Here is a 144,179-nt window from a genome sequence, read left to right as displayed (position 1 = left end):
GCAGGAGATTTTCAGCACAATGAGTGGAAACTGGAATTACACCCACTGCTGCCTTGCCCTTAGTATACATCATCAACAAAAAACAACTATTTCGAGATGGCCCAGTAGTTGTATCTTGCCAGTAATATTTGATGAGAAGGGCCAGAGATGAATGTAGCCATGCAGTTCCAACATTCACACAATCAGTGTAACAAGATAGTAACTCCTCGTCTTATTTTAATGGAAAATGCCATTTTGAAGTTGGTTGATAACGTACTATGCATAATATTATCTCTATCACAGGTAACACACTTCTGATTAAATGGAATTCCTGTGGCCGAGTTATAATAATACATTTGCCTGTATACGCCCAAAACCAAAATTACTATGGTGATCCTTTAAAGTCTAGTTTATAATATTTTAGGATGAATTTTACAACACAACTTAAAATATGGTAAGATCAAGCCAGCAGTCTAGTAATGTGTAACCAAGAGCCTCTTAATAAAGTTTTTAGCATATTTAAACTATTTATATTTTTTTAAAAACAGTAGCTTCTATGAACATCTTTTGCAATGAAAAATTGAGTTTTCATGAAGCAATGAATGTTTGAGGCTTAGTTTTGATTGCTAATAATTTGAGTATGGTGCCTAAGTCAAAAAATCAAGTCATGGCTGGTTTTTTGTATGCCAGATTAGGAAGAATCAAGCAGCAGCCAAGCCACATTTTATCTCTGTGGCCAAATTCAGCAAGCCAAAATGAGAAGGAATTAAGTTAACAAACAATTAAAATGAAATCAAAATAGCAATCATATGATTCTATAGCCCAAAAGTAACTTATTCAGTATTGGCCTCCAAGATTTGTATCAACTCCTCTGGTTATAAAATTGTGGACAATCCTCAAAAATCCTGTTAATTAAACTTATTTGGTTGGGAGACGTTGTCTCAGATATTGGGCTCAGGCCCATTGCATAGTCCAAACTCGGACTGACGCCCAGTTACAGGAAGGATATTATTAAGCAGGAGAGGGTTCAGAGCTGGAGTCCAGGTAGACAGGATAGCAAAAGAGGCATTTGGTATGCTTGCCTTTATTGGTCAGTGCATTGAGTACAGGTGTTGGGAGGTTATTTGTGGCTGTACAGCACACTGGTTAGGCCACTTTTGAAATACTGCATGGAATTCTGGTCTCCCTGCTATGGGAAGCATATTGTGAAATTTGAAAGGATTCAGAAAAGATTTACAAGAATGTTGCCCAGGTTGGAGGGTTTGTGCTATGGGGAGAGGCTAAATAGGCTGAGCTATTTTTCCCTGGAGTGTCGGAGGCTGAGGGGTGACCTTATAGAGGTTTATTAAACCATGAGTGACATGGATAGGGTGAATAGACCAGAGTGGGGGAGTCCAAAACCAGATGGCATAGGTTAAAGATGAGAGGAGAATGATTTAAAAAACCCAAGGGCCATTTTTTCATGCAGAAGGTGATGCATGTATGGAATTAGCTGCCAGAGGAAGTCGTGGAGGCTGGTACAATGACAACATTTAAAAGGCATCATGAAGGGTACATGCGAAGGAAGGCTACAGAAGGATATGGGTCACATGCTGGCAAACGGAACTAGATTAATTTAGGATATCTGATCAACATGGATGACTTGGACCAACGAGTCTGTTTCTGTGCTGTGCAGCTCTATGACTCTAAGAGATTTACCAGGCTGTTGCTGGGCATGGGAGTTTTGAAGTTATAAAGGAAGGCTGAGCAGGCTGGGATTTCTTTCACTGGAGTGTAGGAGGTTGAGAGGTGAACTTATAGAAGTTTATAAAATAATGAGGAATATAGATAGAATTAATGGTAGTTTTCTTTTCTGGAAATGCGGGTTTCGAGACTAGGGGGCATATTTTTAAGGTGAAAGGAAAAAGATGTAAAAAAGGTACAAGGGGTAAATTTTATACACAGAGGGTGGTTACCATAGGGAATGAACTTCCTGAGAAAGTGGTGGATGTGGATACAATTACAATGCTTAAAAGACATACAGATAGGTGCGTGAGTAAGAAAGGTTTGGAGGGATATGGACCAGGAACAGGCAGTTGGGACTAATTTGGTGTGGCTTAATGGTCAACATGGACTGGTTGACCAAAGGGTCTGTTTCCTTGCTGGATGACTCTATGACTATATGCCAGCCATGCACACCAGAACTGAGAATTGACAGAAATTAACCGATGAGCCTCATTTGGCTCATTGTGGGAGGCGGGTTCATAGGGTTAGTGTTATTAGATGGGTCATCCAGGACCCCAAGCTAATGCTTTGGGGATGTGGGTTTGAAATCTACCATGGCAAAAGATGAAACATTAGTTAATAAATCTGACTTTTTTATTTAAAAACGCTGTAATTATGGTGACCTTGTAATAATTTTCAATTGTCTTAAAGCCTCATTTATTTCGCTAATGCCCACTGGGGAAGGAAACCCATCATCCTTATACAGTTCAGTCTACATGTGAGTCCACACCTGCAGGTATGTGGTTGGCCCGTAACTGCCCTCTCAAATAGCCTAGGGAGCCCATTAGTTCAAGGGTAACTAGGGTCGGGCAACAAATGCTGGCCTTGCCAGTGACACCCACTTCCCTTACAAAAATTTTAAAAACTCACCTCAGTCTGTTGCCAGTGGTTGCACGTCAACAGACAGCTTCAATAAAGTGTGGACAACAATTTTAGATTCACTATCATTGTCAGAGGCCCTTAGCTAAGTACTGGAAGGATATTTTGGAGTGGGCTACAACAGAGGTTGTGGTGTTGCAACGGCCATGGAATTGGAAGGAGCCTTTCACCTCCACGTGGGTCCAGTTCAACACTTCCAATCTGTGAATTGGAGTGGCCATTGAGAGAAACACATCTGTGGCTACAGCAGTGGGCGACAGGCCTCAAAATACTTTTCAAACTCTCACCCGCCCCTGATGCCCAAAGAAAATGTTCCACAAATTTATTAAAGGGCTGCTGAAAGGCAAATGCAATGTTGGCATTAGTTTCAAGAAGACTACAATATAAAAGTAGGGATCTACTTCTGAGGCTTTGTAAGACTCTGGTCAGACCACACTTAGAATATTGCGAGCAATTTGAGGCCCCTATCTCAGGAAGGAAATTCTGGCCCTCCAGCGGGTCCAGAGGAGGTTCACGAGAATGATCCCAGGATTAAAGGTTTAATGTGTGAGCAATGTTTGAGGACTCTGGGTCTATGCTTGATGCACTTTAGAAGGATGAGGAAGGATCTAGTTGAAACTTACAGAATACTGAACAGCCTGGATAGAGTGGACTTTGGGAAGATGGTTCCATTAGCGGGACAGACTGTGATCCAAGGGCATAGCCTTAGAACAGAGATGAGGAGAAACTTCTACAGCCAGACAGTGGTGAATCTATGGAATTCATTACCACGAAGGCTGTGGAGGCCAGCTCAATGAGTATATTTAAGACAGAGATGGATAGGTTCTTGATTGTTAAGGGGATCAAAAGGTTAGGGGAAGAAGTTTGGAGAATGGTGTTGAGAAACCTATCAGGATGCCTTCTATTCTGACAGGTTTCTTAGATCAGAGAATTAAATTAAAGGCAAATTATGTCCCCATTTTCAAAGCTATAATCTGAAAGTTAAAGGTCTAGAATCACAGGCAGCTACATTTACAGCTGATGTCAAAAAGGTAAGTAAATAGTTAAGTGTAAAGTTCGGGAGCCGAAAGGGTAGAGTGTCAAGTGGGTATGGTGCAGGGATCCAGGTAGGTATGGGGTCTGACGTAGGCTGGAAAGGGAGTACAGGAGTGTTTAGTAAAGGTCTGGGTGTGTGGGAGATAGGGTCCAGTAGTGGGTAAGGAGAGGGAGTGTCAGGGATCAGAGAAGGGGCAACAGGGGAGCTGGTTCCAGTGATGGGTCTGCAGTGTTGGGTGCAGAGCTGTAAATATCTGGTCTGGCAGCAGGGGGAAGGGAGGTTGGGCCTGTAGCATGGGAAATTGGATGTTGGCTCTGGACAGGGGAGGTCAGATTCACTAGTAGGGCCAGATCAAATGGCGTCTAACTTGGAGCAAGGAAATGGAGAAGTTAAGTCCAGAACAGGAGAGGAGGTTGATTTCATGGGTAAGTGGAGGGGGGCCATGGCTTTCCAGGGACCAGGAGTGGACTAGAGAAGTTTGGGTCTGGAACAAATCAAAGGGTCAAATCCCAGAATTGAGGGGGTAGTCTGCCCCAGTGGTGGTAGTGTGTTGGGTCCATGAGGAGGTGTTAGAGTTTAAGGGATCAGGAGAGGTGTGGGAGAGGGAATTTGAGGCAAGTTGGAGGAGTGTTTAATAATTAGCCAGGGGTTAGACTAAACCTTTTGATGGTCTAACAGTTTTGGAGTAACTTTTTACTTGAAGGGGGAATCCTAATTCTCCAACTTAAATTAATACTTTTGGTGGGTTTCAGACAAGCAGGAATTGCCCACTGAAATCTTCATTTCCCAGACAATCCCTTCAGTCACTGCTCCGATGGGGATTCTGCAGGGTTCCCTGGTTCAAATCCCATTAAAGCTTCAGAAAAGCTTATCTGGTCAACAGAAAATCCAGGCTACTGTTCCCTCTAAATTTACAAGGAAAACCAATTCCCTTTATTCTTCAAACCGGGTGCAAGTTGAATTTGTTGATTCTCACCAAAACTTACTTTGAACATGTGTCTTTTTTTTATCCCTATTTTCAGAAGGAATATATACATTTTCCCCACCTTCATTTGTTCACTCACAGTCAACCATTTCCACACTTTCAATCTATGTACTTAGTACTGATTGAGAACAAGATTTGTATTATATCCGTACTTTCATTTGTTTAAGATTCCTCGTGCTGTTTCAGAACCACCTTACAATGAATAAAATTTAATGCAGGGACTAAGCTGAATAAACACCTGGCTTTTATCTGTCAATCAGTCTCAGTGCTTGTTTCCTCAAGGTCAACTAAATGTATATATCTTACTGATTCAATTGCTTATTCTTTACCCAGCTTAACTATCACTGCTTTCATTTTTTTTCTGTCATTGGGTTTTCTCTTTCACTGCCACTTGAATAATTAGACGGCACAGTGGCTCAGTGGTTAGCACTGCTGCTTCACAGTGCTAGGGACTTGGGTTTGATTCCACCCTTGGGAGACTCCACACATCCTCCCCATGTCTGGGTGGATTTCCTCCAGGTGCTCCAGTTTCCACCCACAATCCAACGATGTGCAAGTTAGGTGGGTTGGCCGTGCTAAATTGCCTGTCGTGTTCACGGAGGTGTAGATTAGGTGGGTTTATAGGGGGATGGGTCTAGGTGCGATGCTCTGAGAGTCAGTGTGAACTTGTTGGACTGAAGGGCCTGTTTCTCACACTGTAGGGATTCTACAATTAGAATTAAGACAAGTAACTTTCACTGAATTTATAGTTACATTAAGGTGTGTCCAAATTGGCCTCATATAAAAATACATGCAGAGAGAAAGACAAAGACGTAGGGAGATAACTGCCCATACATACAATGACAGACATTATCTATGGCCCTCTGGCTACACAAACAGCTCATAAATATAGTTTTTACAGTTCTGTATCTTTTTAGTCATTTTAATAACAAAATCCAAGGTGAAGTTTGTTAGAATCCAAGCAAAGTAATCCTTGGCAATGCATGCTGTTATATGGGATGCCTCTATTGACACTATGCACTAGCTGTTACTTGTGGGTATAAATTGAATATACGGGCCTCTGCTGATGAATCACTGGGTAATGCACTAACTTAATGTCTTACCGGCACAGGACTGCTCTGGTTAGATCCCTAGACTGTGCTGAGCTAACTGTCCTGAGTTGAACGCAGAATGCCTTCAGAATCTGTTCAAATTCCCATTCAGTGACCCCTGCTGGAAAGTGCACATGTGCAGCCGTCAGAAGGAGCAGGATCATGTGGTACAGCTGAACAGCTCTACTTCTTCTACCGCACTGACAGTGTATATCCCATTTGCTTCAGCAGACAGTGCTAAAAGTGGATTTTGAGTGATGAGATCAAGTACCGAACCTGGTTGTCAGTGGCATGGGGGTGTACCTCCACGGTTTGATAGAATCGTTGCTCATCACTGGTAGCACGTTCCACATGAAGTAGATAAAACAAAAACATACTTTCATTTGCATAACATATTTTCATTCCAATAAAAAACTGCTTATGCTGCACTACACTTTGCCTGGGATTTTTTTAATATAACATTGAAGCCTCGAAAGCAGAACGATTGAGAACTGTTTTACCTGAAGAATGCAGAAACTGTGTCAAAAACAGTAGCTATGGAGAAATCAAACTTTGAATGTGTCAGTCAGTTACGAAGCTACAAAAAAAAGGGCATTAATGACATTGGGAAGGGGGTGGGAAGGTTGTGAAAGGCTCTTCATAAATGTAAATTACTACCTTTACTGTAAAAATGACTAGTCGTAGCCTACCAAATAGAGGAATAAATATAACCTGATATTTCATCTGGATTGCAAAGTAGCCTAACGATTTTAAATTACATTTATCCATCCACCACATTCTGGGCACTTCGGCTGAAATTGACACACAGATTTTGTCTAGATGATCATTTGCTCTACCAGGATGCTAAGTGCTATGTTGATCAAAGAAAAGGGACCTCCAGCTAAAAGTAACGAAAGAAGATGAACAGAAAGCAAATACTATTTTGGTTTGAACTATGAAACACTCTCCTTTCACCAGCTGGCCCAAGTGCATCACTGCTGGAGGCCACGGAGATCTGAGCATTCGCCCACCCATCGGCTCTCCCAGGGTCTAGTGTGCACAGCCTCAGATAATACAAAGGGGAAATAATGGAGAGAAAATACACTGAAAAAGCATTCCCCCAAAAAACCTACCCCAACACTCAGCTGTTACTGCTGCTAATAACTGTAAGAATCACCTAATAAATTTGAAAGGCTGTTTTTCTTTCTGTTGTGTTTCGTTAAATCTCTTCACATAAAGAAAGGGATTACTTGTTCTTTTAGGGGGAAAAAGGGAAAGCAGTCTTCAACAAAATAAAACACAGACCATTCAATAAAAAGCAATAAAACAAATGCGGCCTAAATGCCCCCCTCCCATCCCTCGGCCTAGTCAAGAAGTAGAATAGAGCAGAGTTTCAGAAATATCACTGGAACTAAAACATTTTTAAGAGAATGCATTCATAAGCCACGACTCAAATGTCATGCATGTTTCCTTAATCCCAATGGCCATGAAAGTGTTGTCTCAATAAGGCAGCTGTATTAGCCGCAATCGAAAAGTTTTAGGCTTGACACATACCGGCTTTACTAAGAGGGAATCATGAGCCAAACAGCTGCACTGTGAATAGCCTGAGAGGGATTCATGGCTTGATCTACTCTGGAGTATAAACTGTTTTTCTCGCCACCATTCCATTCAAATGTTTAATGCAGAAAAGAGCAGCAAAATGGGTACAAGTTTAAAGAGCATGCAAGCAAATTGCTGACAATAGATGGAACAAAGGAGTTCAAACGATTGAAGTTAATCTCTAAGAGTTTGGTAATGAATTCAGTAAAGCTGTGTGAAAATTTGGATTAACCTCTCCCTCTTGGGAGATTTAATGTCCAGGTTTAGCAATGGGAAGATCCAAATGAAATGGACGTATCGCCAGTTCCGATACTCCAGAAGAAATTTATAAATAGGAATACCTTTATGAAATGAAGATCAGCTTCAGCATTCAACGGGTGAAATTGCTTTGTCTCCAATGTCATCAAGCCAGGCTTCACCTCTTGTTTTTGGACCAATGGTGCCAGTGAGGTTTATCACTTGTAAATTTACTAATGCCCATTATTGTTGTTTTCCTTGTCACTGCTCAACAGATTTACATCAAAACATTATCTTAGGGGTCTGGGAACTGGGAATGCCCTCCTGATATAGAACACTCTATTCTTTTTAAAACGGTTGTTTGCTGAAGAAGTGGGAAGATCATTCTTGTACTTTTACTGAACTCCTTTCTCAAAGTTGTCAGGAAAGCACACAATCCATGTTTATAATTTTTTTTAAGACTGCAATCACCAAAGACTTGAATCATCTTAATTCTTTCCCACTCATATGTTCCTCTCCTAGATCAATACAGAACAATTTGGACCATGTGCTTCTCCAAGCCCATCTTGTTAATAAACAAAAACAGAAATTGCTCGAGAAACTCAGCAGGTCTGGCAGGATCCCTGGAGAGGAAACAAAGTTAACATTTTGAGTCCAGTGACCCTTCTTCCGAACTGGTCACTGGATTCAATGTTAACTCTGTTCTTTCTCCCAAGATGCTGCCAGACCTGTTGAGTTTCTTGAGCAATTTCTGCTCTTGTTTGTTTCAGATCTCCAGCAGCTACAGTTCTTTGTTCCACTTTGTGAATAGTCCACATAATGAAGAATGATTTTTATGGTACAATACATTTCCTCACTAGAGTATAAACTGTCCAGAAAAAAAATTGCTGGCACCAATGCTCTGATAATGACTGTCAACTATGTATGCTCATTGCTGAGCATTTTTAAATGTACATGCACACACATGCAGATTTGTAAAAACTAAAGTAAATGTTCTGCTTTATCTAACACTATTTCTCTTACCTAGTACACATTTTCATTAAAGTTATTATTTTTATAACATACTTGTTACCTTTTGTTAAAATATATTTGTGAGAGATCCTGCAGGTGTGTATGTTCCCGGGTTTTAGTAAACACAAAACAAAAAGGTCCAGTAGCTAGGATTTTAGATTTCTGGAGCTTTAGAACTGGTTCTGGGGCAAGTGGGACCTGTCTAAGATGGATGGTTTACGCCTAAGTAGGACTAGGACAAATAAGCTCATGAGGAAATCTGTCAGTATTTTTGGGGTGAGTTTAAACTAGCTTGTCAGTGGAATTGGAGCCGTGGAAGCAGTGGAATTGGGAAGTAGCAAAGCTGTAAATTAAAATGGAAAGCAGCAGGAAAAAAAAATCAAGCAATTAAGCGAGCAGAATCAGCCAGGCCAAATTATCAAAGAATGTTAAAAAGGCAGAATTAAAAGCATTCCATCTTAATGCATTTAGCATTCAACAGTAATGGGTGAATTGATGGTGCTAGTCAAAGTAACAGTATGGTTTAATTGGTATCAGTGATAATACCCTCTCTGATGAAGGGTCTAGGCCCGAAACGTCAGCTTTCGTGCTCCTGAGATGCTGCTGGGCCTGCTGTGTTCATCCAGCTTCACACTTTATTATCTAGTATGGCTTAATTGACCTGCTTGGGTGTGGCTAAGAAACAGCAAGGAGCAGCAAACAAAATCATTGAGATGCACAGCACAGAAACAAACCCCTCAGTCCAACTCATCCATGCCAACCAGATATCCTAAATTAATCTCGTCCCATTTGCCAGCATTTAGCCCATATCCCTCTAAACCCTTCCCATTCATGTACCCACCCAGATGCCTTTTAAATATTGTAACTGTACTAGCCTTCACAGCTTCCTCTAGCCATTCATTCCATACATGCACCACACTCTGCATGAAAACTTTGCTCCTTTGATCCCTTTTAAGTCTTTCCCTTCTCACTTTTAACCAATGCCCTCTAGTTTTGGTCTCCCCCACCCTGGGGGAAAAGACCTTGGCTATTCACTCTATCAATGCCCTCATGATTTTATAAACCTCTGTAATGTCATCCCTCAGCCTCCAATGCTCCAAGGAAAATAGCCCCAGCCTATTCAGCTTCTCCCTATAGCTCAAACCCTCCAAACCCAGCAACATCCTTATAAACCTTTTCTGCACACTTTCAGGTTTAACATGTTGGTAAGAATAGTTTAAAGGCCATCAAAAAGTAACAGTAATCAGGGCACATAATGACAAGAAATTAGAGGTGGATGTCACAAGGAGAATACAATAATCATAGGTAACTTCAACCTAAGGACTGGGTAAATCTGAAGAACATCAATGCTGTGGAGGAAGAATCCTGGAATGTGTTTGCTATAATTTTCTGGAGCAATATGTTGAGAAATCAACTAGGGCACAGGTTATATTAAATCTAGTGTTATGCAAAGAGATAATTAATAATTTTGCTGTAAAAGAACACGTGGGGAATAGTGATGATAGTGTAATAGAATTTTCCATTAAGTTTTAAAAAGGCATTGTTCAATATGAAGCAAGGTTCTTAAATCTATACAAAGACACTTACAAAGGCATGAGAAGGATATTGGCTGGTTTGAAAAAATACATTAAAAGATTAAATGTTAAACAGTCAAATAGTGAATATTTAAAGGATTAATGCTTGGTTTTCAAAAAAAACATGCATTCCTTTAAGGTCAAAAAAGGAAAAGTAAGGCAGCCATGGTTAACAAGGGAAGTTAAACATTGAAACACAGAAACGTAGACGATAGGAGCAGAAGGAAGCCATTCAGCCCTTCAAGCCTGCTTCACCATTCTTCACTGATTGTCTTTTTCATGGCTGATTGTCCAACTCAATAGCCTAATCCTGATTTCCCCCCCCCCACCAACTTTTGATCCCATTTGCTCCAAGTGCAATATCTAACTGCCTCTTGAATACATTCAAGATTTTGGCATCAACTACTTTCTGTGGTAATGAATGCCACAGGCTCACCCCTTTCTGGGTGAAGAAATGTCTGCTCACCTCCATCCTAAATCATCTACCCTGGATCCTCATACTGTGACCCCTGGTTCTGGACACACCCACCATCAGGAAAAGCCTTCCTGCATCTACACTGTCCAGTCCTGTTAGAATTTTACAAGTCTCTATGAGATCCCACCTCATTCGTCTGAACTATAGCAAAAACAGTTAATCTCTCCTCATACATCAGACCTGCCATCTCCCGAATCAGCCTGGTAAACCTTCGCTAAACTCCCTTGAGAGCAAGACCATCATTCCTCAGTAAAGGTTACCAAAATTACACACAATATTTTAGGTGTGGTCTCACCAAGGCCCTGTATAACTGCAGCAACATATCCCCACACCTGTGTTCAAAACCTCTTGCAGTGAAGGCCAAAATACCAGTTGCCTTCTTTACTGCCTGTTGCACCTGCATGCTGACCTTCAGTAATCGTTGCACAAGGACGTCCCAGTCTGCTGCACACTCCCCTCTCCCAATTTTCAGCCATTCTTCTTGTTTTTGCTTCCAAAGTGAATAACTTCTTATTTATCCGAATTATACTGCATCTGCCATTGATTTGCCCATTTATCTGACCTGTCGAGATCACGCTGAAGGATCTCTGCATACTCATCACAGTTTACCCTCCCACCCAACTTGGTATCATCTGCAAACTCAGACATGTTACACTTTGTCCCCTGACCTAAATCATTAATGTATATTGTGAATAGCTGGGGTATCAGCACCTAAAGATAGTATTAGATCAAAAGAAAGTGACTTACAAAAATTGCATTAAAAATGTTGTAAACTGCTGAATTAGGGCCCCTTAGATGCTGAGATATACCATTTGGTTGAAGCATATGCAGAATGTATGCTGCATAAACTGCAGGCACGTGCTACACATGTGATTTTGTTGTAGCACAGTGACATACACCAACATGTCCACTCCCTTGGCTGATTGTTTCTGGTAAACATGACAAACTGCCCATCTTTCACTCAAAGACAAGGCATGACACTGTGAGCTATGGGTCTGTAAGTTTTGAATGATGTGCCAATATGCAAAAAGAAAGCAAGATACAAATTCCAGTAAACAGAATGTAAGTGCATGTTAAGAAAGTAAGCTAAGAAACCTGAAATTCACCCTATTTCAATGCATGTTCCTGCATGGAAAGTAGCCTTGCTGTGGTATTGCAAGGAAAGGTGTCAGTGTGCTCCAGACTGCAGTAGTGTGCTGCTATAAGTGAGTCGAAGGTGAGCTTGATGGTGTGGTGAGGTTGGTGTTTGCCCAAGGCCTACTTTCATGGAACAGGGGGTGCAGGCAGTTGCTACCCATAGAGAATGCCCGGAGATGTTGGGGAATGCTAACCAAAATTGTTGCCTAGAGGGCACACCAATGAGCTGCAGCTGCCAAGTACCGACTCAGACTTCCATGTCAGAAAATTACAGCTCCAGCACCCCAAGGCTCCATATCTGTATATTATAATCAACATTGCCACTTCAGTGACCTACAGGGAAACCGTGCAAATTTGTTCATGCTCTTGATATCACCTTAAAAACAGTCAACTGAATCTAGTTAGTTTTTTTTAGCTATGACTTAATGCTGCTCTGGCCAACACACTGCTATAAGGAAAATTGTTACAAGATCATTAAGAACATGCCTTCTTTCAAAAATTTAAAAGACCAAACAGCATTCCAGAAAATACTCACATCTCTTCACATAATTTGCCCTTGAATGTCTGACTTCACAACTAACCTTATCACATTTCATTTGATAACACTTAGAATCTCCTCAAAATTAGTTACAAAGGTGGAAAATGGAAAATGCAAATTGCTGCAGAATGCAAATGTTTCGCAAATTAACTTTGTTATCTTTGTTATTAAGTTGCCATGAGATTGCTACAAAAGCTCTTCTGAAGCGATATTTGAAGCTTGACGAAATATAAAAATTAATTTTGCCAAATGTTTTCAATGGATTGCAACGGTGTGTTCAAAGAATGTCACTTGAATGTGAAGTTTTATTGATTGCACAGTGTTTGACATTGCATTTCAAACTGGAACATAGAGCTGTATTTACTTAAACCAATATCTAGATTTATGCTAAGGAAGGTTTTCTGTTTATTTATCATTCCAAAAATAAAATCACCCTAAGGCAGTGAGGCTTCTGTGTCCCACTGTTATTAGACTTGTAACAAGACAGGCTGCACTCCTGTGATAAAAGCCCAACTACAGCATAAGCTCTGTACAACCTCACAAAGGATGTGTTTAGTGCTGGCCAGCAAAGTAGCAGATTTGGGAAGCTGGTTACCTTACACAGCCCATAGAAAATTTAGCACAGAGGAAGCAGCCAACTGGCCCATCATATCTGTGTTGGCTTGGAAAGCATTAAGCTGAATCAGACCTGCAAGCTAATGGTTCTGTGAGTGATGGTAGTCCTTATGCATATCCAAACATTTAATAAATGTGATAAGGGTTTGTTGTTTCTACCAGCCTTTCAGGCAAGAAATTCCAGACAACCCCACCATCTGGATGAAAGAAATTTTCATCAACACTCCTCTCATCCTTCTAATATTATAAATTATTGACCTCTTCACAAAGGAAAATAGATCTTCTTATCCACTTTGTCTCAGTCCCAAGTAAATTAATACATCTGATTCAGTCTCTCCTCAGCCTTCCTCTTCCAAAGCAACACCGCCTGACTATCCAACCTTTCCTCAGAATTAAAATTCTCCATTGCTGATAGCATTTTCCCGAATTTCCTTTGTAGCTTTGCCAGTGCTATCCTATTCTTACTGTAATGCAATGACCATAACTATATATTGTTGTAGTTAAGTAGTGAAGCTTTTAATATTTCAAAATATAAGCTCCCCACTGTAATATTTTATACTATATAATGAAGACAGGAAGACTCCCACATGCCTTTTAACGACTTTCCTTTTCATCCTGTAATCTCCAATTTCCCACCAGAATCAATCTTCCAGGCATAAAAATCATCCGTCAGCTATTAAAGTTTTCTTCCTCTCTCTGAATCAATTGAGAATATTCCACTTGCCCTTGGCTCCCATAGGGTTTTACATCTCTTCCACATGGAACACTGTCAAAAGCCTTGCTGTGTGATTCACATGAGTTTCCCCCAACCACCATCCATGTCACTACCTCCAAAACCTCAATAGTTAATCACACTTTGTTCAACAAATCTATGTTGATGGCACTTGATTAATTTGTGCCTTCTAAATAACAACATTTTTTCAAACTTTTTAAAAATAATTTTACCGAAGTTAGGCTGACTGGCCAGGATCCCTTCCTCCTTCTGTAAATAACGGCTTCACATTACCAATTTTGGGTGGCACTATACCTGTAGCCAAAGAAGATTGGAAAATGATCGGCAGGATCCACTATTTCCTCCCTGCACTATATTCATTAAGATCCATGGCCATGAATTGCGCTTCCACAATCTTAATGAGACACTGGAAATCTTGTCTGCCATTGCAAACAGCCGGCGAGAAACTAAAGCTGCCTCTTTTTGGGATAGTCAACCAATCTGGGAATGGCAGACCTTTCTCTGGAGTCAGGATTGAGGTCCCAGCTACTGAGAGTTGCCAGACAATCAGAAGGCAACTCTTTTGCTCAATGGACCAATGGGAAGGCAGAGGCTGCTGCCTGAACAACAGGCACCAGAGTCGAAGGAATAAGGTGAGCCCAGATCACATGATTATGTTATGAAGATTTATGCAATTTGCAGGAGTAGGGGAATAGGAATGTAGGTGTTTGGTAGCAAGTCAGTGGGAGGGTGGTAGCATTGGGTGTGGCTCTCAGCAGGCTTCCAGATGTCATGTTCCGAGATAAACCACAGAGTGCCTTGATCAAGGAACCACCACCAACCTTTTGAGATAATGAGATGGCAACACAATTTTACCTGTTGCATGGTCACTGGCCCAGCTACATTAGGTATAATACCTGCAGTGGCCAGATAAAGCCCTTTAGTGGTCTTTCATTTGCCACTTTAAGATATTAATTGGAAATCAGGATGAAAAAGTCAACCATAGGCCATGAACCCTGATTTAATTATGGCCGAGGCAAAAAGGGTTCTGCATACCACTATCCAACACAAACCCCTTACCAATTACATGCTCTTCCACCCTCAAGGGTTCACCACAAGACAGGGAAAAAGATCCTATTCGGTGTTACTATCAGTTCTTTACTGAATGGATGTCTGTGTGCTCATTTTCCTCTCCACTTCAGTAAGTCATAACTATCCGATCCAAATCTAAATGTTCTCTAGCAAAAGCGTTTGAAAGAAAACATTTTCCATTATCTTAGAGTTCTGAGACAGGAGCCAAAGCATTAACTTTGTTTTCCTCTCCACAAACGCTTCCAGATCTGCTGAGTTTCTCCAGCATTCTGTCTTTTAGATCTCCAACATTTTGCATTCATCCAAATATTCACATCCCTCCTTCCTCCCCCAGTGCTCACTCATCCATTTGTGAAACACTATAAGGGAGATTTTTTTTTCAAATGAGATATTATATACGATGATTATATTGCTGTTGTTTCTAGAAACATTCAACAGTGGTTCAGGAAATAGAAAGCATTTGGCACAAACAATCTTCCTCAGGCTTGGCCAAGTCAGGCAGACTCCGAATCATTCAATATGCCTGGAAACTATACGCTGACAAATACAGTTTTCACTGCACAGTTGAGGCATCTTTGCACAATGGCTTTTTGCAGTGGAAATGTCCTGTTTATTTTATTGCCTGATCCCCGCTCTTTTCAAATTTTTCTGTACCTTCCAACATCTTCTGCCTGAGGGCTAGAGTGGAACCAAAAACAAGCCCCCTGATACTGCTGCCTCACAGCACCAGGAATCCAGGTTCGATTCCAGCCTTGGGTAACTGTCTGTTTGGAGTTTGTACATTCCTCCCCATGTCTGCGCGTGTTTCCTTCGGGTGCTCCGGTTCTCACCCACTGTCCAAAGGTGTGCAGATTAGGCGGATTGGCGATGCTAAATTGCCCATACTGTGCAGAAACATGCTGGCTAGGTTAATTAGCCATGGGAAAGGCAGGCTTACAGGCATAGGGCAGGTGGGTGCACTGCTCTTCAGAGGGTGGCTAAGGACTCAATGTACTGAATGGCCTGCTTTCATGCTGTAGGGCCTCTACCATTTAAGCCCCTGGGTTTATTTAGCTGCTAGGCAGGACATAGTAAATTACCAGCACAAGGCTCTTAATCTCTCGTTCAATTCTCTTCTTGCAAAGCCGTGGTAGCGCCCCTACCTGTACACCAGAAGGTCCAGGTTTAAGACACATCTTTGCTGGAGATATGTCATCAACTACCTGAACAGGCCAATTAAAATAGCCAGAGGAAATGATTGAGCTCATCTGTCTGTCCCATGTCATAGAACATAGAACATTACAGCACAGTACAGGACCTCCGGCCCTCGATGTTGTGCCGACCTGTCATACCGATCTGAAGCCCATCTAACCTACACTATTCCATGTACGTCCAGATGCTTGTCCAACGACGACTTAAATGTACCTAAAGTTGGCGAATCTACTACCGTTGCAGGCAAAGCGTTCCATTCCCTTACTACTCTCTGAGTAAAGAAACTACCTCTGACATCTGTCCTATGTCTTTCACCCATCAATTTAAAGCTATGCCCCCTCGTGCTCGTCGTCACCATCCTAGGAAATCAAATGAAAGTAGATTTGAATAAATTAGTGGATAAAAATCAACTATTGGAAAATTGAGATCACATTCCATTTCATGGTCGCGAGGACGTAACTTGCACACAGATTCCAGTGTAACACTGGAGGAGTGCACAGGAAGTCCCATTTTTCAGAGGACATGTTAAAGCAAGACCCATGTCACTATCGTTTGTGTTCATCCTGGGTGTATCTTGTAATCGCCAACTGAAACTTGTGTGAGATGCAAACCCATACACAAATGTTTTCACACAGAGACTGGTGGGAATCTGGAAGGTATCACCTGGGAGAGTAGTTGAGGCAGGAAACCTCATAACCTTTATGGTTGAATGCTTGAAATGTCATAACATTCAAGGCTAAGGGGCCAAGTGCTGTGAAATGGGATTAATGTAGGTTGGTGCAGAGTTAATTGGTTGAAGGACCTCACCTGTGCTGTATGATTCTTTACTATTATGTTTGATAGCTTATGTCTGAGTTGAAAATCTAATCCTCCTTTTTCCACACCCATTCAAACTTCTGTAATTCCACGAGTTGTGCCTGTACCCAGCTTGTGATTCTGTTAAGTAGCTGTGTTCCTGGCACAAAGCACTCAGACTAGCATGAGCTCACATTAGCCTGCATTATAAGTATGTGCTAGAAATCACTATAAAAGAGAGCCGGGCCTTGGAAAGAGAAGACTGACACAGATTGTAGAGAGAGGATTCGAAAATTATTCAATAGTTCCCTGCAGGAAGCCATTGGTCACGTAAGTGGAAAGGTTGAAAGAGGTATTCTATCAACAAGAGGTCGTAAATTCTCCAGACAACATCTTAGAACAGTGGTTTTCAACCTTTTCAGTCTCAAGGCTTACTTCAATGAGACAAACAAACCCATGGTAGACAAACTTTTTTCAGCTGAATTGATGGTTCATAACCATAACTTCTATTTGCATTTATTAAAGTTATTAGAGATGCATGCAAAAACTTATCCATTTCTTCTTAGAGTGTATTTTAAGACTTAGATTAGTTACTATTACAAAAATATTAAAAAATTTAAAATCCATGCTGACATAGAAATACGTCCAATCAGGTTCAATGGTCATTCAATAATGGTGCACCTCTTTACAGCACACACCCAGTTCCTCCTCATCCTGGAAATGTGATCCTCAATTATTGCGATACGCGGACTGAATGTTGGGCCTGCGCATGTACAAGCAGGCTGCATAATGAGTGGATTTCCCATCTTCTGCACAAGTGTGGTGGCCAATCACCACACGTGTGCTGTATCAAAAGTCTTGGCGATTCCAAGAATTTCACAGCACACTACTCACCTTGCCATGGCACACTGGTTGAAAATCTCAATACTGTCTCTCTCCCCAACCTCCCACTTTCCAATACCATGGCTTCAAGTGCACCACAAAAACCCACACAGCACTCATGCACCTCCATTCATCACGGTGTGTATTATACCTTCATTTCAGTCTTAGGCATTTAGCATCCCTGAAAACTGCACTTCTACACCTTACAAAGTACACACAATGCACACAACCAGGAGAGACAAATCATCCAACAGGCTCACTGAAACAAATCCCTCTTTCTTGCAGGGCAAGCTGCCATATAACTGGAAATACAAAAATGAAAGAATTTTCAAGACTAACAGATTCCTGGTCTTTCTATCTGAAGGCCTTGAACACAAGTGGATAGAAGTCAAGCTTTAGCTATACATAGTTCTGTTTTCTCTACACTTTGAATATTGTGAGCAGTACCACACACTGCACCTTAGAAAAGGTATATTAGCCTCCAAGGGAATGCAGCATGGAACTACCTGAAATTCAAGATCAAATTACAAGGGAGGATTAAATAAACTGTGTTTGTATTCCGTGGATTTTAAAAGGTTAAATGGTGATTTTATTCAGGTTTTCAAGAAGGAAGAGCAGATAGGTTAATTGAGAAAAACAATTTTTAACTGTTTGAAGGAAGAAGGGATATTGACCAAAAATTAAAGCCAAGCCTTTCAGAGTGAAATTAGGAACAAAAAAAGTTTACAACTATCACAAATAGACTTTGATAATTAATTGTTAATTTTAAATCTGAGCTCAATAGATTGTGGTTAACAAAAGGTATAGCAATGAGAACAAAGACCTATGGTGTTAGGCTGAAGATCAGCCATGACTAAATGGATAGCAGAACATACCTGGCAGGCTGTATGGTCTTTTCCTGTTATTAGGATCCTGAGAATCCCATAGCGTTAAAAAAACCCAATAACCTATTCCCAACAAAGTTAATATTAAAGATGTTGACTGTGACAAAGATGTAGGATCAACATAGATCAGTGTTTTCCAAACTTTCTTCCCCCAGTGCAATCCCATTTTAATGTCTCAAATATGTTATAAGTACAGAGTGAAAATTGGATGGAGGAGAATGAGAGAGCCTTTGAGCTTTGGTGATGATGGTGTGGGGTTCAGGTGGACTGAATTGTGGAACAAAAGGAGCTGGTTACATATAGTTTGAGAACTCTTGCCATAGACCAATTGTTACCTAACAGGTAACTAATATACTCGACTATAGAAAAGCTCTCTCTTCTTAACACAACTGAAAAAGAATGCATTTATACGTTACACAACACTCACAGAGTAAATGCTGTACGGTTTTTAAACTCCTAAATTCCTCTGACTTTTCAACAAGCTCTCTCTTTTCCATAGTATACTGCACCAAGGCTTCCAGTGTCAATTTAAAACACCCTTAATTATATCCTCCTCAGCAGACTTGATTTCTAGCAATGCCTGGCAAATTTTTGGTGCGGTCCCTTCAAACAAGGAATCCATTCCCAGTAATATCATGCTACCACAGCAATAGCATCTTCTTCACCCAGCTGCACTCTTGCCCCTTCAGGCTCTTTGGGTGGGATTTCCCGCTGGCCTGGCGTGCTGGTTTGAAGGGGTTGGGGAATGGAGCTCTTGTAAAATCCTGTCTGTCTGTCTGTCTGTCTATCTGAAGCATTACCCCGGCTGTAGGGGCAGGTATTTAGCGGCCTTTCCACCCTGGGATTAACTGATCTGCAGCCAATTAATAGTCACCTGAGGGGCTGAATGGCCTTCTCATGTTCCTAATGTTCCTGTGATGAATTCATGAGGACCTCCTAGCCAGTTGCTGCAGTGGTCCTCTAGGATTGACCAGACAGCAAAAGCATTGGCCAGAATCTATTGTGTGTAATAAGGGTCTCACCCACCAGTTACAGAATAATTGGAAGCATTCTGATGTTTCTCTCTGGGAAGCCTGGGAACAACAACCAGTTAATCAGGAACTTACCTGGACAGCATCAGGCTTTCCACATGATTAAAGCTCCTAATATGTTGTAAAACCAACCCCAAGAGCTGCTGGCCAACCAGAGGTGCCACCAGGGGTATATGGTCACTGATATTACTAGACAGGCTGCATTAGTAATCACTAAGTGAATGAGGTGAGTGCAGGCAGGGAGTGGGTTGCCAGTGGAAGAACAGGGTTACAGAAGAATTAGAAGCAAGGGTAGGGGGTAGCTTTGAATTTCATTCCCTCTCCTTCACAATGCTGAACACTAAAAGGGCACTGAATATCTGGGAATGAGAAATCCCTCCCACTGTCCCCCTAGATCATTGGCAAAAAGGAAAGGTGGGTCCCTGGCCTACCACTTGTTGAATACCAATGACAGCTCTGAATTAGTCTCCAGGCAAGAAGGCTGTCATGTATCCTTCCTGCCCAGAGCTTGACTTGGAGGCAGAGGGATCCCCACCACACACCTGCTCGTCCAAGCAAACAGTTCCTCACTTCCAAGCTTACCTCAGGACACTGAGGAGACATTACATTCTTGTCAACAGTCAGGCCTTACACTTCTGTGAAGTTGACTTGTATTTCATGCATGGTGCCCACTTGTGAGCGAGGTGCACACCCGGAGTCATCGGATCTGTCATCCACAGATAGCCCATATTATTACAGTCACCAGCCTTTGCTTTGCAATGATAGCTTAATTGTAGCTGATACAGTGGACACCCACAGAATGAACGCATCAAAGCAGCTGTCCATTGTCAGAAAACAGGTGGACAGTTCTGGATTAAAACAGGTTTGGCATGAATACCTAGATGTAAGAGCTGTCAATGGCCAGTGTACAGTGGAGAAAGCTGCAATCCTAATGAAGGAGGAATGAGCATGCAGGCTTGTCACTGTACAATTGCATGAAATGTGGTTTACTTAAATTGGATAGAAGGCACCAGTGAACTTCCTTATGCAACAGATGTGAGACAACAGTTTTAATGGAGGAGCAGATGCAGATGCAGATGCTGGAATCTGTACTGAAAACAAAAAATGTTGGAAATCACAGCGCATCAGACAATTCTAGATGATTCTTCAGAGCTCCAGCCAAACACATTAAAAGGTCATCACCACGCTCACTGACTCTGATGTTCCAGTTGCAGTTAAAGCAGATGGCAGATATTTCTTCTGGTGCTTACAAATGTAACATGTTTTGACACTTTGTTATGTGAAACATACAGCCACTTTCTGTATATTGTTATGCTGGTGGATGTCCTTGAAGAAAATGATGGATGATTAACTCCTACATAATCCAATTTGCTGAGAGGTGTTGCTGGGAGTTAGTTCACTGGCTGGTTCAGGACAGAAGTATACCGTTGTTCATTTGAAAACAGGTACAATACAGTAGTCAAGGTAAAAGCAGCTCTAGCAATAGCTACCCAATCAAACACTAGCAGCTCAACCTACAAAATTTTAGTTACCAGAACAATGATAAACACTTATTTCACTGTAGTCTGGGCTGTCAGGTAAGTGGTCACACTTTATCCAAGGGTTGTTTTAAATGAGGATGGCTGGGAAGGACTTGCCAACAATTGATATTGTCCAGAGCACCCCTCTGACTAACCAAGCTATTTCCAGAAATTACTTAGACAGTATATCTTTAAATTGTTAGTCATCTGGTTTTGAAATAAACAAACTGGCTTTTGTGCTCCTGAGATGCTGCTTGGCCTGCTGTGTTCGTCCAGCCTCACATTTTATTAGCTTGGAATCTCCAGCATCTGCAGTTCCCATTATCTCGGGCTTATTTTTGAGTGGTTTTCAGTTATCCTGAACTGTACATTATTATCTTTAAATATATTTATGTTATTTTTTGTTTGGGGATACAAAAGAGCTCTGCTAGTATTTGAAAAGCTGCTCAATTAAAATCGATGCATTACTGCAACAGAATATAAAAGTGTCAATATATTCAAAGTCCTTGCATGGCAGAAAACAGGTTACCATTCTGAGAACCACAAAAGAAATTCAATACTCAGTGCTCTTAGTGTTTTGAATACAAATATCTACGAGGGTTGTAAGTTGCAAACTGAACCTGGATGACCCAGATCAGTTTAAAGTTGATTGAAGATGACTGTTTGCTGTTTTAAATGCTTTCTGCTGATAAGGTCCCGCCCAGGTACGGTGGCCCTGGGCTAGGGAGTGGGACCAACTCACGGATAATCAAGTTTTGTCTTTCAGATCATTTAGCTCAGTTTGTCACCCTTTCAACCATGCATGAAAATAAAAACTTTAATCTGATTAAAACAGAGGGAAAACACATCAAAGTTTACTAACAAAGGACAGGGATTGGCAGAAATCCCGCCGCTCTAGCCCTCTGCTACTCTGTTTAGACACGTTAAGCATAAGGGAATAAAGGAAGGTGCCAGATATGAATGAGCCCAGCGAATGGCAATTAAACGTTGTTTACAACCCCCCCCCCCCCCAACAAGGCAAGGCAGCGAGCTTTCCTTCAGTGTCTTAAGGAGACAGTCCAACCTGTGGAAATGTTGCAGTTTGTAGGAGATGTTCGGTGCATGTTTTGCACCAAAAAAAACAATTTGAACAGGAATTCATACAAAATATAACAATCTTGGGTCAAGATTCCATGATATTTTCTAGGATTAATTTTACTTGTCTGTCTAAGCACAGCCAAGCACTTGGCATGTTTCAGTCGCTATTGGAAAAAAGGTTGTATCCAGGACTCTTTCTGATCCCACCCTCAACATTAATCACAAGCCAAGTTTGCACCTGTAGAGAGAAACATGCTGCCAGCGCTGACACTGCTATTTGCTCTCAGTTTCGCAATTCTTTTAGGAGACATCATCTAAATATTCATCAATGAAATTAGGAAATTTGACATAAGGAATGGTACAACCTGGGAACTCTCCTCCTCCATCAGCAGTACACCCGAGATCAATTTCCAGTTTTAAAACTTAGCTTGGTAAATTGTTGGTAGCTAAACATATTTGGGGCACAGACCAGATCACCCATGATTTCATTGAGTGGCAGGTCAGGCTCAAAGGACAAATGGCTTCCTCCTGTCACTATATTCCTAAACTAGGATCTATAATTTTACCCAGAGGTAGGAAGAACTGCAGATGCTGGAGTCAGAGACAACACAGTGCGGAGCTGAAGGAACACAGCAGGTCAGGCAGCATCAGAGGAGCGGGAAAGTCAATGTTTGGGCTCAGGACTCTTCATCAGAAATGGGGAGGGGGAAGGGAGCTGGGAAATAAATGGAGAGAGGAAGGGTAGGGCTGGGGAAGGTAGGTGGGATGGTGATAGGTTGGATGCAGGTAGATGGTGGTGGGGATTGGTCAGTGGGAATGGTGGGATGGATAGGTGGGAGAGAATGTGGGCAGGTCATGTCAGGTCAAGGGGGCCAGGATGAGAAGGAGGGCTGGATATTGAATGCGGCTGGGGAGATTTTAAAACTGGTGAATCCCTTGTTCAGGTCATTGGGCTATAGGCTCCTGAGGCAGAATATGAGGTGCTGCTCCTCCATGTATTGCATGTGGTGTCATTGTGACTCTGGAGGCAGCCCAGGATTATCATGTCATCAAGGGAGTGAGAGTTAAAATGGTTAGTGACCAGAAAGTGTTGTTCTTTGTCGGGTACAGAGTACAGATGCTCCATGAAACGGTTCCTGCATCTGCGCTTGACCTCACTGATGTAGAGGGGGGCCACATTGGAAGCAGCCGATACACTAGGCCATGTTAGAAGATGTACAAGTGAACCCCTGTTGAATATAGGAAGTTTACTTTGGGCCTTGAATGGGGGTAATGGGGGGGGGGGGGAGTGTAGGGGCAGGTGTAGCACTTCCTGTGGTTGCAGGGAAAGGTGCCACGTTTAGGTGGGGTTAGTGGGGAGAGTGGAGCAGACGAGGGAGCCACGGAGAGAGCGGTCTCCATGGGTGGGGAGGGAAATATCTCATCGGACGTAGGGTCAGATCGCAGGTGGCAGAAGTGGTGGAGAATGATACACTGGATGCGGAGGTTGGTGGGGTAATATGCGAGGACCGGGGACTCTGACTTTATTTTTGTTGGGGGGAGGAGTTTTGAGGGAAGAAGTGCAGGAAGTGCAATACGTGCAGTCGAGGGCATTTTTGATCACAGGGTCGGGGGGAGGTTGTGGTCCTTGAAATAGGGTGATAGCTGGGATGTCTCGCAGTAGATCACCCCATCTGGGGAACAGACACAGCAGACATGGAGGAATTGGGAGTGAGGGATTGAATTCTTGCAGGAGGGCAAGTGAGATGAGGTGTAGTCCAGCCAGCTGTGGGAGTCGGTGGGTTTGAATTAGATGTCAGTGTGGAGGCAGTTACCAGAGATGGAGACAGAGAGGTCCAGGAAGAAGAAGGAGGTATCACACAGCAAGAGAGTGGCAAGGTGCAAATCAGTAAAACAGAAGATGAGGTAAATCAGGGAGTAAAGACTTAAGTTTGTGAATTTTGCACTACTGAAGATTGTAGGGAAGAAGTGTCACAAAGCAACTTTGAAAAGTTCACGACAAGTAAAGTTTATTAGCAAAATAACAGCAGATTCCTTTTATTCAAAGAGAAAATCATGTCTTCAGCATCCCACGCACTCAGTTTCACCTCAAGATCGACCAAGAGTGTAAAGGTGCCAGTGTCAGACTGGGATGGGCAAAGTCAAAAGTCACATGACACAAGGTTATAGTCCAACGGGTTTATTTGAAATCACAAGCTTTTATAGCACTGCCCCGTCATCAGGTGAAGTCAGGTCAATGTAAAAAAAACAGAAAAATTATAGCATTAGGTCAATCAACAGTGATAAGGCCAAGCTTTCATGGAATTTTCTTTTTGAATGAATAAAGAATTGTGATTGCTGCCAGCTCATCAGGGTATTGAGCTATCTGCAATTTTTTTATACCTTTATTTACCAAAATGATAAACATTTTAATGGTCACTAGGGCAGTTCCAGATGGAGATTCCTATTCATTGCAAATAGTCAGACTCATTAACTGTCCTGAAGAAGTGTAATACCCAAAATGTTGACTTCTCCTTTCCTCCAGATGCTGCCTGGCCTGCTGTGTACTTCCAGCCTCCTGTTTGTCTACCTTGGATTTCAGCATCTGCAGTTTTTTTGTCTCTAACTGTATCTTCCTCAACTGAAAGAGATCAAGTTTTGAGTATTCACCTGTAATATTTATTTCACGTTGACGTAAATGGGAATTTAAAGTACACTGGGATTTTTCATCTGATTTTTAAAAATAACTACCTTCATTTTGAAAGAATGAAATAATTTGAAAGAATGAAATAATTTTCGGTCATTGTTTCGACAAATTTAGCATGACAATAGCAGCTGCTCCAAATCACTGCATCCAATGCCCAAGGTTCCTTGTGGAGTGTTTAGTTTTTATTGCTGTTTCTCTGGATAGGCTGAGAAGTAGTTATTTTTTAATGTGACCAGTGTTAAGCTGTAATTACTCTATTAATTAGAAATGAGCCCAAATTAAAAGCTGGGGCTGGTTTCTGAAACAGATTGAGATTTTCTTTAACTCATAACTATTAATTTTAGTGATTAAACATTACTGACTTGCCTTTGACTTTATATGGAAACCTGTCTTTAATTTCTTGGCCTTAATTTTTATTCCAAAACCAATCACTGCCAAAGTCAGTGTAATTTGTATCATGCTCTGACTATATCAAGCGTTCATTTTCTGTTTACTGCTGGTGTTTGGATGTTAATGTGAGGGATGTCCTTCCCTTTACTGTCCACCTTTATGATGGAAAGTGCTCATTGATGCTGGGTACAGGACACCAGTTGTCCTGCACCATTGCTCCTCTGGGAGGGGTAATGGCATAGTTGTATTGGCGCTATATCCTGGTAACGCCTTGGTGATCTTGAGTTTGAATCCCACTACAACAGATGGAGGAATTTGAATTCAATAACATCTGCAAACCTTGAGAAAGGGTTCTTGTGGCACAATGGTAGTGTCCCTGCCTCTGAGCCAGAGCTCTGGGTTGAAGTCTCACCTGCTCCAAGCGTGTGTAATGATATCTCTGTGCAGGTCATTCAGAGAATCTCTGTAAACTTTAAGACACTGAACAAGATGATTAGAAAATATCTAAAGCTTGAGAGAGGGGGTCATGTGGGAAAGTGGTAGTGTCCCTAACCCCTGAGGCAGGAGACACAAGCCCAGCTCCCACCTGTTCCGGAGGTGTGTCATAATACATTTGAACAGGTTGATTAAAAAATATTTTTGCAAATCTTGACAGGGGGTATCTTATGGTGCTCTAGTATCTGAGCCATGCAGCCTGCATTCAAGTCCTACCTGCTCCAGTGATATGTAACAATACCTCTGGACAGATTGACTAGTTTTTTTTTGGTGAACTTCAGGATGGAGCATTGTTGGATTATTCAACTGAGATTGTGGATGGTGGCATTACAGCCAAGGCATTCCAGTCGAAATCCAATGTTCGCACATAATTTCCAACAGCAGTCAACAATTACTGACCATAAGCCAGAACGCTGCCTGATAATGTCTTTCCCAAGCCCAGAGGCTCTTTACATCCAGTTCATAGGGTAGCCAGCTGAACACAGAGCTGGAATTAATACAGTTCAATATCCTGGCAGACATCTGGATCATGAGTGCAGTCCCTTAGTTGGCTGTATAATTCTGCTGGAAAGACAAATTTCAACCTCGCTTTAATACAATATGGAAAGTCCTTATGATTAATAATATAAATGTAGACCATGCAGGACAAATAGTAAGGGAGCACAATTTAGTAAAATAAGTGGAATATTGCATTGTTTAAATAAAATATACATGTCAAAATTATGAATCTAACACTTTGATGTTGATATGAAGATTGTGCTTTTAAAGTTGTCTGAAAGCTATTGCAAAACAAACATGTTAATGAAGTGATCAACCATTTGACACTTTGCCAATATTCTTGAACATTCAGTGACGTCCCACCACACCCCATACTCCCCACAAAAACAAACAATTTCTTTAACAGAACACAAACACCATCTGATAGTTGCAAAGCTGCTGGAACCGTGTTTCAAGTCTCATTGTCTGAACAGTTCATTCGGCAACTAATTCCAACAGTTCCAAATTCTAAAATTTCCATCAAAGAAACTACAGTACATTCCCCTCAAGTGATCGAAGTGCCCTACCTCAAAGGAGTAGAGGGAAATAGAAAAAGCATGTGAAGCAATCATGTTTTGTGATTTTAAAAGTCAGTGAATACAAACTTGAGCAAAGACCGCCCTCAGAGTTTTTGGACACCTTACCTATAGGAGCATGTAATTACCTCACAGTAGATGCAACAAAGGTTTGCTGGTTGTTTCTTGAGGTGACAGCATCATCTATAAGGAGAGTTGAGTAGAATAGACCTATTTTCTCTCGAGTTTAAAAGAATGTGTGGAGATCTTGTTAAAATGCATGGAATTCTTTAATGGCTAAATAGGGTAGCTGTTGAGAAGCTATTTACCCAGTTGAATAATTTGGTATTAGGAGTTAATTATTTCACAAAATCACAGAATTGTTAAGGTGCTGAAGGAGGCCATTTGGCCCATTAGATCTGTATCTGTTCTCTGAATGAGCTTTAGGGCTTAGTGCAATTCTGCTGTGTTTCCCGGTAACCCTGCACATTATGTCTATTCAATCAGCCATTTAATGCCCTCTTATATGCCTCAGTTCAGCCTGCCTCCAGCAATTTTTCAGACAGCACTTTCTAGATCCGAATGACTTCCTGTGTGTTTTTTTTTCTCACATTCTCCAATCTTCTCATCCATGGAATCATTCTCATAAACCTCTTCTGCAGCTCCATTACAATTACAATCTACCTGACTTATGGCATCCAGAACTGTATACAACACACCAGCTGAGGCTTAACTAATGTCTTGTATAAGTTCAGCATAACTTCCTTGTTTTTGAACTCAATGCCCCTATTTATGAAGCCTAGGATACTGTATAGATTACTTTACTAACTGTTTTTCCTCCACATGTCCTTCAATTAATGACTTAACACATGCACACCCAAGAGTCCCTGCTCCTGCACAGCAGTGCTACCTTTTATGATGGCACTCTTTATTTTATACTACGTCCGTGTTCTTTCTGCCAAAGTGTATTACCTCACACTGATCCACATCGAACTTTGTCTGCCACTTGTCTGCGAACCTTACCAACTTGTCTATACCTTTATGAAATTCTACATTGTCCTCATCAATTTACAGCTAAGGAGAAATTTCTCAGTTATAAATCCTTGGAATTTTCTATTTCAGAAGGTATTCAGTAATTGAGTAAATTCAAGACTGTCATTTGTGGACAATTGAAAAGCAAATGGTATGGAAATTGAGCCAGAAGGTGAAGGTGAGGTACAAAATAATTTAAATGAAGTTGTATTGACTGATGATACAGTGCTAGGGAGACCTATGTCCTACTCCTGTTCCCAGTTCTTCGGTTCCATGTTCTTAAATAATGGAAATATTGAAGTTCGGGCATTACTGACATTGTCACAATTGGCCAGAAATCAACCATAGGAACGCTTGCCATTTTGACTGGATTTGTGTAAGCATACACAAGTGTATTACCCCTACTGTTTTTAACAATGCTGGCTTTCTTCTCTCCAAGTCAAAAGTATTAATCTCTATTTCAATGAAGGAATCATTCTCAATTTAATCAGTTATAACTGGTGTATGTACAAAGAAATGGGTAGATATGGTAGTAATAATAGTGTTTCTTTTATTCATTCATGGAAGTGGACATGGTTGGCTGGTCCAGCATTGATTGCACATTTTGGTTTCCCTTGAGAAGGAGGAAGTGAGCTGCCCTGTTTGAACTGCTGCATTCCAAGTGCTGTCAGTAGACCCACAATGTCGTGAGGGAGGGAGTTCCAGGATTTTGACCTAACAACAGCAAGTAACAGCTAAATTGTTCGAAGGCATAAAGGTGAGTGGTTTGCAGGAGAACTTACAGGTTGTGGTGATCCCATCTATCTGTTGTCCTTGTCATTTTAGATGGAAGTTGTCATAGGTTTGGAAGGTCTAAGGAGCCTTGGTGAATTTCTACAGTGCACCTGACTCTCAGTGGTGGAGGAATGGATGTGGTGCCAATCAAGCGGGCTGCTTTGTCCTAGATAATGTCAAGCTTCTTTAGTGTTGTTGCAGCTGCACTCTATCCAGGCAAATGGAGAATATTCATCACACTGCTTTGTAGATGGTGGGCAGGTTTTGGGGAATAACTCGCTGTAGGATTCCTAGGGTCCTCGCTGCTCTTGTAACTACTACATTTATATGGCTCATCTAGTTCCATTTCTGGTCAATGGTAATCCCCAGAATGTTGACAGGGGTATTCAGTGATAGGAGGAGAAAAGGAGAAGATCTAGTAGCAATGCTTCAACATCCCTCTTATGGATTTTTATTTTTATCTTCATATTTACTGATGGGATGAATTTCTTCTCTGTTTGCTGGAATTGCTTTGCTGGGCACAATTTTAACCTCACCTTCACTCTGAATGTCACCTTACTGAATCAGGAAATGAAATTGAATCAGATATCATGCAATATCGAGAGGCTCTTTGGCCCATCAAGTCTGCACTGACATAAACAAAACCATCTCCTATGTACACTGATCCCACTTTCCAGCACTCAACCCATAACCTAGAATGTTGTGACACTTCTAATGTTCACCCACTCACTTTTTAAAAGTGATGAGGTTTCCTGCTTCTACTACCCTCCCAGGCAGTGCATTCCAGCTTCCCACTACCCTCTGCTGAAAAAGTATTTTCTCAAATCCCTCTAAACCTTCAAACAATCAAAATATTAAAATGATGACATCTTGTTATTGACCCTTCAAGACAGACGAACAGCTGCTTCCTATCCACCTTATCCATGCCCCTCACAATCTTAAACTTCTCAATCAGGTCCTCTTTCAGGCTTCTCTGCTCTAAAAAAAACTACCCGAGCTGATCCAGCATCTCTTCATAGATAGAGTGCTCCATCCCAGGCAATATCCTGGAGAATCTCCTCTGCACCCTATCTAGTGCAATCACATCCATCTTACAGTGTGGTAACCAGATCTGCATGCGGCACATGTTTGTGGCCCAACTAAAGTTTTTTGTACAGTTTTCACCATACCTTTCCTGCTTTTATGATCTGTGCCATCACTGATCAAGGCAAGTGATGTCAGGATAGCAATGAATCCATAAGATCATAAGATATCAGCACTGTGCAGACCTTCCAAGCCTGTTGTCAGTCAGTGAGTAATGTGAGAGGTAAGCAGAGGGACATCACCTACCCGCTGGCATTATTCCCAAAAGTGGCAAGATTTAAATCTACCCTGACTTCAACAGACTGTGAATCCATGACAGAAGTGTTCACTATTCAATGCAAAATAGTATTTAGTTTGTAACATCAACCACAAGCAAGATTGATATGGGAAGTGTAGATCTCAACAAGCCTGCACCAGTATAGAAGTTACAATCTCAGTGGAGACCAGTAAAATTAAAAAGAAGAGGTCCAACATCTTAGTTATATACTGAAAGAATGAAGCAACAACATTCGATAGTTTAAAACAGAGGAATTTGTACTAACAGGAGTCAAATAAAGTAAACACGAAATACTGTCTTAGATCAGTTCCAATACTTCAACATCCAGAATCAATTTAAGTCAAACATGAATTTCAAGGCAAATTGCAGTCAAACATAAACTGTGAATTACACATTAACTGGCAGACAAAACTAAGATGAATTTTAACAATTGGCTCAGCAGTCCATGTAGCATACATTCTCAGTCATAAAGTCCTTCAAAAATCTGACTTCCACATAAAGATTTCAGCTCCTCTCCATCTAGGCTGAAAGGTGATCCCCAGCTGAAATCAGCATACAATCAACCCAAGTTTCACGGGTACTATGTTTGCCATAAATAGCACGGCACGGTCTGGATGACTTGAACCCACCAATAGTATCTTCAAGTAACGGTAACAACTGCGGCAAGTTATTCTCAGTTTTAGGATCTGGACTCGATTTCTTTTCTGCTTCCTGATACTGGAGTCATCAACTGATACCAACCAGATTGGATTGATCTGTCTCCTTTTATAACTTGCAACCTGGTTTACTCATGTTTCATTCCAAATCTTAGTTTGTTCATTCCATTAGAAACAGGGAGGGTAAGTTTTCTCTCTCCATTTTCCTTTTCTGTTTCATCTGAATCTGTTGCATCTAGTTTTGGGTACCTCATTTGAGAAGGTATGCGAAGGAATTGGAGATGGAGCAGAAAAGAATCATGAAAATGGTTCCTGATGGGGTCTTCAAAAAGGAAGACAAAATAGAGAAGTCAGGTCTGTTTTCCCTGCAGAAGGAAGGCTGAGAAGCGTTTGAAAGGGGTGTTCAGAATCATGAGAGGTTGGGTGAATACAGAGAAATTGTTTCCACTTGTGACAGGATTAATGAGCAAGCAAAGATCTAAAGTAATTGGCAAAAGAAACAAAAGTGATGTGGCAAAATATTCTTCATGAAGTGAATAGTTATGGCTGGAATACACTATCTGATCGTGTGGTTTAGGTAGGTTGAATCAAAACATTGAAAGGGAAGTTAGACTGCTTTCTAAAACACATGCAGAGTTATGGACAATGGTATTAAAGGAATTGCTCACCAGAGAGCTGATGCGAATATGATAGACTTAATGGCCTTATATTGTGCCCTAACAATTTCTGTGAATCTATGTCTCTATTTGGTTTCCTAGTTCTGTTTGTGTTTTCAGTTTGGTTCTGCCTAAAGAAGTACAAACTTTAAAAGCACAGATTTCTTCAAAACCAATACATCTGTCTGCATTCTGAAGAACAGTCACTGGACTCAAAATGTTAACTCTGCATTCTTTGCACTGATGTTTGCAGACCTGCTGAGCTTCTCCAGAGATTTCTGTTTTTGTTTCAGTGTTCTGCTGTTCTTTCTTTTACACCTAGTTTGATTTAATTTCTTTTTGTACTGGCTTCTGTTTCCTTTTAAATAATTAAATAAAATCCTTGGGTGGTGTTAGGAGTGTGGAAACAGACAATTCAACCCACTGAGTTTACACCAATCCTCTGAAGAGCATCCCACTCAGACCCATCCCCATAACTGAACTTCTTTTTTATGGCTAATCCACTTAGCCTGCACATCCCTGCACACTATGAGCAATCCACTTAATCTGCACCTTGGACTATGGGAGGAAATTGGAGCACCAGGAGGAAACCCATGCAGACACAGGGAAAATGTGCAAACTTCACAAAGACAGTCACTGAGGATGGAATCAAACCCAGGTCCCTGATGCTGTGAGACAGCAGTGCTAACCACTAAGCTACTGTATCACCATGCTCTAGGAAGTAGAGAGGAAAGTATCTAGATCACACAGGTAAAGTCTAACCACTTGTTTTTCCATTTATGCTCAAGGGCTGTTGCAGAATGCAACAGGTCATTATGGGCAACAAGCATCACCAGGCTACTTTTTCAACTATTTGTTGCTGTTAATGAAAAAGTTCAAATGAGCATAAAGCAGAAAAAAATGTTTGTGTTGTCAAAATTTGGCATTATAAAAGGCATTGGGCACATGTAGTGTGAAGTATACTAAAGTTAAAACTGTATCTTTCAACATATGAGCAAAGGCATATTTCAGCCATGTCCTTTTTCAGGAAATATAGGACACAAAAATGGGCTTAGGCATCGTACAGTTCAGTAAGAGTCATCAAAACATATAATATGTTATCATTTAATACTTCAACGCAGTACAAAGGGAATGTTGCCCTAGTGTAGGTGGTATCTTTCAGATGAGAGGTTAAGAGACTATTCGAAGAAAAACAGGGGAGTTTCCTGATGTCTTAGCCAATATTTAGCTCTCAGCCAACATCATTCTCCAAAATGAACAATTTATCTGGTTATTATCTCATTACTGTTTGCTTGGCCTTGCTGTTCACAAATTGACTGCCACATTTCCCGACTTAACAGAGCTTCAAAAGTTCTTAATCAGCTGTAAAACATTTTGACATATCTTGAGGTCATGAAAAGACTGATATGAGCGCATATCCTTTCTTTAAACCAGAATATTTGCATTGACCATATAAATTTATTCTTGCAGATTTTGTTTGCCCAAAGGTCTTTGTATAGATGTGATTAGCATGCCAGTTGTCGTAAAGATACTGCAGCACTGATGGAACGAGGACGTCAGATAATAATTTGCTAACTAAACAAATTCATTTAAATACAATGGAAGTACAATTGCTATGATGTTTTATATATGCTCATTGTTCACAGATATGAACAGTAGCACAATCAGCATTGCAAGTGATGGACTGATTTCATTAGAAAAACAACTGAAAAGAGGCAGGGGATATTGTAGTCTGTGCAAAGGAGGGGGGGTTAGGCTTTTGTGAAGCTTCTGTTGTGTTGAAACTTTACCAGAGGGGATAATGAGTGACAACGATAGCATTGACTGCCAGTCAGCCTCTCTCCTATCCCTGGGACAGGGTCAAGCACAGCAGGAAAATCTGTACTTAATCTGAGTTTTGGCTCCCATTTACCCCCAGCCTTGAGATGTGAATTGAAAATTCTATTTCAGTTAGTTTTCTATTAATTTATCAATGTCCTAACATACATGATTAGGATTTTTTTTTCAGTTGTTGGACCAACATTCAAGTGCCCTTAAGCTGCCTTGTTGCTAACATCAGAGTGTATCATCAGAATGTGCATGTGAAAACTTTGAAAATGTAAATGAATCCAAAATTCCTCAGTTTGGATCCATTTAGATTTGAATATTATAACCCAGAGGACTTTTTCTGAAATCTTCTGATCTCTGTTTCATTTCGAAGCTCTGAATCTGTTGCATGTTGTTTAGTTTGCCCAATATTGATTTATCTTGTCCTTGAAGTCTGTAGCACAATGAAAGAAAAATAGCAACAAAATTGAGCATCAGGTACCATTTCAAATTATCAAATTTTTCATGATTATTTGAGAACCTGTTTTATAACCATTAGTTGCTTTTGTGCTCCTAAGATGCTGCTTGGCCTACTGTGTTCATCCAGCTCCACGCTTTGTTTTAACCATTGGAACTTATCATCAGCACCAATCAATGTCTTCAAAAGCAACTGGGAGAATATTCGAGTGCAAATGGAGCTCCCACCAGCTTTGTAATTTTCTCTTCTTTCTAGAAACTGTGAGTGTACATCTTTGTGGAAATCCGCAAATGTACAAAAATGTAGCATTCTATTAAATATTTGAAAGATAACTTTACTTGTATCCTTACGCATAGAACTGACCTGTTTATAATGGCTTGTGGGATGACTCAGGATTACCCTGTACTATTTAAGCTTGATATATCCTGTTACATTAGTATGTATGTAAGCACAACCTAACTGTTGGCTCTGTTAGAGACTGAGCTGTCTTGTTGATATCACAGTCTCACAGTGGGGTACTGTGTTCACTGTTAATAGACAGCACCGATCCATTGCACTTTAGACTGAACCACTCAGCATGGGTGGTTCAGCATCACACGCTCTCAAATGCTCGTATCTCTCTAACAATAATCAAAGGGTTAATTAAAGTTACTTTAGCACAAGAGACTATCAAATGTTGAGCGTGTTAATTTCTGAACGGCATCGAAATAACCTTTTGTTACTGTTGCAGCCCTGCGCTGCTCCAGAACAGAGTCATCCTAATTTGCCCAGAATAATTGCAGAGAGTCTGATTAAAACCCAGGTGTTGAGAGAAACTCAATCTTATTTCCCAGGGTGATTCTATCGGTTTAAAAAAAATGTTTTTCTGCAAATGAAAAAAATGCAAAAAGATAACAGAATTCATTGCTCTTAAAATTTTAAATTTAAAAAGTTAATAAAGCTCAGGCTGGAAGATGATAGAAATTTGCATTTCGCAGATTAACATGCACAAAAAAAGCAAAAATCCTTTTGCCTCAGGTAATAATTTGAGAAACCTTTGCATATTTTATTTAAAACCAGGCCGAGTTTAGCAGGGTAATAACACAGACAGATGATGATTAGAAGGTTAGGCCTGGAGGGCTCACAGCTTGGGCCCTGCAACTCCTCACACACAAAGGACTGCTGAAGAGCAGATTACTCTAATTGCCTGTCACGCGTTTGTCAAATGTTCTGTGCAAATATTATGCACAACTCTGCCAACCTTTTGAATATCTCTCTAACAACTTTTTTTTAAGCAGACAAGTTTCAGCATATTGTGTGTTACGAAACTGTGAATTTGATCAGTGCGGCGTGCTGCTTGTTGTGTCAGGGACCCCCTGAACAATAATTGAAAAAAACTGCACCCAACAGAGGGATTTAGCAGGGACAGGCCCATTAGCCCAGTTGATTTTTGTGAAGCGAGTAACTGGTTTGCTGGAAAATTGTACTATCAGGAGGGACTACTTAACCCTTTTGAGTACTTGGGCCTTCAAATACTTAGAAGTGCTTCTATACTTTCATATATTACTTGCAAAATGAACAACATCTCCTGGAATTATTCTACTTCAGAACATCAAAGAGAAATGAGAAGAATGTTTCTTCACTGAGAGTTTTCCTGAACATGACTGAAAATGTTTGGCACTCATTTCATTTTTCCAGTCCTTTGGCAATTGACATCAATCCACGAGGAAGATTCTGATGTCAGGTTTCCCATTAACTTACAGTTTTAAGTGCCGTATTTAAATGTGATAACCGTACTTAACTTTTGCAGTAGCCTTTAGGTATTGAGTGCACCATTTGTGGAACATATTAAAATGCAGCTAAAAGAAGCTAACCTTGGAAATCAAGGGAGGAAATGAAAGCAAAAACACTTAGGTACAAAATAGACGTCTCACTCAATAGTGTGTCTGAAGGGGTGCAAACAAATGGAAAAGGTTCCCCCATATCAATTTTCAATTCAATTTCAGTACGGGGTAAAAAGCCATTTGTTAAATTATTGTCAGTCTTGGAAATTTGTTTTTTTTTGTGAACAATGGGCTATAGAACGTTATGGTATTGGCCATAAAAAGGGTAAAGTCACCATGGTACTACCAGATCATAGAGAGAGAGATGATTGGTGGTGGCGTAACCTGAGGGTGACCACAGCCCAGGCAAGGGAAGACTTTTAGAAGAAGGGTCCTTCACAGTAACCTCAGCTGGTACTAGAGTTGAACACACACTGTTGGCAACACAAACTATCCCCAAGTTGTTTGCTGATGATTGTGCAATGTTCAGCTGCATTTATGAAGGACTCCCAGTCAACATTCAGCAACATCTGAACAGCATTCAGGCTTTGAATGATGTTAAGAGGTAACATTTGTACTACATAAATGCCAGATGATGACCATTTCCAACAAGAGTGAATCAAACTATCTGCCTTGATATTCAATAGCCTCGCTGTGTTGAATTTCCTTTTATCAACATCCTTAGTTTATCACTGACCCCAGAACAGCCACATAGGTACTCTGCCTACAAGAGGAGACCAAAGTCTAAGAATTTTGTAGCAGCTAACTCACATCATGACTCCTTGAAACTGTCCACCATCTGAGACACACAAGTTGGGAATGTGATGGAATACATTCCACTTGCCTGGATGTGTGAAGCTCCAACAAGACTCAAACACCACAACATCCAAAGAAAAAGTGATCTGCTCGATCAGAAACCCATTCACCACCTCAAACTTTCAGTCTATGTTTACAGTCCCTCTGTGTCCACAGGGTTTACCTTGTACAAAATGCATTGCAGTAAGTCTGAAACGCTCCTTCGGCAGCACCTTGCAGATACAAGTGGGATGCCAGCTGTAAGGGCCCCTCCAGACGTCACAACATCCTGACTAAGAACTATATTAGTGTTCCTTTGCTGTTGCTGGGTCAGAGGACTGAAACACACTCTATGACAGTGGTATTAGTGCACTTACGCCAGATGGAGTCTGCATTTGCAGAAAGCACCTCACCACCTTTTAGAGGATAATAAGGATGAGCAACAAATACTGTTTTTTTCCAGCAACACTTACATGATATAATTAAAAGCAACGTCAAGCCAGTGCAAACAGTTCAAGAATTTCAAATGGGAATGATACCATTGAAAATAGAGCACAATCTTTTGCACAAGCTAAAAAAAATGGAAGTAGGCCCTACCCCACAAAATGGGCCCGTTAATCACTGGTGGATAACTCGCAGTTGCTTCGGTCTGTAGGCCTTCAAACAAGTTCTTAACAATTAAATATTTTATAGTCACAAGGGCATCAGTAAGCATCATTTAAAATCTTCAGAAGATTTTAAAATGGGTTGAACCATTTTTTTGACTAGGTATGAGTGTTTTGGAATAATGCCCAGTGAGATGTCTTGCCATATCTTCCCCAGCATCTCTCATTAATTACCAACCCGGCTCCTATGACAATCCCTCTTCTGATTCTATCCCAACTTTACCGTGCACTATTCCTGGAACAATTTGTCACACACAAGATATATGCCAAATGACCGGCATCCCCTGCAACCATACCAAAGCATCTTTGAAAGTCGGTTGTACGTGAATTCACAGCTGCTTGGCATTGTTCCTCATATTTGTAGCAGATATGACAGACAGGGGGATGATAGAGCCTGGCAGATTCCCTGGATGTCCTTTTGGATGGGGTGGTGAGGATGTGGGACTTCCACTCCTTCCAAGGCCAGCAGTGGAGGCAATAGCAGCAGCCCACACCAGCCTGGTCCATGTCGTCTCAGCCACCAAGGGAAATGCTCAGCAATGTAGGAAAAAGGCCAATGTCGTTCTCAACTCCACCAGCCACCGTCTTCACTCCACTACCTCACTCTATCTCTGCTGCTGTACCTGTCTCCAACCGAGGCTCATGCGCTCCCCTCCTGCTAGTACCAGCAACATCTTCACTCGCTTGCTGTTATCCACCCTAACCCTTGGCACCACTCATCCTGTATGCCCTCAGTGCTGCCTACTCACTCACACCAGATGCCTGTATAAAAAGTAGCAGCTGTGCCACTCACTTTCCATCTGCCTTAATATCTGCGTCTCTCTTATTTCAGGAGGGTGACAACCCACAAGAGGGCAGAAAGAGTCAAGCGGGTGGTGGACCACCCGACATTAGGCTCCTCACCCCTTCTGAGAAGAGATTCCTGACTCTGACTGCCCTGAACAGCGGACTGACTGTACAAACCCCTGGACTGGAACCAGAGGCTGCCCTTGACTTGTTGTGATTGACCCCTTGAGTAAAGGCTACCTCCTCGACTTGACTGAGGATTGCTGACAACCATGACAAATGTTCCTGGCTTTGTCTCTGTGCTAAACAGCAAGGAAAGTTTAAAAAAAAAGACAGAAAATCTAGCCATCACCCCTTGTCATTCAATGGCATCACCATCACAAAATGCCCCATTATCAACATCCTGGAGGTCACCAGAAGCTGAACGGGACTAGACTGTAGCTGCAAGAGCAGGTCAGAGACTAGTAAGTAAATAACTTACTTCCTGACTCCCAAACGCCTGTCCACCATCTACAAGGCACAAGTCAAGATTGTGAAGGACTACATCCCACTTGCCTGGCTGAGTCCAGCCCCAGGGCAAAGCCCCAGGATACATTGGCACTGCATCCCCAGGCACCCACTCCTTGTGATGTCAGGATTCAGGGGACAGAGATGACTGTTCGACAGAAAGTTCAAATGGTGGGTCTCTATATTGGGGGGATGGGTGAAAATGGGCTGTCAGGGAAGTGCAAAGTAAAAAGGGCTCATGGAGGCTCGGGGGCAGGCTGGGGAGAGGTACCTGGTGACCATGCAGGGCTCATGCTGAGGATGTCCACCACCAGCTATTTTCCCGGCCACCACTTGTCATTCTCTAGCTCCACAGTCAAGCAGAAAATGGTTCAGATGACATCCAGTGCGGGCATGGCCAGTGACCCTTTGATGGGTGAAAGTGTCAGTTCCTTCTCTGCTGGATGCTAGGACATTGAAGGGACAGATACAGGAGGCATGAGTTTGCAAACTCCAGCTAGAGTTCATTTGCAAGGATTTCTTCGCATTTTTGCAATGCATGTAAAATGAATGTGCGGAAGCAACAACTGTTGGTCAAAGGTGGATTGCACCTGAACATTAGTGTTTGCATAGCAAACAGTGTCATCCTGAAGATGCAGAAGTTTGCAGCTATGACTTGAAAGGATGTGACCAGTCCTGTTTGTTCATTAAGGATGGCTGGTACCCACTTCTTGTCAGTGGCATAGTCCCTCACCAACACTTCCGGATCTTTTTTGGAAAACACAGCATTTGACCTTGTTGTTTCAAAGGAAAACTGATTCTGTTGTTTCCTGTCACCAATGTCTTTTTTTCAGGGGTAGTTTCAAAAATCAAATGCAGTGTGCAACTAATGCTTTACTATAAGCGACACTGGAGAACTTTGTGTCATCAACTGGGTTGTGTTCTGGTATGTTAACAAAAAAAACGAATGTTTTATTATCTGAGCAAACCTTCCTGCCAAACCATTTGTGGCTGCGTGATAAGGAGCTGATCGGATTTGTTGAATTCCCTTCGGATTTAGATAGTCCACGAACTCTTGTGATATAAACTGTGGACCACCATCATTAAAAATTTGTTACAGATAACCAAATTTTACAAAGATCTCCTCAATCTTTCAATGGTTTTATCTGAAGGTTTTGGCTTCATGAGGGCAAAGGAGAGGGTGGGTCCTGTCATGCTGTTCCCCTAGCAGACTGTCAAAGTCATTTGGTGGAATGCATCATCACTAGAACTTTCCAACAAGCACCAAGACATCACATGGCTGGTAGTAACAAGGACATTGCCTGTGAAATTCTTTCTGAACACCCGGACTCGCTGTACCACTATACAATGTCCTCAAAGTGGCTGCAGGGGGATATAGACTGTTACACACCTCCTTCTGGAATGTGTCTTTGCAAATGAACTCTAGAGAGAGATATTGTATCAGTGATAATGGGAACTGCAGATGCTGGAGAATCCAAGATAACAAAGTGTGAAGCTGGATGAACACAGCAGGCCAAGCAGCATCTCAGGAGCACAAAAGCTGATGTTTGGGGCCTAGACCCTTCATCAGAGAGGGTCTGATGAAGGGTCTAGGCCCGAAACGTCAGCTTTTGTGCTCCTGAGATGCTGCTTGGCCTGCTGTGTTCATCCAGCTTCACACTTTGTTATCTAGAGAGAGATGTAATGGTTTTTGTCAAGATTGACCTGAGTAGGTCTGTGACGCAGGACTTGGTGCTGTATGGTCTGCTCCCCAGGATGCACACCAAGACAAAAATCTACTGCACCTGGAGGACCATCAACTGGATGAAAGATGTTCTTTGGTCTGCCTGAAACTTGTTGGCCTTCCAAAGCAAGGATTTGGCCTCAACTAAGTATTACAGACTGGCACATTCCAAGGTCCAGGAATACATGCTGAGGAATGCAACCTGTCCATCTTTTCTCCTACGTATCTGCCCTCCCACCTCACTGACCAATCCCCACCACACCCTACCTGCACTCACCTAACACTTTCCACCAACCTTCTCCAGCCCCACGCCTCCTCCCTATTTATTTCTGAGCTCCCTTCAACCTCCCCATTTCTGAAGAAGGGTCCTGACCCGAAACATCAGCTTTCCTGCTCTTCTGATGCTGCTTGGCCTGCTGTGTCCATCCAGCATATATGTTACGTAAATATAGTCTTGTATAAGTTAGAAAAGCTAGATAGAGTCAAATTTCAATGTTTGTTTGTTTCTTCATATGCTACTTAACAGAACCAAACTGCTTTAGTGACTATTTATGTAGATAAATATATTTTTATAAATAAAGTATGCTTTTGAAACAAAAATAAACTTCAGGTCATTAAGTAAGTGTGTCAACCACAATGAAAAACACTCACCTTTCAAAAGTTCTGGCATAGTCAATATGGATCCTTTGCCATGGGCTTTCTGGCCAGTCCCATGTAAGTTGGATTGCTAATACTTAATTGTATAAGTGTGTGCTGATAGCAACAACATCCACCTCTGCATATGGCTCACAGCCAAAGAATGTATCTCTGTATGAGGCCTAAATACTGTGGCCAATGGTCTGTGGTGTTAATAAATGCAGCTTCTAACCACACAGGTATTTGTGGAATCATCTAGTGCCAAAAATGATTCCTAGAATCTATTTCTCTATCTATGCATATTTTGTTTCTGTTTGGTTTAAAGATCTTCATAAAAAAATTGGTTTTTCTTCACCATTAAGTAATATGAAGGAAACAACTGCTCCCACTCTATACAGGAATGTGTCACATACTTGTTCCAACAGTAACTTTGGGTCAAATTGGGCCTGATTTTAATAAAACCTGTTTGGCTTGTGTAAAGGCTCTTTCATATTGCTGTTCCCATTTCCAACTCTTATTTTGCATAATAAATTGTGCAATGGCTTGAAGATGGTTGCAAGATTTGGGATAAACCTGTCACAGTAATTTGGCAAACCCAGACAATGATCGCAGTTGGTTTTGGTGCTGGTGCCTCAGTTCGGGCTTCTAGTTTTGAAGGTGATGTGTATAATCCCTGATCAATGGCATGGCCTAAATATTCAATGGAAGACATGAAAAAGTCACAATTGTCATTCCTCATTTTTCGGCTATAATCTTCAAATCTCTGCAGAGTAGCGTCTAAATTGTGGAGATGCTTTTTCTCATTTCTCCCCAGGATTAAAATGTCACATAGGTGACAGTGGATTTCTTCCAATCCACTTAAAATCTCATCTGTAACACCTTGGAATAAAACAGCAGCAGATGTGATTCCAAATGGAAGTCTCTTGTATTTGAATAGTCTTTTATGTTTTGTCAAGTATTCCTGTGACTTAGAGCTATAGTCCTCTGGAGATAGACTTACCGAAGATTAATTTTACTAAAAAGCTGACCTCCAGCTGGTCCAGCAAACAGGTCATTGATGAAAGGCAAAGGATACTGCTCAGCACACAAAACTAAGTTAATAGTGTCCTTAAAATTACCACAGATGTGTGCTGATTCAACTTTCTTCATCATTGATATGATAGGCCTGGGTCAGTTTACAGGTTCAAGGACTCCCATCTTGAATCAACTCCTTAATTCAGACTCAGCTTTTGGTCTCATTGCCTAAAGCACTGTTCAACATTTTGTTTGACTTTCATTCCTGATTTTCAATTTGACAGAGATCTTTTCCAAGCTTCCTAAATCACCATTGAAAACAATGGCAAGTTCCTTTCAAATTTGTGATAGATCAGTCTCAGAATCTGACCAATGATTTACTTAAGCCCAGTTAAATTTGATTTTCTCCAGTTTCATTCTTCCCAATAAAGCTTTTTCTTTGACGATGTGTAAGGACAAATCTTCGGACTGACATTTCACCTTGATACAACCGCTCAAAGGCACCGCTTTGCCTGTTTATATTCTTAGTACAATTTTTGAGGGTGTACTCAGCTGCCCCTGATACACGTTGTCAGGTATCAATAAAACCATCACTCTGATGTCCATCTCCATTCTTACTGGTTTGCTATTCATTAAACCAGTCATCCAATCCCAGTTAGTGTTGCCATCAACAGCCACTATATCTTATAGCAGTTCCTCTTTGGACTGTAAGTCTGGGTTTTTCTCATGCCCTCCCGTGTATTAAGTAGATTTTCATCCTAATCTCCAGTTTCTGTGCTTTTGTTGTATGTTTCTTCCTCAAATATGCTCATTCAAGGTGCCCTTTCCCCCACAGTTTCTGTAGTCAACCTTTTTATATCACCAATTACTGCTGTGTGACCTATTTTTCCATACTGATGGCAGTTTTGAATCTGTGGTGTGACTTGTCTCGCAGCTACCATTTTGTGAACTGTCATGCTTGAGCTTAGTTGTGGAGCTTCCTTAGCTACTAGTTCTATTGAGATCATTATTTCCAGTGCTTTCTTTGAGTCTGGGTTCCTTTTCATCGGTAACCGATTCTGAATTCCTTCACATCTTCACATGCTGTCTCTGGCAGCATCATTCAAGTTGTCTCTGAATTAACAGAATTCTGCTAACTTCTTTGAAATTGCTATGAACGGGGAGATAGATTCACAGTCATTGTGTTTGTGGAATCTGAACTTTTCAGCAATCACCAATGGATTATGAGAAAATTGTTTCCGTAGGTTTCCTCAGGAATGAAGAGATGAGTATATCTGCTTCAATTTTGTTAGTTTAAGCTAAATAATAGAATTTTTCTGTGTAGGATTTCCAGCCCTCTGTATTGTGTCATCATAGAGTCTCATAGTTAATATGACGTGCCATGAAAATTTTAGCACAATCTTTTTTTTTCCCTCTTCATTCATGGGCTAAGGGCATCACTGACCAGCCAGAATTTATTGCCCATTGGGCAGTTAAGAGTCAACCACATTGCTGTGAGTCTGGAGTCACATATAGGCCAGACCAGGTATGGATGACAGTTTCCTTCTGTAAAGGATATTAGTGAACCAGATGGATATTTCCCCCAAACAACCAGCAATGAATTCATGGTCATCATTTGACTCCTTAATTGCAGATATTTACTGAATTCAATTTCCACCATCTGCTGAAGGATTTGAACCCAGGTCCCCAGAACAGTGTCTGTGTCTTTGGATTAACAGTCCAGCGATAATACCACTACACCATCACTTCCCCCACTTCCCATCTCGAATAAAGGATTTCTGAGTTTGTCTGTTTCTTTCTGACTATGCCACTGGCTTTGTGTAGGGCACTCGATACAGTGTTTGTTCAGGGTGGAGCGTGTGGCGAGCTTTTTCTGCACTGTTCACATCTTCCCTGGTGTACTTTTTTTTAAACAGATCAATGGATTGACCTGGTGGATCTCAAAGCAGTTTTTATCCTCGATGGCAAAATCCTTCTGATGTTAAGTACCAAGAAGGACCAAGAGGCCAAAGCATTAAACAGCAGAAACTTTATTTTGGAGGTGTCCACTCCACAAACAGCAAAGCTAGAGAGAAAACTGTCTTTTCACCCAAAACATCTAATGATGTCATCGTTATGTCAAGTAGTTGAACTCTAAATGTGACTGTCTGCCATACTTACACAAGTGCACAACTATGATGTTGCTATCATGGAGTTTCATCCTGTGCCACCTGAATGCTCTCAATAGGTTGTCTTCTTCTTTTCTCTCCCAATATCCCTCACTACAGTCCCAGGCTTTATAGCTGGCAGGAAGGAAGCCTGCCCTATAGTGGAAACTGTTAACTTTGGAGTTTTGGGTTGGTGACCAGAGGGATGTTTGTAGCTGGAGGCCCATTCATGCTGTGTATCCAGCCAATGGGCAGCTTTACCCCCCTCAACTTGAAATTTCCCAGGGTCGAGGATGGCAGGTAGGATGGAGGTAGAAGTCCTGGCCATCCGTGGAGACTCATGAGACGAGGCTTCCGCGGAGGGTGCCCCATGTCCTTATGAATAAGGGACGCCTGGAATGAGGTTAAGGTCCCTCATTCCCCCAATGCCAGCATTCAATATTTTACCAACGTCATCGTGGGATCTGTAATGTTCACCTAAATTTAGGGCAGTATCTTGGTTTAACATCTTATCCAAAGTACGTTGTCTGTAATAATGCACCTTTTCTCAGCACTCAATATTGTACTGTGCTACTTAAATCAGTGTGAAGCAGATCCTGATGAAGTTGCCTGAAGTTATAGCATTAAAAAAACCCATCAATACTTAAGAGATAGTAGGAACTGCAGATGCTGGAAAATCTGAGATAACAAGGCATAGAGCAGGCCAAGCAGCATCAGAGGAGCAGGAAGGCTGACGTTTTGGGCCTGATTTTCTGAAGTAGGGTCTACGCCCGAAACACTAGCCTTCCTGCTCCTCTGATGCTGCTTGGCCTGCTGTGTTCATTCAGCTCTACACATTGTTATCCCATCAGTACTTAACTTCAGTCTTTGACAATTTTACTATAATGTTTTCAAGATGTTACAGGAAACATACAACATTACCAAATGGAAACAAAATTAACCGAAACAAACTATTGGACAAGAACCAGGCAACTATAAAATAAGTGACATATATTTGTTAATTAACCATCAAAGTATCTCTGCAAGCAAACAAATCTGTGTAGAATTACAACGTCTGAAGCTATAAAATGTTGTGTTAATTTGAGCTGGAGAGGCTACTGTCACAAATCATTTGCAAATTAAGAGTCTGAAGAGTCTAGAAGTTGTAGTATAGTGGTGAAATTTTAGTTCAAAGGCATTTTTACATTCTGATCAAGTAATTTTTGCTGGTGAGTTCAGTCAACTGCATGTCAAATCTAAGCATTGGAATTCTCAGTCTGGGCTGTGTTAGGAGCAACAGTCCAGGTGCTACCACTAGATTTTGTGCCCCAGGCTAAAGGAAGGAAAAGCAGTTCCTTGTCCAGAATGCTGTCCAATGACCCCTGCTAGAAAAGAAATGATTGTGTGTTCAAATGAAAGCAATTCCTCGTGCTCAAACAGCGAGGTAATGTTCACTGTCTTGGTTCATGAAGGGGGGATAGGCATGGAACAAGGTGCTGGAGAGTGCAGGAGGGCATGCCAGGAGCAGCACCAGGCATAACTTTGGATGAGGTGTCAACCAGGTAGAGGACCTACCAACAGGGCTATCTGCATAGCAAACTGCATAAGCAAATGATAGGCAGAGCTAAGCAATCCCATAGCCAAAAGATCAGATCTAAGCTCTGTAGTCCTGACACACCCAGTCATGAATGGTAGTGGATAATGAAACAACACACTGAAGGTGGACGATCCACAAAGATCCTCATCCTCAATGATGCAAAAGCCCGGCATATCCGTACAAAAGATAAGTACAAAAGGCTATTGCATTTTTCACCAATCTTCAGAAGTGCAAGTGAATGATCCATCTTGGCCTCCTCCTATTGTCTCAGCATTACAGATACCAATCTTCATCTAATTTAATTCTCTCCATGTAATATCAAGAAACAGTTGGAAACACTAGACACTGCAAAGGCTACGAGCCCTGAAAACATTCTGGCAATAGCATTGAAGACTTGTGCTCCAGAACTTGTCACTCCCCTAGCCAGGCTGTTGCAGTACAGTTACAGCACTGGTATCTACCCAACAATGTGGAAAATTGCCCAAGTGTGTCCTGCACACAAAAAGCAGGACAAAACTAATCCAGCCAATTACTGACCCATCGGTCTACTCTCAATCATCAGTAATGTGATGGAAGGTGTCATCAACAGTGCTATGAAGCAGCACAGCTCAGCAATAACCTGCTCAGGTGATGCCCAGTTTGGGTTCCACCCAGGCCTTCAGCTCCTGATCTCATTACAGCCTTGGTTCAAACATGGACAAAAGAGTTGAATTCCAGAGGTGAAGTGAGAGTGACAGCCCTTGATATCAAGGCTGCATTTGATGAAGTGTGACATCAAGGGGCCCCGGCAAAACTGGAATCAATGAATATTGAGGCAAAACTTGCCAGTGGTTAGAGTCATACCTGCCACATGACAAGATGGTCAGGCTTGTTGGAGGTCAGGTCATCTCAGCTCCAAGACCTCTCTGCAGGAGTTCCTCAAGGCCCTGTTCTAGGTCCCAACCATCTTCAGCTGCTACATCAATGACCTTCCCTCCATCATAAGGTCAGAAGTGGGGATGTCCACCAATGATTGCACAATGTTCAGCACCATTTGTGACTCCTCAGACACTGAAACAATCCATGTTAAATGCAACAATATCCAGACTTGGGCTGACATGTGGCAGGTAACATTCACACCACACAAATGCCAGGCTATGACTAACACCAATAAAAGACAATCTAACCACTGCCCCTTTACAGTCAATAGTATTACAATCACTATCAATATGGGTTACCAATGGCCAGAAACTCAACTGGACTCACCACATAAACACAATTGCTGCAAAAGCAGGTTAGAGGTCAAGAATACTGCAGCAAGTTAGTTACCTCCTTACTCCTTGCCTGCCCACTACAAGTCAGGAATGTGATGGAATATTCCTCACTTGCCTAGATTGGTACAGTTCTAACAACTCTCAAGAAACTTGACACCATCAGGACAAAGCAGCCCCCTTGATCTACATGACATCAACAAGCATCCACTCCCTCCAGCACGGATGCTTAGCAGCAGCAGTGTGTACTATCTACAAGATGCACTGGAGAAATTCACCCAACACCCTCAGACAGCACCTTCTAAACTCACGACCACTTCCATCTAGAAGGACAAGGACAGCAAATACATGGGAACACCAGCATGCGCAAGTTGCCCTCCAAGCCGCTCATCATCCTGACTTGGAAATGTATCACTGTCCCTTAACTGTCGCTGTGTCGAAACCATGGAATTTCTTCCCTAATGGTATTGTGGGTCAACCTACAGGTGAACTGCAATGGTTCAAGAAGGCAGCTCACCACCACCTTCTCAAGGGCAACCAGGGATGGGCAATAAATGACGGCCATCCAGCAACACACACATCCCATAAATCAATTAAAAAAGGAATATTGGGTGGGAGGAGACTCATGTGGATTATAATCAACAGCATTGACGTGTTAGACCAAATGTTATTATGCTGAAGTGTCTACGTAATTTACAAAATGGGTTAGTGCACAATTACTTATTTAGTATGTTTTATACAATAGGCCAAACACTAGTGCACTTATAAAGGGTGGTTTCGCACTCCCGGGGAAACAGCACTCACAAGTTTTCCTTACTTCAAATTGAATGGGTGATAACTCAGATTGCACAGATACAATTCCCTGTGATGCTCTCCCTTTGATGGTTGATCCCCATTGAGATTGCAGATCTTGCAAGTAGATCTCCAGAAAAGATGGCGATTATTCGCCAGCTCATCTGGCTGAGTCAGTTCTTTGCCTGTTGCCTCTCTCTTTCCTGGTAGATGTGTGCTTTTGCTGGAAGGATACTGAAGTGAGATCATTGGATGACTGAAGCAGCACAACATTCAGAAATATAGTTGGCATCAAAAAAACTTAAACTTTCTGATGTCAAGGGCCGTTTAGGCAGTAAACTATATAAAAAATGTATTTCCAGTACACTTAATTTGCAAATGAATAATACCACATAATCTGAAAGAACAATAAACAGGCAAAGAGCATAATTCTTTTTGGTTTCCCTCCATTGTTATTGGCAACTGCTCAAAATCTACGCTTGAGCAGAAACTATGAATGTGAATACTCTTGCTCACCTGAGGGGTTATTGAAGCTGCCCTCACCTGAGGCACATTCACATTCATGAACATAACTTCCAGTAGGTGTCACTAGAAGGCAACCAGGCGGCAGAAGCCTGTCTGACGATGATTCAAAGTGATAATGGGAACTGCAGATGCTGGAGAATCCAAGATAACAAAGTGTGAAGCTGGATGAACACAGCAGGCCAAGCAGCATCTCAGTAGCACAAAAGCTGACATTTCGGGCCTAGACCCTTCATCAGAGAGGGGGATGGCTGAGGGTTCTGGAATAAATAGGGAGAGAGAGGGAGGCGGACCGAAGATGGAGAGAAAAGAAGATAGGTGGAGAGGAGAGTGTAGGTGGGGAGGTAGGGAAGTAGGTAGGTCAGTCCAGGGAAGACAGACAAGTCAAGGAGGTGGGATGAGGTTAGTAGGTAGGAGATGGAGGTGCTGAGATCATTTTGTGGCACCAATTCCATGTGTGATTAAGAATACAACTGATAGCAATACGTTTTGTCATGTATAGTTTCCAGTGGAAATTGAAATACAAAGATTTGTGGCCAGGTTGAAGATTCAACATGAGACAGTGTAAGATCCTGCCAATTATTTACCGTTACAATCTGCACTGACATCATTTTGACTTGGAATATCTTTAAACAACTGGTTTTTTGAGCTGATCTAGGAAAATGCTTATTACCACAGCATACCTGACTACAAGTCAAACGTTATCACATCAGAATTTTATAAAATGTTCTCAAACTTTATTTTAAACTTTTGCATTTTACTACATGGCTTCAAGTACATCTCTCGTGCTTTAAATTCCCTTGGGAAATGTGTTGACTGATGGAGATCAGGAATCATAAACTTACATTAACTGCTCTCAGCTGGATTTTGAGAATCTGGATTATCTGTTAACTATATATAGCCATACCCTGATCTGAAAATCTGTATCTGCTCAATGGAATTCAGATTTAATGATACAAATGTTGCCAACTAGCTCTTGGATGCATTGGATCCAAATTAAAGGAAGAATGTGATAATGGAGACTAAAATCAAATTTCATTCTTCTTATTTTATTCCAAGCTTTAGTGGAATTTTGAGAGCTAAATTCTACAATCTTGATAATTTTTGATGAAAATCGAATAAAATCATAGAATTTTACAGTGCAGAAGGGGGCCATTTGACCCATCGTGTCTGTACTGGCTCCTGAATGAAATGTCCGATCTGTCCCATTCTCCTTCTGAGGAAGGGTCATCAGACACGAAATGTTAATTCTGTTTTCTCCTTCACGGATGCTGCCTGCTATGCACCTCCCAGTCGCAAACCATTTCCACTCCCCCTCCCATTCTCTAGATGACATGTCCATCATGGGCCTCCTGCACTGCCACAATGATGCCACCCGAAGGTTGCAGGAACAGCAACTCATATTCCGCTTGGGAACCCTGCAGCCATATGGTATCAATGTGGACTTCACCAGTTTCAAAATCTCCCCTTCCCCTACTGCATCCCTAAACCAGCCCAGTTCGTCCCCTCCCCCCACTGCACCACACAACCAGCCCAGCTCTTCCCCCCCACCCACTGCATCCCAAAACCAGTCCAACCTGTCTCTGCCTCCCTAACCGGTTCTTCCTCTCACCCATCCCTTCCTCCCACCCCAAGCCGCACCCCCAGCTACCTACTAACCTCATCCCACCTCCTTGACCTGTCCGTCTTCCCTGGACCGACCTATCCCCTCCCTACCTCCCCACCTACACTCTCTTCACCTATCTTCTTTACTCTCCATCTTCGGTCCACCTCCCCCTCTCTCCCTATTTATTCCAGTTCCCTCTCCCCATCCCCCTCTCTGATGAAGGGTCTAGGCCCGAAACATCAGCTTTTGTGCTCCTGAGATGCTGCTTGGCCTGCTGTGTTCATCCAGCCTCACATTTTATTATCTTAAGCTTTTCCAACAACTTTGTTTTTGTTCCCATTCTCCAGCTCTGTCTCTGTAGTCCCCTGAATCTGTCACTTTTACCAAAGATATACCCCCCAGCGCTGTTTTGTAACCTCTGATGGAATCTGCCTCTATCACTCGCCCAGACATCACATTCCAAATCCTAACAACTCTCTGAGTAAAGAAGTTTCTTCTCACCTCACTCCTACTTTTCTAGACCCCTAGTTACTGACATATCAGCTAGTAGAAACAGAATATCCTTCTTTACTCTGTCAAAATTGTTCAGGACTTTGAACACCGCAATAAAGTCACCTCTTAATCTTCTTTGCTCCCAGGAGAAAAAGCCCAAATGCTTAAAATGTCTTTTGAAATATATAGGATTTCCAAGGGACTTGACAGGTTAAATACTGAGAATATGTTTGCCCTTATAGGGAAATTTAAAAGTAGGGGCAGAATTCTGAAATAAGGGGTCTCCCTTACGATGCAGATGAGGAGGAATTTCTTCTCACAGAACATGGTTAAGTTTTGAAATCCCATACTCTGGAAAGCAGTGGAAACTGAGTTATTGAGTATATTCATAGCCACGTTTAGCAGATTTTTGATGTACTAGGATTCAGAGGACAGGCAGAAATGTAGAGTTAGGGCCAATCAGCCATGATTTTCATGAGCAGCAGAGCAAGCTCAAAAGGCTAAATGTTCTCCTCCTGTTCCTTCTTTTTCATGTTTTTATGTAACACTGAGAAACGGTTGGCCTTCATTTTGTCCTTGTAACCCAATTTGCTTTGGGAACACTACTTTCATTTCAAGCCTGGTTGAGTTGTTCTCACCCTAGGGCACACTGCAAAGCTTTTACCTCTTTAGCAGAGCTTGAATTTATTTAATTACCTTTCTTGTGCCTTCTTTTCATTTTTTTTCCCAGTTCATCCACCCAGGCTGAAAGTATTTCCCAGGAAACTTCGAGGAGGTCTGTTCCTAGACTTCAGCATGTAGATTTTTACAGCCAGTTACTAAAAGGAGTGAGCCGTATGTCCGTCTCCATCCCTTGACATTGTAATGAGATTAGGGATTATCATGCGGGAAGAATTCTGAAAGACAATGACTGGAGAATTAATACATTATGCAATGTGATATCTGCTGTGATATCGATCTCATGTGAAATGGGCTCACCATGAATCAGCAGTCAATTTATTCACCATACCTAACCTCCTTTCTACTAAGTTTCAACACTTGATTGTTCAAATCCCTTTTTGGAGGCTCATTTTCTAAGCTCTTTGCTACTCTTACAAAGTTTAAAATCAAGAACAATATTTTTCAAATCAGTGGAAAGTTAAAAACTGGTGCAAAGAAAAATCAAGTCAGTTTGCTTTTTGCTATGTTTTGTGGTGCTGGCACTTCCATCTCCACAAAATAATTACTGGATCTCACAAAGGGAGCTGAAACCAAGACCTTTACTGAAATGAAGTTGTGGGTATTTTCATCCACTCCCACCTATAAACCTGTGTGGGATAACAAGGTGTACAGCTGGGGGAACGCAGCAGGCCAGGCAGCAAAAGTGATGTTTTGGGTTGAGTCACTTCTTCAGAAATGGGGGAGGGGAAGGGGGCTCTTAAATAAGTAAAGGGGGGTGGGAATACTGGATAGGGTGGGAGAGAATACAGACAGGTCAAGGAGGTGGGGATGAGGCTAGAGAAGGTGAGTATAGGTAGGCAGTGGTGGGGATTGGACAGTGAGGTGGGGGGGAGCGGATGGGTGGGAGGGAAGAAAGACAGGTCATTGAGGCAGGGGTGAGATGGGGTGCTGGTCTTGGTATGAGGTCGGGGTGGGGAGATTTTGAAGCTAGCAAAGTCCACATTGAGACCATTGGGTTGTAGGCTTCCAAGGCGGAATATGAGGTGCTGTTCCTCCAGTTTCCGGGTACATCCCAGATGTCCTTGGATTTCAAGGACCGCAACATGCCCTCGCTCAGTGGTTGAAAACTCCCTTGACCATATCTCTTCTGTTTCCCACACCTCAGCCCTCACACTCCCTCCCCGCAATAAGAACAAAGACAGAACTCCCCTGGTTCTCATCTCCGGATTCAACACATCATTCTCTGCCACTTCCGCCACCTGCAATCTGACCCACTATGAAGGATATATTTCCCTCCCCACTCTTATCTGCCTTCCAGAGGGACCGCACTCTCCGCGACTCGCTCGTCTGCTCCACATTCCCCACTAGCCCCACCAGCCCTGGCACTTCTCCCTGCAACCACAGGACATGCTACGCCTGCCCCTACACCTCCCCACCCTCACCACCACCCCAGGCCCCAAAACAAACCTTACACAGCAAACAGATGTTCATCTGCACATCCTCTAATGTGGTCTATTGTATCTGCTGTTCCTGATGTGGCCTCCTCTACATTGGGGAGACAAAGTGGAAGCTCAGAGATTGCTTTGTAGAGCGCCTGTGCTCGGTTCGTGACAAATGACAACACCTCCCAGTTGCAAACCACTTCAACTCCCCCTCCCACTCCCTGGATGACATGTCCATCCTGGACCTTCTCCAGTGTCAAAACAATGCCTCCTGCCCTGGGGAAGGGGCAGCACCTCACGTTCCACCTTGGAAGCCTACAATCTCAATGCAGACTTTACTAGCTTCAAAATCTCCCCACCTCCAACTTTGTCCCAAGACCAGCCCCCGCTCTGATCCTCGCCTCATTGACCTGTCTGTCTTCCCTCCCACCTAACCAATCCTCCCACCTCACTGATCAATCCCCACCCCTATATACCTACAGTCACCCTTACTAGCTTCATTCTTGCCTCCTTGACCTGCCTGCCTTCTCTCCCACCCTACCCGCTTCACTATCTACCTGCTATCACCACCTGTCCCTCTCTCTATTTGTTTAAGAGCCCCCTTCCCCTCCCCCATTTCGGAAGAATGGTCCATACCCGAAATGTCAGCTTTCCTGCTTCTCTGATGCTGCCTGGCCTGCTGCGTTCATCCAGCTCCATACGGTGTTATCTCAGACTCCAGCATCGGCAGTTCTTACTACCTACAAACTGTATTGTCCTCCTTCTCCTGCTTAAAGGCAATGACTGTTGGACTGTATTTCAGTCCAAACCCTTCAGTAAGGAACCTAGAGGCCATTATTCCCAAGAGAACCAAGGAACTCAATGCCAGCAGATGCCAATAAATTGAGGCTGCTTCAGTTAGATCCAATTCTATCTTCATCTGGCATCTCACACATCTACACAGAGAAAGCATTTTCAAAGATTAAAAATAATTTTCTCAGTGTCCATGTCACTCTTTTTTAAATGAAAATGAATGACATCAAAGGAATATCAAGCACAAATTGGCTTATTCTGTCGAAAGGGACATTAATGTATCTACCTCGTAGGCAAAACTACTGGGGGGATACAAAAGTGAGCAACTGATGAGAAACCAACCAGTTACAAATATACCATTGACTGCAACTACACCCAATACATAGTCCAATACAGGACTTTTAGACTGCCTCAGATTGGTATCAGGTCACCCATAAGCAACTTTGCCAACTCTAACTTGGTGCATTCTGGAGGTTTCAACACATGGCCACTCAATATGGGCCAGATGCAGGCACATGGGATTAGTTCAGTTTAGGAAACCTGATCAGCATGGATGAGTTGGACCAAAGGTCTGTTTCCATGCTGTACAATTCTTTGACTCTATGACTCCATCTGCCCTTACTCCACACTCCCACCATCAGTCATCTATCCCCCAGGCTTTCCCACAACCAACAGTTAAATGAACAGTTTCTCTGTTATCCAACTGGGTGATTTTAATGATAGCTATCACTTTAAAAGTCATCTCACAACTATTACATTTTTGTTTCTGATAAATGCGAGTGCAATTTTGTTGATTATTGCTGTGATATTTCTGCAGTGTGTTGCTCACAGCAGAGTCCTGGGCACGGACCTTCAATTCTGGAGCCTCCAAGGCATCCTGGAGGTTTGAAAATCAGTGCAAAGGATTTTCCCCTATATTTGTGGAGACACTATTTTACCTGGGAACTAGATTTGTATCACTTTGTAGTCCCTCTGGTGCTTGTCATTAGAATGCTGTTATCATTTCACTTTCTTGACTGAAACTAAGGACCTATTTGGTTTATTGTAGTAGAGGATAAATCACTGATAGAGATAATAGGAACTGCAGATGCTGGAGAATCTGAGATAACAAAGTGTGGGGCTGGATGAACACAGCAGGCCAAGCAACGTCTTAGGAGCAGGAAAGTTGATGTTTCGGGCCTAGACCCTTCATCTCATGAAGGGTCTAGGCCCGAAACGTTAACTTTCTTGCTCCTAAGATGCTGCTTGGCCTGCTGTGTTCATCCAACTCTACACCTTGTTATCAAGGCTAAACCACTATTGAGTCTTACCAATAAGAGGCCCTTACCTTAAAAAATGTCATTTATGAAATCACAGCAATCAGATATAAGTTACATTAAGGGAATAAATATTGTTACAGAGACTGCAAGGAGACCTGAAGAAATAATCTTCACTTGGTGAGATCTTAATCTGTCCCACTTTATCCCCACCCATACCTTCATATTGGTTGGAGCTTCATGCAGACTCTGACATTAAGCTTTTCAGAACCATTATCTTTTGCAAGAGTCCCTTTTGTCAATTGCTCCCTCTGATATTGAACTGCAAAATGAGTAAGTAGGAAATACAAAAGATGTGAGGTGAAAATGACTGTCCTAACTGTCAGGTTGCATTTGATTGTGTACAACAGACAAAGAACAAAGAACAATACAGTGCAGGAACAGGCCCTTCAGCTCTCCAATCGTGTACCAACACACTTTGTCTTCCAAATGAAAACTGTCTTCACTTACAGGTTTGATATCCCACCCTTTGTGTGAAAAATGTGCCTCACCTCTTTTAAACTTCCCCTACCCAGCACCTTGAACCTGTGTCCCCTAGTAATTGACCTGTCAATCTTGGGAAAAAGCCTCATACTTTCCACTCTATCCATGCCATTCGCAATCTTATAAACGTCTATCAAGTGGCACATCAGCCTCCTACATTCCAGTAAAAACAAACCCAGTATACCCAACCATTCTTCATAGCTAAAATCTTCCATACCAGACAACCAGGTAAACCTTTCCCATACACCCCCCAAAGCATCCACATCCTTCTGGTAGTGTGGTGACCAGAATTGTATGCAATATTCCAAGTGTGGCCTGACTAAAGTTCTGTAAAGCTGCGACATATCTTGCCTGTTCTCATACTCAATGCTCCTTCCAAAGAAGGCAAGTATGCAATAGGCCTTTTTTTATTACCTCATCTACCTGCACTGCCACCTTCAGTGATCTGTGGACCTGTACACCCAGATCCCTCTGCATATCAATACTCCTAAGGGTTCTGCCATTCACTGTATAAATTACACCACTACTTGGCCTGCTAAAATGTATCATTTCACATTTGTCCAGATTAAACTCCATCTGCCATTTTTCTGCCCATCCCTCCAACTGAACTACATTCTGCTGTATCCTCTGCGGACCTCCTCACTATCTGCAACTCCACAATCTTTGTACTGTCCATAAACTTACGAATTAGACTAAACATGTTTTCCCCCAAATCATTTATATAGATCACAAACAGCAGAAGTCCCAGCACTAATTCCTGTGGAGCACAACTAGTCACAGCCGCCAATTCTGAAAAGCATCCTTCCGCCACTACCCTCTGTCTCCTATGACTAAGCCAGTTCTGTATCCTCTTGCCAGCTCATCCTTGATATCATGTGACTTTACTGTTTGTACCAGTTTTCCATGAGGCACCCTGTCAAAGGCTTTTACTGATGTTTATATAGACAACATCAACTGCCTTTCTCTCATCAATCATCTTTGTCACTTCTACAAAAAACTCAATCAAGTTAGTGAGGCATGACATCCCCTACACAAAACCATGCTGTCTATTGCTAATAAATCCATTTGCTTCTAAATGTGTATTGATGTTGTCCCTGAGAATCTTTTCCAATTATTTCCCTACCATCCACATGAGATTCACAGGCCTATAATTTCCAGGACTATCCCAGCTACCCTTCTTAAACAGTGGGATGACATTGGCTATTCTCCAGTCCTCTGGCACTTCACCTGTGGCCAAAGAAGATATAAAGAAAGGCATCAAGAAGCCTATGAAAGCTGAAGTCAATGGAAGTCAGAAGAGGAAAGCTTCATTGGCAGGAGTCATACCTGGCTCAAGGGAATATATTTGTAGTTCATAGAAGTCAGTCTCAGGACATCTCTGCAGGCGTTTGTCAGGATAGTGCACTCAGCTCATTCGTCCGCAGCTGCTTCATCAATGACGTTTCCTCCTTCATAAGGTCATAAGTGGGAATGTTTGCTGATGATTGCACAATGTTGAGTACCAATTGTGACTCCTCAGGTAATGAAGCAGTCCGTGTCCATTTGCAACATGACCTGAAAGTCTTGAGCTGATATGTAGTGAATAAAATCACATATGTCAGGCAATGGGTGTTTACAACAAGATAGAACCTAAACAAATCCCTTTGAAATTCAATGGCATTACCAGTCCTGCATCCCTAACTATCAATATCTGAACTGACTGGACCGACCATATAAATACAATGTCTACAACCACAGTAAAAGGGTAAGAATCTTGCCTCAAGTAGCTCTTCTGACTGCCCAAAGCCTGTCTGCCATCTATAACGTGCTGGTCAGAATTATAATAGAATATTCCCTCTTGCCTGGATGAGTAGAACTCTAACAGTATTCAAGAAGCTTAAAGCTATCAGACAGCAGCCTTTTGATGGATACCCCATCTACCACTTTAAACAATCATTCTCTTCACCATTGCCGCACTATAGTAATAATGAATACCATCTACAAGATTCACTGCAGCAACTCATCAAGACCTCTTCTGCAGCACTTTCCAATCTGTGATCTCTACCTCCTAAAAGGGTAAGGGCAGCAGATCAATGACACCAAGGCAGTGATTCCTACATCCTGAGAAAGATTAAGAAAAATACAGAAATATTTCAATACCAAAAAACCCCTAGCCTAAATTATCTAACCTCAACTCTTGACAGACATTGAAGCACTAGAATTGTCTCAGGAAGGAACAGTCAGTATGGGTCCCCTGTCCTGAGCACTTTCCACTGACATGCATGTGTGCCATGTGCATAAAGATCGGTCAGAACAGGGTTATGCTCCAATTTTGAATAACATGGCGTCATTTAGATTTAGTCAGGATGGCTTTCAAAGTCTAAAAACTTCAGCAATGAGTCCATACTTTCACAGAGAGTAGGATATTGGACTGGGAACTTCAAACTAATCCAATTTGATCAAGATTCTTTCTGGACAGTTGTCTGTTATATAAACAGAATTGGAGAAAACTAAGTTGTTGAGTGGATTGTCGAGCATTCATGTTGCATTTTTCATTTCAGTCAATTACAAACTGACTTCATTTTGGTCCAAACTTCAACATAAACCAAATTAGTACAGATTCAATGTCCTTCGGTGTCTCAAGCCAAATCAGCCCTATTGTTTAAGCCTCTTAACTGGAGTAGGATTCATTAGACTCTTGTGCCCCCCACCACCCGAGCTTTCCATGATGAATTGTTTGTCACTTTGCAGTGTGTGGAATTTTCAACCCCAGGCAATTGACATTGCAAGAAGGGAAGTGGTTATCTGCTTTCAGTCCCTTTGCATGTCAATGGGATTGAGTGAAGTATTTACAATACTAAACCAGGAGTATTTCCTCAGGGATTGCTGCACAGTTTCAGTGACCAGCTCACCTGTCATTCTGGCACCACACAATTACATCATAACTACTGGAATCTGGGAAAGTTTGGAATGTCTGAATTTCCCCAGGGGGTTGGGTGTGGCTGGATGATTTTATTTTAATGGTGGGTAGAGGTAACAGTGCTGAGTAATTGGATCCTTTGAGGAATTCACAGGTTCCAGGTAAAATTAAAGAACTGTAGATTGATTACAGAAAGAAGCCATTTGGCCTATCGAACACACTATAGCTCGACAAGAAAAATTCAGTTAGTCTTACACTTCTGCTCTTTTCCTCCAAATCGTCATGTGTTTATCCCTTATTTTCAATATCTAGCAGTGGTGGATTGCATAAGCAGTTAAGCTGTTTCTGAAATATTGGCTCAGTGTTGCCCAGGACAATAGGTGGATTTCCTGGCATGACTGCAATTAGTGCGGCAGGATTGTGTACATCTACTGAGCAAGCCTAAGCAAGGGGCCTGCTTTACATTTTGTTCCAATATACTCCCATTCATTTCCCAGTAAAATGAGGTTGGTCCCTTCTAGACATCTGCATGGACTATCAACCTCAGTTCAGCGTGTTCTCTTCTCACAGTGAGTGGATACTAAATCAATTTGAAACTGGTTGTAGATTCAACTCTGTTGGGAACAGGGCTAATGTTGTCTAAACTTGTATGATTGAGAACAGTATGTCTTACATCCTCAGTATGTCCTGGAGCTCCTCCTGTTGAAGTGTATGCGTTGCTATGATGCAGGGTAAATCAGCACCCAAGTTGGACACAGAAAGACACTGCACCCACATCCAGAAGTAGTGCATTATATAAAGCCCAAGAATATCCCCTTGTTTTCATTTAAATGGTGCCATGCTCAGAAGCCTAGGACTGAGATTTTCCATTTTGCCGTCATCTAGAAGGGACCATTTTCCAGTCTTGGGGTTAGGTGTATTCCACGACAACAGACTATCTCCCCACCATCAAAATGGCTTGCCTGATTTCAAGCCAATCAGCTTCTTAAGAATTGATCAATGATCTTCTCAGCCTATCTCAGGCCTCATCAGTGGAGTTCTGTCTCACCAAAAACTGGCAGTCCATCAGAAGTCAGCAACTTCTGGATCCTAAAGACCATCAGTCGAGAAGGTCCAACTGTGAGAAGGTCAGTGGGTTTCTTTCTCTTCTCAGGGGTTGGAGCCAAAGCTGTCCTTCCGCTACTCCCAGACTGAAGCAAATGGAGGCCTCACTACTATGATCCCTGATTTCCCAGTTGTACATCCAGTCACCTCTCTTACCAGACAAAAAGGCAGGTAATTGGACAAGTTACAATTTGTGGCCCTTAAGTGGTTGTTAATTGACCACTTAAGGGTGTTACTTGCTGGCAAGTTAGAAGAGACCCCAATGGACCTTATCACCCCAACACTTATTTGGTGAGGTAGTGAGAAGCAGACCAGTGTCTTTCCAATGCTAACTCACCCAATTATTTCCTTTCCTCCAGGTACAACATACTTTATTATATATCTAGGATTCTTAAAACCAATTTGATACAGTTTATTTCCTGCCTGGTTTCCATTGTTGAAGTTACTGCCAAACACTGAGGGAAGATTCTATAGCAGGCTGCCAGTAACTTTCCCAAATGATCGCTCCTGATTTGTGAGTCCAGACAATGAAAGGCTGGCAGCTCCCTTAACAAGAGGTAGCACCTGATCTGAAATTTATTTCTATATGATAATTTAGTTTTGACATTAAGAGTGGCAAGGCTATGAAGACTCTATGGGAATGGAACAACTGTTCTAGAGATCATAATGCAAAGATCAGTAGTGTGGATTAGTGCGTAAACAAAAGAGGTTGGTGGAACTCCTAAGAGCCAATCTTCAGATAAGACAAGTCAGGGATACAGAAGACTCAAGAGCAGAGAGAGTTCAGTCGAGGACAGCATCCCGCAGAATGAAGGACAGACACCCAACTCCCAGACCTTGTGGTTGGCAGATTCATTGAGGACAGATAACAGAGGATTCTGTCCTTTGTTCCAAGTAGGTGAATAGGGGTAAATTGTCTCCCTCTGTTTAGCCAGCTCTGTCAACCTGATAAAAAGTTTAGAAAAAGGAAGAGTGTACAGTACAAAACTAAAGTTAAAAGAGTATGCAATTCTAAGGATTTTTATGAGCTGTTAGGTTTTAACTTGAGACATAGTTGTTTAATTGAATCTTGTATCATCAGCAGTAGTGGCATTTGTATACATCCTTGCATTCTCAGTGAATGAATGTTTGTTCAATTTGTTTTATCACCATGCATTGTCTTTTGACAGGCTAAGAAAAAGAACGTTCTGCTGTTACAGATCCATTTTTCTCCCAAAGCAGCTCTGCCAAAGCAATATATGCCTTCCTGTGTCTAGTTTAATTGGTTTTCCAGGCTCAATAATTTGCAGGTGAATTTTTCACCCCAACATGTGAAACCTAGTTGTAAAGGTATAAATCAAACAGGAGATACAAAATTAATGATAATGGGAACTGCAGATGCTGGAGAATCCAAGATAATAAAATGTGAGGCTGAATGAACACAGCAGGCCCAGCAGCATCTCAGGAGCACAAAAGCTGACGTTTCGGGCCTAGACCCTTCATCAGAGAGGGGGATGGGGTGAGGGTTCTGGAATAAATAGGGAGAGAGGGGGAGGCAGACCAAAGAAAGAGAGAAAAGAAGATATGTAGAGAGGAGAGTATAGGTGGGGATAGGTCAGTCCAGGGAAGACGGACAGGTCAAGGAGGTGGGATGAGGTTAGTAGGTAGGAAATGGGGGTGCGGCTTGGGTGGGAGGAAGGGATGGGTGAGAGGAAGAACAGGTTAGGGAGGCAGAGACAGGCTGGACTGGTTTTGGGATGCAGTGAGTGGAGGGGAAGAGCTGGGTTGGTTGTGTGGTGCAGTGGGGGGAGGGGACAAACTGGACTGGTTTTGGGATGCAGTGGGGGAAGGGGAGATTTTGAGCTGGTGAAGCCCACATTGATACCATTGGGCTGCAGGGTTCCCAAGCGGAATATGAGTTGCTGTTCCTGCAACCTTCCGCAGACTTGGGGACCGCTTTGCAGAACACCTCCGCTCGGTTCACAATAAACAACTGCACCTCCCAGTCGCAAACCATTTCCACTCCCCCTCCCATTCTTTAGATGACATGTCCATCATGGGCCTCCTGCAGTGCCGCAATGATGCCACCCGAAGGTTGCAGGAACAGCAACTCATATTCCGCTTGGGAACCCTGCAGCCCAATGGTATCAATGTGGACTTCACCAGCTTCAAAATCTCCCCTTCCCCCCACCGCATCCCAAAACCAGCCCAGTTCATCCCCTCACCCCACTGCACCACACAACCAGGCCGGCTCTTCCCCTCCACTCACTGCATCCCAAAATCAGTCCAGCCTGTCTCTGCCTCCCTAACCTGTTCTTCCTCTCACCCATCCCTTCCTCCCACCCCAGGCCGCACCTCCATTTCCTACCTACTAACCTCATTCCACCTCCTTGACCTGTCCGTCTTCCCTGGACTGACCTATCCCCTCCCTACCTATACTCTCCTCTCCACCTATCTTCTTTTCTCTCCATCTTCGGTCCGCCTCCCCCTCTCTCCCTATTTATTCCAGAACCCTCACCCCATCCCCCTCTCTGATGAAGGGTCTAGGCCTGAAACGTCAGCTTTTGTGCTCCTGAGATACAAAGTTAACATGCAATGCCTTTTGATAAAATTGTTGATTTCCGAACACACTGGTTTTTACATATCAATCGTTTCATGAGCTGACTCAACACATGATCAGCCAAAGGCTGTCATCCACACTTCGCCAATTAGTATAATGCAATAGCGTTAGGGAAACACATAGAAGCAATCTGATTCATCTTCCATCCATCTCTCTGTACTACAGTAAACCACCCCGATATCTCACTCCCTTACATCGCAGCCAGACACACACACACACACACACACACACACACACACACACACACACACACACACACACACACACACAGCTACCCATCTACATACAGACACATATACACACAGACAGCCACCCACCAAACCACATGCACGCACAGACAGACAGAGGCAGTCACACACACAAATCGTTTATTCTGTGTAACTGAAATACAGTGTGGTAAGTCTCCAACTGATTCTATTATTTTGATTGAGATAGTTTTAAAATGACACGGGCCCATTCTTTTTGATATTTATGAGATTTTATTTGCTCTCTGCTTGAAATCAAATTGTGTTACTGGAAAATAAAGGCTCTTTTCATTTTCAACTTAGCACTATGGGTGTGATTTTGGGAGACAGCCAGGTGAAGTGTATGTATATAAACACAATTAGTTTTATTAGCGATGCAGACAAAGCAGACCGAAGTAGATACGTTTTCGACCAAACCTCAGTAGCATAACCCCCACACGATACTACACAACTTGACCTGGATGTAGGACAACCACCATGGACAAAAGTGCAGTCAACGGACTGGTGAAGGAGGAGCACTCTGAAAGTTTGTGATTTTAAATAAACCTGTTGGACTATAACCTGGCGATGTGTACTTCTGACTTTGTCCACTCCAATCCAACACCAGCATCTCCACATTGTCACAACTAATACGGAAGTCATGCTTTGAAGGACAAATGCAATATAGTGCCTTCTCATCACATGTTCACAAAGAAATGCCTCACATACAAAGGAATTGAGGCATAGACAGGTCAGCTTGATCTACTGGAATGACAGGTCAGGCTGGAGGAGCTGAATTGCCTTCTCCTGCTTGTTTTTCTCATGTTGATAGTAAATTGACTTTTGTTCAATCACATCTAGTCTAATTTTCTAAGTGGCACTCCTCTTGGTCTTGCAGTCCTTTCACTAAAAGCATATGGTCCAGCCTGATAATATCCAATAAGTTATGCCTCAATATTCCTGTTGCTGTTTTTTTCACTTTTTCTGTACTAAAATGTAATTCAGCTGGATTTTCTTACCAATTGGGGATTTATATATCATTTTTTTCATGGTAAACCTATTATTTGTAGACCAGAGGCTGAATTCAATGTTTTAATCAAAAACTACTCTGTTTCTACTTGCATCATCATTAAATGAGTACCAAGTTATTTATTTACTCAGCAACATGTCCAGAGCAGCTCCAATAATCAGGAATTAATTGATGTGCAGATTCTATGTTTTCACAAAATGTCAATATTTCTGCATCTGGATTATTGTTGGTTTGTTGTGCTTGGCAAATACGTTGACTAATGGATTGCCATGGAATTCCAAAACAAATGTTCTATGCCAACTTTGGTTTGGAGACATTGTGCTCTGAACTGGAATCCTACTCCTATTGTACTACATTTTGTTTCTGGATTTGTAACCAAACCCTATCCATCATGAAGATCTTGGTTCATGATTGAGGCAATTTACCTGCAGAACACATTGCTTAGATTCATTATTTCTCTGTCTTTCTTAAGAATGCTTTTGCAAAATTTCCATTTCAAATATAATAAAGATGCTCTTATTGTTTATATTTCATGATTTTATGTTTTTTCAGATCTCTGTCAGCTTTTGCACTTCTTTAAATATTTCTATGAGGTAATGAGGATTATATCACGAGATACTGTAGCCACAGCATCCAATTGGCTAGCATTTGGTCCTGAGGCACAAACCTAAAACTTGATGCTGTGATTTGAATTGTCTTTGATTGCTGTCTCATTGACTTGTGAAATGCTGCTGTTGCAACACAATTTGTGCGTTGTGGATGTTTTGATTAATTCGGGGATTAGCTCAAATTCCCATTGATGATATTCCCTCCAGCAAATCACAATTACATTCTTCAGACTCTCAGTCACCCAAAGCCACTGTCACTTCCTAGATTGGCAGATTATTTGATTACCATCTAACTGTTAACCGGTTCCTAGTTGTACCAGGAGATAGCAAGAAATGCAGATGCTGGAGTCAGAATCAATACAGTGTCAAGTTGGAGGAACATAGCGAGCCAGACTGCGTCAGAGGAGCAGGAAAGTCAATGTTTTGGGTTGGGACCCTTCATCAGGACATCAGCTGTGGTCAATTCAGCAGCAGGTTTTCCTAACAACTGCAATGATGGAGGACAATCCTTTGAATGAGGAGACAGGCAGAGTGCAGAGTGAGGACAAGGGGAACGTTATCTCTATTCTGGGAGGGAGGAGGAGGCGAAAGGGCAAAGGTTCAGGAAATGGTTGAACATGACTGAGGGCCCTTTCAAACAATGTGGTTCGGGATCAGAAGGGAGGGGCTTCATGAAAAGGTGGGTGTATTGGAGGCATCATCCAACTAGATGCACAAGAGTCAGAGGAAGTGGGAGAATGGAATGGAGTCCTGGCTGGAAGCAAATAATGTAAGGAAATACAGTCAAGGTAACTTTGGGAGTCAGTGGGTTTGTAATGCATAATTGTGGTCAGAAGATAGGACATTAGAGATTGGATATGGGTCAAGAAGCCCAATGGCATGAAGATGGTGCTTGTGAGGCAAGTCTGGGTGCAAGTTAAGTCCCTTAGATTCTGTGACTAACCGGCAACATGTAAGTGAGGTAGAGTAGAGAGCCAGGGATGCATTGTTGCAGAGCCTACTGGGTTTGCATTTGGGCATGAGAAAGAAAAGTCATCATTAGAGATACTCTGGCTCCAATTAACTGCAATAGTGGAACCAACTACACCAATCCCTAATTCTACAGAACAAGACAAGGGAAGGGAGATATGAGGAGGTAGCAGGGAAAGTCAGCTCTATTAAAGACTGAACAAACAAAAAGGAAGATGTGGAGATATAGAGCACCATAGTCACAAAAAAGGCAATTTATCCCTTTAAACTGAGCAGTAACTCAAGTAATCCACAGAAATCTGTAGCCACAAAGCCCTCAATACTCAACTTCTTAAAAACAGCAAAAGACTGTGAAGTACTTTGATCCAAGGTTCTTGTAAAAAGGCCTCATGTCGACACTCTTCCAAACACTTCCCACATTCCTAAGCAGTCACTGAGATACAGTTTCACTGGAACTACTAGGGACTTGCAATTAGCAGAGAAAGTGTTGCCAGTTTCAACTCAAATGATATCTCAATGAGGTCCAATGCTGTTCTGAGCCAACATCTTCACTAACATGATTCCCTGTAGTCACAACTTTATACAGATCAAGCATGGGAACACTTGTTAATTTATTATTCCTTAACCTAGGGATGCTTATACAAACTGTAGCCTCCTGACCATTGTCCATCTATGGAATTAGATGATTTAACTATGACATTAGTAGTTCAATAACATTGTTTTTCTTTAATCATTCTCAGGACAAGGGCATTACTAGCTAGACCACCATTTATTGCGCAATCCTAATTAAGTCAAGTGTCAACCACATTGCTGTGAGTCTGGAGTCACATGCAGGCCAGACCAAGTAAGGATCGCAGTTTCCTTCCCTAAAGGACATTAGTGAATCAAATGGTATCAGTGATAATGGGAACTGCAGATGCTGGAGAATCCAAGATAATAAAATGTGAGGCTAGATGAACACAGCAGGCCCAGCAGCATATCAGGAGCACAAAAGCTGACGTTTCGGGCCTAGACCCTTCATCAGAGAGGGGGATGGGGTGAGGGTTGTGGAATAAATAGGGAGAGAGGGGGAGGCGGACCAAAGATGGAGCGAAAAGAAGATAGGTGGAGAGGAGAGTATAGGTGGGGAGGTAGGGAGGGGATAGGTCAGTCCAGGGAAGACGGACAGGTCAAGGAGGTGGGATGAGGTTCCTCCGACACTTCTGCCATCTACAATCCGACCCCGCCACCCAAGACATTTTTCCATCCCCACCCTTGTCTGCTTTCCGGAGAGACCACTCTCTCCATGACTCCCTTGTTCACTCCACACTGCCCTCCAACCCCACCACACCCGGCACCTTCCACTGCAACCGCAGGAAATGCTACACTTGCCCCCACACCTCCTCCCTCACCCCTATCCCAGGCCCCAAGATGACTTTCCATATTAAGCAGAGGTTCAACTGCACATCTGCCAATGTGGTATACTGCATCCATTGTACCCGGTGTGGCTCCCTCTACACTGGGGAAACCAAGTGGAGGCTTGGGGACCGCTTTGCAAAACACCTCCGCTTGGTTCACAATAAACAACTGCACCTCCCAGTCGCAAACCATTTCCACTCCCCCTCCCATTCTTTAGACGACATGTCCATCATGGGCCTCCTGCAGTGCCACAATGATGCCACCCGAAGGTTGCAGGAACAGCAACTCATATTCCGCCTGGGAACCCTGCAGCCCAATGGTATCAATGTGGACTTCACCAGCTTCAAAATCTCCCCTTCCCCCACTGCATCCCAAAACCAGCCCAGTTCGTCCCCTCCCCCCACTGCACCACACAACCAGCCCAGCTCTTCCCCTCCACCCACTGCATCCCAAAACCAGTCCAACCTGTCTCTGCTTTCCCAACCTGTTCTTCATCTCACCCATCCCTTCCTCCCACCCCAAGCCGAACGTCATCCCACCTCCTTGACCTGTCCGTCTTCCCTGGACTGACCTATCCCCTCCCTACCTATACTCTCCTCTCCACCTATCTTCTTTTCTCTCCATCTTCAGTCCACCTCCCCCTCTCTCCCCATTTATTCCAGAACCCTCACCCCATCCCCCTCTCTGATGAAGGGTCTAGGCCCGAAATGTCAGCTTTTGTGCTCCTGAGATGCTACTGGGCCTGCTGTGTTCATCCAGCCTCACATTTTATTACAGTAAATCAAATGGGTTTTTTTTCTGACAACCTACAATAGTTTCATGATCTCATTTCTTATTTTCCAGACATTCATTCAACTCAAATTCCACCATTGCGCATTACCTCCCCAGTATTAATAAAGTAGTTGATTTAGATAAATCATTTGCTGCTTTTAACCTATGTAATGGTATATAGCTTTAACAAAATGCCTCCAGCATGGTGCACAATTATATTTCCATGACAATCTCGTTTATGTGCAATTAATAAAATAATTACATCTGTATTGTGTTATTTTACGTAATTTACTTTTTCACAGCAATCACATAAATAAAGAGTAATATGTAATAATTATGTGGTCCATTAATGAATAGCCACAGCCATTAATCAGCTGTAAGATAAGCAGTTGAGTATTTATATTTATTGTATAAAATGCACCAAATCCGAAACTTGTTTTTAATTCATTCATGCAAGATGGGACGTGGGGTTTGCTGGCTGGCAGCGTTTATTACCTGTCTCTAGTTGCCCTTGAGAAAGTGGCAGTGAGCTTCCTCCTTAAACCACTGTAGTCTATATGCTGTAGGTATATCCTGAATGTGGTTAGGGAGGGAAACACTACAATTTTGACCCAGTGAATGACAATATATTTTCAAATCAGGATGGTGAGAGGCTTGCAGGAGAACTTGCAGCCAATGGTGTTCCCATGTGCCTGTTGCCTTTTCCCTTCTAATTAGAGTGGTTGTGGATTTGGAAGACAAAACCTTAGGATCATTGGTAAATTTCTGCAGTGCATCTTGTAGATAGTGCATATAGCCACAAAATGAGCATCAGTGGTGCAGGGAGTGGATGCTTGTGCATGTAGGAAGCAGGTTACCCATCCAGGCAATGAAGAGTATTCAATTACACTTTTGACTTGTGTCTAGTAAATGGTGGACAGGCTTTGGTGAGTCAGGAAATGTGTTATTTGCTACAGTATTCCAACATCTGACCTGTTCCTTTAGTCAGTCTGTTTTTGTGGAGACCCCATTTCAGTTTCTGGTCAATGGTAAGCCCCAGGATGTTGATAGTGGGGGTTCAGTGACGGTAACATGCCTGAATGTCAAGGGGCAGTAGTTAGATTATCTCTTCTTGGGGATTGTCATTGCCTGGCATTTATGTAGCATGAATATTACTTGCCACTTGTCAACCCAAGTCTGGATATCTTGTAGGTCTTGTTACATTTGAACACAGACTGCTCCAGTATCTGAGGTGTTGTGAATGGTGCTGAACAAAGTAAAATCATTGGCGACCATCTGACCTCATGATGGAGGGAAGGTCATTGATGAGGAGGCTGAAGATGATTATGCCTAGGACACTACCCTAAAGAACTCCTGCCGTGATGTTCTGAAGCCAAGATGACTGACCCTCCAACAACCACAAACATCTTCCTATGTGCCAGGAATGACTCCAACCTGCAGAGAGTTTGCTTCATGATACCCAATAATTCCAGTTTTGCTAGGCTACCTAGAAGCCACACTCAGTTGAATGCAGCCTTGATGTCAAAGGCTATAACTCTCACCCCACCTTTGGAGTTCAGCTCTTTTGTCCATTTTTGAAAGAAAGCTATAATGAGGTCAGAAGCTGAGTGGCTCTGGTAGAACCCAAACTGAGCAGATTATTGCTGAAACGAAATGAATTATCAGAAATGAAAACAGCAATTGCTAGAAAAACTCAGCAGGTCTGGCAACATCTGTGGAGAGAAAACAAAGTTAATATTTCGGGTCCAGTTACCCTTCTTGAAAACTGATCGTAGCTAGGAAATGGTTGGTATAAATGCTAAAGGCGGGGTGGGGGTTGGGGTAGGATTATCAATAGGTGAAGACCTATTGAGAAAGAAAAATCATTGGGCAGATAAAGGAATGCGTAAAGGCCAGCCTGGGTGAATCAACAGCTGTTAATGAGGACCATTACTGGCTGGCAATGGTCTATGCATCATAGCAGTTCGATGACCAGACCTAGTGTGTGGGAGTTGGGATAAGGACATGAGAGAAGGTAATTGAACCTTAAAATGACTGAATTTGATACAGAGTCTGGAAGGCTGCAGGGTCCCCATGTGGAAAATGACATGCTGTTTTTCCAACTTGCAGTGAACTTTGTGGAGCATTGCAGAGAGCTCAAGACCGAAATGTTGGCCAGACAACATAGCAGTGTGTTGAAGTAGCAGGCAGCAGGAGGTTCAGGGTCATTTTTGCAGATAGAACTGCAGAACAGCTACCGGTCTGCATTCCACCTCCCCAGTGTACAGGTGACCAAATTGTGTGTAGCAAATACAGTAGGCTGAATTGAGTGAGGTGCAGATAAATCACTGCTTTACCTGGAAGGTGTGTCTGGGACATTGGACAGTGAGGAAGGAAGAAGTTAATGGACAGGTGTTGCACTATGACTGCTGGGGAAGGTGCCATGGGGATGTGCGGAGATGTTGGGAGTGGAGGAGGAGCGAACCAAGGTGTCCTGGAGGGAATGGTCCCTGCAGAAGATTGATAAGAAGAGGGAGGGGAGTATGTGCCTGGTGGGAGAATCCTGGAGTGGCAAAAAAGGCAGCTAAATGATCCTTTGGATGTGGATGCTGTTGGGATAGTGAGGACCAGGAGTCTTCATTGCTGTTGTGGGAGGGAACAAAGTGAGTAAGGGCCAAAGTGCAGGAGATGGATCAGACATGATTGAGGGCCCTGTCAACTGTAGTGCTGGGTAATCTCTGGTTGAGAAAAGAGGTGGACATTTTGCAGACCCCGAATTCGAAGCTGGCATCATAAGAGCTGATGCAACAGGGACAGAGTAACTGGGAGAATGGAATAGACTCTTTACAGAAAGCAAGGTGTAAGGATGTATAGTCAAGGTAGCTGTGGGATTCGGTGGATATGTCATGGATACTGATGGCCAGCCTATGCCCAGAAATGGACACAGATGTCGAGAAAGGAAAGGGTGGACTCAGAGATGGACCAGGTGAAGGTTGGAGGAGGATGGAAATTGGAAGCAAAATTGATGAACTACTCCAATTACAGATAAGAGAGGACCTCAGCACCGATGATGTAATCAATGAACTGGAGAAAGAGTTGTAGCTAGGAACCAGATCAGGACTGGATTGAAGACTGTCGGAAGTACCCCACAGAGACAGGCATAACTGGAGCCCATGCGGGTACTTATGGTCAGTCCTTTAACTGAAAGAAAATAGGAGGAGTTAAAGGAGAAACCATTCCAAGTAAAGACCTCAGCCAGATGGAAGAGTTTCTCCAGGAATTTCTGTTTTTGTTTCTGATTTCCAGCACCCACAGTATTTTGTTTATTTTTATTCCTGATGAGGTACAGCTTGATAGCAGTGTTGGTGATATCAGTTCTGTCACTTTGCTACTGATCAAAAGTAGACTGATAGGGCAGTAATTGGCCTGGTTGGATTTTGTACTACTTTTTGTGTACAAGGCATGCCTCCTTTTAGGGTTTAGGCCCAAAATGTCAGCTTTTGTGCTCCTAAGATGCTGCTTGGCCTGCTGTGTTCATCCAGCTCCACACTTTGTTATCTCAGATTCTCCAGCATCTGCAAATCCCACTATCTCTGAACACAATTTTCCACATTGTCTGGTAAATGCCAATGTTGTAACTGTATTAGAAGAGCTTGGCCAGAGGTGCAGCAAGTTCTGGAGCACTAAGCATTGGCATTCCCTGTTGCATATCTGGTATATATGTATCAGTGGCACCTTCATGGTGAATTCTCAATCTTGGAACTTTCTTGGAAAGACAGTTACTTCTTCACAGAGAGAAATGGGAAGTAGTGAGTGAGTAACCCCTCCCAAACACAGGCTTTTACTGCATATTAAACTGCTCTAAAACCAAGCAAACAACACTATCTAAATCTGTTGGAACAATTTTTATTATTTTGTGAAATGTGAGTGTCACTGAAAGTCAACATCTAGTGTTCATCCCTAATTGCACTTGATAAATGGTAGTGAGCCACTTTTTCAAATAACAACTTCAGCCCATGGGACGATGGTACTCTTAAACTATGTTATTAGAAAGGGAGGTCTAGGATTTTGACTCAGTCATGTTGAAGAGGAGTAATGCAGTTCCAAATCAGGATACTGTGTGGCTTGGAGGGGAACTTACAAACAGAGACATTCCCTGGTATCTATTGTTGATGTTTTTGTTTTAAGGATGCTATCAAGGAAAAATTCAAGATCAGTTCAGCAGTAGACATCAGAAGTATCTCATAAACTGTATGACACGTGTAATCAGATCTGATGATATCATTAAACTTCTAAAAGCAATGACCCTTCTTCAATTGTCAGCTTCCTAGATAATTCACAACACATTAACATAAACTGTCCGGTCTGACAGTTGTGCAATTTTTGAAGAGCACAACTACAGACAGAGCAGGTGGCAGGATGGGATTGTCATGGAATCTCACTTAAGGATGGAATCTACCCCACTTTGGTCCCAGCATTCTATCTGCAACGTTTTCAGCTGAGGAACCCCTCCCATAATTGAGGGGGAGCTTTCTGTGTGTGTGGGAGCTTTACAAAGACACTTTTCCAAATTGATATCATTAGTATTCTGTGGGTCACTTGGCCACTTTAGCGTGCTCAACCATTCAATAATCTGTTTGCAGCTTCAAGTACACATTCACGCCTACCCAAATAACTTTCATCCCCTCAATTACCAGGAATCGACCCACCTCTGCCTTAAAAATATTCAAAAAGTCTGCAAGCAGTACCCTTGCAGGAAGGGAGTTCCAAAGGCTGATGAGCTTCTGCGAGTAAAGATTTTTTCTCATCTCTATCTTACATGGGTGCCCCGTACATTTAAACAGTAACCCTTTAGTTCTTGATCCTCCAACAAGGGGAAACATCCTTTTCACATCCACTCTGTTAAAAACTCCCCAGGATTTTAAACGTTTTAGTCAACAAATCCAGAGAAGTCATTTTTAATGAGTACATTAAATTGTGTAACATTTATAAAATAAAAACATAGCACTAATTGTATTATTATTTATTATATTACACTGCATTATTAATCATCCCAATTTGTGCAATATTTAATAAAATGTTATTCATTTTAATCTTTTGGCTGAAACAGACCACATATAAATAAATAATATAAAATAAATCAATCAAGAAACTGGCTAGGCCATCATTTGTTGCACAACCTAACATTGAAAAGTGGTGATAATCTGCCACCTTGACCCGCTATAGCCCATTTGGTGCAGTTATAGCCACACAGTGTTTGAGAGAGAGAAAGAGACAGAGACAGAGAGAGAGAGAGAGAGAGAGAGAGCGTTCCACGATATAGTTTCTGGTCAGGATGGTGTGTGACTTTGAGGGGTTGTTTTCTCATGCATCTGCTGCCTTGTCCTTCTAGGTGGTTGAAGTTTTAGAGTTTGAATAGCAGGAGAACAGGTGACAGAATTGACGTTTTCTGCTAGAGCTGAGAATGTTTCTGCTGCTGCTGGAGTACTTCATGGTAGTGTGGCTTTTGCTTGACAGAAGCCACCGCCATACCATGTTGAATACTAGCAACAAACTGCTGTTGGAAGAGAGAGTGAAGTGTTAGTGTGGGTGAAGTGCCCTCCATCAAGTGGTGATAACACTCTGTGTTTGAGCAGTAGCCTCTGGCTTGGCCATGGCTAGATCAAAGCCTTCTCCAGCTTGTTAGTTTCATTGAAGTGTTTTTCGCTGTGCACTCACCTTGCAGTGACACACGTCAGGAAATACATCCCCTTGTTGGGAAATCCTGAATTCAGGATTAAATCAGGTTTTAATGTTTTCTTTATTACTGTGCCCTTACCACTTCCTAACTACTTGCCCCTCAGCTCCAAAAAAGTACCATGCTTACCTTTAATCGTACCCCAGGGAAAGTCAGAAGCAGGTAGGATAACACTGAGATCCTGAGCCAGCATATGTTCCCAATATATCCCCTTCCTCACCTGCACTGCATCCACCACAGCTGGCTACATTACTCTGTTTCACAGCTCTAGCCTGTTTCCTGTAATCAAGCAAGACAATAATTAAAACCTTTCCTCGGAATGTATCACATTTGATGTTAAAACTCCCAACTCGTTTCCAACTATCTACAGCAGAAACCATACTTGCACTTAGACCAATAATAGATCTCTCATTCCTCGGAGTGCCGTGAATGTGAATATTCTTGCACTCTATAAACTGTACCAACCACACCAGACTACATCTTTCACTACCAGCAACCCTACTCCTACGCCAATCTCTGAGCTTCCATCCTTCTCCCTCATCTGCCTGACATGAATACCTCATACACTCCCAACACACCACCCTTCAATCATCTGCATCCCTATCCCTCACTCTCCTTCCACCCTACACCAACCATCTGGTAACCTAATACCCTGCATCCACCTGCTACCCTAGCCCTTTCACCCAACTGGCACCCTAATGCCTAACCCACCAGGCACCTGAGTCCCCTCATCCAGTGGCATCTTAGCCCCCTCACACACCTGGCACTCAACATTATCCAACATGGTACCCTAGACCCACACATCCACCTGATCCCTAGCCCTTCATCCACTTGCCCTCTAAGTCTTCACTGTCGGAAATTCTACCTTCACATCCAAGCCTTCACTCAGTGGCTGCCACAGAGGCCATGGGACCTTTCGATCACAGAATGCAGCACTTGATGCCGAAGAGGGAGGAGAGATTTCTTGTTGACCGTCTCTACTCCTATCTTGATGATTCCTGACAGTCATCTATGCGGATTCAACTTGGAAGGCTCCCGGCCCAGAAGTTCTCCAAAGAAACTGCAACAGAGTAAGTGGGTATTTTTTAATCTGATTTGGATTGTAAATAGGGATTCCAATCTAGACCGGAAGATTTAAGCCAAATGGACAGCATGAAACAAATTTCTTATTCCAACGTAATTCACCTCAGGGGATTCTGCTTTTGATTTTGCTTCCACCGTGCACTTACAGAGCCTTGTAAAATATTTTACTGGTTGCAAATCCTTCAAATTGCTAAGGTACAGAGCCATAAAGACACACGTGATAAACTAATTCAATGTGTAGGATGGACATCGGACACTAAAAATCCTTGCTACCCTTGAGGACAAAAGAAACTTCACAGGCACAAGAAATTCCCAGCAATCAAAACCAAATGCTTTATTAATAAAATGGATCTTTTTCAGAAAATGTGCCAAACCAGGGCACAGCTACAGGAAAATGAAAGACAACCCACACAGAGGTGAATGAGGTAGAATGGTTTTAAATAGAGGAAAGAAGATCAAACTTTCTGAGGGGAAATCGGTGACCCAGGCCAAACATTTTGGCAAGTGGACATTTTGTCAATGGGCAGGTCAAAAGCTTCAAGTTGGACACAGGAGTAAGTGTCACAATATCATCAGAAAGCAAGTCTTGGTTGACAAAGCACCGTTTATAGGCAACAGACATTCAATGATGTGGTCCAGGGGGCATCGCACCTTATCATTAAACATGTGCTCCCAGTATATGTATACAGCAAAATAGAAGACAGCAAATAATAGAAGACCTGCATGTATTTCATCTCTGAAAATTCCCTCTCTGGGTAAAAAGCTGGAAGGGGTTAAACAACTAAAAAGGTCAAGGAGTGGCCGATGGAGTCCTTGACTGCCTCAGCCTTTTCATAGTGCCCTTGCATTCTAGGCAACACTGCCAACTGGAATGCAGCTGGCAATGCCCCACAGACCTCAGTACCAACAGTGACACTGAGCAATCAAGATTGTCTTACTCTTTCTGTGTATGCTAGCTCCTACACCCATTCCCAATGATGTTGCATATTTTCTGTCCACGAGGATGCTTACCCTCTCAATGGCAGAACTCATGTCCATAAAACTCTGAGTCATCATGAAGCACATACACTTCATGGCCTCCCTCACTGACTGCGTATAGCACTGCAGAACTACAGCAATCTCTGATATCTGGATATTCACCTGTCACTTACACTCTGCCTTTGGGACGGGTGGTGGATAGACCTTTCAAAGAACTGGCAGAGGTTGCTTACAACTACTTGAAGGAAAATCAGAGAGAGGCATTCAAAATGAGATTCATCAGGCACATTGTGTATGACCTTGTCCCCACAAATAAAAAGGGTGTAGTGCAAGTCTAAAACACACTTGTTATCCAGAAGCAAACAGGATAAGATAAAGTAGAAAGATGAAGCTTATGACAATCTCAAAGAATGTAATGCGTTAGGAAGTTTACAGGAGTATAGAAAATACAAGGTGTAGTGAGAAATGAAAGTAAGAAATCAAAGAGAAGACACACAAAAAAATACCTGGTAAAATTCTGGAAAATCCAAATGTGTTTTGTCAATACATAAAACTGAGTGGATAACAAAGAACAATACAGCACAGGAACAGGCCCTTCCACCCTCCAAGCCTACAGCGACACATTTAGCCCTTCTATACTAAAACTGTCTTCACCTACAGGATCTGTATCCCTCTATTCGCTTCCTATTCATTTATTCGTCCAGGTGCTTCTTGAATGCTGCTACTGTGCCTACTTCCACCATGTCCTCTAGCAGGAAATTCCAGGTACACACCTTCCTTTGGGCGAAAACGTGCCTCGCACACCTCTTTTAAACTTCCTCCTCATACCTTGAACCTGGGCCCCCGAGTAATTGATCCCTTCACCCTGGGAAAACTCTTCATGCTTTTCACTCTATTCATGCCATTCACAATCTCATAAATGTCAATCAGGTTGCCCCTCAACCTCCTGCATTCCAGTGAAAACAAACCCAGTCTATCCAACTCTTTTTCATAGCTAAAATCCCCTATACCAGGCAACATCCTGGTAAACCTTTTCCGTACCCTCTCTAAAGCATCTACATCCTTCTGATAGTGTGGTGACCGGAAGTGTATACAATATTTCAAGTATGGCCTGAGTAAAGTTCTACAAAGCTGCAGCATAACTTGTCCATCCTTATACTGAATGCCCTTTCCAATGAAGGCAAGCATGCCACTGGCCTTTTTTACTACCTTATCTACCTGTGCTGTCACCTTCAGTGATCCACAGACCTGCACACCCAGATCCTTCTGCATATCAATACTCCTAAGGGTTCTGCCTTCACTGCATCACCTACATTTGTCCAAATTAAACTACATGAACTATTTTTCTACCCATGCCTCCAACAGATCTTTTTCCTGCTGTATCTGACTAAGGTAAGGGTAGCACCCATCAAAGGTATCCATGGTAACTTAAGCATGGGTGCAGAAGATGTGGGCAGTGTTCTTGTTGAGAATTTTGTCTCTGATTTCACAAAGGAGAGGCTTGATGCAGACACTTCAGTTAAAGAGAAAGAGTATGAAATAATAGATAAAATAAACACAATGAGAAGTTCTGAGGGATTGAACTCCCTGAAAGTGGATACATTACAGGACTGGATGAATGGAACCCGAGGCTTTTAGAGGAAGGTGGAAGGAAATAAATGCTCTAACAATCAAATTCTAACCCTCACTAGATATAAGCCAAGTCCTAGTGAAATAGATGTCTGTGAACTTTATGCCATTATTCAAAAATGATGCGAAGAATACGCCAATTAAATGTCGTCTGATCTCAGTAACAGGCACATTACAAGATTCAATATTCAGAAAAAGGATTAACTGCCACTTGGTAGGGCTTGGGCTATTCAGGGATAGATAAGCATGGTTTTGCTAAGAAAAGATCATGTCTTACTAACTTAATTGAAATTTTTGAGAAATTAATGAGGATTGATGAGAGTATCCTACCTACCCTATCTATGCCCCTCAAAACTTAGTAAATATCAGTCAGATCACCCCTCAGCAATCTCTGCTGCGGCAACATCCTAGTGATACTTCTCTGCAATTGCATCCTTCCTATAGCGTGATGACCAGAGCTGCACACAGTACTCCAGCTGTGCCCTTACAAATGTTGTATTCAGATCCATCTTGCTCTTGTATTCAATAACGTGCCTCATAAAAGCAAGTATCCTGCTGCATTTTTAACCATCATACCTATCTGTCCTGCTGCCTTCAAGGATCTATGGGCACGCACACCAGGGTCCCTCTGATCTTCTGTGCCCTCCCTCTCAAAACAGAATTGGATATGAGCATGAAAAGGCTATACTTGTAGGGCTTGTAGGGTAAGAGCAGAGGAATAGGCTGACTGAAGTTCCTTTTCAAAGGGTTTTCTTTGATTTGAGGTTGGGGAGGTGAAGGAATTTTTATTACTGAGAAGAATGAACTTGAGGGGCTGATGTCGCACAGTACAACAACAGTTTGCATTTATGTAGTCCATTTAATGCAATAAAATATTCCAATGCACTTCACATTGTACTATGTCCAAAGGATTTAAAAAAGACTTGTTTTTTTAAATCGGCAAGTTATATGCTTATCTCAGAGAGCATGGAAGTATTTAACGGTTGAGGTTGAAGTTGAGGACCTGTGCAAAAGGCTGCAGGCTCAGTACCAGCAGAAGTCTCAGTGAAGAGGTTCTAATGAATTTGCCCCGAGTTCACCTGAACAGATGATTGAAGGCTTGGAGGAAAGAGCAAAAGAATCAGACAAACAAGCAGTAATTTTTCAGAGAGGCAGCTCTGCCCCCCTAGTCATTTTTCATTATCTACCAAATTGCCATATTTTGCAGAGGTAAAGTGTTTTATTTTGGTACCAATTTAATAATAGTCAACATGTCCTTGGGTTGGTAGCAAGTACTTCAGACAGCTTGACAGCAGGCAAATATTTCATCTGCATCCTTGTGAAAATATAATAATTTCAGCAGCTTTTAAACCAGCTGTCATTTTATTTACGTGTACCAGCAAAACACAATAATTCCAGGGGCAATATTTCTTGCTGCTGTCTTTAGAATTTCACAGTAATGGTCTCTCACCTTCATCCAGCAATTTCACAAAAGGAATAAGTATAGTGCTCACAAGTAAGCAGGGTCTCTCTGCATTTTCTCGCTCAGTCCCTTCTTCAGTTTATTGATCTTACTGTGAAAACTTGACCACAGTGTTAACCTTGCGACTGAATAAGGTTGGAAAGGACTCACTGGCCAAATTGCCTCTGTCTATTTTTCTTTTAACAATAGTTGCAATTCCGTTTTATTTAGCCCTAGGTCAGGGCTTTGTGCACTTTATTTCTGATGCTGCTGAGATTTAGTCTCCTGCAGAGAGACAATCTGCCTGTACCTCACTTTGAGGGGGCTGAAGCTAGATCACACAACTACTTGCATTTGACTAGCACTTTTAACATGGAAAAATGGCTTGATTTATATTACTTTACATTTATATGGTGTCTTTAAACATTCCAAGGGTACTTCACAGAGCCATTATTAAACAAAGTATGACACAGAAAAATAGGGCCACTATATCAAAAGCTGGTTCAAAGAGATAGATTTTAAGAATGTGACATACAGGAGAAAAATAAGGCAGAAAGGAAATTCCAGAGTATAGGGCTTGGGAAACCACAAAATGCAAGAAGAATATGTCGGTTTCTTCGCTTTTGCTATTGATGAGTAAAAGTGCATAGTTTCAATTGCTTGAAAGCTTTCCAATGTGTGATGATCCCAGATTAAAGAACAAAAAGGCGTTAGGCTACATTTAAAGAAAGGGTAGATCTCCCTTTGACAGAAATGGAATGATGCCAAGGGCAGTCACTCGTGCAGCTTGGATCTTACAGCTGCCTTTACAGTGACTGTTATCAGACCAGTGAATGATGCATTTCCCAATGTGAACTTGTGTTTGTCACGAAGTGTCAATTGTACTACGCCTGTGCCCGGAGGAATGTTTCGATTCTGTTCTTGACCCACTGTCTGCACAGTGAAGGGCAGCTGCTGGCTAGCAGCCATTGACCTGGTTGATGAGTGTGCTTTAAAGATGCCAGGGATCCTGGATGGTCCTGGCAGTGATGAGAACATCCACCATTCTTGAGCAGAAGATATTGCGAATGTGGCATCTTAAAGATATGCTGCATTGTCAATGTGGCTCACGGGAAGAAACCCTCCAGAGAACTGCCAAATTGACACATGCCATTTCATCATAAAATCCCTACAGAGTGAAAACAGGCCCTTGGCCCAACAAATCCACACGAATCCTCCGAAGAGCATCCCACACAGACCCACCTAATCTACACATCCTTAAACACTATGGACAACTTACCGTGACCAATCCACATAACCTGCACAGCTTTGGACTGTGGTAGGAAACCAGAGCAAATCCACGCAGACAAGGGAAGAATGTGCAAACTCCACACAGATAGTTGCCCAAGAATAGGATTGAACCTGGGCCTCTGGTGCTGTGAGGCAGTAGTGCTAACCGCTGAGCCACCATGACACCCTTATTCTCAACATGTTTAGCATTATATTCCTCTTCATAGATGCTTCCTGACCTGTTGTGTTTTTTAAGTATTTTTTTTCTTTCAAATCCCAAACATCAACAATAGCTTGCTTTTGTGTCACAGTTCAGTTTTACAGAGATTGTTGTCTCTGAGGTTGTAGAAGAAGCTGGAGCACATTCTGCTGAAAATTTATCAAAGTGTGGCCTTGAGTTCAATTTTCTCTGGGACATTTGCTTTTATGTTCACCTTATATCCATTGTGCACACCAAAAGCAGATCAATCTGGAACTAAGCCCCATACTACCTGAAAGACTGGGAGGTCCATGGAATATTACGGTTCTGTGATTGCTTTTTCACACTGAGTTGAGTTTTACAATGCTGTTTCCACAGACAATCCATTCTGTCCTCCCTCCATTTAGTAAATGGCCTGAAAAAACATAGTCGTCCTGTAGCTCATGATAACAATGTTATATTGTTATTATAGCATTTTTGGAAATAAAATTTCAATCATGAGAAACATTGAATGTTTCAGTGAAGATATAACCATGCTATATTAATTAGCCTGACATTTAAAATTGAGTTTGACTGATGCTTTGGAAATCTGAAGTCATCAATTTAAAGTAAGTCCCAAGCTCTGAATATGACTATAAAGAGATGAAAAAAGTGCAAACCAATCATCATGGGTTTATTGCACATTTTAAGCATTTGATATATAATATATTTTTAAGGGAACAGATCAAAATTATTCAAAAACAAATCAGTGGCTGAATATGTAAATAGAATCTATTTGTTTGAAATCAATTACATTCGAGTTAGGAACATACTTGATGTTGAATGTTTCTCTGTGGACATTTCTAAATGAAAATGTGTGACTTAATGCAGTTTCCATTACTTAAGTGCCTGCATACACCAAGACGAAAGGTTTTATTTTAAAGCATGAAGAGCTTGATATTGATCCAGGTGTTCATTTCCAGCTTACCATGAAGTTTGTTGCTTAGTTACAAGATCAAATCCCTGGCACAACTCTTGCACATAGTAAAATGCCATAATTAATTCAGAACTGCTCTGAAGCTTAAAGAATCTCAAAGCCATCTAATGAACAATGCTCACCAACATTCATGCAGCTCCCTGCATTTTGGCAATCTTTTCACTGAAGTTTTTGACAGATTTTAAAATGAAAACAATAGGCACATAGAGCATCACATTTATAAGAAAGCTAACAGAATGTTATCATTAATTGCAACTGGAATTGAATGCATAAGTATGGAGGTTATGTTTCAGTTTCATAGAGTACACATGAAGGATCTAAGTGTGTTAGGGGTAGCTCAGAGATGGTTTAATTGACCAGTTCCTGAAATGAGAGGATTTTCTTATGAGGAAAGATTGGAGGAGCTCGGTTTGTATCTGCTAGGGTTTAGAAGAGTTGGAGGTGATTTGACTGAAACACAAAATCCTGAGGGATCTTGACAGGATAGATATGGAGAACCTCTTTCCTCTAATGGGAGAATCAGGAACTAGGGAATCATCATCATTTAAACACCAGGGGTAGCTCATTTAAAACAGGCTAGACTTCTACTTTTCTGAGGATTGTGAATCTTTGTAACTGCATTCCTTAAGAGATGGTAGAAGCAGAGTTCTTGAATATTTTAAGGCAAAGGTGGACAGATTCTTGTTAAGCAAGGGGTTAAAAGTTTATCATGACAGTTGGGAATGAGTTTTGAGTTCGCAATCAGAGCAGCCATGAACTTATTGAACAGCAAAACAAGCCCGAGGGGCTGAATAGCCAACCGTTGCTCCTAACTTAGAATTATAGAGTTGTACAGCATGGAAACAGATCCTTCAGTCCACCCTGTCCATGCCAACCAGATATCATAAATTAATCTAGTCCCATTTACCAGCCCATAGTGCATAACCTTCCAAACCCTTCCTATTCATGTACACATCCAGATGCCTTTTAAAATGTAATTGTACCAGCCTCCATCACTTCCACTGGCAGCCCATTCCATACTCGCACTACCCTCTGCATAAAAACGTTGCCCTTTAGGTGCCTATTAAATTGTTCCCTTCTCACCTTAAACCTATGCCCTCTAGTTTTGGACTCCTCTACACTGGTAATAAAGCATTGGATATTCACTCTATCCATGCCCCTCATGGTTTTATAAACCTCCATAAGGTCACCCCACAGTCTCCAATGTTCCAGAGATAAAACCCAGCCTATTTAGTTCTCTCCATAGCTTAAACCTCCCAATCCCTGCAAATTCCTTATAAATCTTTTCTGAACCCTTTCAAGTTTAATAACATCTTTCCTGTATCAGGGAGACCATAATTGAATACAGTATTCTAAAAGTAGCCCAACCAATGTCCAGTGCATCCACAATATGACCTCCCAACTCCTATACACAATGTACTGACCAATAAAGGCAAATACACCAAACGCCGCCTTCACTATCCTGTCTACCTGACTCCACTTTCAAGGAAGTATGAACCTGTACCCCAAGGTCTCTCTGTTTGGCTAAACTTCTCAGGACCCTAACATTAAGTGTATGTGTCCTGCCTTGTTTGCCTGACCAAAATGCAACACCTCACATTTACCTAAAATAAACTCCATCTGCCGCTTCTCAGCCTATTGGCCCATCTGATCAAGATCCCTTAGTACGCTGAGGTAACCTTCTTCACCTCCAATTTTGGTGTCATCTGCAAACTTACTAACCACTCCTCCTATATTCACATCCAAATCATTTATATAAATGACAAAAGGCAGTGGACCCAGCAGCTAATGTGAATGAGTTATATGTAGCAGAATGCTAGGAAGTAGGAAATAGATTGTGTGGGTTGACACCTGAAATTTCTATGTCATTCACCTGTCATGTGATAGCTTCTTGTGGTATGCTGTCTCCAGACTCAAGGGAGCACACTTCTACTGCTGATTACCCTTGGCCACTTTCACCAAAGTTTGCTCAGTGGGTAAAGTCTTTCCTCTTTTCAGTGGTAGAGTTCACCACAGCAGATCCCAATTCTGCAGCTGGACTTCCAGGAGACTCCAAGGAGCAGGTTACCTTTCCATTCCTGTTGTTGCTGCAGCCTCACAAATCTAAGTGCTGATGAGCTTTGTTGAAACACGCCTGCAATCCCTTTAATTAAAGACGCTCGCTTTGACAGAATTAATGCAAAATTCCTGCCTTGTTCCTCATTGGTTGTGGGATGACAATTGGTTCGTACAGGCAAACAGCATCAGAAAAGCTGCACAACATCAGGTTCCAAACCTAAAAACAATCCCGTTGTTCCAGTATTGACTGAGCTGATACGATTCTTCCCACACCATCCAGGATTTCCATCCTGCACATCTCTATTCTCCCTATTTCCAGACTTCAAACCAGTTTGGCTGAATTTCCAGGACAAAAGAGGGAAAATTGGAAGTTGCCCCTTCGTAAACTAGCCCGCAGAAAAGTTACCAGAGATGACTTTACTTCTAAAAAAAAAATGCCACCAAAACCCATTTGTCAGCATGCTGGGTTTGTAAGTTTGAGCAAAACAAATCCAGTCTGTGAGCCCTGCCTATGGAAACGCTGTAGTGGTAATATGCAGCCACACTATTCGGCACTTGTTTCCTTGTGTTGTTGTCTTGTGTGTTACTCAATCCTTTATTTCTTTCTGCAAAATGTGATGACTCAGAATGAAACTGTATCGAGCATACAGTAAACAGCAAATCTTATCCTCATGCCTTTCTGATAGGCAGCACATTGCCAACCGAGCATACTATGCTGGAGCTCAAGACCAAGGGGTTATTAAACATCTGCAAAATTTGCTCTTCAGATTACTACCAAGACATAGTGCTCAAAAAGAGCATCTCTTTTCCTTTAAGATATTTGTTGTCAGAACAACATTATACACAGTGCAATGTAAATCATAGAATGCCTTACCATGTACAGATAGATCTGTAGACAGTTGTTTAGCACAAGTGCTTGGCAAAACAGCTTTTAGCCAATTTAGCTGAATAGAAAACTTCCACAGGATCACTAACAAAACAGCAAATTAATTATCTGAACATATCAGCTCAATCTTCAAACTCTATTGCCTTCGTGAAAGAGTGCTGCATTGTCAGAGCATCCATCCTTCACATGAGATCCTAAACCAAAAAAGTGTGTCAGCTTATTCTGGTTGTTCACATTAGGCATTAAAGACTCCATAGCACTATTCAAAAAGGATCACAGAATTCACCACCGTGTTCTGGCCAATGACAATTCCTCAATTAATACATATATAAAAACAAGAAAAGACAAGCACTATTGATGTCGTTGGGATCCACTTGTGTACAAAATGGTCGCTTCTCGACCACTGACAATGCTGCTCAAAGCAACTCATTTTGCATGAACTGTCTCAAGGTATTTGACAGATGCATTATACAACTGACAACCCCTTTCTAAAAAAAATCTTGTCGAACAGGTAACTGCTTCAGAAAATGCATGTACTAAAATAATAATTTCCCTGCCCACAACATTTTGGAATGCAGGGAAACAGGATGGATTATCTCTGTCAATCCACTGATTTAATAAGTTAGTTCTAAGTGACTGATGTGACAAGTCACATTTTCTGTAATTATTGTCAAAATAAAAGTGGATACAAATAGTGTCAACCATGTAATTGACATCCAGCATTGCTAAAGAGCATTGCTAGATAAATATTATTCTCTGCATCTTAAACAGCAATAAAGTTGTCAGCCAGCTGGAGCGTTAAAAGCTGTGGGGCAGCAGGGATTGGGTGGTGATGGGGTGATGATTTTCCTGGCAGTTCTCAGGTGGTAGGTTGGGAAACCCTGTCCCTGATTTTGCATTCCCACAGAAGAAATTAGGAACAAATTGCTTTTTTTAGAAAATAAAAGAGATTTGGTTTGGGTATGAAAAGTGCAAACAAAGCACCAGGATTCAAGAACAGAGGAAGAGAAATCATTAAAAAATTTTAATAGATATTACATAGTAGGAGCATGTGCACAGTTTTGGTCACCATATGACAGGCAAGAGATTCCAGAAACTACCCCATCCAGTTGAGGTCGAGCCAAATGGATGCAAGTTTGTTTTTGTTCCCAAAAACTTTGCCTAAATACAATCCTTGAAAGTCAAGTATCAGAAGTGTCATGCTCAAGTTCAATCTTAAAAGTCATGTTTAGTCCCACATCCTATCTATTTGTCCTATAAGTTGCTCATCTTAAGTATCAATCTGACTCCCTCTTAAAATGATTTATGGAATTAGCTTCCATCATTTTTTCAGGTACAGTGTTCCAAATCCTGACAACTGTGAGTGAGAAATTGTCTCCTCATCGCTTATCTAGACCTTTTGCCAATGATTTAGCAACTCACTGATCTGGCAACTCAAGACTGGCTGCCCATGATGCGCTGTGGGCCATCAACAGCAGCAGAATGGTACTCCAGAACAACCTCATGGCTCAGCATATCCCCCATTCAATCATTATCATCGAGTCAGGGGATCAACCCTGGTTCAATGGAGTGTGCAGGAGGGCATGCCTGGAGCAGCACTAGGCATACCTGCAAATTAAGTGTCAATCTGGTGAAGCCACCAAACAGGACTATGTACACACCAAACAGCATAAGCAGCAAGTGATAGTCAGAGCTAAGCAATCTCACAACCAATGGCCACATCCAGTTGTAAATGATAGTGGACCATTAAACAGCTTACTGGAGGAAGCGGCTCCACAAATATCCCTGTCCTCAATGATGGAAGAGCCCAGCACATCAGTGTAAAAGATAAGGCTGAAGCATTCGCAGCAATCTTCAGCCAAAAGTGCTAAGGGGATGATCCGTCTCAGCCTCCTCCAGTAGTCCCCAAAATTACAGATACCAGTCTTCAGCCAATTTGATTCATTCCACATGATATCAAGAAATGGTTTGAGACGCTGGATACTGCAAAGGTTATGGGTCCTGAAAACTTTCCAGCAATAGTACTGAAGACTTGTGCTCCAGAACCTGCTGCTCCCCTAGCCAAACTGTTCCAGCACAGTTACAACACTGATATCTATCTGGCAATGTGGAAAATTGCCCAAGTATGTCCTGTGCATAAAAAGCAGGACAAATCCAACCCGGCCAATTACTGCCCCATTAGTCTACTCTCAATCATCAGTAAAGTGATGGAAGGTATCATCAACAGCACTATCAAGCAGCACCTGCTCTGAAATCACCTGCTCAGTGATGCCCAGTTTGGGTTCCGCCAGGGCCATTCAGCTCCTGACTTCATTACAGCCTTGGTTCAAGCATGGACAAAAGAGCTGAATTCCAGAGGTGAGGTGAGGTGAGAGTGACAGCCCTTGATATCAAGGTTGCATTTGACCAAGAGTAGCATCAAGGATCCCCAGCAAAACCTGAATCAATAGGTATTAGGGGCAAACTCATACCTGACATAGGAAGATGGTATGTTTGTTGGAGGTCAATCATCCTAGCTCCAGGACATGTCTGCAGGAGTTCCTCAGGGTAGTGCCCTAGGCCCAATCATCTTCAGCTGCTACATCAATGACCTTCCCTCCATCATAAGGTCAGAAGTGGGAATGTTTGCATAATGTTCAGCCCCGTTCGTGACTCTTCAGACACAGTCCATATTCAAATGCAGCAAGATCTGGACAATATCCAGACTTGGGCTGACAAATGGCAGGTAACATTCGTGCCACACAAATGCCAGGCTATGACCACCACCAATAAGAGATAATTCTAACCACTACCCCTTGACATTCAACAGTGTTACCACCACTGAATCCCCCACTATCAACATCCTGGGGTTATCATTGATCAAAAACTCAATTGGACCCACCACATAAACACTGTGGCTATAAGAGCAAGTCAGAAGCTAGGAATATTGGTGAGTAACTCACCTCCTGACACCTCAAAGCCTGTCCACCATCTACAAAGCAGAAGTCAGGATCATGATAAAATACTCCACTTGTCTGGATGAGTGCAGCACCAACAACGCTCAAGAGGCTTGACACCACCTAGAGCAAAACAGCCCACCGGATGGGCAGCACATCCACAAGCATTCACTCCCTCCATCACCGATGCTCAGTCACAGCAGTATGCACTATCTACAAGTTGCACTGCAGAAATTCACCAAAAATCTTCAAACAGCACCTTCTAAACACATGACCACATCCATCTAGGAGGACAATGGCAGCAGACATATGGGAACACCATCACCTCTAAGTTCCCTTCCAAGCCACTCACCATCTTGATTTGGAAATATGTCTCTGTTACTTCACTGTCACGGGGTCAAAATCAAATTCCCATCTTAATAGCATTGTGGGTCAACCTACCACACGTGGACTGCAGCGGTTCAAGAAGGCAGCTCACTACCACCTTCTCAAGGGTAACTAGGGATGGGCAAGAAATGCTGACCAGCCAGTGACGTCCACATCCCACAAATGAATTAAAAAGATTTGAAATTGGTGTGTAGCGTTGGTTAATAAGGACTGGTCCTCTGCTCACTGCTCAGCACCATGCAGCCTTGTGGCAGCACCAAGACTGTTTTACTTTTGTCAGTTATAAACTAAACTTAAGGAGGAAGAATAGCTGGTCGAGAGTTTTTAAACTGTGCCGGTTTACTTTCCATGCAATAGAGGGTTATGATCTCAAACTGAAGGCAACAGCCTCAGTGGCAAAAACCTAAAAGGAAGTTGTGGCAGGACATCATAAGGATGGCCATAGAATACGTGTCTTGTGTTTTCAATATAAATATTTTGAAGTTCAGATCCCCGTGACTTAAACAACAGAGCTCTGAAAGGCTCTCCAGGCACTTGGTTGCCTGCCGTGTCCTGTCCATATGACAAGACTTTGGATTACTAATCGTCACCTCCCGGAGGTTAGCAATGACAGGTAGTTATTAGGACAAGTCTGTGCAGGTGACAGATGCATTCAAAATGCCATCGTCTGTTGTAGCTTTTCCTTTAGGTCAGCAATCACATGTCAAGGAGTGGCGTGTTATGTTAGAGTAGAAATATGACGACAGGTATGCAGTCACATTTTCCCAGTGCGTTTTAGGAGGCAGGTGGCATGTGCAAATCCTCACATCAAGCCGTCTAATGATTTTGTTTTGAGAGGGAGCCAAGGTCTGTCTCTCACTTCTGCACAAAATGCCATCCTGTGCTCATTCAACCCACAACATGGGGGTCGAATCATTTAATTCAACATAATTTTCTCTTGTGCCGCGGGCAAATCAACTTCAATGCACAGAAAACAATTTTAAAATTCAGACTTTTAACCACCATATTGAAGTTCCATTAAAATTTTACCAGATCATCTGTGATTCAATATTGATGGTTTCCACTAAATGCTGTTCTGTGCCACTTCCCTGCTGGTACGCTAATAAAATGGAGGAACTTTATACACACAGACAGATCCTTGCTGGCAGGTCAGGCTATCACAAATAAAGTAAAACGAAAACCTCAAAGGCTGAAATAAAGTCTGATATTAAACAGGAAACACACAGCAATTTGATCAGTGTACAAAAGGAGAAGAAATAAGAGCTAACATTTCTGCGAGAACCTTTACTCAAACCTATCTCCGTTGTGACACTATAAATGAGTCTTTCTCTGTAAACTGTACCACCCGATTCATGATTCCACAAAAACATTCCTGGAGATGGCACAGCAATTTCTTGATATCTAACTTGCCAATGTTATCATTCAAATATTTTTTAAAAGTCAACTTCCTATTGCAGTATTAGCATACTGAATGCGAGCAGAATACTCATTTGTAAGTCCTCATTTGAAACACAGGTGCCCAAAGCCCTTGCTGACAGTGGGAGTTCAGGAGAGGGGAGCAGCAAGTGGAAAAATTGAGCAACAAAAGGTTTGCTAAGAGGAAGGTTCAGTGGAGGCAACAAGCCTGAATGTCAGCAGGGACAGGAAGGTTCAGGGAGTAGGAGAGGCCATAGCACAATGACCCCAATCGTGTCATAGAATGATAGAATCCCTGCAGTGCAGATAGAGGCCATTTGGCCCAGCAAGTCTGTACCGACCCTCCAAAGATCATTCCACCCGTTCCTGCAACCCAACACTTCCCATGGCTGATCCACCTAGCCTGCACATCCCAGGGCACTACAGAGCAGTTTAGTATGGCTAATCCACCCAACCTGCACATCTTTGGACTGTAAGACGAAACCAGAGCACCCAGCTGAAGCCCATGCAAACATGGGGAGAATGTACTAATCCCACACAGTCATGCAAGCTTGGAATTAAACCTGGGTCCCTGGCATTGTGAGGCAGTAGTGTTAACCACTGTGCCATAGTGCCACCCTGATATGGTCCAATGACAGGCTGGCGTGAAGTGACTTACATTTGACATTTGTGACACTAACCAATGATATAGGTCCCATTATCATACCAATATTAATGTGAAACAGCATAAAAACAAGGTGCCACTAACTGGGAACTTAGTCCAAGGTCATAAACAAACCCAGAAAAATAAATGGACTCTGAGCACATTGCATGCAGAATCTTTGTATGATGATTCAACTCCAACATCCATCTTCAATATTCTTCCCTTACCACCACAAACACGACAAAAACAGGCAGTATGTATATCTCTACACCAGAGTGTCTTTTCTCATTTGATATTAGTCATGGCATGAATTCAATAATTATTTCTAAGGCCTGTTCTACACCAACGGGGTGCAGGAATATAGAGCTGAAATTAAACCAGATCAGCCATGAACTGATGGAATGTCAGAGAAGGCAGGAGGGGCTGAGTGGCCTATTCATGTTCGTTGTTTGTATGTTCATAGTAAATCAAAAATATACTGCCAGCATTTGAATTTTCTACTTGCATCATCTATAGGTTAATTGATCATACAGGGGTTCAGAAAAGATTTACAAGGACGTTGCCAGGATTGGAGGCTTTGAGCTATAGGAAGACGCTGAAAAGTCTGGGGCTTGTTTTCCTGGAGCATCAGAAGCTGAGGGGTGACCTTATAGAAGCTTATAAAATCATGAGGAACATGGATAGGGTGAATGGCCAAGGCTTTTCTCCAGGGTAGGGGCAGCCAAAACTGGAGGGCATAGGTTCTAGCTGAGAGGGGAAAGATTTAAAAGGGACCTGAAGGGCAACTTTTTCCACACAGAGTGTGGTGCGTGTATGGAACGAGCTGTCAGACGAAGTGGTTGAGGCTGGAACAATTACAGCATTTAAAAGGCATCTAGATGGGAATATGAATAGGAAAGGTTTAGAGGGATATGGGCCGAATCGGACTAGATTAATTTCGGATATCTGGTCAGCATAGACAAATTGGACTGAAAGGCCTGTTTCCATGCTGTCTGTGTCTATGCCTCTACACAGTCTTGTCAGAGTAGTACAGTGAGAGCTCAGGGCCAGCATGCACCTCTAAGAATGAAGAACAAGAGTAGCAAGTTCAAGGAACCCTGACGTCAAGGGATATCGAGAGATTGATGAAGGAAAAACAAAGTAGTATATGCTCAGCATAAAACATTAAAAGCAGGAAAAGCACTTCAGAATTATACACAGCATCAGTGGTTGCTTTAAAAAGAAATTTGGAAGACAAAGAGGGGCAGATAGAATTAAGGAAAAGTCCAAGGCAGTTAATAAGTAAATTATGAGTAAGATGGTTGCCAGGGAAAGAGTGGGGCCTATTAGACACCAAAAGGAAAACCTGTTCATAGAACTAGAGCATGTGGGTGAGTTTTTAAATGAATATTTCTCATCTGTATTCTCAAAGAAGGAAAGCATTGTAGCTAGGGATTTCAGTTGGTATAGTGATGTTCTAGAGCATGCTAAGATTGATAAGGAGGAGGTACTAGATATTTCAACAGGCATAAAGGTGTAGAAGTCCCCAGGGCCCGAAGAGATATATCCCAGGTTGCAATGACAGATAAGGGAGGAGATTGCTGGGGCACTGGTGGAGATATTTACTATTTCACTAGCCCAGGTAAAGTGTCAGATGACTGGAGGCTAGCTTTTGTAGTTTCTTGTTTAAGAAGGACAGCAGGGAGAGACCAGGTAATTACAGACCAGTTATTCTGATGTCACTGATAGGGAAATTGTTGGAAAAACTTCTGAGAGACTGTATTAATCAACATTTTAAAAGGCAGGGATTGATTAGGGATAGTCAGCTGGGATTTATTGGCGATCCTGCCTGACTAATTTAATTAGAACATCGAACATAGAATAATACGGCGCAGAACAGGCCCTTCGGACCTCGATGTTGCGCCGACCTGTGAACTAATCCAAGCCCCTCCCCCCACACTATCCCATCATTATACAAATGCTTATCCAGGGACTGTTTAAATGCCCCTAATGTGGCTGAGTTAACTACATTGGCAGGCATTCCACACCCTTACCACTCTGAGTAAAGAACCTGCCTCTGACATCTGTCTTAAATCTATCACCCCTCAATTTGTAGCTATGCCCCCTTGTACAAGCTGAAGGCATCATCCTCGGAAAAAGACTCTCACTGTCCACCCTATCTAATCCTCTGATCATCTTGTATGTCTCTATTAAATCCCCTCTTAGCCTCCTTCTCTCCAATGAGAACAGACCCAAGTCCCTCAGCCTTTCTTCATAGGGCCTGCACTCCAGACCAGGCAACATCCTGGTAAATCTCCTCTGCACCTTTTCCAATGCTTCCACATCCTTCCTGTAATGGGGCGCCCAGAAGTTTTTTTTTAAAAGTGACTAATGAGGATAATACAGTTGATATGGTTTACATGGATTTCAGTAAGGCATTTGACTAGGTTTCACAGGGAAGGCTAGTCCAAGAGGTAAGAGGAATCCAAGGCAGGTTGTCAAGCTGGATCCAAAATTGGCTTGTAAACAGGGAGGCAAAAGGTACTGATGAAGGGATAGTAGGAACTGCAGATGCTGGAGAATCTGAGATAAAACGGTATAGAGCTGGATGAACATGGCAGGCCAGGCAGCATCAGAAGAGCAGGAAAGCTGACGTTTCAGGTCGAGACACAAAACATCAGCTTTCCTGCTCCTCTGATGCTGCTTGGTCTGCTGTGTTCATCCAGCTCTATTCCAGTAATAATGAAGGGTTGTTTTAGTGATTGGAAGCTTATACCACAGTATACCTCAGGGATCATTATGAGGAGGATGGTGTCAGACTGCAGACTGATATTGATCAGCTGGTAAATTGGACAGAGCAATAGCAGATTAAATTTACTTCTGATAAGTGTGAGGTGATGCATTTTGGGAGGTCTAATGCTGGAAGGATATGCATAATGAATAGTAGGTCCCTAGGAATTACTGAAGAACAAAGGGACCTAGGTGTACAAGTCCATAGATCCCTGAAAGTGTCAGTACAGGTAGAAAGGGTTGTAAAGAAGGCATATGGGATTACTTGCCTTCATTAGTTAGGATGTAGAAGATAGGGTCAGAAAAGTCTTGTTACAACTTTATAAACCAGTGTTTAGGCCATAGATGGAATACTGTATGCAATTCTGGTCACCATACTATTGAAAGGAAATGATTGCACTGAAGAGGGTGCAGAGAAGATTTGCCAGGATGTCGCTCGGGATGAAAAATCTCAGCTATGAGGAGAGACTGGATAGGCTAGGTTTGCTTTCCTTGAAGCACAGGAGGCTGAGGAGGGATTGGATTGATGTATACAAAATAATAAGAAGCATAGACAGGGTAGATTGCAAGAATATTTTCCTAATGGTAGGCATGCCTAAGGCTAGAGGACATAAGTTTAAGTTGACGAGCAACTGTTTTAGAGGGAATCTGAGGAAATACCTATTCACCTAGGGTGGAAGTGTGGAACACATTGCCTGTGAGGGTGTGGAGACAGGGTTTCTTGCAACATTTAAGAAACATCTGGATAAGCACTTAAAATGCCAGGGCATGGCAGGCGATGGACCAAGTGCAGGGAAAAGAAATTCATGTAGTTTGGTGCTTAGTAGTCTGTGTAGATATGGTGGGCAGAAGGGCCTGTTTTTATGCTGCATGACTCTCTGACTCCATATTACAAAGTATTAATGTGTTCAGAACAATAAAGGCCCCATAATTAAGAATGTATGCTGGGGAGAACACCAAAGACAACCTCTCTGCTCTTCTTTGAAATAGTGTCATGGGATCTTTTATGTCCACCTGAGAGGACAAACAGGGCCTCAGCTTAACATTTATCCAAACATCAGGACCTCTGACAGTATATCAACCTCTCAGTACTGAGCTGGAGTGTTAGCCTTGACTTTTAGGCTCAAGAACTAGAGTGGGTCTTGAAACTGTAACCTTCGCACTCAGAGGCAACAGTTCTATCAACTGAGGCTATAGCAATTTAAATAAGAATTTTCAGAGGTACAAAACATCCTATTTTTAAAATGGAATGCCAGCTAATGCCAATAATCCAAGGCTCGATTCTGACTTAGCAATGTTCCCTCTGATTTAATTTTAAAACATATGGCTATATAAAGACAATTTGTATAAATTTTGGAATGTTACATTGTTTAACAGTTTCTTTCTCATCTCTTGTATACTTTAATTTTTTTTCATTTTAAAGGGGTTTTAAAATAGGTTTTTTATCATTCTTTTTCCAATTTATTTCAGAATTTCATTGCTACTATGCATATTCCTGAATGGCAGCAAACACTGCCTATTTTGTTTGCCCATGTTGGGACATTTGCAGCTGAGAGTTAAACCAAATTTTTGCTTTTTTGATATTCTAACAGCACAAATTCAAATGCATACTATAAAAAGGATATGTTTTAGACATTACATCCAGAATCTGCAGCAAGAATATGTGGAAACTCAATAAGTTAGGAGCAAAATTACAAATTGAAAACTTTATAAAAGGGTGAGGAGTAGAGAAACATGGATTGTTTTAATGTGGCTGTCTTTACTGACATGCAGGAGCATGCATGAAAATGGGTTATTAGATAATTGTTTGAAAGGGATGTTTAAGCTTCTGAAGCATATGGTCAGCTGTAAACTTATTTAATGGCAGAATTGATGTGTATATGCCATTTGTGACCTGGAAGGAAAGATATATTCAAAAGTTTAACAATGTTACAATGTTCAATTGTGAAGTGATTCATTGGCAGGTTGGAAGGGGCCAGATTGTCTTGATTGAAGCAGATATCATTAACCTCAAAAAGTGCAAGATTAAAGTGATTCTACTTCCTTGCGACAAAAGGTGAGTGATTTATCACATACTACTATCATTTTAGAGTTTGGATTTCAAACTAGTGGCATATGGACATTGCTTAGTTTTGTGAAGGGTTTTAAAAAAAATCAGAGAGTCCTTCCAGAACAGTAACATAATCTATTTTGTGGTCGGAGGGCAGGTAATAGCCAAACCTCTAGAGTACTAATGGAAAATTACTAAGACTGTGTGGTTTATGACAGGAGAATTAAAACATTGGAAGGCATTAGCTTACTTTGGTTTAGAATAATTAGGGATTGAATGCTGTAGGTAAGTTTTGAACAAGAGCTGACTGGGTTCAAAAGCAAATATGGGTTCTCTGCTAAAAAGGAATAGAAGCTAGCTCTGAAAAGCAGTCACCCTTCAGTAAGAGATTAACCTATGAAACTTCCAAACGAGGAGTGTTTGGTTAGAAATCTGTAGATTATTAAAAGACTGAGAAAGTCAAACCTGGATTTTTTTTTTGAATATTCACAGCATAAGACTTTGCAGTTCAGAGAATGCAACTGGAGGCAAGCAATTAAGCCAAGCCTGAAGGTTTGATTTGGAGGGTAATTCCTCTGGGTTGGCTCACTGCAAAGTCATGATGGTGGAGAGTAGATGATCATTTGAATTGCCGTGAGTTTTAAGCTCTTTGAATTTTAGAGATTGCTTAGAAACATAGAAAATACAAGCAATATCGGCCATTTGGCCATATGAGCCTGCTCTATCATTCAACATGCTCGTCACTTAGCATCCAACTGTGACCCCTTCCAACTTTCTCCTCATACCATTTGATCCCTTTAGCCCTAAGAAATATCAAACTGCTTCTTGAAAATATTCAATATTTTTTCCTCAACCACTTCCCATGACAGAGCTCACCACATTCCACAAGCTCACCACTCTCTTGGTGAAGAAATTTCAGCTCATCACAGTCTTAAGTGGCCTATCCCATATCCTCAAATTGCGACCCCTGGTTCTGGACTCCGCAAACATTGGGAAGACCCTTCCTGTGTTGAAGCCTATAAAATTCTAACCAGACAGGCTCTCGGAGATCGCCCCACATTCTTTTAAACTTCAGTGAAGATAGTCCTAGCCCATCCAGTCTCCCTTGATACGTCATTCTACCATTCCGGGAATCACTCTGGAAAACCTTTGTTCCACTCCTTCCATTGCCAGGACATCCTTCTTGTGAGGAAGGAGACCAAAACCACACATAATACTGCAGGTGCGGTCTCACCAAGACCCTATGCAACTGCACCAAGGCATCCCTGCTCCTGTACTCTATACCTCTCGCTATGAAGGCGAACATAACATTTCCCTGCTTCACCACCTGCTGCTCCTGCAACGCTCACTTTCAGCAACAAGGTCATTCAGGCCATGTTTTTGTTTATTCATTAATGGAATGAGGGCATCACAGATTAGGCAGCACTTATTGCCCATTCCTAGTTCAGAGTCAACCACACTGCTGTGGGTCTGGAGCCACGTGTAGGCCTGACCAGGTAAGGATGGCAGTTTCCTTCCCTAAAGGACATTGGTGAACCAGATGGATTTTTCCGACAATCGACAATGGATTCATGGTCATCAATAGATTCTTAATTCTACATATTTTTATTGAATTGAAATTTCATCATCTGCCCTGGCAGAATTCAAACCCAGGTCTCTGGTTTAGTAGTCCAGCAACAATACTACCATGCCGTTGCCTTGTTGCACCTCCTGTTTTTCCAATGCTCAAGTCATAATCTGCCTTTCTGTTTTTGCTATCAAAGTAGACAACCTCACGTTTGTCCACATTATTCTTCATCTGCCATGCATTTGCCCACTTGTTCAATTTGTCCAAATCACATGGAATCTTTTCTGCATCCTCCGCACCGCTCTCTCTCCTACCCAGCTTTGTGTCATCTGCAAACTTGGAGATATTACAATTAGTTCCCACATCTAAATCATAAGCTTATATTGTGAAGAGCTGGGGCCAAAGCACTGATCTCTGTGGTACCCCACTATTCACTGCCTGTCACTAGGGAAGGAAAAATATTCCTACTGTTTGTTTCCTGTCTGCCAGCCAGCTCTCTATCCAAGTCAGTACGCTCCCCCCGAGTCCCATGTGCTCTAATTTGACAAGGCAATTTCTTATTTGGGATTTTAACAAAAACTTACTGAAAGTTGTCCAGCACAACTTCACTTTCATAAATACTTTTCCTGAATTTTTTTTATTTTGTTTAGTTTTTCCTTTGTGTAATTAGCTTCTGTTTTATTGTTCAAGGCAATCTGTAGCCTTGTATTGTGGTGTTTCAATAAATAACCACTATATTAAAGAAATTGATATGTATGATCATTCAAGACAGATTTACTTCTGGGTTCTCGTTGTTCAACAGTTACATTGGGCTGAACCTTACCAGAGATCCAATGAATATCTGTTTTGTTGATTTTTACGGAGGGATTCTCACAGGTTTCTCTTTATTTTCCCCAATTTGCCTCATTAACTATGCATTGTGTTCTTATGGTAAGCCACTCCCTTGATTCTCCCACTTAGCACAGGCAGAGATAATAAAATGTGAGGCTGGATGAACACAGCAGGCCCAGCAGCATCTCAGGAGCACAAAAGCTGACGTTTCGGGCCTAGACCCTTCATCAGAGAGGGGGATGGGGTGAGGGTTCTGGAATAAATAGGGAGAGAGGGGAAAGCAGACCGAAGATGGAGAGAAAAGAAGATAGGTGGAGAGAGTATAGGTGGGGAGGTAGGGAGGGGATAGGTCAGTCCAGGGAAGACGGACAGGTCAAGGAGGTGGGATGAGGTTAGTAGGTAGGAGATGGAGGTGCGGCTTGGGGTGGGAGGAAGGGATGGGTGAGAGGAAGAACAGGTTAGGGAGGCAGAGACAGGCTGGACTGGTTTTGGGATGCAGTGGGTTGGGGGGGGGGGAAGAGCTGGGCTGGTTGTGTGGTGCAGTGGGGGGAGGGGACGAACTGGGCTGGTTTAGGGATGCGGAGGGGGAAGGGGAGATCTTGAAGCTGGTGAAGTCCACATTGATACCATTGGGCTGCAGGATTCCCAAGCTGAATATGAGTTGCTGTTCCAGCAACCTTCGGGTGGCATCATTGTGGCACTGCAGGAGGCCCATGATGGACATGTCATCTAAAGAATGGAGGTGGAGTGGAAATGGTTTGCGACTGGGAGGTGCAGTTGTTTATTGCGAACCGAGCGGAGATGTTCTGCAAAGCGGTCCCCAAGCCTCCGCTTGGTTTCCCCAATGTAGAGGAAACCACACCGGATACAGTGGATGCAGTATACCACATTGGCAGATGTGCAGGTGAACCTCTGCTTAATGTGGAAAGTCATCTTGGGGCCTGGGATAGGGGGAAGGGAGGTGGTGTGGGGGCAAGTGTAGCATTTCCTGCGGTTGCAGGAGAAGGTGCCAGGTGTGGTGGAGTTGGATGGCAGTGTGGAGCGAACAAGGGAGTCACGGAGAGAGTGGTCTCTCCGGAAAGCAGACATCTACAATCCGACCCCACCACCCAAGACATTTTTCCATCCCCACCCCGTCTGCTTTCCGGAGGGACCACTCTCTCTGTGACTCCCTTGTTCGCTCCACACTGCCCTCCAACCCCACCACACCCGGCACCTTCCCCTGCAACCGCAGGGAATGCTACACTTGCCCCCACACCTCCTCCCTCACCCCTATCCCAGGCCCCAAGATGACTTTCCACATTAAGCAGAGGTTCACCTGCACATCTGCCAATGTGGTATACTGCATCCACTGTACCCGGTGTGGCTTCCTCTACATTGGGGAAACCAAGCGGAGGCTTGGGGTCCGCTTTGCAGAACATCTCCGCTCGGTTCGCAATAAACAACTGCACCTCCCAGTCGCAAACCATTTCCACTCCCCCTCCCATTCTTTAGATGACATGTCCAGCATGGGCCTCCTGCACTGCCACAATGATGCCACCCGAAGGTTGCAGGAACAGCAACTCATATTCAGCTTGGGAACCCTGCAGCCCAATGGTATCAATGTGGACTTCACCAGCTTCGAAATCTCCCCTTCCCCCACCGCATCCCAAAACCAGCCCAGTTCGTCCCCTCCCCCCACTGCACCACACAACCAGCCCAGCTCTTCCCCCCCCCCACCCACTGCATCCCAAAACCAGTCCAACCTGTCTCTGCCTCCCTAACCTGTTCTTCCTCTCACCCATCCCTTCCTCCCACCTCAAGCCGCACCTCCATCTCCGACCTACTAACCTCATCCCACCTCCTTGACCTGTCCGTCTTCCCTGGACTGACCTATCCCCTCCCCACCTCCCCACCTATACTCTCCTCTCCACCTATCTTCTTTTCTCTCCATCTTCGGTCCGCCTCCCCCTCTCTCCCTATTTATTCCAGAACCCTCACCCCATCCCCCTCTCTGATGAAGGGTCTAGGCCCGAAACATCAGCTTTTGTGCTCCTGAGATGCTGCTGGGCCTGCTGTGTTCATCCAGCCTCACATTTTATTATCATCTTGGATTCTCCAGCATCTGCAGTTCCCATTATCACTATCACAGGCAGAGGTTGTTGCTACTGCTGTAACATTCTGGAATCCTTGGTGGGGACACCATTTTCAAACCTTAGCTATACAGCCAGTTAAATGCTGGCAGTGCGGAGTTACCTTTTCAGTTAATGATTCAGCAACCACAAACCAATTACTCTCTGGGCACATTTACGACAGGGCCGACACTTCCCTGAATAAATAACTGCACAATCCTACCCTTATTGCAGTATTGCAGAACAAGTCCACACAGTTTACCTGCCCTTAGTCTTATCACATCTTATAACCCTCTCTAAGTCACTCCTACTCTTTCCTAATGCCCACCGTTGCCCAAAATCGCCTAATGTGGGACAATTACAAAGAGAAGGCCTTCAAACACTTCAAGCCAATCACATTTTTTCAATTGTAGCATCAGTGGACATAAAACAAAAGCAACAGACTATACAAGTGCCCCTTGGAACATATGTGGGCTGCTTGCCTTTTGGACAACAGATTTTACAACCAATGAAGGATCACTGTACTCAGCTCTCGCCTCATGGAACTCGGTATCAATTAATTTTGTCTGGCCTATTGGGCCAACACTGCTGCACTCCATCATGCAGAAGGTGATGTTCCCCCTGCTCAATGTCCTCATCTGCCTCCTCAGAGAATTGCTCCTGCTGTCCCAGCTTGTCAGCCTCCACTACATCCCTATTCAAAGCACAGCACACTGCGTTATGTGGCACAATCTGCCAGGGCTATATAGTAAGGTCCCTCCAAACCAAACCAAGCCTCACATTGAGCAGACTATCATCTGCTCCAGCGTAAAGAAGAATGGGCTACACAACATTTCCAGTTGGCCTCACTCAAAGGGTTGCATAATGTAGTCATCAGCCATGACTCACAGAACACCCCTTCTTCCCAAGTAACCATTCCTCGTAAGGCACCTGGCCGCTCAACCATAGCAGAAACTTGACAGCTCTCAAACATAGAAGCACCAAGGCAGCTTCTAGGAACATGGCACAGACTTTTAGAATGTGATACTGATGATCACAGATTGACTTGTACATTGATAGAATGGAGCCCTTTCTATTGATGAACTCAGCTTCATTAAGACATAGTCCTCTCACCATAATGGGTATACAAGCAAAGATATTACATCACGGGAACAGATTGTTCAGCTCAACTAGCGCCTTTGGTGGCTTTTCCCTCTGCTCCAGCAACAATCTTAATCCCAGCTACTGGCACTGTTCCCATAGCCTTTTATCCGTCTTTCCTTCAACCAGTTACCTAACCAAATCTAGTTCAAATTCTAGATCTCACGTGAAGGCAGGGAGAGTCGCAGTTCTTTGTTATATTGCTCTGCACACAGTTGTTGAGTGGGTCAGAATCCCTTGTCCCTCTCACTCAGCACACAGTGATAGCATGATGCTGGCAAGAAAACTAGATTCCTCGTGTTTTCAAGAAAGTACTCCTTAAAATTCTTTTAAGCTACGAGACAGGCTTAAATCTTCATTTTAAAACATCAATTTCAATTCAAACTTAATATGAATGGGCAGGAGGGAGCCACAGAAGATTATAATATTGGGGCAAGCAAAAACTGGCACCATTCTCCATCATCATATTTAGGCAGTGATTGAGACATCGACAGGGCTCCTCTTGAAAGCAGGTAGAGCTCTAGTAGACCTGGCTTTTCAATCTCAGAGGTCATATCCTGCCTTGCCTGCTGCCTGACGACAAAACCACAAAGAGGGGTACCAGTAGAATTGGCCTTTGTAAATGGTACAGTATTTGTGAAACTTCGCTTTCGGCCTGGGTCAAAGTTTAAACTGGCTTGATCAAATTTCCCAGCATGCTTGATTGTGTTGTTTAATCAATCTCGTAGACATTGCCATCTGACCACAAGACCATAAAGACTGGGCCTCAATAAATAATTCTGTCTAGATTGTTGTCATCAGTCTATCTTCCCATGTTCCTCCGATTGCAGCCTGCCTTTTCCCGCTCTTAACCCACCAATCTAATTGTAGTTTTGATCCTTGCCCCTTAGCCTCATTACAGACCCTGTTCTGTCACCAGGTGTCGGCTCAAGCTTCTGGTCTCCAACCCAAATTATGAACAGATTCCCCTTTACTGTCCAGCTGTTACTACAGTCAGCAATAACCCCACACCCCCACCACCTTCCCAAGACCACCATTCTATTCCCCATCTCCTCCCACACCATCCATCTAACACCAACATTTTTTGCACTTCCCCAGCACCACAACCACACACCCACTAATACCCTCCATTGCAATCCCAGGCATTCTTTCCAGTTCTTTCCCTGCCCAATCAATTTCATCTTGATGCTCATCTCTCTGCTCAAATGTCCAGCCTCTGCTGTTTTTCCCATCGGATTATGGCCAGGACATACTTTGACCCGCAATCCCACTCAATCATAAGCTGAGGCTTCCAATAACTCCCAGTGACCAGTTCTCAACAAAGAACCTTGTACCTACGCACCAGCCAGGTATTCAATATTTCTAGCTGATGAATGCCAATCTACACAGAATTATTTCAAGGTCTGGTCTTTATGGTCACCATAATTCTATCAACCTAGCATATCACCCTCACCAAGTACCCTTGTCTCCTTTCCTTTCACATCAGAATCTTAATATTCAACAAATTTATTAACACTGATCATCTGCAATCATCTTAAAAATAAGGCCTATGAATAAATTGTTATTGAAGCTTGGTGCTTGGGAAACCTCCTGCAAACGTGAGCACTGAAACATGTTCTGAGCACACTTTTTTTCCCTCCCCACCAAGTGTATACACCTAAGAGTGCACCTGGTGTTGAGAACTATTATGCAAAATGTGGAAAGCTTGTACTTAGTGCTAGTAACCTGGACATCGGCGAAGTATTGGCCATTTGGAACTGATTAATCAGCACTAACAGGTGAAAGAAAACAACATTGATTCTAATTGTAACAACAACTGGGGACAACATTGGCTTGAAATACTGATGTACCCCTCTCTGAAAACCTCATTGAGAAACCAAGGTGTAAGAAAAAGAAACCTAAACAGGATGAAGCCAAGGGCCCAAACATATCTTCCAGCAGAAGCAGCACTTTACCTGCACTTCCCACAATCCAGTCCACTGCATTCACTGTTCACAATGTGGTCTCCTCTACTTTGGGGAAACAAAGCATAGATTGGATGACAGATTCACAGAACATCTACATTCTGCTCACATAAAAGACCCTGAATTACCTGTTGCTTGCAACTTTAACACACCACCCTCTTCCGTGGCCAACGTCTCTCTCTTAGGCTTGCTGTGGTGTTCTAGCAAAGCTTAGTGCAGGCTGGAAGAACAACACCTCATTTTCCACCTGGAGACACTGCAGCTCCCCAGACTCAATATTGAGTTCAACAATTCTGAAACTCTTTCATGTCCTAGCCCCCGTCCCACACACCAGGCTTTGTTTTCACATAGCCTGCCATTACACACCACCTATAGTTAGTCAATAACAGCCCCCATTAACAGCCATCCACCATCCTAGCCTGATCATTATCTACTCCTTTACCAATCCAACTGCTCTACTCTCTTTTTGAGCTCTATTCCTACCTATCGTTTACTCCTTACCCACCTCACCAGCCCCCATTCCCTGTGTCTTCTGCATATAAACCACCATTTTCCTAGCTACCATCAGTTCTGAGGAAGAGTCACTGGACTCAAAACATTAACTCTGATTTTACTTCGCAAATGCTGCCAGACCTGCTGAGCAACCAGCAACTTCTGTTTTTGAAGATTTCAATGCAATTTAGTTTACACTTCAGCTTGTTCTGACATATTTATTTTTGGCTACATCAAGTGAGTTTCTTGACATGTGAAAAGATTGTGACATTTTAATCAAAGAATGAAGTTTAGAAAAAAAAGTCTTTCATTCTCTTCCATAACTCATTGAGAGAAGATGGTCTCCAATCACTGTTACAATGATGTCTTAGGACACAAATCATTGAACAATTCAGTTCTGTCATAATGTCTTCTCAATGATGTACAAATTGTTTCTCAATAAACCTTTAAGAATTTCACCATAATCATTAAGCAGATGTGAAATCAATGAAACAGTTTAATTAGCAAAACACAAGCAGACATTTCACCACCTATGTTGTCTTTCAATATTCCTGAGATGTCATAACTTCCTTGTGCCTTCATCAAGTACCATCACTGGGAAGCCCTACCATGTCCCAACTTCCCCACCCATTCGTCTCCCCAGCGGCTAACGGATAAATGCCACATGGTACCACCAATGTAAAAGAAGCCATCATGTAGGCCCTTAGGATGAAAATGAATATTAGTTAAACTGGCTCCTTGACCAGCCTTGGATACAGAGGTCAAAATTGATAACCCTTCTAGTTGAGTGGCCAGTAGTGCCAAGCTTTCAGAACAAGATTGATTACTTGAGCAATGAGATGTCTGTTACCAACTATTGAAGCTGTAGATGTACTAGTGAGAAAGTAAAGGTAAAACTATCTTCTAAACTGAAGTTTCCCCAGCCACCAGTTCTGAGGAAGGGTCACTGGACCCAAAACGTTAACTTTTTTTTCCTTCACAGATGCTGCCAGACCTACTGAGCTTTTCCAGCAACTTTGTTTTTGTTCCTGAAATATATTCAAGTTGCCTTAATTATTTAAGTCACTAAAACCATAAATTTGATGGAGTTATAAAATGCCTATCTATATTTAAAAGAATGAACTCCTTCTGCATTGTGGCCAGTGAATTGATTAATTCATTGAAAAAGTAATAAATAATAATCAGTGGTTTCTCATTTTCTCAAGGGAAGTTTTTAACTTTAGGGAAACATGCAGTAAGCCATTTAAAGGACCAGACAATCATTAAAGTTTCAGATTTTCTTTATTTCTATATATCTTATTAAATACCTGTTTTAGAAACAGTAACAAGCTGAGATGGAAGTCAGCAAAAGGAGTAAAACAGGCTGTGATTAATTTGAAGTGGTTTAAATATTTGATATAAAATGGCAAAGTCAAAGTGTTACTGAATCAAGTAGGTAGGAGGAAGGTTGGTCAGTTTGGTACTCAAGGCACCTCCCTGGAGGATATGGTAATCTGTGCAAATGCTGTGTGTAGCCCAAGGCCCCTGTCAAAGTCTCTCCTGCTTGACTGAAAAAAAATCCCTTGAGTTTTACGTATCCAAGAATGTTTGACATTAAATATAAATGTATAAACTTTAAATGGTAAGTGAACATCATTGCAAGAAACTGTTCTGTATTGTACTTGATGTAATGACAAGTTTGAAATGTTATGCAATGTACCTCTAGCATATGAATGAATAGAGTACACTTTTTGGGGTATATAAATTTTGCACAGTCTTCACAGGCATTAGAAACAGATGTAGAGTCAATGGCAGTTAATAAGAAAGTTGCCAAAGTATAGACACCAACAGTGACATATACCGAAAAGGAAATGACTAGAGGACTTCAAGATAATCAAATGTGAGGCTGGATGAACACAGCAGGCCAAGCAGCATCTCAGGAGCACAAAAGCTGATGTTTCGGGCCTAGACCCTCTCTGATGAAGGGTCTAGGCCCGAAACGTCAGCTTTTGTGCTCCTGAGATGCTGCTTGGCCTGCTGTGTTCATCCAGCCTCACATTTGATTATCTTGGAATTCTCCAGCATCTGCAGTTCCCATTATCTCTGTCTAGAGGACTTGACAGAAGGCATTACCCAGTCAACTTGCAGCATACTTACTACTGAGTTTAGGCACCTTTCACCATATGTGTTTGGCCTGTTACTGATACATGAAATTCCTAAATTTACAAAAATATCATGCACATAATTTTGCAACTCAAAAGGCTTTTGTAGGTGTGTCAAAGCTGGCATCGTAGAATGTGTTCATCTTCTGTAATTGTAAACACTGGTAACGGGACCTAATAGAACGACATAAATCAGTGTCTCACGGCATGTTGCACACTTCTCAACAACTTGTTCAAGCACCAGTGAATCTATAATCATCCCAGAGATTAAAGCTTAATCAAGCAGAATTTACAATATATAACTGTGAAGGAGCTACTGATATTGAAAGAGCAGCTTCTGCAATGTGCCTTAGGGTGTTTTACTGTGCCAATGACACTATATAAACATAAGTTGTTGTTGGATCTAATGGTAGCCATAATGACCCTACATTCTGGGAAATGCAGCAGAGCAGGGAAATGAGAGAGTCATGTCGCTATGTTATTCATCATCAGAAAAGGAGAAACGGTGGTCATATCAACTTGTTCTTTAATGCATCTGTGTGCAGAACACTAACTGTTACTTAAATGGTCCCCATCCTGGCCAGAGACAGAAAAGCTGACTTATACCCAGCAATATGAGCAAGATGAATATAAGTGATCATAAAGAAGATATCACAACTTCCAAGTTCCTACCTGCTGAGCAGTCCATTCCTGAGAGGGCTGCATTTGCGATTTGCTCATTGCTCATTGCTATTATTGTGCAGGACAGTGGTTCAGCGATGAGTGCTGCTGCCTCACGGCACCAAGGACCCGAGTTTAATTCCACCCACAGCTCACTGTCTGTGTGGAGCTTGCATGTTCTCCCCGTGACTATGTGGGTCTCCTCTGAGTGCTCTGGTTTCGTCCCACAGTCAAAAGCTGTGCAGGTTGAGTAGATTGGCCATGCTAAATTGTCTAGTGTCTAAGTGGATTAGCCATGGGAAATGCAGAATTATAGAGGGTTGGATCTGGGTGTTGTGCCTTGCTTACATACTGCAGGGATTCTCTGATCCTATATGCCAGGGCTGTAGAGACAATTACCATTGTGATGGGTGCAGATGATTTAATTTTGTTGCCAGCTAAATGCTGGCATGCATTCTTTATTCTGTATCAAATCCAAATATTAACTACCAGGCAATTTAAAATAATCATTAACTTAAAATGGATTCACAAACTAACAAAAGGCCCATTGTCATAAAATCTTCAGGGCATCAGCAAAAGGTGTTCAAACAATTGTTAATCTTACATCCAAGTTTTATTAACCAAAGTTATTAAAGGATATGCCTAATCAGGTCAAGGACATTTATGTGAGTCAGAACGTTCCTACTTTCAGACCAGATCCAAAAGTGAGAGAACTTACAGGAGGGAAACACACAAACTACTCAGACAAGAAAGTTGGATCAGTAAGGGATTTCTTAAGTTCTTTCCAAAAATCTAATTTCACTTGTATTTCATATTTATTATTAAACTGCAATTTTGTGTTTAAATTCTAAATTGTATCCAGAGATAAACAGAAATATACAAGATCTCTACCTTAGGGCAGCTGAAGTTAGTTCACTTAGAAAACTAGCTAAAATTTTCTTTAACTGTAACGGCCGCTCAGCTCACTCTTTTAGTTTCAGAGTGTATAAATAGGGGCATCTCGGTGAAACTAGTTAGTAGTATAGGAATTGGTTGCAAGGTTAATAAAAGGAAAATAAATAACTGAAAAATAAAATTAATTAGTTAAATAAAACACAATAGGGATGATAGGGCAGGTTTTGTGTCATGATTTGAGCTTGTGGTAATTCCTGGGTGCTGGTGTGATACGGGACAAACATGTCTGCTGTATTCGCAACTGCAGCAGCTCAAATAGCTTCAGCTTAGAGATCATAAGCTGGACACCAAACTATTAATACTGTGACAAGTCAGGGAGGGTCAAAGTTACCTGGAAACTTTCTGTTCCAGAAAGTGGACAAATCCTTTAGAAAAGGTAATTCTGTTTTTGTCACATAGAACATAGAACATAGAATATTACAGCACAGTACAGGCCCTTCGGCCCTCGATGTTGTGCCGACCTGTCATACAGATCTCAAGCCCATCTAACCTACACTATTCCATGTACGTCCATATGCTTATCCAATGCTGGGAAAGAAGGCTGTGATTGTGAGTGAGTGAAGCAGGTAAGGAACCCAGGAAACAGGATTGCAAGAGCCTCAGACTTTGCAATTGTCCAACAGGTTTGAAGTTCTTTCAGTTGATTTCAGTGAGAGAGCAGGGTTTGCAGATTGTTTTGGAATTTGGGTCACTTCCTTCCTCCTGCATGGCCAAATCCTGGCAGTGAACACAGAATCATAATGCCATGATTGTTTAGAATTGAAGGGTATTGGTGTATAAGGATGTAAAGGTCTGAAAGGGATAATGTGAATGCTGCATTAAACACTGCCCAAATGAGGATATCATATATATTTGGACAGGGAAAACGGCTCTTGATCTCAAAAGATTAAGACCTAATGTTTTCTTCGTAACCTTAATTAAAAATGTCATAGTAACATAACTTGTAGCAAATGACTATCACGGAATAAGCCACATTGTGTTAAAGAAAATGAACTCTTCTTAATAGACTACTAAGTGGTTTTCTTGTAACACATCAGGCCATTACACACCCTATAGATCACCTGCACAATAGATAATGTTGGCAACAAATTTACCAAACAGACCTTACACCACGATGAGTGTGATGAGGATTCAGCACTCAACACAGCGCCAGCAGCGAACATAGCTGACAAATTAGGTAGCAAATAGTGAAGCTCTGAAAAATGATCAGACATAGCTTTGAGAAAGCTAGTCAAGCAGCAGGCAACAGCTGAAAGAACTTAATGTTTAAAAACACTGCAGCAGAGAAACTTTTGGCAAGATTCTACAAAGGCAAAACCTACAGTCGATGGTTTAAAAAAAGTCACTCTGTACCTGGTAGAAGATGTTCAGCAGTAACATAAGCTAGAAACTCAATGGAGTAGGAACACCAGTCACACCTAGATAGTTATAGGCCGCATTGAGTGCCGATAATCTGTAGGAAAAGTCCCAAGACAAGGTGCAGCCTGACAACGAATTGATTTGGGTAGTGTAAACAGCATTGGACCTTGATGAAGTCCTAACAATGATATCTTTTTAGTATTCTAAATAACAATGTCTATTATATCAATATAACCTGTACTTATTTGCCAAAATGTAATAAACTTCATCTCATTTAGGGCAAAAGTCTCTTCTCTTTGGACTACTACGTAGTTTTCCTTCACCATACTAGACCAAACAGGTCCTATAGATCACTACAAGGAGAGAGGACTTTGGCAACAAATCTACAAACTGGATCTGATGCTATGGCAACCTGTGGTAAGGACCCATCTTAAAAGCTGTAATTGTCATAACAAACTACTGAATATCTCCTGGAGCTTAAGTCTTTGTTCAAAAGTTTAAAATATCACAACTTTATAACAAGAATGTCTTTTTTTCAAATTATACAAAAATGTAGTTGGAAATATTACAGCTTTTCAATGATGACTGGCAGGGATGTTTCAAGTTTTGCAATGTATTCTTCCTGTAAGAGTCCAATGAAGTGACACGTTAAAAATCCAAGTTGTATATTCTACTGCAAATTTCTAGTGTTTCTAGTGCTTTATGCTGTGTTTGAGTGTTTTGAGTGGATGTGCTTTATGGAACCTAAACATTGGAAATCAGTTATTTTAATCTTCCGCTCAGGCTCTGATTAATGACCTGTGAAAACAGCTTCTGGAAGTAAAGATTTTCCTGATGCTAATGCCATTGATTTATGGCATTATTACTTCAGCACCTTTATTCTGTGCATTGTGGTCAGGTCCAGGGCTGTGGCACTGCTATTCTGCTCTTTCCAGAGGTATTCTATGGATTTGAAGTTGTTCTTTTAACCCTTTGAAAGATTGAGGTACCTTGACTAATATATATTCCAAATATTACACCACAGTAGAGTCTCAAGTTGGTAAACAAGAGAAGCACATGAAATATTCCTATCTTTCTCGTCATTTTCAGGATGCCGGCAACATGGGATGCATAAAATAAAACTGGAAATGTTATTTTACTTCTAATAAGTACACATTAGAATATTCAGCACTAGGCATTGAGATACGAAATAATGTACACCTGTGAAATTTATAGGAATATTTTTCACTCCAGTAAATTTAAAATTTCAGGTTTGAACAAACAGCACAAAATTATCATTCCTTAAATGCTGTTTGTTGATATTTCATTTACGGCAAAAGAATACTTCAAATTGAAGGTTTCTCTCTTTCAATCATTGATTGTTGCAAAGAGATTTGTAGCTGTTTGCAATTAGTTGTTCACATTGGCACACTGCTTCATGCCCTAATGTTCTTTATCTAGCAGTGTGACTTCAACATCTGGTAACAAAAGGCTGCTGCCGATCTCCCCAAAGCAGTTAATAAATACCATCAGTGCATTGAAAACATTAACTTTGAAACTTGCTTTTACTGTGTAGATTAATGTATTAAAATTAACTCATGTCAGTAACCAAACACTGAAGGATACTTGTATTGAATACAAGTTGATTGGAATGTGGAGTTCAAATTGGATATCCATTAACTGATAGGAACTACACCAGAACTTTTTCATTTGCTTAGATCATAATCTAAAATGCGAGAATTTTATTGTGTCTAGACAACAGAAAACTCCAAACCGTTAAGACTCATTTTTCACTCACCATGTAGCCCCACTAGCCTGGGTACAAAATCATTCCTAATTGCAAATAATTTGTGCAGAGGCGTAGTTTTGCTCTCTTCCCTCAGAGAACAGTATAAATTATGAATATTAACTTGATTTCATATATAAATCCATGATTAATGACGTTAAACTCTGTAAGAAAAATATTCAGTGTCATACGCCCTGGAAGCTATAAGATGGCAAACACAAGGGGACGGTCACAAAAATTACATTGTGAAGTTCATAAATGAGATAATATTGTTGAGGAAGTTCCCAGACCCCAGAAAAGGTTGCTGGAAGTTTATTTTTTAAATCCTCTCAAGCTAAAGGAAATAAGATTATGTAGACATTTACCTAGAAATGAAGTGGTACATCCCAAGTAAGGGAGGCCTGGAAGGAATGTCAGAGGTGTGTCAGGAATATCCATCACAAAACTAATATAAGCCACCAAACAGCAGTAATTGAACTCCAATAACAAAGATAATCTAGTATTGAGAGAAAAAACAATTGAAAGGGGTAATGACACTATAAATTATTCTGTTTCCCCTCATAAGCACATGTCAATGTGGAAACTATGGTTAACCATAAGTCTGATGCTGTGCGTCGGGCCTCAGTATGTGGAAACAGGTGGACAATAGTGATCACATGATTGGAGAATTCATCTTCACCATCCAAACCAAAATCATTGAAAATTGAATAACTATAGCAGATTACAAGAAGGTTTGAATTTGAAAGACAGCAGACATTTGAGTCAGGTCAGTTGGTCAGGTCAGTTGAGCTCCCTTACCAAATAGACACACAATTTCTAACACCCAAGGGAGGTGGAACACTATTAAAACCATGTTAATCTTTGTTTGAGAATTTTAGCATGGAGGTTAATCATGTTTGTGGTTCTAAGGTTATGTTAAGAAAGGTGCATAAGTTCGAAATTATAGCCTTGAAATTGAATCATGTTCGTACTGGGTCCAATCCCAGTATTGTGCTCACTGCATGTGCTAATGTAGCCCCTGGCTGGTTCATAAGAAAGTAATCTGCTGATCTTACTTATTAATTAGTGATTAGTTGCAGTTGCTAATCATAATGCAAGACCCAACTCAGTTGCCTTTGGAGACACAATATTGAAGCAGCTTAATCACGGGCATGAAATTCGATTCCTGTTCCATCTGAGGTGGAGTTGGGGCCTGCTTCTTTGCCCTCCCTGTGGCAGAGCTACCCTGCTGTGTGGCTCGATGAATATGCAGGCGTATATCATGTAAAGTATGAGGTAACTGTGACCTCCTTAATGTGTGTCAATCTACCCGATATAAGGTTGTTCCATGAGATACCCCATAGCCAGTAATGACTATTGCTGGCTCATCCTGCATATGTTGATAGATATCGTTTAAAGAAGTACTTAGAAATCTAGCCCGAGAATATTTGAAGCACAGATTCATTCACTGATACCATCATAAAATGTGATGGCAAATGGTGATACACATTTAGTATTTTCAGGCAACCTTGAGCAATCAAGAAGCAAAAGAGCTTAAGAAGACCCAGAGCAACTATGAAAAAATAATTCCTTTAAAAACCAAATTTTAGTCAAGTTGAAAACCTACTAGATGGTGAGCAGAGTGATATGCTCCAAAGACCAGCATTTCAATACCTAAAGAGCCTTTCCACAGCCTATTGATGCTGACAAGGAGATACCACAGCACCATTGGTAGGAGTTGTGGAAATAACAATTCCGCTGGTACAGAACATTTTTAGGAGTCTATGTAAATAAACAACAGCTTGGGGTCAGTTCTTTCCTATATGCAGCAGATCCCATTGCAGATGTTGTCCTTATCAGAAAATGTGTAAACCAAACCTTAGCATTTAATATCCATTGGAGCAGACGACAAAATCTTGTTATTGAATGTGTCCAGTTTAATCAGCATTCACAGAAGCCAGGAGTATCAACTAACTTCTTCACTAATGATTGATGTCAATTGGCTAGTTTGTATCATTATGGGACATTGACGGGTGAGCTTATTTGAGATAGAATATCATCAGGGTTCTCAACAAGAAACTTTCTGATTTCTTTGCATCCTAAAAACAACTTGATGCTGGAACAAGCAGGCCTGGAACAAACAGCACACAACCAAGATGTAATTCAGGCAATTCTACGACTCAATCTGAACTTGTTGATTGGCCAGGGCCAAAGTTATCTGCCTTTCCCAACAAAAAGTGCACCAGCATTGCCAGATGGCAGGAATCACTGTTATACAGTGCTATACATGTGGTAGAAAAAGATAACATAAGCATGACAGTGATAGTAGCTCATGATGCAGCATGGAAGTACACAGCATACTGTAAATGGATCGCAGATGGGCAGTGAGGGTTTTTAGAAGCTGGCATTTGTTGGATGCCAATGTCTGTGGATGTGGGGTCCTTTGGAGCAAGCAGTGAGCAGAGTACCAACTCTGATCTCCGTGTCAAGAATTCACAATGTCTAGCTTGTTTGACTCATTCCGAAAGGTAGGAAGCTAAATATTAATGAGGCGAGTTGCAGTGCCAGTAATGTGTTCAACAAGTAATAATGGCCTTTAGTTGTAACATGGCACTGCCTAACAAGTAATTGGCCACGCCACTCAGCAAATCCATAAGAGGTGCTGAGAGACAATCTTGATGTCGGCATCTGATTCTATCATAAATCTTGCCATAGCTCACATCACTCAGGCCCCTGTAACATTGAAGCTATTGCATTTTTATATTCATTCATGCAGGCATCACTGCCTGGTCCAGCATTTACTGCCCCTCCATAATTTCCCATGGAAAGTTGTTGATGAGCTGCATTACATTTATTTTATATCTGTGCGTAGAAAGTAGGCATTGCTGGGTAGATCAACATTTATTGGCTATTCCTAATTGCTCAGTGAGCAGTTAAGAATCAAACAAACTGTGATCTGCATTCACATCGAAGATAAAGTAAGAACGGCAGATTTCCTTCCCTAAAGGATGCAAGTGAAATACAGGGATTTTAATGACAACTGACCAAGGTTACATGATTGCCATTAGACTAGCTTTTAATTTATACTTTTTTATTGAATGCGAATATCATCGAGCGCCATGGTGGGATTTGAAACCATGCCCCTAGAACATTGATGTGTAGCTTATTGGTTTTGTGACATTACCATACAACATCACCTCCCATTTGTTGTAGGTAAACCCACAGTGCCATGAGGGAGAGGATTTTGACTCAGTGACACTGAAGGAATGGTGATATATATTTCCAAATCAGGGTGGTGAGTGGCTTGGGAGTGAACTTTCAAAGGGAGTATCAAATCGGGGCATCTTGCTCAAACTATACGTGGCAACACCTGGAATACTGTGAACAGTTTTGCTCCCCTTATTTAAGGAAAATGTTCAGGTATTGGAAACAGTCCAGAGAATGTTCACTCGGTTGATCTGTGGATTGAAAGAATTTACTTACGAACAGTGGTCGAGTAGGATGGGCTTATACTCACTGGAGTTTAGAAAAATGATAGGAACTCTTACTGACACATATATAATTCTTAGCGGGCTTTATGGGGTAGATATGAAGAGGTGTTCCTCCTTGCAGAAAAGTCTAAGACCAGAAGGCCTAAAGTTAGAACCAGGGGTCATCTGTTTAAACCAGAGGGTAGGCGGATTTGCTTCTATCAAAGGGTAGTCAAGCTGTGAAATTATTTTATTGATAAAGGCTGTAGAGGCTGTATCATTAAGTATATCCAAGGCTGAGACAGAGTTTTGGGGATCAAAAAGACTGGAATCATGGAATATTAAATCAGCCTTGATCTCACTGATGAGCAGAGCAGACTTGATGCACTAAATGGTGTACTCTGCTCTAACATCATACATTGTTTGATCCCTTGAAGTCTCAAGAGTCACTAGCATGTTTTTATCCCACCTTTTTTCTTGGACCCCTAAATTCTAATTTCTCTGAATTAGCAACACTTAGAAACAGGGCTGATCGCCACTGCTTACCTGTAACAGGTACATATCACGATTGCAACACACCACTGCTCACCATATTGTGTGTGAGATCCATCAAGCCTGAAATGGTATAACATGGATGAGACTGACCACCTTTCTTGTTGAGTAACTATGACATTTATTGCATTAATGCAATTGTTTACAGATTACATGAATATGACCTAAATTCCTAGAGATTGTCAGGAGCACACGAGCCAGATGTCTCTGGCAAGCTCCTTCTTTATTCCAAACTATTCTTCAAGACATTATCAGAGTGGGTGGTGCTTACTGTACTCAACTAAGCATTGACCGGTTCAGACACTTTCAGACACATATCAGCAATGGTGAGACAGCATCCATTTTAATTTGAATTTCTCTTTACTCTGCCAACCATGACTGAAACACTGGAAACAGGTACCTGTCTGATGTCTCAGCACGCATTATTAATGCCTGAACTTCAACAATGTGTGCCAGCAGATCACGGCAAAAAACAAAGCTAAGCCCTGCCGTGTCCTCACCTACACACACATTTTATACATGGTAACTAGGAGACACTGGGATAATTATAATCTCTTTACAGTCAAACTGGATAAGATTAAATAACTGACTAGGGTGAAATGTAGGATCACAGGATAGATGCAGATGGAGAAAAGCATTTGGTCCATCATAATTCATCAATCCCAAATAAAGCACATACATTGTCACGTCTTGTCTTTTAACTAATTCATGAATGTGTCAGTGGTTTAATTTCCACAGCTTTACACTACTTTCTGAAGAAATGGATCTGCTAGATAGGCACAGTTATGTAATTAAGGGCAAATTGTACACAATAAAGTGGTAAACAATATAGAAGCATACAATGAAGTTCCAGGGATTGATGTTGAAAACCACAAGCTTATGGGGTCAAGTAGCACAGTCCCTAACTCTGAGCTCAAAGACCCAGATTCAAGACCAACTTACTCTAGAGGTGTGTAAGTAACATCTCTGAACTGGTTGATTAAAAATACCTCCAGTGAGGGCTCCATATAAAATTGTTGTACTGGATTTTTGTGAGTTGCCAATCATAATTTCATTCTTTAATCTTTGTTATCTGAAATAAGAACAGATAATAGTCATTGTTAAAATACAAAGCTATTGCTCTGGCTTTTTTTTTAACCGAAGCTGATTTTTATCGATATATAGCCTGCAAATCGACAAATATCTTTCAGCTTTCAAACTGGCAGGCTATAATTTCCTGACGAGTAAATGCTGACAGAATGCAATCATTATTCAGAGAAAGAGCTAAACAATGAGGTGTGAGCATTGAATACAGCTCGTATGTTCAAAGAATGTAAATCTTTCCATTTGTGCAATAAGATTAGAAGTGTGCATTGTTTGATCTGTATCTAATGTCAGGTCTCCCAAGACACCAGCCATTCTGTTTAAATCTTTCTGAGTTTATTCCAACTGTTTCTACATGGTTCCTTAAGAAATGCCATGGCTAACTGTCACCTTAGCCAAATCACCTTATCACCCATACAATATAAATTTGACACGTGAGAAATTGGTTGATTGGTCTCACAGCACAGAAATTAGCTCTATAAGTTTAAGAAAGATGATAAGCAATAAGGTTAACCTTGATACTTGTGGCTCTGTAATGATGGGCACTGGCCCAACACATCATTGGCATTCGCCTAAAAGTTGTCAGTAACACAAAAGGTGAAATTTTGCATCATCACTGCTATTGCTGGTTATGGTATAATCACTGAAAATTGCCTTGCTGTGTTACTCCTTAACTCTTGCTGGGGTCAACAAAAATAAAAAGCAATATTATCATAGACATTTATTTTTAATAAGCTCTAAACTGGGAGCTGGGTTTATCAGGCTATCATCTGCATCTTGCTATTTACTTCCTCTGCACTGTCCATATTAACAATCTGCCAGTTACCCAGCTTATGTCTTGCTCTTGATATTGAAAGGAAGGAAAAGTAATTAAGGACATGCATTTATATCATGTCTCTCAAGACCACAGGATAATATGGGCAATAAAAAGGTTTTGGAAATGTAGACACTATGTAATGTAGCATAGCAACCAGTTTGTACACAGCAAATTCTTACAACTAATATTGCTATCATGCCAGTTACATGTTTAAAAACAAAGAACACAGAACAGTACAGGCCCTTCGACCCACAATGTCGTGCTGGCCTATCCTATTCTAAGATCAAACTACCATGCATACCCTATATTTTACTATCATCATAGGTTTGTATAATATTATGTGACGGATAAATGTTGGCCAGGAAACCAGAGATAACGCCTTTGATTTTCTTCTGAATAGTGCAAAAGGGCTGGCAAGGGTTTCACCCAAAATACAGAACCTCCAGCAGCACAGTGCTGCCTCGATATTGTGCTGAAGTGGCTGCCTTGGCAATTATGACTCAGGTCCTGGGGCGACAGTGTTACAAACTGAAGTTACGCAACACACAGCTTGTCGCTCATAATGTGATGTGCCTGTAGCTAAGACTTGGTAAAAGTATTCAGAATTTGCAATTAGTACAGAATTTGGCAGAAAGAATGCCTCCTGCTGTGCAAAACTGACTGATTACAGCATTTAATCAAAACACAATAGGCCAAGGTTGGAAAGGTATAAGTATCTGGGCATTCTTGAAACCTGTAAAATGGGCACACTGGGCAATACCAAAATATACAAAAACAAGAACAGTAGCTACCGTTACAAAGAACCAAATAAAATAACTTTGTTGGCAGTCTCCATTAATCGTATCATGGTTGAACTAACCTCTAAAATTATTTTTCAAAGATATGCAGAAATCAAATTACTAAATGTTGTTAATGGCCAAGGATGTGGAATTTGCAGAGAGACTTTAAAAAGGCAGACCGCTGGGATTTTTTATTGCAAAAAAAACGTAGATCCCCAGGACAAAATTGCAACACAGTCAAAGGATTCTGATTATGTTCTATTTCCATGGTTCATAAACACCATTGTAACTCTAAGATTATATTACCACTTTTGCTTCTGGTTCTTTATTTTAACAGGTTTTCAGCAGTGTATGGGGTTTCTACAGTTTGGCTGTTTCCTCTTAGTGAATGATGTATCTGTATTTACTGTTCTCTGATGTGGTACCCACTGTACCCTGTTTCCTGTTATGATGTCATGGATCAAGTGAATCATTAAACTGTCTTTGAATTAAGTTACACCCTGGTTGGATCTGAAACTACTGCCCAAATGAGATCTAATTTCAAAGCACTACTGTTCATTGTGTAGCAGAATAATCTTGGCACCGGATATGTAAAGTTTTCATGTAGATCTTAACATGTACACTGGCAAAAATAATGGTTCTTGGTGTTCATATTCATTGGAAATATTACATTATGTGATAGTCTTGATATTATCTGGAAGTTCAAGCTGCTACTGAATGCGCCATCACTTATCAAATTATGCTCCTGGAGACAAAATGCCTTCCATAAAATACATTATAAAAACCTGCTGGTTCCTCAACATTTTACTTCTTGTCCCACTGTCTGGAGATACAAAATGTAATTTTCAGCACATTCCATGCTGATAATAAGTTGTTTCTTTAAATTCCAGTTTTCTTCCCTAGTTTTCCATTTTCCTGAAACCATTTGCAGGAATTCTGTTCCTACAGATATTTTCTGCACTTTCCAGGGTTTATGGTTAGACTTGTTTCGGAGTCTCAAAGTTCTGGGAAGTCAGGAGGATTTAATAAATAAACATCTCTAAGATCTGTGTAAAACATTTTTATAAAATTCACCAGGCCTGCCTGATTTCACAGAGCTTCAGACACACCACAAAACATAATGCAGCCTAACCTTGTGAACTTAGATAGCATTTGTGGCACACCATTTAACTACAGGACCATCACAACCAAGCCTAAATCAGTGCTCAAGCAATATCAACAAATCTAGGGATTGTTAAGAGAAGGCAATATGCCCAGCTTTTGATGGTATTTAATGCACGTTGTTAACATATGCTGCAACGGAAAATTATGTTACTTGACTTGTGGATTTTAGGGTATTTCATTAAAATGTCTTTTTTTTAAAAAAAGTTTTGCCAGGTTGTGGGAGGAAAATTTGTCAAATTCTATTCCCAGGGTAAGGTCCATTGCAATTGGTATGAAAGCTCTGGAAAGCAGTGAAAGCTTAATTGAGGGGTCCTTATTCTCAAAGGGCCATGGGTCAGTACTCAACAATGCAGGCAGGAGTTAAACACTCTGGTTCCTGAAGTCACCTTGCAATCCTGGTGTTCTTGGGACAGTGCTGAATGTTTGAAAGTTCTAGTATAGCTAAGAGAGTGGGAATGTGTTTGCTGCTAATTAAGGATCTCGTTAAGGGGCCTGAGAATGCAAGAGTGGAAGTCTGGAATTTTTAAACAGTTTTCCAAAAGTCTGAAGGCAGTGTGCACCTTTGTGCTACATGATCAGATCTATCACAGCTGCCTGGGAAGTCACATTTTGTTAGCTTTTAAATCAACTTTGCAGATTCAATGTGTGCCACACAAATACCGCCCCAAGGACTGCCTCCATTTTCTTATCCAGGGCTGTCTCATTCCATGCTGAGTTTTGCAGAGCTGTCTGCTTTAATCAGCAAGACACTGACAGCCCCCAAGCTGACTGCCTCCTGCCTTTGTCGCAGGTACAATTCCCTATAATAGAGCACTAAGCCTACTTCCTGTCCGGGGTGCTTCCATTTCAGTCAGCTGCTCAGGCTAGTCAAAAAACAGGATTCCCTCCACACAAGGAATGAGGATCCCAAGTAGGTGGCCTACCATCTATCTTGACTCTTTCAGGTATTAAGGGAGATGGATGTGGATGATATAGCTAATAATTTTTTGTGCAAATGCGGAAGTGAACCCACTGAGTGTACGGGCAGTGAAGACAGCAAGCAGGGGTTGCAGGATCAGGAGTTGGGGGTGGATGACAGCACATGGAGAAGGTATTGCAGGTAATTGAGTGAGTGATACGGCATGAGCTTTGGACAGAGGTGAATAGAGTGGCAGAGATAAAGTGAATGTGAGACAGAGTGGAAAAGTTCACTGACCTTATACTTCACTGACCACTCCTACAGACAGCTGAAATTGCACTGACTCGGTTGGCAAACTCAGAGCAGGCTGGCAGGATTTGGTGTCATGGCATCTTGTTCTGGTCCTGGAGGAACAGGCATCCCACCTCTGCACCACCTCCCCTACCAGGACCTCCTGGTTCCCATCCACAAGTGGGGCATCAAATTTCCCTTGTTGTCCATGTCCAGGACAGATGTCAGGAAGCATGCAGGACAGCTCCCAACTGACAGTGCTTGTCCAGATGGACAATAATCTTTTAAAGATGACCCTGGTGCCAGAGATGCCAATTAGTTCTGCAATATCCCAGCAGTGCCAAATTATTCCACAATCAGCAAATGGTAAAATGGTGATAGGATTGAATGAGAGGGATGCCATGGGGCAAGGTAGGCAGTTAATGAGATGAGTTTGGCAAAATAAGGCAAGAAACCTCTGGTTTAAAGAAGAGCTCGAAGAAACATGATGTAACTGGCATTTAGCCTAAAAAATGTAAGATTTGGCCCTTAAATTTTAGCACCCAGAAACAATGTGGTGGGTGTGTTCTGCCTGAAGGCAACTCCTTGATTCACTGACTGAAATAAAGAGTGCTCATTTTCAGCATCCGCAACTCTTTAGTTTTTTGTCCCTTTGTTCATCAACTGTTGCTGCAAAATCATCCTTCTCTGTTTCAGTTATGGCAGCTTATCATTGTCTTCCACATTCAACCAAAGCAGGATTCAAACTTTAGTTATTGGTGTTACAATGAACTACTTGTTAGCCATCTAGCCAACAGAGCTAATCAACCCACATGCAAACTTGTCGCTTAAATCATTCCATAACAACATCAAAATAGATACAATACCAGTATGTGCTGTAACACTTGCCTTACACTGTGTTGAAGTGCTCTTTTATAAAGTCCATGGGGTCGTACATGGTCAAGTGATTCTTCAGATACATACAATGAGATATTGGGAACTGAAAGTTATATTGACTTCATGTGACCTTGGGTCAATAGCAGACATATGGAACGAGAAATTTTTAAATTGTTCTTATAATGTCACATAAACCAATAACAACCAACTTAGGAACTTGAAATGTGCCAAAATGATTCAACTTCTAATTAAGGAAATGCACCCTCCCCAATGTTTATTGATTGCACCCAATTGATATAAGTTAGCTAATTACATAACAGGAGCTCAGGATCTTCCATCTCTATTAAATCACACCATAGTGAGGGATCCTGATTATTTTGCAATGCAGGAGAGCTCAGTGTTTACTTGCACTGCAACTTTGAGCTCAACTCAGATTTTAAAGTGCTTTACAATTTATATTTTGAAAGAATATCAGTTGACTTAAATATGTTGTAATTTGCATGATCTGCAGTAAATCGGTAAGAGACTTGGGAAAGGTTTTCTTCTGCACTATTTTGGTATGCAGTTAATATACTGGCCTTAGAGGGTTTGTTACAGCTGCCAACTGCTAACCCAAAGGTCTCATGCACACAACCCCAGGATAAACCTGCTCGTATGCTATACCATGCCACCAGGACAAGCTGTTGATTTGTGCCTGGTCTGCCTAGTAAACAAATGTAACAAGCAGTGTATTTGTCATTTTCAAAGATCAGTGCATTGAAAATCACTGGTACTATTGCCTTAGTATCCGAACTGGAGGCCAGTGGTGCAATACTTTAAATGAAATCAAAATTTGGGTTTATGATTTTGTTGCAATGTACAGTCAGAATATTATTCCAGCTTCTGTCACAGTTGTTTGGATTGTCTCCTAAATTGCAGCTTAAAAAAATACTTCACACCTCATATGAAAACCAAAACTATTCACCTGAAAGACACGAAGAGATCAACTATTGCACATACGAATATTTGCTTATTTTCTATCATCCTTCAGTTCAATACAGTCGTAATTGTGCTTCTTACAATGGTCGTGTAAGTACTCTGTCACAACATGATATATTTTTTCTTGTGCTCAAATGATAGTGTTTCTCTCACACTTACCTGCACACGTCTCTATATTAATAAGTGCTCGAAAATGTTCAAACTATGGTCGATGTGATTTTTGTTGTCCAGTACTGCACTGCATTTTCACACATTATATATCGATCAACTTTACTCTACGCTTCTGATTCTCAAACTTTACTACATTACGAACAGATTTAACATGTAAGTAAATTTATAATCTACAAAACAAAAGGTCAACAAAAGGGAGACTATGCTTTCAACCCTGCCTATGGATAAAGATTAATTCAGTCCTTGATTACTGAAAAGAAAACTAATGTTCCAGAGTGATAATTGTCCTCTGTTGTGACCCTTACCCCCCTGCTATTCTGCACCTTGTCCTCCATATGTACACAGGTCAATCCCATCAGCGGTGACTGCAGAATGTGCTGTATCGCCCGAGGCACAATCCACTCAACAGCCTGGTGCTTCCAAATGGCTTTTAACTCATTACGAACACACAGAGACTGACAGTTGGCAGAAATCACATACAGTGTCTTCAAAAAGAGATTGTATCCTTTTTTTTAAACTGTTGGGATCTACAAGCTCTGTCACAGCAAGTAGCAAATATATTGCAATCATGTGCATGGGAACAGATTATTTATTCTACCTTGCAAACAAGCTAAGACAGGGCAATTTAGAGAATATATTAAATAGTCTACTCATTTAAAAAAGATAATTTTGAACTCAAATTCAATTTGGGGAAAAATGATTTCTGGACTCTCATTCCTGAGGGAAAGAAGGTTTATTGCAAACTGTTGGTGTTTCTGAAATGTCTTAACATCTTCAAATCCATTTGTTATGGTGTGTTATCAATGTCCTAAACTGAAATACTGAAAGTGAAAACTATTGTAAAGGAGAAAATCTGTGCAAAAATGGTTTGGAGGATCACTGAGAGATACAAGATGTTACAGTCTATAAGTTACATGATATGGTGTTATTTTATTTTTCCATTGATGCTGGAACCTGATGGAATATGTTATATCTGAAGCCATTAAAACAGTAATTAGCATATTGTTGCTTTACTTGATACAAGGAGAAACAAACAATATGTGTTGTTGAATTGTGAACAGAGCCTGCTGTCCCAGATATTGTGGGGCAACACATATCAGCCCAATATTGCTAGTTTAATTCCACATGATATGATTTCTATATATGAATTTGGTGAAGGCACTCTATGAGCATGATAACTTCAGCTTTATTTTATTCTTGGCCACTGCGCCTCTGTAAATCACAGAAATTTCCTAAGAATTTAATATTTAAAAAAAGCAGCAATTCTCACATTAAAGTTTCTTTTACGACAAATTACAATGCATGAAGTCTTTTCTTAAGTTTTTCACCCAGGTGACATACAACAAATTACAGGAGTTGCTGATTACTCTCCACATTTCTATCCTCCTTTCCTGGATACAGTGACTTCTGTTGTGGTGAACTTGTACATTAGATTAGATTCCCTATGGTGCGGAAACAGGTCCTTCGGCCCAACAAGTCCACACCGCCACTTGAAGCATCCCACCCAGACCCATCCCCCTATAACCCACACACCCCTGAACACTACGGACAATTTAGCATGGCCGATCCACCTAGCATGCACATCTTTGGACTGTGGGAGGAAACCAAAGCACCTGGAGGAAACCCACGCAGACACGGGGAGAATGTGCAAACTCCACACAGACAGTCGCCCGACGTTGGAATTGAACCCGAAGTCCCTGGTGCTGAGAGGCTGCGGTGCTAACCACTGAGCCCCCGTGTCTCACACATCACCATTTGTCACTTGTGAATTTATGAAGTTTCACCATACACATGTACACTTCTGCTCCATGCTATGGACTTACTTTTCAACTTGACTTCTATTTTGATTTGAATTCCGAAGCTGATTCACTCTGTTGCATTTGCAGCCTGAATGAGGTCTCCAAGGAATTTCAAACAATCTACAAAAAGAATTTTATCATTTCAAGTACAACAAAAGAAAAATAATGACAATGAAAATAGTACAGCATCTCCCAGTGCTTTGAGGGCTAGAATGGATAAACAAACATGAGGAAAGCCAGGGATAAGATCTGAGTGAAATGTGCTGAAGATATAGTCAAAAAGAGAGACTTTAAAGAAGGTTTCAAAAAGGGAGACAGACAATGAATGAATAAAGGAATTAAATTCTGGCATGCAGTTGTGAAATGGCTAAAGACTCTATTGGCAATGAAGTGAAGGGAAAGTGAAATGTGTGATATTTTTGCTAATGACCTCTCCTGGTACTTTGTGGTATTTGCCTTCTCTAGTAGTGTCTGGTACTGGGTAAAGTGTTGTTTGAGATAGTTTGCTGCCATCAATTCTCCTTTGCCTTGGGCTAATCTGGTGATTAATGGCAAAGGGTGTACTACTATGGAGTATCGAGAGAACAGGCACTGTTTTTAGCTACCATAAAGGTTGATTGGATGATAGCAATAAATACAACTACATTTGGTAAGGCATTGTTACTAGGACCTTAGCAAAGTGGTACAGATACATTTAGTCCCTCTGAAAGCCAGAGCAGGACTCCTTGTCTTCTATCTATAGACTGAATGTGACATCAGTAGACTGGATGGATCTGACCCTCAGGCAACTGTCTATGTGGAGTTTGCACATCCTAACCATGATCACATGGGTTTCTTTTGGGTGCTCTGGTTTCCTCCCACAGCCCAAAGATGTGCAGGTTAGATGGATTGACCATGCTAAATTGCCCATAGTGTCCAGCGATGTGCAGGCTAGACAGATAGGCTGTGGGAAATGCGGGTTACAGGAATAAGGCAGGGGGTTCAGTGTGGGTGGGATGCTGTTTGGAGGGTTGGTGTGGACCCGATGGGCCAAATGGCCTGCTTCCACATTGTATGGATTCTATGATGCTATTCTATGATTCTATGATAATGCAATGTGAACATTAACACTTCATAGCCATTATCTTATACAACAGAATGCAGATAAAATTGGGGTCAGACAATAGGCTAAGTTTTGTGGAATGGATTAAATAGTAGGCACCAGACTCCCAGTGGCAAAAAAGAATTTCAGCAGTGACAAGATATCAAAATAGGAAGCTAGTGAGCTTGTGGTCAGAAGCTTATTGACATGCTAAGTGCCCAGTTGCATATTATTTCAATTCAATTCAACAAGAGTTAATCCTGCCTCCCCGATGCCATTTGTCCTGGTGCCTTCCATAACCCACTCAGTGAAAGCTGGCGACTTACATATGGCTTCCTACATTCACTGTAATTTTACTTCCAGAAGACTGAATCACAGGACACTGGCTTGATCTGGTGGATGGTTTCGTTGTGTGAAAACATACTTAGCTGACATTACGAGATGCAGAAAATTCAGAATCCAAAATTTAAAGGGGCAGCCGAGAACTGAGGTGTAGTGTGGATAACTATTATATGCAGGCTCTGGCAGCCTTAAGCAGATGAGCTCGAGGCATCATATTAGTGCTAAATGATAGATTTATTAACTATTTACACAACATATGGAGGGAGAGATTGGCAAAACTTCATTAAAAACTTGTCCATTCAGATATCAGTTCCATGTAATCTAACATTACCTATTATGCAGTCTAACTGTTGGGATATCACTGTTAACACCATATGCCACACTGAGAACAAATTCCTTAAAATGATATCATCACAGGTCCAAGTTCCTTGGGAAAAAACCCTGAAGGGGCAGCCTGCAAGGACAAGGAGAGGTTGTGTCATGACTATAGATCTCTGGATCATCTATACATCTCCCAAATTTTCATTTACAATGTCTGCTATTTTTAAAATGAGGATACACAGAAAAAGGTGACTTTAGATTTAAATTCAGTGGTTGACTGGAAAGGAACATTAGAATGTCACACGTGAATAAACAAAGAGAATATCAAACATCAACCCCTCAAAAGAGAGGGGCACGTCAAAACAAACTGAACTGTGATCTCCGAGATAATGGGAACTGCAGATGCTGGAGAATTCCAAGATAATAAAATGTGAGGCTGGATGAACACAGCAGGCCAAGCAGCATCTCAGGAGCACAAAAGCTGACGTTTCGGGCCTAGACCCTTCATCAGAGAGGGGGATGGGGAGAGGGAACTGGAATAAATAGGGAGAGAGGGGGAGGCAGACCGAAGATGGAGAGTAAAGAAGATAGGTGGAGAGAGTGTAGGTGGGGAGGTAGGGAGGGGATAGGTCAGTCCAGGGAAGACGGACAGGTCAAGGAGGTGGGATGAGGTTAGTAGGTAGCTGGGGGTGCGGCTTGGGGTGGGAGGAAGGGATGGGTGAGAGGAAGAACCGGTTAGGGAGGCAGAGACAGGTTGGACTGGTTTTGGGATGCAGTGGGTGGGGGGGAAGAGCTGGGCTGGTTGTGTGGTGCAGTGGGGGGAGTGGACGAACTGGGCTGGTTTAGGGATGCAGTAGGGGAAGGGGAGATTTTGAAGCTGGTGAAGTCCACATTGATACCATATGGCTGCAGGGTTCCCAGGCGGAATATGAGTTGCTGTTCCTGCAACCTTCGGGTGGCATCATTGTGGCAGTGCAGGAGGCCCATGATGGACATGTCATCTACAGAATGGGAGGGGGAGTGGAAATGGTTTGCGACTGGGAGGTGCAGTTGTTTTTTGCGAACTGAGCGGAGGTGTTCTGCAAAGCGGTCCCCAAGCCTCCGCTTGGTTTCCCCAATGTAGAGGAAGCCGCACCGGGTACAGTTGATGCAGTATACCACATTGGCAGATGTGCAGGTGAACCTCTGCTTAATGTGGAATGTCATCTTGGGGCCTGGGATGGGGGTGAGGGAGGAGGTATGGGGACAAGTGTAGCATTTCCTGCGGTTGCAGGGGAAGGTGCCGGGTGTGGTGGGGTTGGAGGGCAGTGTGGAGCGAACAAGGGAGTCACGGAGAGAGTGGTCTCTCCGGAAAGCTAACAGGGGAAGGGATGGAAAAATGTCTTGGGTGGTGGGGTCGGATTGTAAATGGCGGAAGTGTCGGAGGATAATGCGTTATATCCGGAGGTTGGTAGGGTGATGTGTGAGGACGAGGGGGATCCTCTTGGGGCGGTTGTGGCGGGGGCGGGGTGTGAGGGATGTGTTGCGGGAAATACGGGAGACGCGGTCAAGGGCGTTCTCGATCACTGTGGGGGGAAAGTTGCGGTCCTTAAAGAACTTGGACATCTGGGATGTGCGGGAGTGGAATGTCTTATCGTGGGAGCAGATGCGGCGGAGGCGGAGGAATTGGGAATAGTTGATGGAATTTTTGCAGGAGGGTGGGTGGGAGGAGGTGTATTCTAGGTAGCTGTGGGAGTCGGTGGGCTTGAAATGGACATCAGTTACAAGCTGGTTGCCTGAGATGGAGACTGAGAGGTCCAGGAAGGTGAGGGATGTGCTGGAGATGGCCCAGGTGAACTGAAGGTTGGGGTGGAAGGTGTTGGTGAAGTGGATGAACTGTTCGAGCTCCTCTGGGGAGCAAGAGGCGGCGCCGATACAGTCATTAATGTACCGGAGGAAGAGGTGGGGTTTGGGGCCTGTGTAGGTGCGGAAGAAGGGCTGTTCCACGTAACCTACAAAGAGGCAGGCATAGCTGGGGCCCATGCGGGTGCCCATGGCCACCCCCTTAGTCTGTAGGAAGTGGGAGGAGTCAAAAGAGAAGTTGTTGAGTGTGAGGACGAGTTCAGCTAGGCGGATGAGAGTGTCGGTGGAGGGGGACTGGTCGGGCCTGCGGGATAGGAAGAAGCGGAGGGCCTTGAGGCCATCTCCATGCGGAATGCAGGTGTACAGGGACTGGACGTCCATGGTGAATATGAGGTGTTGGGGGCCAGGGAATTGGACGTCCTGGAGGAGGTGGAGGGCGTGGGTGGTGTCACGGACGTAGGTGGGGAGTTCCTGGACCAAAGGGGAGAAAATGGAGTCCAGATAGGTGGAGATGAGTTCGGTGGGGCAGGAGCAGGCTGAGACGATGGGTCGACCAGGGCAGGCAGGTTTGTGGATTTTGGGAAGGAGATAGAAACGGGCCGCGCGGGGTTGGGGAACAATGAGGTTGGAGGCTGTGGGTGGGAGGTCCCCTGTGGTGATGAGGTCGTGAATGGTGTTGGAGATGATGGTTTGGTGCTCGGGTGTGGGGTCATGATCGAGGAGGCGGTAGGAGGTGGTGTCGGAGAGTTGGCGTCTGGCCTCGGCGATGTAGAGGTCAGTGCGCCATACTACCACTGCGCCACCCTTGTCTGCGGGTTTGATGGTGAGGTTGGGGTTGGAGCGGAGGGATCGGAGGGCTGCCCGTTCTGCGGGGGAGAGGTTGGAGTGGGTGAGAGGGGTGGAGAGGTTGAGGCGGTTAATGTCTCGACGGCAGTTGGAGATGAAGAGGTCGAGGGAGGGTAGGAGGCCTGGGGGTGGTGTCCAGGAGGAGGACTTGTGTTGGAAGCGGGTGAAGGGGTCAGTGGAAGGAGGGTTGGGTTCCCGGTTGAAGAAGTAGGCATGGAGGCGAAGACGGCGGAAAAACTGCTCTATGTCCAACCGTGACTGGTATTCGTTGATGTGTGGTTGTAGGGGGACAAAGGTGAGCCCCTTGCTGAGGACTGACCGTTCGTCCTCAGTCTCCCCTTCCCCTACTGCATCCCTAAACCAGCCCAGTTCGTCCCCTCCCCCCACTGCACCACACAACCAGCCCAGCTCTTCCCCCCCACCCACTGCATCCCAAAACCAGTCCAACCTGTCTCTGCCTCCCTAACCGGTTCTTCCTCTCACCCATCCCTTCCTCCCACCCCAAGCCGCACCCCCAGCTACCTACTAACCTCATCCCACCTCCTTGACCTGTCCGTCTTCCCTGGACTGACCTATCCCCTCCCTACCTCCCCACCTACACTCTCTCCACCTATCTTCTTTACTCTCCATCTTCGGTCCGCCTCCCCCTCTCTCCCTATTTATTCCAGTTCCCTCTCCCCATCCCCCTCTCTGATGAAGGGTCTAGGCCTGAAACGTCAGCTTTTGTGCTCCTGAGATGCTGCTTGGCCTGCTGTGTTCATCCAGCCTCACATTTTATTATCTTGAACTGTGATCTCCTGTGGCTTCAGAGATAACAAAAGGCTGACTACCATGCCATCTCAGCAACAAAAATCTCCTACAGTTTATGTCCCAAACTGCCAACATGTGGTTCCCCTTCCAAGAATATACAAAACAGTAATTTTAAGAAAAACAGAGGCTAAAAACCAAATTTAATCCCTGGTCCATTTGTTAGTGAGAAAATATATGTGTGTTGTGAAGCTCACAGCTGAGAAAACCTTAGTCATCCCTACATTAGACGTAAAAAGGAAAGTCTTCCTCTCTGTACCAGAAGCCAAAAGTTAAGTGATGCTGCAATCAAAGAAAAACAGGACAAAGGTCTTTCACTTGCTGCAAAGCCAAAAATCTTGAAATCAAAGCTCACCTACTAACATATAGGTTCTATCACTATCATCTAGAGTAATGTTCATAACATTGCACCACCTACTATTCATGGAGCTCAGAGACTGATCCACGTGTTTTTTTAACTTTAGTTTGTACTCATCTCTTATTTAAAATCTGTATGTATGTGTACCATTATTATTTCCTTGTGTGAGTAATAACTAATAAATTCACAGTTTTCATTAAATCAGGAAAGAAAGCATAGTTAAATGGGTTCCATGTACAAGCTAATATTTCTGATGAAGGGTCTAGGCCCGAAACGTCAGCTTTTGTGGTCCGAAGATGTTGCTTGGCATGCTGTGTTCATCCAGCTCTGCACTTTGTTATCCAATTACAAGTTAAAATTAGTTTAGTCTGAGAGTAAAATAGCCAAAAAAGATGGGGTCCTTTTTAAATTAATCTCATTGTAACCAACAATTGAATGAAAAAAGGGAGCAACTTCATCCTGTCTTAGCTGGGAGTTGACATTTGGGGCATCTTGTCTGAAAGCAGAATAAATTGGGGAAAGTGACCTAGGGACTGGTCATAACATGTTGTGACAACATGGGAGTCATCCACCATGTTCTTCTTCATCATAGAGCATCAGAGGAGATGTGCTGTCTGCACTGTGGCATCTAAAACCCACTATGGTTCCAAGCAGTCTTGTATGATGGTGGAGGAAGATTGTCTCTGGAATTTGGAGAGGCTTTCTTTGAAATTTGGATGCTTGATATTTAAAGGTTACAGCTTTCTTAAAAAGTCGAAAAAAAACTTTCACACCCAACCAGAAGATGGGACATCTTTTAGAGATGGTGCCAGAGCTGAGAATGAGCATTTGATATAACAAAGTGTGGAGCTGGACGAACACAGCAGGCCAACCAGCATCTTAGGAGCACAAAAGCTTTTGTGCTCCTATGTGCTCCAAAGATGCTACTTAGCCTGCTGTGTTCATCCAGCTCCACAGTTTGTTACCTTGGATTCTCCAGCATCTGCAGTTCCCATTATGTCTGATACAATCAGCATTTGGTGATGTAGAGTTCCTGACCATGGCCCCACGACCCCCTTCAGGTGATCCCATACATACTTGAGTTTGCCATCAAAAAGCCAGGCTCAGTTGAAATGACAGAGGCCTGTGCCACATACCCAATGTCTCCAGGGTGTACCAGCAGTGCCACCATGGTAGGAATAAATGCAGCTCAGTATGTGTGAACTTACATGAAGGGTTGAAGAAGGTTGTATGAACATGGTGTGATAAAGTGATGGAGGTGCACATTTAGGTAGGGACCGTTGGTCAAAGTTGACAGCTGAGTATATATCAAATTCAATTCCACATGGTCAATGTTTGAAAGATGAAAACTGCCAGATACGAGAAAACCCAAGTGGTGGTTACACCATAATTTGATGGAACAATATTTGACATTCCGTTGATATAGGACTAAGATGCAGAAATGCCACTAAATCCAGCCCTGTAATCTCCCTACAGTTCTGCAATCTCCTCCAATCCTACAATCTCTCCCAATCCTGCCAGTTCCTCCTGCTCTGCAGTTTCGTTCTGCTCTGTGACTCTCCCAGCTCTGCAAACTCCTCCAGTTCTGCAATTCCCAAGATCCATGCATTCTGCAATTTCAGTCCTATTGAACATCCCCAAATTTAATCACTCCACTTTGGGAGGTCATGCCTTCCGCTGCCTAGGCCCTAAACTTTGGAATTCCCTCACTGAATCTCTCTTCCATATCTCCTGACACTCATTAATCTATTTGACCCAGTTCTTGATCATTTGTTCGAGTATCTCCTTAAATGGCTCATTATTAAATGTTATTTCACCATCAAATGACTTATTGGAATCTTTTCTCAGATCAAATGGGCTACCTAAATGTGAGTTGCTCTGAAAACTTTTAAGGGTTCACAGGTGAAAAGTGCCACAGGGGATTTGGTGGCGTGAAATGCCATTTGGTTGCAAACGACAGCACTTCCAGAAAGAAGTGATGAAAGGACCTCTGAGTAATGTCTGATTCAAGACCCACCCTCCAAGGTAGGTAGACCAGACATCCATACTTTAACCAATCTCCAGTTTATGTCTGGTTCCATATGTATTGTGGAAGCAAGAATACTAGTGCTAGATCTTATTGGAGAACTTCATTTATTGTTTATGCTGTAATATTCCTTGCTTCGCTGGTTCTGAATATTCGACTATATGAGACATATGTCCATGTGATACTGCCTGCTTTACCAACCAACCAAGACCAATCATTTTCAGACACAATACTAACAGTTAGCACAATGTCATTATATCCTGCTAATCTCCCAGTAAGTGGCAGTTACAGTGTGGACATTAAAGAAGCACTCAGTATATTTTCCTCTGCACCACACACTGAACAGCAGAATAATTTATCTGTATAATTAATATAATTTATCCAAACATTATGCAACCATTTAAAGTTATTTATTTGGTACATCTTCATCAAATTAATTAATTTAAACAAACCTCAGGACTGCAAAATAAGTTGTTTGGAAAATTACTTTAAATGAATTGTGGAAGTATGTTAATTTTAATAGCCACTATGATGACTTTATTCAATTTATTAAAATTCTGGTGATCAAATTACTGCAAACACTGAGAACATTGCATCAGTTAAATTGGAAATTAAATTTGATCTTATTTCATGTGTAATGATGCATGTTTCATTGCTTTCAACATGTGCTTGTGCCTAAGACTAGGCATTGGGATGAAACAGAGCACAATTGCACAGAATAGGATCAGAATACATAAGAGTTTATGCAGTTGAATTTCAACTTGCGTCCGGGAATAAAACTGGCGTTACAGGTCAACCACCCATAAGAGAAACTGCTTAATCTTCTAACTCCGAGGCAAGAAGCTTATCTTTGAACTGCGGCTAATACTTGTTTCAGCAATACAGGAGGAAAGAATAGGGTGAGGGCATTTCCCTGTGCAATATGAATTCCCAGGGAGCCCTCCGGATGGTTTGGAGGATTCTGATGTACAACACTGAACTGGTCAACAATAAAAACTGGTGCAACCTGAAATTCACAATCAGAATGCTGTCACAGGATCATGGTGTAAGTGACTGCTGACCTGGATTTGAGTTAATTGGTGAAGGCAGTCTTAAAGACGCTGCATGGCTACCCTTTAATCTGCTTGTACCTTTTTGCAGAATGGGTTAACTGAACCCTTTTACATCACCACTGCCCCTGGACATGCCCTAGAGAACATTTCTTTCAGAAGTCTTTGCTTCCTAAATAAGAACAGTTCTTTCCTGGAGGCTATGTGCAGGCAAGCTTCAGGCTCATTCGAGCATGTGGCCATTTATGTTACTTCTTTACAAAGCTAAAGCGGACGTTGTGAACATTTCATTCTCTGGACGTCTAATTGAAACATTCAGGGCAGCTTGGTGCCAGTGATGCTTATCTAGAACAAACAGAAAGGGGTTTGTTTTCCCCAGAAATGAATGGAAACAATGTTTGTTTTAAAAACTGGTGGAGTGGGAAATGGCCATTTCTAGTCATGATTCTATTTCCTTCTTGGAAAAAGGCCATCTCCTGTGCTTTATTTGAAGAGAGAGACAGGGCACGAGTTTGATGAAAGAATCCCCTACATCTTAAGTGAGCTTCTTATTCAAAGTCAGCATCTTTTCATATTGTTAATCCATACCTGCTCTGCTAGGGATCAGGTGCAGGTCAGCACCTGAATCTGTTGGGTGGATATTGACTCTATTCTCATAATATGCAAAACAGGTTGAGGGCAGTGTCAGTGCCATTAGTTGAGTGTTGATAAACACAGTCATTACAGATTTGCACAGTTATATAATTTCTCTTGCACCTTATTGGACATGCATTGAAGAAAGGGATTTACAGTCATAAGAGTCATGGTGATGTACAGCATGGAAACAGGCCCTTTGGTCCAACTCATCCATGCCAACCAGATATCCTAAATAAATCGAGTCCCATTTACCAGCAATTGACCCATATCTCTCTAAACCCTTCCTATTCACATGCCCGTCTAGATGATTTTTAAATGTTATAATTGTTCCAGCCTTCACCATTTCTTCTGGCAGCTCATTCCATACATGACCACACTCAGTGTGAAAAAGTTGCCCCTTAGGTCCCTTTTAAAATCTTTCCCCTCTCACCTTAAACCTATGTCCACTAGTTTTGGACACCCCCACTCTGGGGGTTTGGGGGGGTGGTTCTATTTACCCTATCAATGCCCCTTGTGATTTTATAAACATGTATAAGGTCACCGCTCAGCCTCCAATGATCCAGTGATAATTGCCACAGCCTATCCAGCATCTCCCTATAGCTCAAACCGTCCAACCAACTGGACCAAGTATGTTTTTATAACTGCTCACTAACCTCGGACTGTGTTCCATTTTCATGAGCTAATCTGAAGAAGCCCTGAGGACACTACTGCAGTTTGCTTCCTTGTCCTCCTAAAGGAAAGACATTGTGAAAATTAAGGTTAAGTTATCAAGGACCATGGCATCTTAAGAGCAAACTGAAAGAGGACCAATTAATTTCCAGAGGGTGAGTCTATTTCTGAATTCTCCTGCCTTCTTTGTTTTATTTTTGAACATTTCTGCTTCCAATTTTCATCTAACCTCCATGTCTTATCCTGGCAAACATCAGAAGGCTATTCTGGGAAGCACACATACTATACACATTAACATCTTTCAGCAGGTTTACTGCAGTTACCAGGAAACAGGAACAGGAACTGTATCTGACTTCTTTCCCTCTCCCTGATCAATGAGCAGTGAGACTGATTGTATTACTCTTAATGCTTCTCCAGCTGTGATCCAAAAACCCAGTACAATTCAAGGACAAATTTATACTCCCTGTGGACTCTTATATTGCAGTCCTTTCCCAAAGCATGTCTTTTACACAGTGACTACCTATGGGATATTCACCATCAGGGCTTAAGTCAATGAAGAAAATTCAATGAAGAAAAATATGTCTTTATGGATGCCAGCCTTAACTAATGTGACCAGTTTACATTTGGCATTAATGGAAGCTGCAGAAGAACCATATTTTTGGAACCAGTGAGAAGATCCTGAAAATCATTGAGATTCCAAAACTCTCTTGGCCGATCTTGCAGTTTGAACAACCTGTAAACTTGATGCCCAAACTCACACTGACTCTTGTTCACCTATTGCCCTGATCTACTTAGAATCCAGGTTCAAAAATGTCTCAATCTTGAAATTTATATCCTTGCTTTTCAATAACCTCATCAGCTGTTCCCATCTTACTTCTGGAACTTCCAGATCTCTGCACACCTTCAATTCTGACCTCAAAAACATTCACCCAGTGGTGGCCATGTTTTCAGCTGGTAAAGCCCCAGCTTCTTGAATATATTCTCTAAACCTCTCCATTTCCTTACACCGCCCTCGATCTTCTCAGTATGATGCTTCTTAAAACCTGCCTTTTTGGCTAAGCTTTTGGTCACCTGTCCTGGTACCAACTAATGCAGTTCAGTGTTATTTACACTACTGTATTGGTTTGGATGATTTACTAAATTAAAGGTGCTACTTAAATGCAAGTTCTTGCTGTTGACATGCTTCAGCTCAGTCCTATGATCGACCCTAAATGCCCCTAAACTAAGATATCAACATAAATTATTTGTTTCTCCCCAGGGTTCTGAATAAAGAAAATTTATTCATCACAAGGCAACAATAAAACCTGCACCAGAGTCAGTATTAGAGGAAAAGAAATTAAAATGACACTGTCTTGGATTTCTAAATGGACATTGAAACTCTTTGTAATAATATTGTCTAATAACTGGTCCTGAAGCTTCTTGACTTTAGCTGGCACTGCAACCTAATCAAAGCAAGTCAAAGATCCATCAGACCCCAACTAAAAGAGAGAAAAATTCAACCCTGAGGGTCATTTTAACCTAAACCAACCATCAGGAAGGTGACAGCCATGTGTTTTACACCCGCTCTGATTTTACTGAGGGCAACTTGGACATAATGTAAAACAAGCAGCCTCCCTGATCCCATCAGCCTCCCACTGGGCATATTAGGTCAAAGTGACTCCCTGTGATTGTGATTTTACAACAGCCAACTAGAAAAATCCCATAACAACAGCCTAACTGGCTATATACCTGCTTTCAACTGGACTCCTAAAGGCCTCACCTGAACTCATAGTGAACCTTGCCTTATTGTAATACCCACAGCCGAGGCTGGAGGCTTCACATTACAAGAACAAAGAGCATTATGAGAATAAAAAGTTGTGAACAAAGTAGAGTCACTATTATTTAAACAAAATAGAAAATTACAAGGTTGAAGGCCATGTGTGTGAAATTTGCATGGCAATCCTATAGTTTTCTTTGTTTGTTTTCACAAATAACAATGGGAACAATATCTTCAAAGTTAGTTTCTGCTAACATGAATATTCAGAGATTACAGCCCATCTGTAAAAGTTCTGTTGAAAAGCAAATTTTAGATACTTTATAATACGCTCCTCATTTCCAATTCTGTGCTCCTTCCAATGCCTTGAAGGCCCCTTGTTTGATCATATTTACTGATTAAAGTAATTTTACACAGATCACAAATGGGAGAAGGTTTCTGCCTAATGGAAACCATGCCAATGAGCAGGTAAAATCACCCAGGTTACTTGCCCTGAAGCTGCCATAGATGATAATTTTGAATTGCTCAACTGAGCAGGCAACGAGTGGACCCAAGCAAAATTGGCAGAATTAACATGCGCATGAAGTCCTGAGGGTGTTGTCAGGACCCACTGGGCCTTATACCAGGTGATCTATACTAGTTCAGTTTCTCACCATCCTAACCTCGCAAGGAAGCAGACATGAGGCAGAAGTGGTGAATATTCTCAGAGATAATGGGAACTGCAGATGCTGGAGATTCCAAGATAATAAAATGTGAGGCTGGATGAACACAGCAGGCCAAGCAGCATCTCAGGAGCACAAAAGCTGACGTTTCAGGCCTAGACCCTTCATCAGAGAGCTGAATATTCTGTCCACTTTAGTTTCCTTGTGGGGCTGGGGAGTGGGATAGTCAACCATCCCACTTTGTTGATCTTGGATAGGTGGCCTTTGGGCAGCACAATTTTTCCAGCAACTTCCTATTCAAAACATGCAATGGGCATGGATATTTCAGACAGTAGGATTCAAATGTTGCCACCGTTAAAATTAAATGCATTATCCCGCCACTAGCCTACAGAAGAAAACTTCACAAGCTTCAAAATCTCCGCTCCCCCTTCCGCATCCCAAAATCAGCCCAGCTTGTCCCTGTCTCCCTAACCTGTCCCTCGTCTTACCTATCCGCTCCTCCCACCTCAAGCCTCACCTTCATCTCCTACCTACTAGCCTCATCCTGCCCCCCTGACCTGTCCATTATCCCTGGACTGACCTATCTCCTCCCTACCTCCACACCTACACTCACCTTTACTGGCTCCATCCTCACCTCTTTGGCCGGTCTGTCTCCTCTCCAACTATCTTCTCTATCCATCTTCTATCCGCATCCCCCTCTCTCCCTATTTATTTCAGAATCCCCTTCCCCTCTCCCATTTCTGAAGAAGGGTCTAGGCCCAAAATGTCAGCTTTCCTGCTCCTGTGATGCTGCCTGGCCTGTTGTGTTCATCCAGCTCTACACATCGTGGTCTCAATGTCTAGCCAACATTGTTTAAACCCAGCACTTTAAATTATTTTAAATGCTCTCTTTCACACTCTCTGGATTTCATAGGCTAGGCCAGCATGTTGCACATTACTAACTGCCCTTGAGAAGGAGCTGCAGCCTCTATCAGTTTTGTCTGTATCTGGTTTACTGGCTGTAAATAAAAGCTCATATTTGGAATGGTCCGATCACTTGCCCGTCTGTGACATTCCCCTGCTGGGCGATGACAACATGTCGGTGTCCTGTGGGCATTGGGAACAGAGTAACAGTTATTTAGAGGGGCTGTTTTAACAGGATGTAGATAAGGGTGCGGTGGTGTGGTAATTAAAAAGTGGCAGGGAGAGAGAATGAATTTGTATGTGCAAGGGAGTGTCAGCTATGTTGGCGATGTCCTGCGAAGAGCATGATTTTGTAGCGGCTGTGCCATGACATTGCTGGCGAGGGTCAACACTGGATTGCCAATAGTTGTCTGGGTGCAACGTGGCCTTTTAATGATGGCATACATTGAAGGGATAACAAAGTGTGGAGCTGGATGAACACAGCAGGCCAGGAGCATGCTGCTTGGCCTGCTGTGTTCATCCAGCTCCTCTCTTTGTTGTCTCCGATTCTCCAGCATCTGCAGTTCCCATTATCTCTGGCACATTGAAGGGATGTTGATCCTTCTGCAGCCACCTATCAACTAGAGAATTGTTTGGGCAGTGGCGATGTAGTAAAACCATAGAATCCCTACTGTGTGGAAACAGGCCCTTTGGCCCAACAAGTCTGCACTGACCCACAGAGCATCCCACGCAGGCCCATTCCCCTAACCTACACATCCCTGAACACTATGGGCAATTTAGCATGGCCTATCCACCTAGACTGCACATCTTTGGACTGTGGGAGGAAACCAGAGCACCCGAAGGAAACCCATGCAGACACGGGGAGAATGTGCAAACTCCACATAGACAGTCACCCGAGGTGGAATCGAACACAGGTCCCTTGCATGGTGCCACCATGCCACCCTCTGGGTCTAGAATCTGATGAGAAGGAAGTTGTGAGGGCGGGAAAGATAGTTAATGAGGCATTAATGTTAAGATATGGTGAAAAATCTCTCTAAGCCTAATGGCAAAAAACCCTCCAAAACACTTGATGCAACCGGCATGTAATCAGAAAAATGCAAGATTCAACACAGTTAGTTCATTAATGACTAAACATAAGAAGATTGGGTAAAGCAGCATACAAACAAACAGGTTAGAAATAAGATGTGAGTCCAAAAAATTAGAAGTTAAAAAATGAATTAGTCTCTAAGTTGTTTGAGAAGAATGAATCGTTGAATGTTGCAGCAGCTGCAGTGGAAATTACCCGTAATACTGACGTTGGTAGTTGAACAGTCAGTTTCGACGTTCTTGGCTTTATAGGTTGATCAAAACTCTTTCGGTCTAATTCCTTTCAGCAATGACTGACTGGCAGCACTCAGAGTAAAGAAATCTTTTCCCTTTCTGTACCTGCAATACAGGAGTGTCTGCATGGTTGTTTTCAGAGCTGTGACCCTCAAAGCACACTGGTCAACACATTAGAATGTCAGGCCATTAAAACGCACCGATAAAAATACAAGCTCACTTTGTCCCCTGTTCCTGTGTATCCTTGAAAAGGGGTAAATTACAAAGTCTCTTGTACAGACTGCTGCCTTTCTCCCCTCATCATGTTCAGAGCCTGAGAAACTCCTGGGAGATTAGATTCAGTTTGTACTGCACTTTTGCTCTTTGAAGTGTCTGTGACACTTTGTCGGGTGTGACATTCCAGAGATCCTCTCTCCAAACAGCTACTGTGTTTACATCTGTAGTCAACATTGGTTTTTGCGCTCTTTTCTTCAAAAGAATGTCAAAAAGTTTTGATATGTTCATGGGTAAGCTAAGGTATGGTCCATGGTCAAGACATCAGCAATGGTAATGCCATTCATTGCCAAAGGGAGATAATTAGATTCTCTCCCTTTGGAGATTGTCATTGTCTAGCACCTTCCCATGGGACAATTAGAGATGTACAATCATTGTTGGCTTAGCCTACAACGGACATATACCCTGAATGCATATGAAAATAACTGTGATGATCTATCACAGAGAAGAGCCCAGTTTGGAACTGTTGATGGATGAGGGATTGGTGGGTTATAGTCAAATGTAAAGCACTCTGTGTTCCTCATGGTCAGTGGGGACAGAAAGGAACAGTTTAGATTCCATCATCTCTTCCTTTTCCTGTTTCTACCCCACCAGAAAAGTGTGACATTGTTTTGTGCCAGCATTCCAAAGTATAAATTTTGTCATTCTTGACTTGTAATAGTGATGTATTCAAATCAATTATCTTGAAATATAAAGTTACACATTGCTTGAACTACATCCATAATAAAAATTTACTTGATGTGGAGGTGCTGGAGTTGGAATAAGGTGGACAAGGTCTGAAATTGTATGACACGAGCAGGTTATAGTCCAACAGGTTTATTTGAAAACACAAGCTTTTGGAGCCTCGCTCCTTCTTCAGGTGTTAGTGAGATAGTATCAGACACAGAATTTATAAGTGAAAGAACAAAGGGTCACACCACTGATGAGGATATACTAAACAAACCTAAGATGCTGTTAAATCTTTAATCAGTTGGAAGGTTTTAATTGATTAATATGTATATGTAAATCCCCAAATTCCTTTCAAGTCCCTGTCCTGAGAGAAATAAAGGTTTTATCTGTGTAAAGAAGAGGTGACATTTTAGGTCAGACAATGCATGTCAGGTGTGAGGCCTTGTTTAGAATCTGTTTGTGTTTTGGTTTAGAGTCAGACTGGTTTTATTTCCAAGGTAGGAATTTATAAAATGCCACATTGACTGACTTGTCTATAAATTAGAAGATAATAAAATGTGAGGCTGGATGAACACAGCAGGCCAAGCAGCATCTCAGGAACACAAAGCTGACGTTTCGGGCCTAGGCCCTTCTGATGAAGGGTCTAGGCCCGAAACATCAGCTTTTGTGCTCCTGAGATGCTGCTTGGCCTGCTGTGTTCATCCAGCCTCACATTTTATTATCTTGGAATTCTCCAGCATCTGCAGTTCCCATTATCTCTTGTCTATAAATTATGTGCTTTTTGAACAAAATATAATGTATCTGCAAATTCAAATTCACCTCATTGATTCACGGATATGTGCATGTGTGTGAGGGGGGGAGGAGAGAGAGTGTGCGAGTGAGGGAGAGACAGAGTGTGTATGCACATATGGGGATGGGAAAGAGAAAGTGAGAGTGAGAGTGAGTGAGTGTGAGTGAGTATGTGTATGAGAGCGAGAGTGTGTTTGTGTGTGCTTGAGAGACAATATGCATATGAGAGAGGATGTGTGTGTGTGTGTGTGTGTGTGTGTGTGTGTGTGTGTGTGTGTTAGAAAGAGTGTATAGTGTGGTGGGGTCACTTGTAGTGCAATATAAACCCAAAAATCCCGGTCGAGGCTGTCCTCATGGGTACCGAACTTGGTTATCAGCTTCTGCTCAGCAACTCTGCATTATTTTGTATTCAAAAGTCCGACTTGGAGGACATTTAGCCGAGCACCCAAGGCCAAATGTCCTGAACCACTGAAGTGTTCTGCCATTGGGAGGGAATATTCCTGCCTGACAATTGTTGCGTGGTGTCCATTCATCTGTTGTCATAGTATCTGCTTGGTTTCGCCAATATACCATATGCCTCGGGGCATCCTTGCCTACAGCATTTGAGGTAGACAATATTGGCTGAATCACATGAGTATCTGCCGGGCACGTGGTGGGTGGTGTTCCCACGTGTGATGATAGTATCCAAGTCAGTAACCTGACATGTCATGCAGAGGTTACCATGACAGGGTTGCATAGTGTTGTGGTCAATGTTGCTCTGATAGCTGGGTAGTTTGCTGCAAACAGTTGTCTGTTTAAGGTTTGGTGGTTGTTTGAAGGCAAGAAATGGAGGTGTGGGGAAGATCTTGGTGAGGTGGTCATTGTCATCAATAATGTGTTGAAGGCTGCGAAGACCATGGTGTAGTTTCTCAGCTCCTGGGAAGTATTGGACGATGAAGGGCACCCTGTATTCGTATCCCTTGTGTCTTCTGCGTGGGTCATAATGATTTTTCATTGTGGCATGTCAGAACTGGTGATGTGAGTTGAGCATCATATCCTGTTCCTAGGAGGGTGTCCTTCAATACCTCCAGGTGTCTGTCTCGTTTCTCCTCATCCAAACAGATCCTGTGCATAAAAGTGCTTGTCCATAGGGGATGGCTGTTTTAATATGTTTAGGGTAGAAGCTAGAGAGTGCAGCATCATGAAGTCATCCGTAGGCTTGTGATAGAGTGAGGTTTTGAGGTGTCCATCCCTAATGTAGATGCATGTGTCCAAGAATGATATTGATTCTGAAAAGCCTGATGGTGGGATAAAACTTGTTGATATCATAGTGTAGCCATTTCAGTGACTCCTCACCATGAGTCCAAATGAAGAAAATGTCATCAGTGTATCTGGTATATAGGATTGGTCGGAGGCTCTGTGCAGGAAAGAAGTCTTGTTTGAACCTGTACATGAAAATGTTGACATATGAGGGAGCAAATCTGATCCCCATGGCTGTTCCATGTGTCTGGATGAAGAACTGATTATTGAAGGGGAAGAAGTTGTTGTCAAGAATGAAGTGGCTGAGTTGTAGGATGGTGCCTGGAAATTGGCATTTAGTGGTATTGAGTGCTGAGGCTGTTGTGGTTATGCTATCATCGTGGGGGATGCTGGTGTAGAGTGCTGAAATGTCCACTATGATGAGGAAAGTTCCTGGCTCCACTGGTCCATGGGTGCTGAGTTTCTGTAAGAAGTCTGTAATGTTGTGACAGAAGCTGGAAATTAACTTGCAGGAAACAAAATGGAAATAAAAGCACCGAAGCAACTCCTTAGCCTAGAAATGATCAAGGAAGAAACTCAGAGATTAAAAGTCTTATGCATCTTCCAAGTTCTAGCTCTAGTGCAATAGAACGTGTGATTATTTAACACCATTATTGGAGAAGGATCAGAAGGAGTAATAGCATGCCAGTTGAAATAGAGAGGGTGATGGAAGATCTTTGGAAGTGTTGAAATTTTGTGGTAAGATTTTCATTTTTATCTCTACAACCTGGAGAATCTGCAAAATTAAAATCTGCCCACACAAAATTAATAGCTATGATAATTTTTGAAGTTTTTCAGGTAGTTGTAGTGGTCCATGCTCCTCTTTAGCTATTCACCAAGTTCATCCTGTTATGATAATAAAGTTGTGCAGAATGTGACCAGAAATCACGATATGCACTCTGCTGATTGCTGAGGAGTCCTTGAGAATAATCCAAACAATGGATGACCCTGATGGTCTGCTCTATCCCATCACCTGGCAGTGTGGTTATCATTGTATACATTAGGCATAAGTGTATATGACTGGCATACTAGAATCATTGCTCATGTTGCTCTTGATACCCAGCATCATGATTTGGCTTGGTCTGGTGGTAAAGTTGAAATGGAATGTCACTGACTGAAGACATCAAGAGTTAATACTAATCATTCTCTGCCTTTAATCATGTACACATTTAATCTTAAAGGAGTAGTATTCCTTTCAGTTGCAATGTGTGGCAGAGTTCAGATACAGCACCCACAATGTGATATGTGTACAATCAACAGCCCCTGCACCATGGGGAAGTCTGCAAATCTCGCAAAGCCATGTGCTTGCTTACCTGCTTGGCATTAGGAAATGAGAATGATACCCAGTGGCTGCTCATTGAGCTGACAGCCTTACCAACCTCAAGTACACAACACTGAATGCCAACGCTTGAGACATCGTGACTATCTCCAGCTCCAGACTGGAAGGAATCCCAGACATGTAAAAACTGATCACCACAGTTACCTTGTGCTCCTGGGATGCTGCATGGCCTGCTGTGTTCATCCAGCCCCACACTTTGTTATCTTGGATTCTCCAGCATCTGCAGTTCCCATTATCTCTGACCACTGTTACCTTCACAGCTACTGGCAATGGCATCCTTGCCCTGCTCCGAGGTTGTAGTTCTGACTGCAGCAGATGGCAGATCTCAGTGAGGACATCTTTACTGAAGCAATGTTATTGAACAGATTTTACCTCAATGAAGGAGAACTGCTTCCTGAGCACTGTCTGCGGATGTAGTATCTTCTTCTTTTCCTTCTACTTCTACAAGTAGCTTGTCCTGTTCTACATGTCCACCCTCCTAGTTGTATTATATTCCACAAGATGAGCCTGCCATTGTACCAATGTCTGATTTGTGCAGAAGCTTTGAAATCAGCAGTGATTCCTTGAAAACCTTTCGCATCACTTCCTGCAATCCTGGCTAGCTTAGAGAAAACTCTAACCATTTGTGGAATCCAAATAAGAGCCAGAGGAAATCAGCTGGCAGGTAATTTGTAACTATTGGTACCTTTAAACAGTGCTGCTAAAGCAAGCTTCCTGCTACTGAATGTATGTGTAGTTAAGACAGTGCATTAGATGAAGGAGTCAACTTCATGATGGCAGCACTAATGCCAAAGTGTTGCTTGTGGCCAATACCATCATATGCCAACATACTTCTGACAGCCATTCATCATGCCAGCACTAATACCTTCAACAATGTGGCATCCTGCATGACTCACTCAAGTAGTGTGCTCCTACATCACAGGTGCCATTTTGAACACCAAATGATTACAATCAAACAGCTGATCTGAATTTTGTGCCAGTGATAATGGGAACTGCAGATGCTGGAGAATCCAAGATAATAAAATGTGAGGCTGGATGAACACAGCAGGCCCAGCAGCATCTCAGGAGCACAAAAGCTGACGTTTCGGGCCTAGACCCTTCATCAGAGAGGCTCTGATGAAGGGTCTAGGACCGAAACGTCAGCTTTTGTGCTCCTGAGATGCTGCTGGGCCTGCTGTGTTCATCCAGCCTCACATTTTATTATCTTGAATTTGTGCCAATTGGCTTTATTGCCTCTGTTTTCATTTTGGTGCAATTTTCAAGGATGAGAAATAAGTAGACTATCCTGCTGTTTCTGATGAGGTAACGTTTAACCAGCATGGCTGCAGCATGTCCGTGCTCAAAATTTCAACCTCCTTTAGTCTTTGAAGAGTTAAGTTTAAGTAGGCCAGCACACAAAATGGCTGCTGCTCCTTTTATGTCGACATTACATGCAGCCTGACCTTGTGGTTACCAGGTGTGGGACAGGGCAAAGAGTTTAGCCAGTGGCACAAAGTTCCATACACAGTTCACTGGAGCGTTGGATTTCTTCAGCAGCTCTGTGAAGCCTGTAATTAGCTGTATTTTCATGTTAATTAGCCTGCTCCTTCAGAACCTACAGAAACCTCTTGAGGTATGCTGTAACCCAACAAGGTTAAAGCGACAGTGTCCCTTGTTGCCTCACACTGACTGGATGCAAATATTAGAGTCACCCTGCCTCTCTCTATTACAAACCACAGCTTAGGATGGAATAGGGCTAAGAGTTATATGGATGTCAGTGTTTGACCACTTAAAAAAGACCAAGATTTTTAACACCAGCATATAAACTCATTTATCCTGAATTTTGTATTTCAATTTATACAGTGCCATGAAAAAATATTCTACAGGCAACAAAAGACTGTTATGTCCTGGATCCCAATGCCAACTTTAGATAAATAGGTATTTTAAATGGGAATAGGAATTGGCCATGCAATTTGGGCCCTGAGAAATCAGGGATCTTCAAAGTCCCTCAATAACATGGGCCAAGGGAAGAAAGTTTGGTGAGATATCCAGCAAGGAGCTTCCCAAAAACAAGAGCAAAAAGTCACATATTTTAACAGTGTCAAATGGAGAGACAAGACTGTCTCGAGTGAATGGCAAGAGGCCGATTTGCATGTATTAGCATGTATTAACATTTCATTATTGTTTAATCTCTCCTCATTAATTTGCAGTTTCCAATTCTCCCACATGTCGCATAGAATCTAGATGCTGAGAGTTCCCTACATGAAAGTGGTTCTCTGGCCATTCCAGCTATCCACTTGCTCGCCTGGACATCCATCTATGTAACCCAGCATTGTATCCCTACCTTGCTTTTTGGCAAAAGCATAAAAGTTCACAGTACTTCAGTCTTGTCCTGTTTTAGACCATAAGACCATACGACCATAAGAACATAAGACATAGGAGTGGAAGGAAGGCCATTCGGCCCATCGAGTCCACTCTGCCATGGCCGATGGGCATTTCAACTCCACTTACCCACACACTCCCCATAGCCCTTAATTCCTTGCGAGATCAAGAAATTATTAATCTTGATGCCTTGAAGACATTTAATGTCCCGGCCTCCACTGCGCTCCACAGCAATGAATTCCACAGGCCCACCACTCTCTGGCTGAAGAAATGTCTCCTCATTTCCATTTTAAATTTACCCCCTCTAATTCTAAGGCTGTGCCCACTGTTCCTAGTCTCCCCACCTAACGGAAACAACTTCCCAACATTCACCTTTTCTAAGCCATGCATTACCTTGTATGTTTCTATTAGATCTCCCCTCAATCTTTTAAACTCTAATGAATACAATCCCAGGATCCTCAGCCATTCATCATATGTTAGGCCTACCATTCCAGGGATCATCTGTGTGAATCTCCGCCGGACACGCTCCAATGCCAGTGTGTCTTCCTGAGGTGTTTCAATCCCCAGGATGTTGACAGTGGGGTTTCAGTGAAGGTTTTGCCAATCTATGACAAGGGATTCTCTTTTAGAGTTGATTATAGCCTGGAACTTGGGCAGCACAAATGCTACTGGTCCAAGTGGGCCCTTGCTGCATGAGAATATTGACTGCTTCAGGATCTGAGGAGCCACAACTGGTGCAGAACTTTGTGTAGTCATCAGCTAACATTCTCACTTCTGACCTTACGATGGAGGGAACGTCATTAATGAAGCAGCTGAAGATGGTTGGGCCTAGGACATTACCCTGAGGAACTCCTGCAGAGACGCCCTGAATCTGAGGTGATTGACCTCTGACAACCACAATTATCTTCATTTGTGCCCAATATGACTCTAAACAGCAGAAAGCTTTCCCTATGATTTCCACTGGCTCCAGTTTTGCAAGGGTTCCTTCATGGGGTCACTCGGTTAAATGCAGCCTTCATGTCGTGGGCAGCCATTCTCACCTCACCACAGGAATTTAGTGACTTTATTCACAATTGAGCTAAGGCAGCAGAGAAAAGATGGTAGCACTTACCTTGGCAGACAAGAGAAGGGCGTTGACCTTCTGGACAATTGAGAGTGCACTGTTCCAGCTAACAACCTCTGATGGTCTTCAGGAAAGAGGATGGCCTCTTCTGCGCTACCCTGAGGGTAATGTTCAAACTGCCAGACCCTCCAGGTCCCGGTCCACAAACTAGGGTGGCATATTTGCCACGTCCAAGACAAATTAGATGAACTATGCAGTGCAACTGGGAAGAATCAACTCTCTTCCAGATGCACAACAGCCTCTTAAATGTTCAGAGGTAGTAGAAACTGCCAATGCTGGAGAATCTGAGATAACAAAGTGTAGAGCTAGATGAACGCAGCAGGCCAAGCAGCATCAGAGGAGCAGGAAAGCTGGCGTTTTGTGTCTGGACCCTTCTTCAGAAATGGGGGAGGGGAAGCAGATTCTGAAATAAATAGGGAGAAAGGGAGAGGCAGATGGAAGATGGATAAGGGAGCAGATAGGTGGAGAGGAGATGGGCAGGTCAAAGGGGCCAGTATAGGTCAGAGTAGGTGAGGAGTTAGGGTGAGGGTTGGTCAGCCCACCAATCTCCAGATCCAATGCATCATTCTCTGCCACTTCCATCATCTGCAATCTGACCGCACTACCAAAGACATTTTTCCCTCACCACCCTTATCTGCTTTCCTGAGGTACCATTCTCTCCATGACTTCCTTGTCTGCTCCACACTCCCCAACAGCCCCATCAGCTCTGGCACTTTTCCCTGCAACCACAGGAACTGTTGCACCTGCCCCTACATCTCCCCCCTCATGAACCCAGTCACGAACCATTTCAACTCCCCCTCCAGCTTTTTGGACAACATGTCCATCCTGGGCCTCCTCCAGTGCTACAACGACGCCACCCGAAGGTTGCAGGTAAAACACCTCATATTACGCTCCGGAACCCTGTAGCCCAATGGTATCAATGTGGACTTCACAAGCTTCAATATCTCCCGTCCCCAGACCGCATCCAAAAACCAGCCCAGCTCATCCCCACCTCCCTAACCTGCCTGTCCTTTCTCCAACCTATCCACTCCTCCCACCTCAAGCCCACGCCCACCTCCTACCTACCAACCTCATCCCCACCCCCTTGACCTGTCCGTCTTCCCTGGGCTGACCTATCCCCTCCCTAACTCCCCACCCACACTCACCTTTACTGGCTCCATCCCCACCTCTTTGATCCGTCTCCTCTCCACCTATCTGCTCCTTTATACATCTTCCATCTGCCTCCCCTTTTCTCTCTATTTATTTCAGAATCCCCTTCCCCTCCCCCACTTTCTGAAGAAGGGTCCAGGCCCGAAACGTCAGCTTTCCTGCTGCTCTGATGCTGCTTGACCTGCTGTGTTCATCCAGCTCCACACCTTGTTATCTCAGCCTCTTAAATA

General features: G+C 42.3%; 1 long non-coding RNA gene across 1 annotated transcript; it reads right to left on the bottom strand.

Moving 5' to 3' along the window:
* Window positions 1-33,384: 33,384 nt before the first annotated feature.
* Window positions 33,385-105,804, bottom strand: LOC125464823 (uncharacterized). The gene is made up of 4 exons (XR_007250101.1): window positions 105,726-105,804; window positions 55,801-56,042; window positions 50,478-50,677; window positions 33,385-33,444 (listed from the first exon to the last, which is right to left on the bottom strand). It is a non-coding gene; the product is annotated as an uncharacterized LOC125464823 (long non-coding RNA).
* Window positions 105,805-144,179: the final 38,375 nt, after the last annotated feature.

The sequence above is a fragment of the Stegostoma tigrinum genome, chromosome 24, assembly GCF_030684315.1.
Source record: "Stegostoma tigrinum isolate sSteTig4 chromosome 24, sSteTig4.hap1, whole genome shotgun sequence".
Lineage (NCBI taxonomy): Eukaryota > Metazoa > Chordata > Chondrichthyes > Orectolobiformes > Stegostomatidae > Stegostoma > Stegostoma tigrinum.
This window is presented reverse-complemented; position numbering and strand designations above follow the sequence as displayed.